At 40.7% G+C, this 144,179-nt stretch overlaps 4 protein-coding genes and 2 long non-coding RNA genes across 11 annotated transcripts in view; 3 read left to right on the top strand and 3 right to left on the bottom strand.

Moving 5' to 3' along the window:
- Positions 1–1,944: 1,944 nt before the first annotated feature.
- Positions 1,945–8,215, top strand: LOC112822238 (disintegrin and metalloproteinase domain-containing protein 21). The gene is made up of 2 exons (XM_025869783.2): positions 1,945–2,060; positions 5,912–8,215. Exon 2 carries the CDS (start codon positions 6,053–6,055, stop codon positions 8,213–8,215), a length of 2,163 nt encoding a protein of 720 aa, XP_025725568.1. The 5' UTR covers positions 1,945–2,060; positions 5,912–6,052.
- Positions 8,216–25,663: 17,448 nt separating this feature from the next.
- Positions 25,664–28,130, bottom strand: LOC112822237 (disintegrin and metalloproteinase domain-containing protein 20). The gene has a single exon (XM_025869782.2). It carries the CDS (start codon positions 28,128–28,130, stop codon positions 25,950–25,952), a length of 2,181 nt encoding a protein of 726 aa, XP_025725567.1. The 3' UTR covers positions 25,664–25,949.
- Positions 28,131–28,212: 82 nt separating this feature from the next.
- On the bottom strand, positions 28,213–84,303 carry MED6 (mediator complex subunit 6). 5 transcript variants are annotated; one of them, XM_025869781.2, is made up of 8 exons: positions 84,139–84,299; positions 80,065–80,224; positions 78,664–78,755; positions 76,857–76,939; positions 76,433–76,541; positions 74,610–74,725; positions 65,239–65,266; positions 64,217–64,630 (listed from the first exon to the last, which is right to left on the bottom strand). In XM_025869781.2, the coding sequence occupies exons 1-8, from the start codon at positions 84,158–84,160 to the stop codon at positions 64,500–64,502; spliced, it is 741 nt and encodes a 246-aa protein (XP_025725566.1). In that variant the 5' UTR covers positions 84,161–84,299; the 3' UTR covers positions 64,217–64,499. The 5 variants fall into 5 exon arrangements, with proteins under 5 accessions (XP_073751533.1, XP_073751535.1, XP_025725566.1 ...); XM_073895432.1 differs by lacking the exons at positions 64,217–64,630; positions 65,239–65,266 and adding an exon at positions 28,213–28,285 and having other exon boundaries at positions 84,139–84,303; XM_073895434.1 differs by lacking the exons at positions 64,217–64,630; positions 65,239–65,266 and adding an exon at positions 29,132–29,219 and having other exon boundaries at positions 84,139–84,301.
- On the top strand, positions 84,181–85,893 carry LOC141373275 (uncharacterized). Its single transcript, XR_012379063.1, has 3 exons — positions 84,181–84,312; positions 84,999–85,192; positions 85,817–85,893. It is a non-coding gene; the product is annotated as an uncharacterized lncRNA (long non-coding RNA).
- A 13,413-nt stretch (positions 85,894–99,306) lies between these two features.
- Positions 99,307–123,089, bottom strand: LOC141373276 (uncharacterized). Of its 2 annotated transcripts, XR_012379065.1 has the most exons (4): positions 122,957–123,089; positions 103,079–103,259; positions 100,902–101,931; positions 99,307–99,341 (listed from the first exon to the last, which is right to left on the bottom strand). It is a non-coding gene; the product is annotated as an uncharacterized lncRNA (long non-coding RNA). The 2 variants fall into 2 exon arrangements; XR_012379064.1 differs by lacking the exon at positions 99,307–99,341 and having other exon boundaries at positions 100,498–101,931.
- Positions 122,051–144,179, top strand: part of TTC9 (tetratricopeptide repeat domain 9) — a 29,939-nt gene continuing 7,810 nt past the window's right edge. The window contains exon 1 of the mRNA XM_025870469.2: positions 122,051–122,681. Within this exon, the coding sequence (XP_025726254.1) occupies positions 122,273–122,681 (409 nt within the window). The 5' untranslated portion in view covers positions 122,051–122,272. The remainder of the gene's footprint in view (positions 122,682–144,179) is intronic.

Genomic DNA, 144,179 nt, shown 5'->3' on the forward strand with positions numbered 1-144,179 from the left:
TCAACCATCAAAAAGAATGAAATCTTGCCATTTGCAATGGCATGGTTGGAACTGGACGGTATTATGTTAAGCAAAATAAGTCAGTTAGAAAAAGACAAATACCATATGATTTCACTTATATGTGGAATTTAAGAAACAAAACATGAACATAGGGGAAGGGAAGGAAAAATAAAACAACATGAACACAGAGAGGGAGGCAAACCATAAGAGACTCTTAACTATAGGAGACAAACTGCGGGTTGCTGGAGTGGAGGTTGGTGGAGGGATGGGGTAATTGGATGATGAGCATTAAGGAGGGCACTTGATGTAATGAGCACTAGGTGTTGTATGCAACTGATGAATCACTAAATTCTACCCCTGAAACTAATAATACACTATATGTTAACTAACTTGAATTTATATAAAATCTAAAAAAAAAAAAAGACAGGGGTGTCTCTAGTTTTGCTTGGATGAATGAAACAGTTTATGAAAAGGAATCTCCTAAGCAGATGTTAGAAAAGTGGAGGAGGGACAGTAAAGAATCCTCTAGGAAACAAACTGAGGGTTGCCAGAGGGGAAATGAGTAGGGGGATGGGTAATTGGGTGATGGGCATTAAGAAAGGCACTTGATGTAATGAGCCCTGGGTGTTACATGCAAATGGTGAATCACTAAATTCTACCCCTGAAACAAATAATACACTATATGTTAACCAAATTGAAGTTAAATAAAGAATTTAAAAAAAAAAGAACAATCCTGGCATTTTGCAGCTATTCTCTGCAAAGTCAGGACCTTAACCCACACATTTTATAGAGCAAAGGGCAGTTATCTAAAATGGTGCCATCTGTGTCCTAGAGGAAAGATCAGAATGTTTCCCATATTCTGGTCAGGGCATACATTAACCTACACAAGACCTGGAACTAAGATCTGAGAGGGAGGTTATTGCAGGGACATGAAAAAGATAAGGCCCAAAGATGGAGTCAGTATTGTCAGCACTCCTACAGCAGATTTCTGAGAAATCCAGCATGAATAGAAGAAACTTTTTCTGAGAGGAAATAGAAAAGGACTGTCATTAAAAATGCTTCTACTTGATAGTTATAGAGCTCTGAATCTACTAGTTAAATTAGCAGCTAGCAAGATTCATTGGCCAAGAATCCTTTTTTTTTTTTTTAAGATTTTATTTATTTATTTGAAAAAGAGAGACACAGTGAGAGAGGGAACACAAGCAGGGGGAGTGGGAGAGGGAGAAGCAGGCTTCCCGCTGAGCAGGGAGCCCGACGCGGGGCTCGATCCCAGGACCCTGGGATCATGACCTGAGCCGAAGGCAGACGCTTAACAACTGAGCCACCCAGGCGCCCCTGGCCAAGAATCCTTTTAAAATAGAATCTACTCAGAGTTAGCAGTAATATTTTATTGAATTTTTATTCTAGTAATATTTATATAATTAAAGTCATCTTATAGATTATATATTTTGCCGAATACTGTCATAAATTCTCTAGTAAACGATTTTGAGCATATTTTTCTCAAAAACATAATTTAATAGGAGATACAATTTTTAAAACTTACATATAAAACAATATAAGATAACAAAATTATAAACTATAATAAGATTATTGAACATGGTAATTATAAAGAGAATTATAGTATATTAGTGTTGTCTAGATTATTTAGAAAATATTGATACTGAATGTAGAATTTGATCTTGACCTAAAAAGTTACTATATAATTTAGTTCCATTGTGAAAAGTGATTACACAGTCTAGGCCAACAGAGTAGCATGGGCAAAATTATGATGCAGAAATGAAGCTACACTGTAAAAGGACACAGAATGGAGCTGAGGAGGCTATCCAATTCCAATTATATTGAAGTTGTATAGAAATAGTGGAGCCAGCCAATTGTTTCTGAAGTGAAAGATCCTTGTTTCTAAGCAACTAAATCTAGAACTTTGTCACCTTGGAGATAAAAGGAGGAGGGCTTCTGCTTCCCTTTGTTATGTGAGGTCAATACCAATCTTTGTTCATTTGTAAGTGTGGTACAAACCATCAAGAAAGAAAAAGCCATGGAAACAATGGTTTCTTCTGTTGGTAAGTCATCTGTAAAGTTTGGCTCTCTGCATGAGTTGGTACCCAGAGTAGTACCTTAGATAATGTGAAGTTTGTTTGTTTTTCTTTCTTTTCTTTCTTTCTTTATTTGAGAGAGAGAGAGAAACAGCACGAGAGGGGAGAGGGTCAGAGGGAGAAGCAGGCTCCCCGCAGAGCTGGGAGCCCAATGTGGGACTCGATCCCAGGACTCCCGGATCATGACCTGAGCCGAAGGCAGTCGCTTAACCAACTGAGCCACCCAGGCGCCCCGATAATGTGAAGTTTCTTAATTTTTGTTTCGTCTTCCTTTTTGAGCATGGGTTGGGGGTAACGTGCTGCAGATGAAGTGACCAACTGTTCATTTGCTTTGGAGTGAGGGAATTGCTGGGATGTGGGGCTTTCCGTTTTAAGACCAGGACAGTCCCGGGTAAACTAGAACAAGTTGGTTACTCTAACTGCCAATAAGGAACAGATGAAATAGAGTTGAAAGTGAACATTAATAGAATCAGTCCACATGTAGGTAAGAAATGTGATATGGAACTGAATCTGGGGAAGGATCACATTTCTGCTGGGACTGGGATATGGAGTGGGATAGAAGAGAGGTGGAAATGGCTCTAGGTTCAGATAGGTTTGTAACAGTGAAAATCCTAGAAAGCATTTTGTCTTTAGATTTGGCATTACTATAGATATATATATTTTTTATTGTGTTAAAGAGTAAGAAATCCATTTTATATTGTGATCCAGTGGCCACACATACACAAATATCTCCAAATTTTGGCACTATATGTAAGAGTTGCTAAGAAATTTCTAGGAATGTCCTCTGATGTTTTTATTCAACTTCTTTAAAGAAAAAACTGCAGGTCAGACCCATTAAATTGATTTCATGACTCTCTAACAAGTCAGACATTGGTGACAGACAGATGGGAAAACAGTGCATATAGCATGATGGGGTAAGAGGGGAAATGAACAGGCAGAGGTCTTTAGGAATCTGAAGTAGCTGTAGGGAAAGGAAGAGTTGATAAAACATATAGAGGAGGGCTGTTGTCTATTTTGGGATTCCAACAGTGTTAAAGAATATGGATTTTTAATGACACTACTTCACGGTATTAATGGAGGGTGATGTTCCGTTAGAAGTTTGGGTCTCTGAGGTCCTAGGCATAATATAATGAGGACAATGAATATGGCTCAAAGATTCTTTGAAGAATTTTCCTATTGTTGTATGTTCTCAAGAGGAGCTCTAAGAAAAAATTAATGATGGGACATGGTTTATAGAGCGCCTGGGTGGCTCAGTTGGTTGAATGCCTGCCTTCGGCTCAGGTCATGATCCTGGAGTCTCAGAATCGAGTCCCACATCGGACTCCCTGCTCAGTGGCAGGGGGGAAGGGTCTGCTTCTCCCTCTGACCCTCTCCCCCCTCACGCTCTCTCTTACACACTCTCTCTCAAATAAATAAATAAAATCTTTTTTAAAAAGGACATGGTTTATAGAGCTTAGTAGCCTTCTCAACAACATTCTATTTCTATTGGCTCTTCTCACTTTCCATCCTCCCATCCACAACAATTTCCAAGTGAAGTGAAGTTCCATGTGATGTTGAAGTATGCAGGGGCAAACATACAAAGAAAGCTACAGAGAGGAAATTTGGAAGTTAGGATCTCACCCAACTCAGAAATCTTTGTCCGTGGAAGTTTTCATATAGTTGAATTTGTCTATGAACTTTGCTGTTCCCTTGTGAACTAATTGCACCTTGGAATGAAGTGCCTATCCATTAGATGGATCCAAGCTCTCTAGGCAGGTTAACGCCGAGGATATTGTTCAGGTCAACACGTCCTCCCTATCTACCAGCATAGCAAATCTAGAATAAATAATAAACTTAAATAATGTATATTAAAAAGGAAAAGATGAAGCCTACTTAGTTAACTATTTAACTCTGTGATTGAAAGGCAATCAGAATGTATTTTCAGCTGACACTATACATAAATGAGGAAACTCAGAATATTAGGGATGTGTAAATGCAATGTCCAGGAGAATGAAGAAAAGAGCAATAAATCATAGGAGGGTCTGAAATATCAGCTGACTTCTGGTCTCCATTTCTTAGGGTGGGGAGCCAAGACAAACCATTCTAGTTCTGATTGTGCATTTTTAAGATTTTCACACACATTGTTTTGATATTTTTTTTCCCTGCAGTAGTGTACAGTAGTTTTGATACAGAAGTGGAAAAAGTATGTGACAGAATTAATCCAGGTTTTGTTCTGTTTGTTTGAAAAAATCCAGCCTTACAACTTGTTATTGGTAACAAATTACATAAATAATTGAATTTCAGAAAATCTTTATCAAGTCTTTCATATAGGAGTTATAATATTTCAGGGCATTTCAAATTTTCCTGTATAGTGGCTAATTTGAACACTCATATTGATGACTTTCATAAATTGCATTGCTAAAAACCTCCCAGGGGTTTTTGGAGGTCTAGATACTAAGAGTCCCTAAATCATAACCTTTATTAGCCTTAGATTAATCTGGTTCAGATGATATTATAATGGTCTGATTGTTTGTCTGTTTTTCCACAAACTCAGTGCTTCTTAGCCTCATTTTTGTCACTCGGTCGAGACTAGATGAAGTCTACAGATACTCTCCTCAGCAAAAGGGCACAAAACATTTAAAAATATTAAGTAAAATCTTACAGGCCCCTTAAAGCTCATTCTTGCTCCTACCACAAATTTCTGAATTTTTTCAAACAAAAATTATCAAAACCTAATTGATAATTTATTTAATGCTATTTTTATTTTAGATTCCTAGTCTCTAGCACAATGTCCTGTACTTCATATGCTCCAAACACACAAATACTTGTTTAATGCATATAGAAATGGGTAAGTGTTGCTAGCCACAATGCATGCCAGGTACAGAAATTACCCACTGTCAAAAGCTGTTGGTAAACATATTTGAGCAAACATTAGGAATTTTCCCTGGCAATCCTAAAATTCCAGCCACTCTGTGACTCTGCTCCAAGAAGACAGAGTTCCTCTTCCCAAGCCTTTAAACTTTATGGATCCTCATTTTCTCTTCATAAGGCATTTTCTTTTGTCCAATATTCTTTTACAGATAACTGTGTTGTTCTCCCCATTCTTTTAAAAGATGTTAGCTTTTTATGAATCTTTTTCCTCTTCTAAAAGTAATAATCAAATACAAATACATTTTAAGTAGCATTCATCTATATTCCAAGTACTCCAGCACTCTCCCCACCTTTTTTTCATTTTTCATTGAATAAAGAACTATACTAGGTGTTATAGGGGATACTAAAATGAATTAAAACCATAAACCCTGCACTCAGTGACCTTGCAGTCCAGTAGAGTTATGAAAGCGAATACAGCCAGGAGACAAGTAAATAACTTGCAGTAAAGAAAGATTAAAGCAAATAATAAGACCAATGCAAACTGACATAATAACTGTGATTGTTTTTGATCTCTCCAGTTTTGATAGTCAAAAAGGGCAAGTATCAATAGTTATGCAGGGGCAACAGACATAAACGAACATGGTCTTGGACAAATTGAGATATAGAGGCCCCCTACTCTGAAGTCTATTTAGTTTTGCTTTAACTTTTTATTGTGGAATTTTCATATCACCTACGTGGATTGAGATAATTGTATAATGAAAACCCAAGTACCTATCATCTGACTTTCACAATTAGCAACATACAGCCAATATTTTCTTATCTATACCCCTCTAAATTCCCACCTCCATTTATTGAAAGAAAATCCAAAGCATTTTCTTAATTCATTAATCACTTCTTTGCCATTTGATTCTTTCCCACTTTCCTTACCAAATCCCACCACCTCCCCACCCTTTTATTTTCACTTTCAGCATTGCAGTTCTGATGCCCAACTCTGCCAGGACACAGATCCTTAAAGGTCAGCTCTACACAATGACCAATTCGGAGCAACCAGACCACCAGTGCCTCATGCTTTTTCTCTGGACAGATGGCTCTGTAATGGCAGCTCCATAATGGTGGCTGGTGAGGCTGAGGTGTTCATGAGAGTTGTTCTCCTGCTGTTCTGGGTTGGAATGTCTCTAACCCCTTCTGCCTTCTCTCAGGCTGGGCCCTCCCAATACCTCAGATCACCAGAAGTGGTGACCCCCATGAAGGTGACTGGTAGAGGCAAAAGTGCAAAAACTCCAGGCTGGCTCTCCTACAGCCTGCAGTTGGGGGGCTGGAGACATGTCGTCCATATGAGGGTCAAGAAGCTCTTGGTTTCCAGACACCTCCCGGTGTTCACACACACAGACCAGCATGCCCTCCTCCAGGATCAGCCTTTTGTTCCTGATGACTGCTACTATCACGGTTATGTGGAAGGAATCCCTGAGTCTGTGGTTGCCCTCAGTACCTGTTCTGGAGGTTTTCGAGGAATGCTACAGGTTAATGACCTTGTTTATGAAATTGAGCCCATCAGGCACTCTACCAAATTTGAACACTTGGTTTATGAGATAAACACTAATGAGACAAAATTCCCACATGTGAGATGTGGCTTAACAAAGAAGGAGATAGCACTCCAACAGTTGAAATTTGAAGAGGTTAAGAAGTCAACTTTGAAACAAAATTCTAATGGTAAATGGTGGACCCACTCATGGTTTCTGGAGCTGGTTGTGGTAGTAGATCACAATTTCTTAATTTATTCTCAAAGCAACTTCTCAGTAGTGCAGGAAGTTGTATTTCTTGTTGTCAACATAGTGGATTCCATTTATCAGCAGTTGGATACTTATGTGATTTTGATTGGGATGGAGATTTGGAACCAAGGAAATGTTTTCCCAATGATTAGCATAGAACAGGTTCTGGAGGATTTCACTCAATGGAAACAAATCGGTCTTTCCCAGCTACAGTATGATGTTGCACATTTTTTCATAAAAAATTCACTTATAAGTGTACTTGGTATAGCCTATGTTGCAGGAATATGTCGTCCTCCTATTGATTGTGGGGTTAATAATTTCCAAGGAGACTCCTGGTCTCTTTTTGCCCTCACTGTGGCCCATGAGTTAGGACATAGTTTGGGTATGCAGCATGATGAAGAATTCTGTTTGTGTGAGCAAAGTGGTTGCATCATGAATGCCATCAGAGTACCAGGACAGAAATTCACCAATTGTAGTTATATAGATTTTACAAAAACCACTTTAAACCAGGGATCATGTCTGCACAACATTCCACATCCAGGAGAAGTCTTTATGTTGAAGCGCTGTGGGAACGGTATAGTTGAAGGAGAAGAGAAATGTGACTGTGGATCTATAAAGCAGTGTGAACAAGATCCCTGTTGTCTGTTGAACTGCACTCTGAGGCCTGGGGCTGCTTGTGCTTTTGGGCTTTGTTGCAAAGACTGTAAATTCATGCCATCAGGGGAACTCTGTAGACATCAGGTCAATAAATGTGACCTTCCAGAGTGGTGCAATGGGACATCCCATCAATGCCCAGAAGATGGATATGTGCAGGACGGGATTCCCTGTGGTGACAATGCCTACTGCTATCAAAAGAGATGTAATAACCATGATGAACAGTGCAGGGAGATTTTTGGTGAAGGAGCAAAGGGTGCCTCTCAGAGCTGCTATAAAGAAATCAACTCCCTGGGAAACCGTTTTGGCCACTGTGGTATAAATGGCACAACATACCTAAAATGTAATTCCTCAGATATCCTTTGTGGGAGAGTTCAGTGTGAGAATGTGAGAGAGATTCCCCACCTGAGAGATCACTCTACTTTGCAGCAAACTCACATCAACGGTGTCACCTGCTGGAGTATTGACTATCATTTAGGAATGGACACACCTGATGTTGGTGAAGTAAAAGATGGCACCATGTGTGGTCCAGGAAAGATCTGCATACACAAGAAGTGTGTCAGTTTGTCTCTCTTGTCACAGGTCTGTCTGGCTGAGACCTGCAACATGAGGGGTATCTGCAATAATAAACATCACTGCCACTGTGACTATGGGTGGTCCCCACCTTCTTGCCTGCACAGAGGCTATGGAGGTAGTGTTGACAGTGGCTCAGCATCTGCCAAAAAAGTTTTCTTGCTACTAGTGATGAGTCTTATTTTGTCTGTTTTGTTTTTACTGTCAACTGCTGTATTTATGTACCTTAGAAAACATTTTGGTCCCAAGGAGACTAAGGCTCAGTCTTCAGGTTAGGAAAATGCCTTTAATTTAATATCCTATGCATAAGTTTTAGTCTCTTGGCAGTGGAAATGTTACTATATGCCTGAAACTGAGCACATTTCTGACAGTATACAGAAAAATGCAGGGACCTTCCCTTTTGTCAGTATCAGAAACATCAGAAACATTGTCATTAAGCAAAGTAATTCCTAACATCTTCCTATCTACTGTTCATTGTTTTAAGCAGCAAATAAAGCTCCATTTCCTCCAAATTAGTCCTCTTTGTGGGTTTTGTTTTGTTTTGTTTTTGAGTACAAATACGACTCATTGGAAAGGCAGGAGACAGGCATCTGAGGATCCAGACTTCATTTACTTCCAAAATAACCTCTCAAAGGTGCAGAGAATGTATTTCTTGTTGTTGACAAGAACTTGCTGTTCCAGGGGTGCCTGGGTGGCTCAGTCAGTTAAGAACTTGCTGTTCCATTTATTAGCAGTTGGGTACTTATGTGATTTTGACTGGGATTGGGATTTGGAATCATGGAAATGTCTTCCCAATGATAAGCACAGAACAAACAGACTGCCAAGTTCATGTCATCAGGGGAACTCTGTAGACATCAGGTCAATAAATGTGACCTTCCAGAGTGCTGCAATGAGACATCCCATCAGTGCCTAAAAGATGGCTATGTGCAGGATGGGATTCCCTGTAGTGACAGTGCCCACTGCTATTAAAAGAGATGCAAAAAGAAGAAGAAATTACTCAAATGTTTCTAACATTCTGCTTCAAAATCTGAAAATGATAATAATGTTTATCCCACCAACCTCTTGGGTTTATTTGATAACCAAAAGAGAGAAAGAAATGAAATTTTGTTAAAGCGTAAACAAATTGTTTGTTTAATAAAAACTCCCCAAAACAAATAATCCAGTCAAGAAATGGGCAGAAGACATGAACAGACACTCCTCAAAAGAAGACATACAAATGGCTAACAGACACATGAAAAAATGTTCATCATCATTAGCCACCAGGGAAATTCAAATCAAAACCACATCGAGATACCACCTTACACCAGTTAGAACGGCAAAAATTGACAAGGCAAGAAACAACGAATGTCGGAGAGGTTGTGGAGAAAGGGGAACCCTCTTACACTGTTGATGGGAATGCAAGTTGGTACAGCCACTTTGGAAAACAGTGTGGAGGTGCCTCAAAAAATTAAAAATAGAGATACCCTATGACCCAGCAATTGCACTCCTCGGTATTTACCCCAAAGACACAGATGTAGTGAAAAGAAGGGCCATATGTACCCCAATGTTCATAGCAGCAATGTCCGCAATAGCCAAACTGTGGAAAGAGCTGAGATGCCCTTCAACAGACGAATGGATAAAGAAGATGTGGTCCATATATACAATGGAATATTACTCAGCCATCAGAAAGGATGAACACCCAACTTTTACATCAACATGGATGGGACTGGAGGAGATTATGCTTTTACATCAACATGGATGGGACTGGAGGAGATTATGCTAAGTGAAATAAGTCAAGCAGAGAAAGTCAATTATCCTACGGTTTCACTTATTTGTGGAACATAAGGAATAGCGTGGAGGACACTAGGAGAAGGAAGGGAAAAATGAAGGGGGGGAAATTGGAGGGAGAGATGAACCATGAGAGACTATGGACTCTGAGACACAAACTGAGGGCGTTGGGGGGGGGGTAGGGAGATGGGTTAGCCTGTTGATGATGGGTATTAAGGAGGGCACGTACTGCATGGAGCACTGGGTATTATATGAAAAGAATGAAGTGTGGATCACTACATCAAAAACTAATGATGTATTGTATGGCGACTAATATAACATAATAAAATTAAATTAAAACAACAACAACAACAAACTGAGGGTTTTAGAGGGGAGGGGGGTGGGGGGATGGGTAGGCCCAGTGATGGGTATTAAGGAGGGCACGTATTGCATGGAGCACTGGGTGTTATATGAAAACAATGAATCATGGAACACTACATCAAAAACTAATGATGTATTGTATGGTGACTAACATAAAAAAAATTAAAAAAAACTCCTGACCCTGTTCCTTCTGTGCTTCCTTGCCAGTCTTGTCTGCTCTCTTTGCTTTAATTTGGCAGTTTGGGTATGCTTGTAAAGTATTTGCTTTGAATATCAGAATATAATCTCTATGAGGTCAAGGTTGTTTTTATCTGTTTTGCTGTTGTGTCCGAATACCTAGAACAATGTCTAATACAGAATAAATATTTGAATGAAGTAATTAATTTGAGTGGATTAATTGCATTAAATTAATTAGGAAAAGTAAAAATAATACTTCAGTCCTTTTTAATTAATTTTAATTCAATTAGCCAAGGCATAGTACATCATTAGTTTTTGATACAATGTTCAATGATTCATTAGTTGAATATAACCCCCAGTGCTCACCATATCATGTGCCCTCTTTAATTTCCGTCACCCAGTTACTCCATCCCCCTACCCACCTCCCTTTCTGCAACCCTCGGTTTGTTTCCCGGAGTCAAGAGTCTCATATGATTTGTCTCCCTCCCTGATTTCTTCCCATTCAGACAAATTGGGGACAAAAATTGGGAAGTACCAAAGGGAGCTTATAAATGCACATATTTTAAATATTCAGGGCAGTTATTGCTCAAAATTAAACTCTGAATCTTTAAAATATGTGCATTTATAATGTTCTCTTTGGTACTGCCCAGTTTTTGTCCCCAATTTATCTTCTCCTCAGTCTATTCTCAGGGTTTTTGGAAACCTCTTGAAAACACATGTCTAATCAGTTACCTTCTGTATATGGTCCAGATAACTTCTGAATGACACTCTTTGTAAATTGAGTCAAACAACCTTTCTGATATCATTTTCCATTATGCTTTGCACATATTGCATCCTCTGGCTATTTTCTATTTTGAATATACTTGGCTATGTCATGAATGTCCATCTATACATGCAATTCCCACTCCCAAAATGCTGTTTACCACCTTCCTTCACTCCCTTGCTCTGGGAAATTACTATTTTTCTCTCAATAGAGGTCAAACAACTTATCTTTGGAAAAGCATTTCCTTGTGAAACATTAGGTGTTCTACTTGTGAGCTCCTGTCACTTTGTGGTCATCTCTTTAATGCATTCCAGAAATAGATGAGAAGAGAGTCTAACAAAGGCTGTCTAGTGGAACCATAGAAACAGGGAACAATGAACCAAGAAGACAATCTGATTAAACCTGGTTTAAGTCAGAGAAAGATTCACATGTTTTAAGCATATATATCCATATAGAGACAAAAGGCAACTGCTCCAATTTATTGATTCCCTTTTGAAACTGTTTCTTTAAAAACAAGGTTAAATTTGATTATAGTCAAATTTATCAATCTAATATTCTATTTACTGGGTTTTATATTTTTGGCTTGAGATTACTTTGAGAGAATCCTTTTTATTTTCTGTGATTATGTTGGCTTCAGTTTTAATGTTTAAATCTGGAATTTATTTTGTTATAAGGAATGAAATAGGAATCCAACCATATGTTTTTTCTTTTTTTTTTTTTAAGATTTTATTTATTTATTTGACAGAGAGAAACACAGCAAGAGAGAGAACACCAGCAAGGGGAGTGGGAGAGGGAGAAGCAAGCCAAGCAGGGAGCCTGATGTGGGGCTAGATCCCAGGACCCCGGGACCATGACCTGAGCCAAAGGCAGACACTTAACGACTGAGCCACCCAGGCTCCCCCGTAGGTTTTTTCAATTGGCTAGCCAGTTGTGCCAATATATTTTTTTGAATAAGCCATTGTTTACTGTTTTTACTGGTAAATTAAGATTGTGTTATATTTTTAAATTAATTTGTTAGTCACATTATTTTACTTGTAAATTTTTACAAGATGTCACACCTTTTGCAATACTTCTAATTTAAGGAAAAGCTGTGTTGTTATTTTATGTTAGTTGAGTTCACTAGGGCTGGTCAGTCAATTATATCAAGATTAGTGGGTAGAACTTAGCCTTCTTATAGCAAACATATAGTATCTTAACCTATCGTCTTAATTTGGGTCCTCCAAAAAGCAGATACTGAGACCAGGATTTAGGTGGAGTTAGTTTATTTGGAAAGCGCAACAAGGAGTATATTAATGAGCAAGTTTCCACTGTGGGGTCATCCCCTGTGAATTCTCTAAGAAGTCATGTGAAACATGCTTTGGAATATTCCTCCCTGGTGCAGGAGAAAGCATTCAGGAAGAGAAGTGAGATAAAGCTTAAGTTTTCCTTTATTTCATTTGTGTGTTCACTGGAGTAGCACTTTTAATTTTCTTTAAGAACTTTTCCTTTGCATTCACAACTTGATTGTTCAGCACAATAGGTCTAGCTTTTGGTCTGTCCCAGCTTTCAACATGCTTTCCTCACTATGCCTAACCATTTCCAGCTTTTGATTTAAATTGAGAGACGTGCAACTCTTCCTTTCACTTGAACACTCAGAGGCCACTGTAGGGTTATTAATTAGCCTAATTTCAATATTGTTGTGTCTTAGGGAATAGGAAGGCCCAAGAAGAGGAGAAAGATAGGGGAGTGGCTGGTCAGTGGAGCAGTAAGAAAACACAAAACATTATCAATTAAGTTCACCATCTTAAATGGACACCGTTCATGACACCCCAAAACAATTACAACAATAACATCAAAGATCACTGACCCCAGATCATCATAACAAATATAATAATGAAAAAGTTTAGAATACCATAATAATTACCAAAATGTGACACAGAGACATGAAGTAACCAAATGCTGTTAGAAAAATGGTGCTGACAGAATTGCTCAGTGCAGGGTTGCCAAAAACCAATTTGTTAAAAAAAAAAAAAGGCAGTTATCTGCAAAGTGCAATGAAGAAAAGCAAACAAAGAAAATGAAGTATGCCTGTATCCATCCAAAATCTTGTTTCAAAGCTATGTTAACTCTTCTCTTTACAATATAGTATGAAAATAATTTCATCACCTTGACACTCCTCAGAACATCACACTGGTCCTCCATCTTGATGGAAGCATGCTAACCAAATCTAGAGAACAGGAAATGGCAAATATTGTGAATGCATGTCAGAATATGGGAGAAAAGCTCCATAAATATTTAGAGGCCTGCCACACTGGGGATATTTTTAGGGGTACAACAGTCTGGCAGCACACTAAGACATTCCCTTCAAGCTAAAGGACAAAGTAATAAAACTCAAATCTCCTACCACTGATAAAGAAGCATACTGCCTGATAGGTAAGTCACTCTGGCCCTGCCTTTTCTCCTCTTCTGCTTCTTTCTCTTTTTCCCCTCACCTCTTTTCCTTTTTTCTCTTTGAGTTTCAAGTATTTCAAGTACTTGAAATTTCAAGTATTTCAGTATTCATTTGAAAATAAATTTGTGAAATCACCTATAAAAATTTCTAGGCCTTTAAAAAATTCATTGAAATGTTCCTAAGGATTTCAAATATATGTAAAAGCTGAAAGAGTGTAATTATGAACTCCCACCAGCTACATTCAGCCCACATCAAGATTATGCCTGCTTTGTTTATTCCAGTTTTGCTGTTGAAATATCTATAGAAGAAATGTTAGATTTTATGCTCTTATAGTCCAATTCACTTCAGTATGCATATCTAGAATAGGTTCTTATATTTTATGTGAAGTGGTAATAAATTAAATACTATATTATTTGAAAACAGAATGTAACAAGTTAATGATGTATATTATAAACCCCAGAGCAACTACTAAACAATTTTTAAAAAGAGGTATTAGTAGTAAGCCAGTGGGGAAGACAAAATAAATTCAAAAAAATATTGAACCAAAGAAGGCACAGAAATAGAAAAAAAAAACGTTATGAAGAGCGGATGACACAAACAGAAAACCAATAGCAATATGGTCACATTAGATCCAGCTATAAAAATAATTATAAAAAATTTATATAGCCTGAATACACCACTTAAAGGTAGAGATTATTAAACTGGTTTAAAAAGTAAGGTGTAATCATATGGTGTCTATAAGAAACATTCTTTAAGCAAGTCATATAAATTAAGATACTAGGATGGTAAATGTTAGCTACATAAACACTAACTGTAAGAAGGTAGAATTGCTAAATTGACATTGGAGGAAGTTGACCTGAAGACCAAAAAAAAAAAAAAAAAATACTGTTAGAGATTAAGAGAGACATTTCATAATGATAAAAAAGGGTCACTTTATCAAGAAAACATAACAATCCTAATTGCATAGGCACATGATAATAAAAATAAACATAAAGTAAAAAACTGGCAGATAAAAGGAGAAATACGTAAATCCATTATTTGTGGATTATTTCAATACTCCTCTCTCACTAATTGATGGAACAAACAGATAAAAAATCAGTAAAGATAGAGAAGCCTTGAGTTGCAGTATCAACCAACTTGACTTATGTGACATTTATAAAACATTACACCCAACAGTAGCAGAACACAATTTTTTAGAGATAGAGAGCATGTGCACACAAGTGGGGGGGTAGGGGAGGAGGAGAGGGAGAGAGAGAATCTTAAGCAGGCTCTACATCCGGCATAGAGCCTGAGGCAGGGCTCAATCTCATGACCCTGAGATCATGACCTGAGCTAAAATCAAGAGTCAGTCACTTAACCGGTCGCTTACCCAACTGAACCACCCAGGTGCCCCAGAATACACATTCTTTTCAAGTGCACATGGAAAATTCACTATGCTGGTCTATGAAGCAAGTCTCTAGAAATTTAAGAGGTTTAAAATTATACAAGGACAGTTCTCTGAACAAAATGTAATTAGAAAACAATAACAAAAACATATTGGGAGAAACTCACCCAAATATATAGACATTAATCAACATACATTTTACTTGTGGGTGACAGGAGAAATCATGAGGGAAATTGGAAAAATATTTGAACTGAATGAAAATGAATTTTTTTTAATTTAATTTTATTTTATTATGTTATGTTAGTCACCATACAGTACATCATTAGTTTTTGATGTAGTGTTCCACGATTCGTTGTTTTCATATAACACCCAGTGCCCCATGTGGTACGTGCCCTCCTTAATACCCATCACTGGGCTAACCCATCCCCCCACCACTCTCCCCTCTAAAACCCTCAGTTTGTTTCTCAGAGTCCATAGTCTCTCATGGTTCATCTCTCCCACCGATCCCCCCCCCATTTTTCCCTTCCTTCTCCTAATGTCCTCCCTGCTATTCCTTATGTTCCACAAATAAGTGAAACCATAGGATAATTGACTTTCTCTGCTTGATTTACTTCACTTAGCATAATCTCCTCCAGTCCCATCCATGTTGATGTAAAAGTTGGGTGTTCATTCTTTCTGATGGCTGAGTAATATTCCATTTATATATGGACCACATCTTCTTTATCCATTCGTCTGTTGAAGGGCATCTTGGCTCTTTCCACAGTTTGGCTATTGCAAACACTGCTGCTATGAACATTGGGGTGCATATGGCCCTTCTTTTCACTACATCTGTGTCTTTGGGGTAAATACCGAGGAGTGCAATTGCTGGGTCATAGGGTAGCTAGCTCTATTTTCAATTTTTTGAGGCACCTCCACACTGTTTTCCAAAGTGGCTGTACCAACTTGCATTCCCATCAACAGTGTAAGAGGGTTCCCCTTTCTCCACAACCTCTCCAACATTTGTTGTTTCTTGCCTTGTCAATTTTTGCCATTCTAACTGGTATAAGGCGGTATCTCAATATGTTTTTTTTATTTAAGATTTTATTTATTTATTTTGACAGAGAGAGACACAGTGAGAGAGGGGACACAAGCAGGGGGAGTGAGAGAGGGAGGGAGAAGCAGGCTTCCCGCGGAGCAGGGAGCCCGATGCGGGGCTCGATCCCAGGATGCCGGGATCATGACCTGAGCTGAAGGCAGACGCTTAATGACTGAGCCACTCAGGCGCCCCTCAATATGGTTTTGATTTGAATTTCCCTGGTGGCTAATGATGATGAACATTTTTTTCATGTGTCTGTTAGCCATTTGTATGTCTTCTTTGGAGAAGTGTCTGTTCATGTCTTCTGCCCATTTCTTGACTGGATTATTTGTTTTTTGGGTGTTGAGTTTGAGAAGTTCTTTCTAGATCTTGGATATCAGCACTTTGTAGTATCACTTACAAATATCTTCTCCCATTCTGTGGGTTGCCTCTTTGTTTTGTTGACTGCTTCCTTTGCTGTGCAGAAGCTTTTTATCTTGATGAAGTCCCAAGAGTTCATATTTGCTTTTGTTTCACTTGCCTTTGGAGGTGTTTCTTGAAAGAAGTTGCTGTGGCCGATGTCAAAGAGGTTACTGCCTATGTTCTCCTCTAGGATTTTGATGGATTCCTGTCTCACATTGAGGTCTTTCATCCACTTTGAGTTTATCTTTGTGTATGGTGTAAGAGAATGGTCGAGTTTCATTCTTCTGTATATAGCTGAGAAATGATTCCATTTACAATAGCACCAAAAACCATAAGATGCTATGCAGTACGTGCCCTTCTTAATACCCATCACCAGGTATAAACCTAACCAAAGGAATAAACCTAACCAAAGAGGTAAAGGATGTATACTCTAGGAACTACAGAACACTCATGAAAGAAATTGAAGAAGACACAAAAAGATGGAAAAACATTCCATGCTCATGGATCGGAAGAATAAACATTGTTAATATGTCTATGCTACCCAGAGCAATCTATACCTTCAACACCATCCTAATCAAAGTTCCAGTGACATTTTTCAAAGTGCTGGAACAAACAATCCTAAAATTTGTATGGAATCAGAAAAAACCCTGAATCGCCAAGGGCATGTTGAAAAAGAAAAACAAAGCTGGGGGCATCATGTTACCTGATTTCAAACTATATTACAAAGCAGTGATCACCAAGACAGCATGGTACTGGCACAAAAACAGACATATAGACCAATGGAACAGAATAGAGAACCCAGATATGGACCCTCAACTCTATGGTCAAATCATCTTCAACAAAGCAGGAAAAAATACACAATGGAAAAAAGACAGTCTCTTCAAGAAATGGTGCTGGAAAAACTGTAAGGAAATCTTAGCTGTTTTTAAAGTTGTATTATCCACTGTGTAGCAATACCATATTTTCTTCAATCTCTCCTCTATAGGTAGGCATTGGAATGGCTCTGAATCTTTTGCTATTATATGCCATAAATAACCTTATACCAAAGTAATTTCAAAGTTTTGAAATATATCTTTGTGATAGAGTTCCAGAAGAAGAATTGCTGGGTCCAAGGCTAAGTGCACATGTTTTTTTCACTGGATATTAACCAATTCAACTCCATAGAGGTTCCACCAGTCGCCATTACCCCCTGAACCATATGGGAATCTATGTTCTCCATAATCTCACCAACAAAGTATGCTACATTTGGCAGATTAAAGGCGGCTGCAAATTCTTTGACATTCCTCCCCTTGAGATGTGGAGTCTATATAACATCCCTGTGATGGTTAATTTTATGTGTCATCTTGACTGGGGTAAGAGATGCCCAGACAGCTGGTAAAACATTATTTCTGGGTGTGGATGTGATGGTGAAATTAGCATTTGATTCTAGAAGAGAACAGCATTTCAATCAGTAGAGTGGGTAAAGAAGGTCACCCCTCATTAATGCAAGTGGGCATTATCCAATCACAGAGGACCTAGATAGAACAAAAAGGCAGAGGAAGGGTGAATTTGCTCTCTCTGCTTGAGCTGAGACATCCATTTTCCCCTGCCCTTGGACACCAGTGCTCCTTCAAATTTGAACGGAGTCTTAAACCATCAGCCACACTGATTCTTAGGCCTTTAGACTTAGAATGAATTATAACACCAGCTTTCCTTGTTCTCCAGCTTGCAGATGGCAGATCATGGGACTGACTTCTTGTCAGTCATAATCATGGAGGCACACAGCCTCTTGGTTCTATTTCTCTGAAGAACTCTAATACAGATTTGATACCAGGAGTGGTTCTAGAGGAACAGAATTTTAAGGATGAGTTTTCTGAATTGGCTCTGGGGGTTTCTGAAATTGACTCTCTAATCTGATTAGATTTAAAGACTCTATTTCCAGTAGTAAAGAGAACACTAGTAGTTCATGGTGAACTGTCTATACAGATACATAAAATACCTGCACTGGATACTCCTGATCAACTACTATATGAAGCGAAGAGATAAGTGATGCTGTATATGATACTTTTGAACATTTTTGGAAAACTAAGGGATAATGCCATTGGTTGGTTACCTCTAACATTGCTAGACAAACAGTGAAAGAAAAGGATGAACTCAGGGATTCCAATTCTCAGCTCAAGCATCCCATAAATGACCTAAGAGCTCTTATGTATGTCCTGAAGGAGAACCTTATTTCCTGCAGCCACGGGGCTGAAATTGGTGAAAATCAAACACAGAACCTCATCTTGTGATTAGCTGAATTACAATGTAAGCTGAACTCCCAGCCTCACAAGGTGTCTCCTGTTATGGTGAAGGCATTGACTGGAGGGAAGAATGAGATCCTGTAAGTTGGACCGGGGACATATGGGAAGACCCTGATGAAGCTGGGGATGTTGAGCCCCTGTACTCTGATGAGTCTTCTTTGCCAATGGAAGAGCTTTTTCCACCCCCAGTGGAATTAGTCTCCCCACCTACAGTGGTAGGAGCTTCTCCATCTACATTTGAGGGGTTAACCTGGCATTACCTGAGGAAACAGTAATGATCTCCCCTGAGATAACCACCATACAAGACAGTGATGATTCTCCTCAGGACCCATCCTCACCACCCTGCTTTGCTTCTAGACCTATAACTAGAGTCAAATCCCAGAGGACCCCTAATGGTGAGATACAAAATGTGACCCATGAGGAGGTACAATACACTCCAAAGAAATTATTTAAGTTTTCTAATTTATACGAACAGACATCCAGGGAACATGCATGGATACTGGTTGTGGGATAACATGAAAGAGGCATAAAGTTGAGTCAGGCTGAATTTACTGATATGGGCTCACTAAGAAAAGATTTTGCATTTAATGCTGCAGGGGAGTTAGAAAGGGCTCTACAGTTTGTTGGTTAATTGGCTGAAACAGGGACCAAAAGAACGCCAATCATGAGCCAATTGTAAATAGCTGACCTGCCTTGTTTTAACATAGAGGAAGGGATTCAGAGGCTTAGGGACATTGGAATGTTTGAGTGTGCTTGTCATTTAAGACCTACTCACCCACACTGAGGGTCCAGAAGACTATCTTTCACTTATACTTTGAGAAATAAATTTGTGAGGGGAGCCCAGCAACCTTGAAGAGCTCTGTGATGGCTCTTCTCTGTAGGCTAGACTTTAGAGTGGGAGCCACAGCCACTCAATTGGAAAACCTTAAAGTATTGAGAATATATGGATCCCAGGGCAACAGGGGCCAAGCGGCAGCACTAACCACTAAAGACAAGGTAGGCATGGTTACCAGAATGAACAAAAGAGTCAAAGCAGCAATCACAATAGCCTGACTCATGCACACCTATGGTGTTAGCTAGTTAATGATGATGTTCCTAGAAGTGAAATAGAAATTCTTATTTGATCTATCTAAGCAAAAATTTCTACAGCAAGTCAACAGAAAGTCTAACTCAAATCATAAAAGCAATGAATCACAGTCCTTCAATCAATTCCCAAGTTGAATCAGTTTAGAGACCAAGAACCTCTTGAATGAATGGGAGGTCAGGTACACTTTAGGAAGGCTGCTGATACAGCAATGAACATTTATATGGTTAATCTTTCTCCCAGCCTTCCCCAGCGGGACCTATGGCCTTTTAACAGGGTTGTACTTTGGGGAAAAGGAAATAATCATACCTTTTGGAGACTACTGGACACTGGCTCAGAACTGACACTGATTCCAGAAGTCTCATAATGGCACTGTGGCCCTCCAGTCAGAGTAGGAGAGTTTGTGGAGGTCAGGTGATCAATGGGTTTTTAGCTGAAGTCTGTCTCACAGTAGGTTCAGTGGCTCCCTGAACCCATCCTGTGGTTATTTGCCCAGTTGTAGAATGTATAATTGGAATAGACATACTTAGCAGCTGGTAAAAATCCTTACATTGGTTCCTTGACCTGTAGAGTATGGGCTATTATGGTAAAAAAGGCCAAGTGGAAGCCATTTAGTACCACATCCCTAGAAGGATTGCAGAGATTAGTGCCACCATTTGAAAGATGAAGGGGTAATGATCCCCAACACATTCCTATTCAACTCTTCTATTTGGGCTGTGCAGAAAACTGATGAATCTTAGAGAAGGAGAGTGGATTATTTTATTGTAAGCTTAATCAGGCTGCTGTACCTGATGGGGTTTCATTGCTTGAGCAAATTAACACATCCCCTGGTACCTGGTATGTAGCTATTGATCTAGCAAATGCATTTTTCTTCCATACCTGTCCATAAGGCCCACCAGAAGCAGTTTGCTTTCAGCTGGTAAGGCCAGTAATGCATATGCATATACCTCTTTAGGGTTATAGCAACCCTCCATCCCTAGGTCATAATTTAGTTTGCAGGGATCTTGATTGTCTTTCCCTTCCACAAGATACCACACTGGTCCATTACATTGATGACGTTATGCTGATTAGACCTAGTGAGTGAGAAGTAGCAACTACACTAGGCTTATTGGTAAGACACTTGCACATCAGGGTAGGAAATAAATCTAAAATTCACTTCTACCTCAGAATGTTTAAGGGTCCTGTTATGTAGGGCATGTTGAAAGATTCCTTCTAAGGTGAAGAATAAGTTGTATCTGGCTTCCTACAACCAAGAAAGAGGCACAATACCTCTTTGGATTTTAGAGACAACATATCCCTCATTCAAGTGTTACTCTAGTCCAGTTACCAAGTGACCTAAGAAAGCTGCTAGTTTTAAGTGGGGCCCAGAAGAAAAGGCTCTGCCATAGGTCCAGGCTGCTATGCAAGCTGCTCTGCAACTTGGGCCTTACGATCCAGCAGATCCAATGGTGCTTGAAGTGTCAGTGTCAGATAAATATATGTTTGGAGCCTTTGACAGGTCCCTAGAGATGAATTGCAATGCAGGCTTTTAAGATTTGGGGGCAAGGCTCTGCCATCACCTTCAGATAACTACTTTCCCTTTGAGAAACAGCTCAGCTCTTGGCCTATTATTGGGCCTGAGTAGAGACTGAATGCTTGCTCATGGGCCACCAAGTTACCATGTGACCTGAGCTAACCCACAAAGTGGGCAGATATATACAAGATCAGACCTGAGCAGGCCCTGAAGTAAGTTACATGAAGAAGTGGCCCAAATGTCCAAAGTCCCCACTCTTGCTCCACTGCCTTCTCTCTCCCACCCTGCACATATAGCCTCATGGAGAATTCCCTGTGATCAGTTGACAGAGGAAGAGAAGACTCAGGCCTGGTTTACAGATGGTTCTGCATAATATGCAGGCACAGCTGGATGTGGTCAGCTGCGGCACTGCAGCCCCTCTTTGGGACAGCCCTGAAGGCAGTGGTGAAGGGAAATCCTACCAGTGGGCAGAACTTTGGGCAGTGCGCCTGGTTTTTCACTTCGCTTGTAAGGAGAAATGGCCAGATGTAGAATTACATAACAGTTCATGGGCTGTGGCTGCATGGTCAGGGACTTAGAAGGGACATGATTCAAAAATTAGTGACAAAGAAATCTGGGAAAGACCTCCCTGAATGACACATGAACATATTTGTGTCCCATGTGAATGCTCACGAAAGGGTTACCTCAGAAGAGGATTTTACTAAGCAGATAGAATATGTACAATGGAATATTACTCAGCCATCAGAAAGAATGAAATCTTGCCATTTGCAATGATGTGGATGGAACTAGAGGGTGTTATGCTAAGCGAAGTAAGTCAATTAGAGAAAGACAAATACCATATGATTTCACTCATATGTGGAATTTAGGAAACAAAACAGATAAACAGAGGGGAAAGGAAGGAAAAATAAAATAAGACAAAAACAGAGAGGGAGACAACCACAAGAGACTCTTAACTATAGGAAAAAAACTGAGGGTTGTTGGAGGGGAGTTGGGTGGGGGATGGGGTAATTTGGCGATGGACATTAAGGAGGGCACTTGATGTAATGAACACTGGGTGTTGTATGCAACTACCTCTGAAACTAATAATACAGTATTTGTTAAATAAACTGAATTTAAATTTAAAAATAAGCGGATAGAATGATCCATTCTGTAGATACCAGTCAGCCTCTTTCCCCAACCACCCATCATGACCCAATGGGTTCGTGAACAAAGTAGTTATGGTTACAGGGTGGCAGTTACACTTGGGCTCAGCAACACAGACTTCCACTCACCAAGGATGACCAGGCTAGAGCTACTACTAATTGCCCAATCTGCAGTGGCAGAGACCAACACTGAGTCACCAGTATGGCACCATTCTCTGGGGTAATCAGCCAGCTACCTGCATTGTCAGAAGGTGAATCATTACACTGGACTGTTTCCATCATGGAAGGGGCATCATTTTATCCTTACTGGAGTAGACACTCTGGATACAGATTTTCATTTCCTGCACAAATAACTTCTGCCAAAACTACCATCCATGGACTTACAGAATGCCTTATTCACCATCATTTTAGTCTACACAGCATTGCTTCTGATCAAGGAACTCACTTCACAGCAAAATAAGTGCGGCAATGGGCCCATGATCATGGAATTCACTAGTGTTACCATGCTCCCCACCATCTTGAAGCAGCTGTCTTAATAGAATGGGGGAACAGTCTTTTCAAGACTAAGTTACAGTGCCAGCTAGGTAGCAATACCCTGCAGGCCCGGGGCAAGGCTCTCCAGAAGGCTGTATATGCCCTGAATTAGTGTCTAATATATGATGCTGTTTCTCCCATAGACAAGATTCATGGGCTCAGGAATCAAGAAGTGGAAATGGGAGTGGCACCACTCACTATTAACCTTAATGACCCACTAGCAAAATTTTTGCTTCCTGTTTCTATGACTTCATGCTTTGCTGCCTTAGAGGTCTTAGTCCCAGAGGGAGGAATACTTCTGCCAGGAGACAAACAATGATTCCATTGACTGGAATCTAAGATTGCCACCTGGCCACTTTGGGCTCCTCATGCCTCTCATCAACAAGCAATGAAAGGAGTTATGGTGATGACTGGGGTGATTGTTCCTGATAATGAAAGGGAAACTGGACTACTACTTCACAGCAAGGAAGGCAGAGTCAAAAGGTAAGGAAGTGTCTGGAATATCGGAGATCCCTTAGTATGTCTCTCTGTACTACCATGCCCTGTGACTAAGGTCAGTAGAAAACTGTAACAACCCAATCCAGGCAGGACTATGAATGGCCCAGATCCTTTAAGAAAGAAGGTTTGGGTCACACCACCAAATAAAGGACTATGATGAGATGAAGTACTTGCTGAAGGCAAAGGGAATAGACTGGATAGAAGATGGTTACAAACACCGGCTGCAGCCAGATGACAAGTTACAGAAGTAAGGGCTACAAGTATCATGACTATTTCCTCTTTATTTTGTTATGAATACATTTGTATTCATAATTGAATACAAATAATTGAATTTTTTTTTAATTTTTTTATTGTTATGTTAATCACCATATATTACATCATTAGTTTTTGATGCAGTGTTCCATGATTCATTGTTTGTTCATAACACCCAGTGCACCATGCAAAACGTGCCCTCCTCAATACCCATCACCAGGCTAACCCATCCCCCCACCCCAAATAATTGAATTTTTATCATAGTATTTGGGTGTTGTTAGTTTCACGTCATAGTATTTAAAGTTACAGGGCATCAAGAGAGTAAAACTCTCAAGGGATTTACATCTTCTTCTGGGGAAGGGGTAAATATGTAAATGCCATATCCTATTGGTTCTGTTTCTCTGGGGAACCCTAATACAGATACCATTCCAGGATGGATTGTATGCACTGAACCAGGGATCTTTTCTTGGGTCTGGGAACCAAGGACTGGAAGCCAGAGTGGCACCACATTCCACTATTCCCTGTGACCTACTGGGGTGGTCTGTGCTTCCTGTCCCCTTCAACTCTGCAGGTTCTGGTCCCCAAAGGGGTCATATTTTCACCAGGGGACAGAGCTAGAATCCCAATGGAATTATAAGCTAAAGCTGCCACCTGGGCATTTTGGGCTCCTGTGTCCCTTCATCAATAGCAAGAAGAGGTGTCACAGTCTTGGCAGATGTAACTGAGCCTAATCATTGAGAAGAGGTAGGGCTGCTTTTATATCATGGAGATGCAGGGAATATGTGTGGAACCCAGGTGATCTCCTTCAGTGTTTCTTGGTGTTCTCTAGCCCCACTGTGACTGTAAATAGATAGATTCAGCAATCCCAGCCTGGGAATGGTGACTAAACACTCAAGTGCTTTAGACCTGAGTAATGACACAGGGTTATCATCCAAAGCCAGCAGAATGCTATCTAAAGATGAGGGAAACTAGAATGGATAGTGGAGGAGGGAGACAATAAGTATCAATTTCGGCCCCAATGCCAAACACAATAGTAGTAGTAGGAACTGTGCATCATCTCACTAACCTCCCTCTTACAAGGTACCCCACAGGCAGAGATGCCTATTAGAATCCTGGATGATCTGTTCCTAGAACATATATGGAAAAGCAGATCAGAGCAGTGCAAAGACTAGACTGTGGAATATCCAAATAGGCCACTTTGATTCTTCTTCAAGGAAAGTTGGCTGAGCAGCTACAGGGATTACAATCAGCAGAGAGCCTCCAGATGTCAGCTCTTTGGGATAGCCTCAGTTACAGGGAATTGTGGCCAACCTCTTGCCATTCCCAGGGCACTCCAGATACAGTGAATGAGAAAGAGAAAGTATGAAGACCAGGCCATTTTGGCCCAATTCAAGACAAATCTTTCAGGCAATATTTATTCCAGAGCTCGCTGCTAGGTTGGCCAAGGCTGCAATGCAGTACCATTTCTCGTTTACACAACTGACTTCCTCACCTTTTCACAGTGGTTGGTCCCTATCAAAATCTTGCACTCTAAACTCTAACTCAGTGTCTGGAGAACTCAGACTATCACAATGAAATAACTCCTGAAAGCACTTGATAGCCCTAGGGCAAGGGGAACACTGGAAAGAAGGTGGGTTTATCAGAGTGGTGGTGATTCAAGGAGACCATCTGCGAAGCAGGGACCTATAAGACCTATAAAGAGCACAGGTGACCAGCTGCTGGACAGAACTCAGAGGAGGACCTGCTAACCTCAGAGCTACAAGTTAGACCTCTGAGGGTGTCAGTGACCAACTGGTGCTGGTACTTCTCAGTAAGAATGAAGGGGCTTCTAAAGAGCCAAGAAAACTGGAGTCCAAAACCAAACATGGCTACCAGAGTGCACGGCCCCAGCCAAAATGACAGTGAGAGAACTTTTAGAGCACAGGAAAGTAAACTCCCTTCTCCCCTCATCCATCATGCTAGGTTACTTCTACTGCCCCCTTAGGCACAGTTACCCTGAAGAGAACAGGAAAAACAGAAATGGGGTCTGCAGTGGCACATCCTCGAATACAAAGGTGAGAGGAGGTTTAGAACTGAGAGACATCAGCTTAAAAATGTCTCTCTGCTGTGCCTTTGCCCAGAAAATAAAGAGACAACCTCCAGGGGGAAAAAATGAAGTTTTAATATGGCTTATAACACTGAAGAGTAAGAAAGTACATGCTAGAAATCCTTTGGTGTGGTATTAATGCTTATGATCCTGATATGAAGGATCCTTAAAGGATCATTTTCTTTAAACAGTCAGGCATGCCGTAATGTTTCTCTACTATTAAAAGAAGAACTGGGGATTTGTTTAATGAGGCAGGAGACTTAGCTTTCCTCTTCTTCCCTCTCTCTTTTTTTTTTTCGCTTACAAAGTACAAGAAGGCAAAATAAAACGAAAGCAGTAAAAGGAATAAGCCACAATAATGACAGGTAACCCAACATTGGCTTTGCTTCTACCAATACTACAGGCTTCCCAGGAGGTGGCCCGCTGTCAATACTGCCTCCATGGCCCGCGTGCTTGCAGTAAGGAGGCGCCCATCCATGGTGGCAGTGGCAATGCTGTTTATTATTGCAGACTCCGTGCAGGTGGCAGGTCTCGTTAGTCTGACAGTCTCGTGGTGGATGGGTCATATTGACACACTTCTTGTGGATGCATATCTTTTCTGGACCACACACTGTGCCCTCTTTCACTTGACCAACATCAGGTATGGCCATCCCTAAATGATAATCAGTGCCCCAGCAAGTGGTGTCATTGAAGTGAAGCTGATGCACTGTAGAATGCTGGATCAGACTGGGAATCACTCGCACATTTTCACACTGCACTCTTCCACATAGAATATCAGGGGCCTCACATTTTACGTATATTAGGTCTGTGATACCACAGTGACCAAATCGATTTCCTTGGGTGTTGATTTCTTTGTAGCAACTCTGAGATGCACCCCTTGCATCTTTGCCAAAAATCTCCCTGCACTGTTTGTCATGGTTATTACATCTCCCTTTATAGCAGTAGGCATCGTCACCACAGGGAATCCCATCCTGTACATACACATCTTCTGGACACTGATGAAATGTCCCATTGCACCACTCTGGAAGGTCACATTCATTGATGTGATGTCTGCACAAAGTCCCTGATGGCATGAACTTGCAGTCTTTGCAACAAATTCCAAAAGTACAAGTAGCTCCAGGCTTCAGAGTGCAGTTCAACAGACAACAGGGATCATTTACACACTGGCGTATGGTCCCACAATCACACTCCTCTCCTTCTTCAACCACTAGGTTCCCACAGTACTGTACCCTCAAGATATTCCCTGGATATGGAGGTGAGTGAATACATAATCCACTCGTGAGAGTGTTGTCCCAATACTGGGCATAACTGCAATTGCTGAACCGAGTTGTCACCCTGTGGGAAGGATACATTATGCACCACCGAAGCCCACACACACATTGTCCAGTATCATGAGACATACCCAAATTATGACCAAGTTCATGGGACACAGTAAGTGCAAAATTATACAGACTGTCCCCTTCAAACACATCAACTCCACTGTTAAAAGGACGCTGGCATATTCCGCCGACATAGGCAACTCCAAGCTTTATGCCAAAATATTTTTTTATGAAAAGATGGGCAGTATCATGATGCAGTCGTGCATCAAGACTGAAAAACTTCCACATAGCAAAATCCTCCATAAGCTGTTCTATGTTATTGGAGGCAACTAGGTTTCTTTCACTCCAGATTTCAATCCCGGTCAAAATTATATCAACCTCCAAAGGGTAATATAAGATATCTATTATATTGACAACATCAAATATTTCACGCTGTACTACTGTCACATTACTTTCGTAGTAAAGGAATCGAAGATGGTCCACAACTACTACCAGCTCAAGAAAGCGCAAGTGGGTCCACCAGCCCATGTAAGAGCTTTGCATCAGAGTAGAATTATATGATGCCCTCAACTGCAAATGGCGTGCTATTTCCTCTTCTGTTAACCCACATCTCGTAGGTGGGAATTGTGTATCATCACTGTCTATCTTATACACCAGGTGTTCAAATGTGGCAGAAAACCTCATTGGCTCAATTTCATAAGCAAGGTCATTAATCTGTAGCATTCCTCGAAAACCTCCAGAACAAGTACTGAGGGCAACCAGGGACTCAGGGATTCCTTCCACATAACCATGATAGTAGCAGTCATCAGGAACAAAAGGCTGATCCTGGTGGAGGGCATGCTGGTCTGTATAGGTGAATACTGGGAAGGGTTTGGAGACCAAGAGCTTCTTGACCCTCATGTGGACAATGTGTCTCTGGCCCCCAAACTGCAGGCTGTAGGAGAGCCAGCCTGGACCTTTTATACCTCTGCCCCTGCCAGTCACCTTCAAGGGGATCACCAATTCTGGGGAGAAGTGCTGGGAGGGCCTTGCCTGAGAGTGGCCAGAAATGAACAGAGACATTCCTACCCAGAGTAGCAGAAGAGTGACCCTGGTGTGCACCAGGGCCTCACCCACTGCCATTATGGAGCTGTCATTATGGAGCCATCTGTCCAGGGCTGAAGAGGGCAGGGTGTGAGGCACTGCTGGTCTGGCTCCTCCCTCTGAGCTGCTTAGGGTGCAGAGCTGACTTTTATGGATCTGTGTCCTGGAAGAGGTGGACCATCAGAGTTGCAGTGCTGAAAGTGAAAATAAAGAAAAGAGCTAGGATGGGGTTGGTGGAGTAGGGAGAGTGGGAGAGAGAGAAGAAGGTGAGGTCAAAGTGATTCTTCAATTGGAATATGGCTAGAATTAATAAAATGCCCGAGATTGTCATATACATATATACATATACATACATATATGCATATATATACACTATACATACATATGCATACGTATATAGGCAGAGGGTGGGGGAAGGACAGGTTTCCAGAGGAAGAGATGAAGGAGGTTAGTCATAGATGGATAATGATTGAAACTGGATGGTGGATACAAAAAATTTATTACATATTGTTTTCCAAACATGTAAATTGACATGAAATTTTCCATATTAAAAAGACTGACATCTGACTCCCAAATTGTTCCTCTTCCCAAAAATCTACTGGTACTCTGCTATCTTCACTAAGCATGTGGACAACCCATCCAAAACCCACCATTTTTTTTTTTGTCCCTTTATTCAGACCGTGTATTCCACCTCTCCTTTCCTCCTAGCCCCATTCTGTCTGAGGTTAGCAAAGTAAGCCTTACTTAAGGGACTTATTATTTGGGGAGGCCCCTTCAAAACAAGCCAGATTTTTATTTTATAATGCATTCTTATCTGTAGAAAAACTCTGGACATCCAAAAATGGGAAAACAGAGAACGGGCCCCTATTTCGGGGCAAGGCAAACAACTCAATTGCCCCCAAACACAGCATGCAGGCAGCAGCCTTCTCTCCACCCAGCCCAACAGCACCATGTCTTCAATCATAAGAGACTCATCTTAGATGTGTAAATATAGATTCTAGTCTATATTTTTGCATGGCTGATGAGTTAGCTGAATTCTCTAGAGAAGGCTGGATTGAGGAGCTTATACCTAGAGTCAGTTCATTAAAATGTTCAAAAGGCCACAATTCAAGTGGACTTACGCCATTCCTGTTGAAGACAAATTTTAGCTCAGGTAAAAGTTAATTTTGCTTATTCACTGACTTTCAGTTAAAAGCATCAATGATTTGTTTAATATTTGAAAGCAAAAATTAAAACAAATTTGGAGACACATTTGAGCACATACCAGTGACATGAGTATTCTACATAAGTACACAAATGGGATCACAGTGGTACGGAGTATGAGAAATATCTTCAGCATTATAATGTTGAGAACACCTGTATCCATCTGGGTACTTTTTTTTATTATTATGTTATGTTAATCACCATACATTACATCATTAGTTTTTGATGCAGTGTTCCATGATTCATTATTTGCATATAACATCCAGTGCTCCATGCTGGATACTTTTTTAGAACTAATAGATGGCTACTGGAAGCCAAGAATACTAGATGAATCCTCTTAGGGAAAGTATCTCTGGTGGAGGTGAAACCCTAATTACTGGATTTCCTCTCCATTTCTCTCTTCATGATGTCCCTGGTAGATGCTACAGATCTGGGAATATTAAAATGAGAGTGTGTGATTTGAAAGAGGACTATTAAAGATAAAGCATTATAAAGAGGAAAATAACCTGTATTAAGCTTTGTCAGAAATATGATGTGGTAATAATAGAAAAGTTCATTGCTGGGAATCTTGGAGCTATGCCAGTCTGTCCCCATTGCATGGCTCCAGAGAAGAGCCCTGAAGGAACAGTGCATGACCATGAATTATGTAAACTTATATCACTCCCAAGCCCTACCTTTCTACCATTACCAGCACTTCAAGCAGTGTGAGATTTTCCTCTGTGTGAATCCTTAGCTCTTCTCATTCCAGCAGCTATTTCAAATTTCTCAAAACCCCTATCTTGCCAAGTCTCCTCTCATGCTCAATCACAGCCTCAATTTCACTGTTTCTCAAACTTAGGTCACAAACCAAACAGGGTCACAAAATCGATTTAGTGAGCCACAACTAACTGAAACAACACTAAGTGTCAGGGTGCAATGGTACTATATATCAGAGAGCTTCACACAGATCAGTGTCACCTATCACCATAGAAGCTCTAGCAGAATTCCACTGACACTTCTTACGCTGATTATCAACTATTTCCCGAACTCCAAAACTAAAATTTACACTTTGTCTATGAAGCTGGAGACGGGAATCTGTACATTTTATTTCCACTGTCATTTGGCTTCCTTAAGTTTTATCAATAAGGACACAAAAGAGAGAATAAAAGGCGGAAGAGGACAAGGGACTTGTCATTATCTATTTGTCCACTGTTACTTTCTATGAACCCCAGCTCTGGTGCCTTGCTCTGGTGGTGAGAGTTGGTTACCACAGTCCCAGAACCAGCTACATCAAGCCCTAATAAAGGTATGAGTACCCAATGAACAGTGTGCCCTCCTCAGAAGTCTGATGTTCAGAGCCATTCTCTTGTACCTTGGGCAACCCACACCAGCTACCCAGTGTCCCTTTTTCAGATGTTCCAGACACACCACAAAGAACCCCGATACAAGCCCCATGTGTGTAGCACTTGTGTCTCTGAGATCTGAGTCACAATTTTGGAGGACCTTTTTCCAAGTTCCTAAGGAACCAGTACCAGCTCCTTACATGAAGTACAGCTATTAGCTCTACAGAACCCCTTTTTTGATTTCCTGTTACCAACATGACCTGAGCATGCCCTGTCTTCTACAGTCCAGATCTATGAGGCCCATTATGAAAGTATCTAATTATGATAACCCCAACCTCTTCTCTTTTTTCCCCAATCTTAGGGGTAGGGCTTTTTCTTGCAACTCCATACCTCTATGTACCTCAGTGTTCTCTTTTCATCTTTTCAGTCCTCTAAAACCTTTTCAAGAATTTCTTTATATTAATTACTCCTGGTGGGTTTTTCTTTTCTGGACTAGATCTTGACAGATACAGGACTTAGTACCAAGAGTGCTGCCAAGAGAGACAGACAAAATGGGACTCCGGGATCAGTATGGGCAGGTCCATGGCTTTACACGCTACTGAACTCCTGTCCAATGGGCAATGGGCATGCAGTGGCATCACAATGAATTAAATTAACACCCAATGTTTATTATGATGAAGTGCACTATTGAAGTAAATGTCTGGGGGACGAAGGGTGATGATGACGGTTAAGTACCTCAAGGACTGTTTTACCAGAGAATTTGCACAGCAAGCTCAAGGCTCTAAACTCTCAGCTCAGAGAGCTGATAGTGGTAGACCTAAAAGAATCCCTCATTTGTTTTAGCCACAGAGTCAGTCTTACTAAAAAAATCAAACTTTAATTGTGGAGTTACAGAATCACAATGTAAGTTGAATACATAGATTTGCCAAGATTCTAGTGGGAAAGTTAGGACATTGATTGAGAAGGGAAAAAACCTTGACACTTAAAAAGAAAAATTCCAGGTAGACTTAACTGATTCTGAGTATCTCAATCCTCCCAAGTATCCCTGAGTCTCCTTTACCAGAGAGAGAAGCCAGACTTCTGTCTGAAAAGCCCACCCACCTCGAGCTTTAGACCCTGTAATTATCTCTTCTGGGAAAGTTACCCTAAAAGGAGATATCTAGTCTCCTCAAGACATACTCCTACCATCCTTTATTGGCTCTAGATGCAAATCAGAATCTAATTCAACATGTTGCAGAGAAACAAATTCAGTATCCAAACTGAGAAGAAGGAACTTCTACTGCAAAATAATGATATTTTACTAACTTATATTGGCAAAAAAGGGGGGGGAAACAAATGCTATTAATAGCAGAAAAGATAAAGTAGTTACAGAGATAAAGATATATTTAGTATGACAAAATTCAACAGAGATGGGGCACGTGGGTGGCTCAGTTGGTTAAGCATCTGCCTTTGTGGCTCAGGTCATGATCCCAGGGTCCTGGGATCGAGCCCCAAGTTGGGCTCCCTGCTCAGCAGGAAGTCTGTTTCTTGCTCTTCCTCTCCCTCTGCCCCTCTCTGTCCTTCCCCTCTGCCCCCCCCACCCTTGCTCATGTTCTGTCTCTCTAACAGATAAATAAAATCTTAAAAAAAAATTCAACAGGGATTTGTATCTATTTATTAAATAGCTTCAAAATATATAAAGAAAAAACTGAGAAATCAAAAAGGAGAAATAGAAAAATCCAAAATCTACTTGCAGATATTAACATACTTCTCTCAGCAACTGAGAAAAATCAGACAAAAAATTAATAAGGAAATAGAAGATTTAAGCAAGGTTAATCAAATTAACCTGACACATATGAAACAGTACAGTCAACAATTGAAGAACACCTATTAAGTTCAATTGCACGTGAGATATTTAGCAAAATAAATAATATCCATGTCATAAAGTTTCAACAAATGGAAAAATAAAAACTGCATAACGTATATTCCTTAACTACAGAACTTTTAAAAATTGTATAGGAAAAAGAGCTAGAAAATAGTAATTTGCTTCAAAATTAAAGAACAACCTTCTACATAGGCCATGGTCCAAATATGACCAAAATGTGTAATTAAAAATATTTTGGTGTCAATGAAAACACAACATATTAAACTTGTAGAATGCAGTTAAAGCAATGCTTACATGGAAATTTCTGGATTTCAAGGTATATATTAGAAAAGGACAGAAATTGAAAATATTTTATATAGCTAGAAAGATAACACTTAATTAAACTTTAATAGTAAATAATTTAAAAATAAAGATGGGAATACAAAACAATAAAACATAAAAAACAAATACTAAAAAGATAATAAAGTCAAGCACCAGTTCCTTATAAGGAATTGACAAACACCTAGCAATATATTTTTTTTAAGATTTATTATTTGAGGGAGAGATAGACAGTGACAGAGACAGCAAGAGAGAGCACAAGCAGGGAGGAGAGGGAGAAGCAGGCTCCTGTAGAGCAGGGAGCCAGACATGGGGCTCCATCCCAGGACCCTGGGATCATGACCTGAGCCGAAGGCAGTTGTTAACTGGCTGAGCCACCCAGGTGCCCCTATAATAGTTTCTATTATAAGATAATAATGAAAATTTAAACATGGGAATAAATTCACCAGTAAATTTGAAAATTTAAGCAACATGGGAAAATTCCTTGGAAAACCAAACTAACAAAACTGACAAACGTAATAGAAAAACATGAAGGGGGGGAAATCGGAGGGAGAGATGAACCATGAGAGACTATGGACTCTCAGAAACAAACAGGGTTTTAGAGGGGAGGGGGATGGGGGGATGGGTTAGCCCAGTGATGGGTATTAAGGGGGGTACATACTGCATGGAACACTGGGTGTTATACGAAAACAATGGATCGTGGATCACCACATCAAAAACTAATGATGTATTGTATGGTGACTAACATAACATAATAAAATTTAAAAAAATAAATAAAAGAAAAAAAAGAAAAACAAATAGTTCTACATTATGGAACTACTGAATCTATATGGACATTGAATCTATATAAAAATATAAATTAAAAACAATATACTTTTTCACCAAATCTCTGGTATAGTGGGTTCTCAAAACGTTTTTGAGGTAATACAAATGACTGGATAGTGATAAATCAGAGATATAGCCTAATCAAGCCTTACTAATTAAGCTTCAACAACTGCTTCAAAAGTAGTAACCTAAGAGCAATGACTGAATGTTTGGGAATTACAGACATTTGTGCCATGATCAAAGGCTTCAAAGATACAGGGATAATGATAACCAATCACACCCATATTTAACTCACCTGTTTTGCATGTGCAAGTGTGTTGATCTTGAAGAGTTACTACTCATTTTCCTAAACTAGGCAGGGGTGATTATACTTATACCTGGTATTTCAGTTGTGATTTCTTTACTAAACAACCCAACACAGCCAAATCTATTATGTAGCTAGTTATGAAGGGTTGAAAGCAAAAGATAAATCATATGAACACTAAGATACAAAAAAGTAAACAGTGCATATGTTAACAAAAATAAATCTGATGAAAACATATTAGAAGATAAGGTGAATAGAATTGTTGGATCACTATATTGTACACTTCAACCTAATACAATGCTGTACATTAATTATACTGGAATTAAAATTTTTTTTTTGAGAGAGAGAGGGCAGGGGAGAGGCAGAGGGAGAGGGAGAGAGGGAATCTTAAACAGGCTACATGCCCAGCACAGAGCCTGACTTGGGGCTTGATCTCACGAGCCTTAGATTACAACCTGAGCCAAAATCAACAGTCAGAAAGTTAAACTGAGCCACCCAGGTGCCCCTGGAATTAAAGTTTCTTTTTAATTAAAAAAAAAAGTTGACAAGGGTAGTATTGACAAAGATAAAAAGATATTAATCAGGTAAAGAAGAATATATTTAAGAAGGACCATTCCATACTATCTTGTATGCACCTAATAGCAGAGCTTCAAAATATATGAAGCAAGAGTTAAGAGACCAAAGAGAAGAAATAAAAAATCCAGTATCATATTTGGAGATGTTTACTCAGAACAAGCAAGTAGAAAATAAGACACAGAATTAAAATGACATTAATCAAACTAACGTAATCGATACATATAGAACACTACACTCGAAAAATTGCAGGATACACATGCATTTTCAAATGCATGTAGGGCATTTACCAAAACTGATGATATTCATAGCCATATAGCAAATCTAAAAGAATACAAATTGTACAACAGATGCACTTCTGGTTTCTGCTCTGGCATGTAAAGAGCTTCAAATCATCACTCCCACCTGCACAAAAACAAAAAGGCTAAACAAACTGAAAAAAATCAATGACCTTTTTTAGGTACATCTGACAAATGAGACCGCAGGACAGACTGGAGTGTCAGGCTAATACAGAAGATATGGATGAGCTTCTCTGAAGCAGAAGTAGCCAGAGCCAATGAGACTTTAATGGTGACTTTGGTGAATTCCTGGAGTGTCGACTAACATTATTATTAAAAACTCTTAGGGGCTTACTCCAAGGGCAGTCTATACTGTCATAAATCTAAACTCCAAAAAACCTACCAGGTACTCATAGTAAAGATCAGGAAAAAAAATCACCAAATGTTTGACCAAGAAGAGGAGAAAAGTGACTTTTGGAAATATGGTGAAGGTAACAGTAACCATCTTGAAACACACGCAGAGGGTCCTCAAAACAAAGGTCTAACCAGTAAGGGGAAAGACTTCACCAAAGCCTTATTCAACTTGAGGGAACTGAAATTACCCAACCCCAGCTCCCTCTAGCCTTCCTATGTCACCTAAGTTTGGGGGTGGGAATATAGGGGAGCTTAAATGCCACTGTGAAGTTCAGAGCCCAGGGACACAGGACCACTACTAGACTGAGACCTAATCTCAGACCAGAGAATGTTGCCCATCCTCCCATTCCTTTCACCACATCAAAAGGGCTTCTGTATAAGTGGATTGCACCTGAAAGAATTACAAAACACAGACTATTTAAGAAAGAATTTCTCAGAAAATCCTAAGACATTATGGGAGACAAAAACAAGGACACTAGAGGAAATTGAAACCTCTGACACCTGCAGCTACAGGAAAAAGTAAACACAGCTGAGCTACTGGTCAGATAAACACCAAAGGCCTATCTACCTCAGTTTTTACTGCCCAAATACATCATGTCTGGCTTTCAACAAAGAATTACAAAGCATGCTAAAAGGCAGGAAAAAACACAGTCTTATGCTGAGCGAAATAAGTCAATCAGAAAAAGACAATTATCATATGGTTTCACTCATATGTGGAATATAAGAAACAGCAGAGGATCATAGGGGAAGAAAACCATGAGAGACTCAACAACAGGAAACACACTGAGAGTTGTTGGAAGGGAGGTGGGTGGGGGGATGGGGTTGGGCATTAAGGAGGGCATATAATGTAATGAGCACTGGGTATTATATGCAACTGATGAATCACTGAACTCTACATCTGAAACTAAGGATGTACTATATGTTGGCTAATTGAGCTTTTAAAAATGTGGAAAACGACCTCAGTGACCAATAACAAGAGTGTGACCAATATCACAAATGTTGAAAAAGGAGGAGGAAAAGATGGTGGAGGAGTAGGGGACCCTATTCTAACCAGTTCCCTGGATTGAGCTGGATATCTACCAGACCACTCTGAACACCCAAGAAATCAGCCTGAGATGTAAGAAGATAGATCTGGATCTCTACAAACTGAATATCCCAGGCGGCTGGTTTCGAGGTATGAAGTGGGGAGCCATGATTCCACGGGCAGATATAGGAAGTTAAACGGAAGGGGGAGGGAGCCGTGGGGATCCTCCACTGACGGTGAGCGATAGCCTCCCGTGCTGGGGACAGGGCACAGACTTGCAGACCAGTAGCGGTGGGGAAAGGACTCTAGGGCAGCCCCCTGGATGGAAACCTGGTGCAGCGGGGCCGCATGTGTGAACTGGGGGCAGCTGGCGGTTTTAGAAGCACAAAGAGACGTGCCCCAACCTGGAGGCAAGGACTGGGAGTGCTGCTGAGGGGCACACAACCCAGGACACCACAGTTTATAACAGCACAGACAAAAACAGAGATCGTGTGGCCTGGAGAGCTCACTGAAGAACAGACTGCGATCTCTCTGCTCTGAGGCAGAAGGTTGGAAACAATCTCTTCTGCTCTGATTCTCAGAAGAGACATGGAAAGCCGCCAGGGAAAGTCACTAGAGAACAAAAGTCCCCAAAAACCGGTTTTCACTGAGCCCATCCCCCCCCACAGGGGTCATGGCAACTCTGCCCAAACAGGGTTGCCTGAGTAACAGCACAGCAGGCCCCACCCCCAGAAGACAGGCTGGGAGAACAAGAGGCCAACAACCCTAAGGTCCCTATAAAACAAATGCATCTTGCTTGGGCTGTGTCAATAATTTGGACTCTGTACATTCCCTCAACCACCCCTCAACAGAATGACTAGGAGGAGGAACCCCCAAAATAGGAAAGACTCAGAGACTGTGACTTCTGCCACAGATTTACAAATGGATACAGATATAACTAAGATGTCAGAAATGGACTTCAGGGTAACAGTTATGAAGACGATAGCTAGAATGGAGAAATTGATTAATGGCAACATAGAGTCTCTAGGGGCAGAAATGAAAGCTGAACTGGCAGAACTTAAAAATGCTATCAGTGAGATCCAATTTTATCTAGATAATCTAACAGCTAGGGTAAGCAAGGCAGAAGAACGAATTAGTGATCTAAAAGACCAATTGATAGAAAAGAAGGAAAAAGAAGGGGCCAGGGAGAAACAACTCAGAATCCATGAAAACAGAATCAGAGAAATAAGTGACACCGTGAAATGTTCCAATGTCAGAATTATTGGGATCCCTGAAGGGGTGGAAAGAGAGAGAAGACTAGAAGATATATTTGAGCAAACCATAGCTGAGACCTTCCGTAATCTGGGGAATGAAAAAACATTCCTGTCCTAGAGGCAGAGAGGACCCCTCCCAAGATCAAGGAAAACAGTCCAATGCCCCGGCATGTAATAGTAAAACTCGCAATTCTTAAAACCAAGGAAACCATCTTAAGGGCAGTTAGGGGGAAGAGATTCCTTATCAGAATAATGTCAGACCTATCCACAGAGACCTGGCAAGCCAAAAAGGGCCGGCAAGACATATTCAGGGTACTAAATGAGAAGAACAAGCAGCCAAGAATACTTTACCTGGCAAGGCTGTCATTTAGAATGGATGGAGAGATGCAGAGCTTCCAAGACCGGCAGAAATTGAAAGAATATGTGACCACTAAGCCCAGCCCTGCAAGAAATATTAAGGGGGGTTCTATAAAAGGAGAAAGACCCCAAGAGTGATATAGAACAGAAATTTACACAATCTATAGAAACAAGGACTTCACAGGCAACATGATGACAATAAATTCATATCTTTCAATAATCACTCACAATGTGAATGGCCTAAATGCTCCCATGAAACAGCACAGTGTGGCAGATTGGATAAAAACACAGGACCCATCCATATGCTGACTACAAGAGACTCATTTTGAACCTAAAGATACATCCAGACTGAAAGTGAAGGGATGGAGATCCATCTTCCGTGCCAACAGACCTCAAAAGAAAGCCGGGGTAGCAGTTCTTATATCAGACAAATTAGATTTTAAACTAAAGACTATAGTTAGAGACACAGAAGAACACTATATCATTCTTAAAGGATCTATCCAACAAGAAGAGCTAACAATTGTAAATATCTATGCCCCCAACATGGGAGCAGCCAACTACATAAGCCAACTGTTAACCAAAATAGCCATATTGATAACAATGTTAATTGTAGGAGACCTCAACACTCCACTCTCAGCAATGGACAGATCATCTAAGCAGAAAATCAACAAGGAAACAAGAGCTTTGAGTAACACATTGGACCAGATGAACCTCATAGATATATACAGAACATTCCACCCTAAAACAACAGAATACTCATTCTTCTCGAGTGTGCACAGAACTTTCTCCAGAATAGACCACAAACTGGGTCACAAATCAGGTCTCAACTGATACCAAAAGACTGAGATTATTCCCTGCATATTCTCAGACCACAATGCTTTAAAACTGGAACTCAATCGCAAGAAAAAATTTGGAAGAAATTCAAACACTTGGAAGCTAAAGACCACTCGGCTCAAGAATGTTTGGGTCAACCAGGAAATCAAAGAAGAACTTAAACAATTCATGGAAACCAATGAGAACAACATATCAGTTCAAAACCTATGGGATACTGCAAAGGTGGTCCTAAGGGGGAAATACATAGCCATCCAAGCCTCACTCAAAAAAAAAGAAAAATCCCAAATTCACCAACTAACTCTACACCTTAAAGAACTAGAGAAAAAGCAACAAATGATGCCTAAGCCACACATTAGAAGAGAAATAATTAAGATTAGAGAAGAGATCAATGAATTAGAAGCCAGAAACACAGTAGATCAGATCATTGAAACTAGAACCTGGTTCTCTCAAAGAATTAATAAGATCGATAAACCACTGGCCAGACTTATCCAAAAGAAAAGAGAAAGGCCCCAAATTAATAAAATTATGAATGAAAGGGGAGAGATCACGACTAACACCAAGGAAATAAAAACAGCTATTAGAAATTATTATCAACTATATGCCAATAAATTAAGCAACCTGGAAGAAATGGACGCCTTCCTGGAAACCTATAAACTGCCAAGACTGAAACAGGAAGTTGACAACCTGAATGTCAACAGAAGTTGACAACCTGAATAGGCCAATAACCAGTAACGAGATTGAAGCAGTGATCAAAAACCTCCCAAAAAACAAGAATCCAGGGCCTGATGGGATTCCCTGGGGAATTCTACCAAACATTCACAGAAGAAATAATACGTATTCTCCTGAAGATGTTTCAAAAAATAGAAACAGAAGGAAAGCTCCCAGACTCATTCTATGAGGCCAGTATTATCTTAATCGACAAACCAGGCAAAGACCCCATCAAAAAGGAGAATTTCAGACCAATATCCCTGATGAATATGGATTCCAAAATCCTCAACAAAATCCTAGCTAATAGGATCCAACAGTACATTAAAAGGATTATCCACCACGACCAAGTGGGATTTATCCCGGATGTAAGGGTGGTTCAACATTCATAAAGCAATCAGTGTGATAGAACACATTAATAAGGGGAGAGAGAAAAACCATATGGTCCTCTCAGTTGATGCAGAAAAAGCATTTGACAAAAGACAGCATCCTTTCCTGATTAAAACTCTTCAGAGTATAGGGATAGAGGGAACATTCCTCAAGTTCATAAAATCCATCTATGAAAAACCCACAGCAAATATCATCCTCAATGGGGAAAAGATGAGACTTTCCCTCAAGATCAGGAACATGTCAAGGATGTCCACTCTCGCCACTATTGTTCAACATAGTACTAGAAGTCCTAGCAACAGCAATCAGACAACAAAAAGAAATAAAAGGTGTTCAAATTGGCAAAGAAGAAGTCAAACTCTCTATCTTCACAGATGACATGATACTTTATGTGGAAAATCCAAAAGACTCCATTCCCAAATTACTGGAACTCATACAGCAATTCAGTAATGTGGCAGGATGCAAAATCAATGCACAGAAATCAGTTGCTTTCTTATACACTAACAATGCAACTATAGAAAGAAAAATTAGAGAATTGATTCCATTTACAATAGCACCAAAAACCATAAGATACCTCAGAATAAATCTAACCAAAGAGGTAAAGGATCTATACCTAGGAACTACAGAACAGTCAAGAAAGAAAATGAAGACACAAAAAGATGGAAAAACATTCCATGCTCATGGATCGGAAGAATAAACATTGTTAATATGTCTATGCTACCCAGAGCAATCTATACCTTCAACGCCATTCCAATCAAAATTCCAATGACATTTTTCAAAGTGCTGGAACAAACAATCCTAAAATTTGTATGAAATCAGAAAAGACCCCGAATTGCCAAGGGAATGTTGAAAAAGAAAAACATAGCTGGGGGCATCACATTGCCTGATTTCAAGATATACTGCAAAGCTGTGATCACCAAGACAGCATGGTACTGGCACAAAAACAGACATATAGACCAATGGAACAGAATAGAGAGCCCAGATATGGACCCTCAACTCTATGGTCAACTAATCTTCAACAAAGCAGGAAAAAATACCCATGGAAAAGACAGTCTCTTCGATAAATGGTGCTGGGAAAATTGGACAGCTATATACAGAAGAATGAAACTCGACCATTCTCTTACACCACACACAAAGATAAACTCAAAATGGATGAAAAACCTCAATGTGAGACAGGAATCCATCAAAATCCTAGAGGAGAACATAGGCAGTAACCTCTTTGACATCGGCCACAGCAACTTCTTTCAAGAAACATCTCCAAAGGCAAGTGAAACAAAAGCAAATATGAACTCTTGGGACTTCATCAAGATAAAATTCCTCTGCACAGCAAAGGAAACAGTCAACAAAACAAAGAGACAACCCACAGAATGGGAGAAGATATTTGCAAGTGACACTACAGACAAAGTGCTGATATCCAAGATCTATAAAGAACTTCTCAAACTCAACACCCAAAAAACAAATAATCTAGTCAAGAAATGGACAGAAGACATGAATAGACACTTCTCAAAAGAAGACATACAGATGGCTAACAGACACATGAAAAAATCTTCATCATCATTAGCCACCAGGGAAATTCAAATCAAAACCACATTGAGATACCACTTTACACCAGTTAGAATGGCAAAAATTGACAAGGCAAGAAACAACGAATGTTGGAGAGGTTGTGGAGAAAGGGGAACCCTCTTACACTGTTGGTGGGAATGCAAGTTGGTACAGCCACTTTGGAAAACAGTGTGGAGGTGCCTCAAAAAATTAAAAATAGAGATACCCTATGACCCAGCAATTGCACTACTGGATATTTGCCCCAAAGACACAGATGTAGTGAAAGGAAGGGCCATATGCACCCCAATGTTCATAGCAGAGGTGTTCGCAATAGCCAAACTGTGGAAAGAGCCGAGATGCCCTTCAACAGACGAATGGATAAAGAAGATGTGGTCCATATATACAATGGAATATTACTCAGCCATCAGAAAGGATGAATATCCAACTTTTACATCAACATGGATGGGACTGGAGGAGATTATGCTAAGTGAAATAAGTCAAGCAGAGAAAGTCAATTATCCTATGGTTTCACTTATTTGTGGAACATAAGGAATAGCATGGAGGACATTAGGAGAAGGAAGGGAAAAACGAAGCGGGGGAATTAGAGGAGGAGATGAACCATGAGAGACTATGGACTCCAAGAAACAAACTGGGGGTTTTAGAGGGGAGGGGGCTGGGGGGATGGGTTAGCCTGCTGATGGGTATTTAAGGAGGGTACGTGTTGTGATGAGCACTGGGTGTTATACACAAATAATGAATCATGGAACACTACATAAAAAACTAATGATGTAGGGGCACCTGGGTGGCTCAGTCATTGAGCATCTGCCTTCGGCTCAGATCATGATCCCCGGGTCCTGGGATCAAGCCCCACATCGGGCTCCCTGCTCAGCCGGGAGCCTGCTTCTCCCTCTCCCACTCCTCCTGCTTGTATTCCCTCTCTTGCTGTCTCTCTCTCTCTCTCTCTCTCTCTCTCTCTCTGTCAAATAAATAAAGAAAATCTTAAAAAAAAAAAACTAAGATGTATTGTATGGTGACTAATATAACATAATAAAAAAAAGAAAGAAAGGGAGAAACAGAGAGAAATACAATAATAGTGGGGGACTTCAATACCCCAATTACATTAGTGAATAGATCACTAAGACAGAAAATCAATGGAGAAATATTGGGCTGAAGCTACCCATTTTACCAGATGGGTTTAACAGACAGTAACAGAACATTTCTCCAAAAACAACAGAATACACATTCTTCCCAGAGCACGTGTAACATTCTCCAGGATAAATCATATGGTAGGCACAAAATCAGTCTTAATAAATTTAAGACTGAAATCGTATCAAGCATCTTTTGCAACCACAGCTGTATGAAAGCAGAAATCAATTACAGGAAGAAAAGTGGAAAAATCACAAATATGTGGAGATTAAACAACATGCTACTGAACAACCAATGGGTCAAAGAAAAAATCAAAAGAGAAATAAAAAAATGTCTTGAGACAAATGAGAATGGAAATAAAACATGCCAAAACATATGGTATGCAGCAAAAGCAGTTCTAAGAGGAAGAGTTATAGCAATAAAATGCCTGCATTAAGAAACAAGATAAATATTGAGGCGCCCGGGTGGCTCAATTGTTTAGCATGCAACTCTTGATCTCAGCTCAGGTCTTGATCTCAGGGTCCTGAGTTCAAGCCCAGTGCCTACTTAAAAAAAAAGAAAAAAGAAACAAGGAAAATCTTAAACAACCACAGTTTCCACCTCAAGGAACTAGAGAAAACAACAACAAGAAAAACAAACTAAGCCCAAAGTTAGCAGAAGGTAGGAAATATCAAAGATCAGAGCAGAAATAAGTGAAACACAAATTAAAAAGACAACAGAAAAGATCAATGGAATGAAGAGCTGGTTTTTTGAAAACATAAACAAAACAGACAAACTTTTAGCTAGACTCACCAAGAAAAAAGGAGGACTCAAATAAGTAAAATTAGAGGAGACATTACAACTGATACCACAGAAATACAAAGGATCGTAAGAGACTACTAAGAACAATTATATGCCAACAAATTGGACAGTCTAGAAGAAATGGATAAATTCTTAGAAATGTACAACCTGCCAACACTGAATCATGAAGAAATAGAAAATCTGAACAGGCCAATTACTAGTAAGAAGATTGAATCAGTAATCAAAAACCTCCCAACAAAGAAAAGCCCAGGACCAGATGCCTTGACTGGTGAATTCTACCAAACATTTGAAGAATACCAATCCTTTTTTGGAGGTCTTCCAAAAACTGAAAAGGAAGGAACACTTCCAAACTCATTATACAAAGCCAGCGTTACCCGGTACCAAAACCAAACAAGGACACTACAAGGAAAGAAAATTACAGGTCAATATCTCTGATGAACATAGACAGAAAAGTCCTCAACAAAATATTAGCAAACTGAATTCAACAATACATTAAAAGGTTAATACACCATTATCAAGTGAGAATTATTCTGGGGTAAGTCAGACAGAGAAAGATAAATATAGTATGATCTCACTTACATGTGGATCTAAAAGAAACTCATTGATATAGAGAACAGATTGGCAGTTGCCAGAGGCAAGGGTGGGGAGTGGGTGAAATGGGTAAAGAGGATCAAAAGGTACAAACTTCCAGCTATAAGATAAAATAGTCCTGGGGATGTAACGTACAGAATAGTATCTGTAGTTAACAATATTGTGTTGCACATTTGAAAGTTGCTAAAAGGGTATATCTTAAAAGTTCTTGTCACAAGAAAAAACATTTCTAAGTATGCACTGTGAAGGATGTTAATGAAACTTACTGTAGTAATCATAATATAAGCATATATCAATTCATTATGTTGTACACTTACCACTAATGCAATGTTATAGGTCAATTACATCTCAATAAAAAAAGAAGTAATAAAGATCTTAAATCGATTATCTCAACTTCCATCTCAAAAAATGAGAAAAAGAAAAGTCAAACCCAAAGTAAACAGATGACAGAAAATAATAAATATCAGAATCTAAATCAATGAAATAGAAAACAGACCAAAAAAATTAGGGGGAAACCAAAGTTGACTTTTTGAGAAAAGCATAGTATTCATCCACCTCTCATCATACTGTTCAGGAAAAAAAAAAAAGACAAAAATTACCAATATGAAGAATGGTTGAGGACAATGCCATGGATTCTACGGTTACTGAAAGGATAATAAGTGATAATTATAAACAAGTTTATGTCTGTTTTTTAAAAAGATTTATTATTTGGGGGGGCAGGAAAGGGGCAGAGGGCAATGGAGAGAGAGAATCTCAAGCAGATTCCCCACTGAGTGCAAAGCATGACGGCGCACTTGATCCCATGACCCTGAGATCATGACCTGAGCCAAAATCAAGAGTTGGACGTTCAACCAACTAAGTCACCCAGGAGTCCCAAACAACTTTATGTCTATAAATTAGACAACTTAGGGATCAAATGGACACATTCTTTGAAAGACACAAACTATCAAAGTTTATGCAAGAAGAAATGAATAGCCTAAAGCGTCCTGTATCTTTTAAAGAAACTGAATTTGTAATTTAAAACTTTTCCACAAAGGAAACTCCAGGGCCACACTGATTTCACCTCTGAATACTACCAAAAACATGAGGAAGAAAAGATAATTCTATACAAACTCTCCAAGAAAACTGAAGAGGAGGGAATATGTCTCAAGCTGTTCTTCATAGCCAGCATTACACTGATGTGAAAACTAGATAAAAACATTACTAGAAAAAAAATTCAGACCAATGTCCCTCACAAACATAGATGGCAAAATCCTAACAAAAGTTTAGCAATTGAATGCAAGTATAATATATCATAACCAAATGAAGTTTTTCCTATGAACACAGGATTGGTTTGAAAGTCAATCAATTTAAGTTACCATATGAACAAACCAAAAATGAATCATCATATGATCACATCAAAAGATCAGTAAAGTCATTTGACAAAATCCAATATCCATTCCTAGTAACTCAGAAAACTGGCAATAGAAGGAACTTTTCAAAACAATAAGGGAATCTATGGAAAAATTCTACAGCTAATGGTAGCTTTTAATGGTAGAAGACAAAGTATCTTCCCCCACTCCAAGATCAGGAATAAGAAAAGAATGTCTACTCTCATTACTTCCATTCAACACTACACTACTAAAGATTTTGGCCAGTGCAATCAGGTAAAAAAGAGAAATACAAGGCAACCAGATTAGAAAGGAAGATCTAAAATTATCTTTATTTATAGATGACACTTCTAGATCTTTCTGTAGAAATCTGATGGAATTTACAAAAAAGCAGCTACTAGAACCAATAAATTAGCTTAGCAAGCTCAAAGGATACAAGAGGAATATACAACCATTTTAGTTTTAGATACTAACAATGAGCAATTGGAAGTGATATTTATTAAAGAATACTATTACACAGCAACAAAACATATTTAGTACTTAACAATAATTCTGACAAAAGTTGTGAAAAATCTGTAACTGAAAACTACAAAATACCACTGAGAGAAATTAACAATAACCTAAATAAGTGGAGAGACCTTATTCACTGATCTGAATAATGAACATCATTAAGATGTCAATTTTCTCCAAAATGATCAATAAAATCCAACATTTTTCTTGCAGAACTTGACATACTTATTCTAAAATTTACATAAAAATGCAAAGGATCTAAAATAGCCAAACTAACTTTGAAAAAGAAGAAAAAGCTGGAGGACTACTACTTCCTGATTTCCAAACTTATTATAAAGGAACAACACTCAAGATAGCAGGGTATTTATGTAACGACAAATAGATCAATAGAACAGGACAAGGAGAATAGAAATAGACCCACACAAATATGGACAACTGATTTTTGACAAAGGTGCAAAGGCAAATCCCTGAAGAAAGGACAGTCCTTTTAACAAACGGTGCTGGAACAACTGAATGGAAAACAAAAGAAGAACTCCATTCAATACCTTGCACCACATAAAAAAGGTTATCCAAAATGGATCACAGACTAACATGTAAAACAAAAACTATAAAACTTCTAGAAGAAAGCATAAAAGAAATCTGTTAAACCAAAGGTTAAGCTAAGATTTATTAGATATGGTGAAGAATATATAATATTCATAAAAATAACAAAATAAGTTGAACTTCATCAAAATTACAAAATTCTCTTCAGAAAACTTTAAGAGAATGAAGAGACAAGCCACAGACTGGAATAAAATGTTTGCAAAGTATATATGTGCTAAAGGACTATTCAGAATATATAAGAACCTCAAAACTCAGTAAGAAACAACCCCTCAAGAAATGGACGAAAGATCTGAAAATACACTTAAAGAAGATACGAAGATGATAATAAGCACAGGAAAAGATGCTCAACATCACGAGTCATTAGAAAAATGCAAATTAAAGCCACAGTGTGATATTATTACATACTTATTTGAATGGTTAAAATAAAAAATGCTGGCCCTGCCAACTGATGGCAAGAATAGAGGGACTGGAAATCTTAAACACTGCTGATGGAAAAGTAAAATGGTACAACCACTTTGGAAAACAGTTCTGCAGTTTCTTAAAAAGTTAAACATCCACCTATTGTATGATCCAGGCATTCTACTCATTAAGTTTTTACCCAAGAGAAAGAAAGCTCAGGCGCATACAAAGATTTGTGCATGAAGGCTCACAGCAGCTTCATTTGTAATAGTCCCAAACTGGGACAAATCAAATGTTCATCGACAGGGGAATGAGATAAGCAAATTGTGGTATATATATACAATGGAATACTACTCGACAATAAAAAGGAGTGAACTATTAATATGCACAAACACATACATAATTCCCAAAATCATCAGCCTGAGTCAAAGAAGCCAAGAAAAGAGTACATACTGCCTAACTCCACTGACATAAAACTCTAGAAGATTCAAACTAGACTCTTCTGGCAAAAGTTGATCAATAGTATCCCAAAAGGAAGAATTACTGAGGGACAGGGGGAATCTTTTGGGGGTGGCACATATGTTCACTATCTTGACTGTGGTGATGATTTCACAAGTGTATACACATGTCAACACTTAAACACACAAGTTAAATATGTGCAGTCTGTTGTAGGTCAGATAAACTGCAATAAAACTGGGTGTTTTTTAAAAAAATAAAATTTAAAATAGAGTAAATCCTCTTTATTTATTTATTTTTTTTAATTTTTTAAAATTTATTTATTGAGAGAGAGAGAGAATGGTAGAGAGAGAGCATGAGACAGAGGAAGGTCAGAGGGAGAAGCAGGCTCCCCGCCGAGCAGGGAGCCCAATGTGGGACTCGATCCCTGGACGCCAGGATCATGACCTGAGCCGAAGGCAGTCGCTTAACCAACTGAGCCACCCAGGCACCCAAAAAATAAAATTTAAAGGTAATGAGGTGATGGGCACCTGGGTGGCTCCATTGGTTAAGCGTCTGCCTTTGGCTCAGGTCATGATCTCGGGGTCCTGGGATCAAGCCCCACATCGGGCTCCCTGCTCGGCGGAGTCTGCTTTTCCCTCTCCCTCTGCTGCTCTCCCTGCTTGTGCTCTCTCTCTTTCTCAAATAAATAAAACAAAATCTTTAAAAAAAAATTTTTTAAATAAAAAAGATGAAAAAGTGTACTATATTAGAGAATTCTCTCACATACACACACAAAAACCTTTTTTTAAATAAAATTTAAAAATAACGAGGTGAAAAAAGTATACTGTATTAGAGAATTCTCTCTCTCTCCCTCTCTCTCTCTCTCTCACACACACACCTACATCCTATTTAATATTTACACCAAGGGTTTAACAACAATCAGCAACACCCTCTTAGTCTTTCTAGAGGAAATCCAACACACTTGGGCCCAGCCCAAGTGGTGATTCCACAGAAGGCCCCCGAGCCTGCAGCACTGGCATATCCTTCCACTTGTCCCTCAGAGGATCACCTATAGCCTGTGCTTGGAGGGCCGCATCCTTGTCCTTTGTCTATAGCCTAGGAAGCTCTTGGTTTCCAGAACCTGCCAGTGTTCCCCCACACAGAGCTGTGCGCCCTCCACACAGATCAGTCCTTCATCCAGGATGACTGCTGCCATCATGGTTATGTTGAGGAGCAGCCTCGGAGGTCCTTGACTGTCCTCAGGACCTGTTTAGACCCTTGTGAGGGATGCTATAGATAAATGACCATCAGGCACTCTGCCACGTTTCAACGCCAATTGTATATGACAGGTAACAGTGAGACTCAATTCACAGCCATGAAATGAGGCTTACTGAGATGACAACATCAGAAGCTGACATTCAAGGCAGAGAATTCACAACTGCCCCAAAGTTCCCATGGCTGGTGGACCCACACTGGCCCTTTGTGGAGTCAGTTATAGTGGTGGATAACTAATAGTTTCAGTTACTTGAACAAAATGTCTCAAAGGCGACAGAAGATTTATTAAATGTGATCAATTCAGTAGATTCCATCTGTCCACACGTAGGCCTTCATGTTTCTGTAATTGGGATTGAGATTTGGAACCAGGCAAATTTATCAATGTTGAACAAGTCAACTCCTTGACAGTTTCAGTGACTGGAAAAGTGTTCATCTTTATCCTCCTTTACCACATGATTCTGGGCATCTGTTTGTGGGCTAGGATTTTTCTTATGTATTTGGATTGGCTTGGATCTCAGGAATATGCCACTATCACTTGGGGCCAGCGGTTTGTAATTCCTCAAAGAGGATTTCTTCCATTTTACAGTAGTCATTGCTCACCAACTGGGCCATAATCTTGATATGTCTCACGCAAAGGAATTCAGTTTATGCAGAAAAAAACACTGCATCGTGAGTGCCCATAATACAAATACCAGTGCTTTTAGCAACTGCAGTTATGGAAGTTACTTTAACCTCATTAACCACAGGTGAGTCTATCTGACAGATACACCTGCTTCTTGAAATGTTATCCCTTTGGAACAATGCAGTAACAAGGTACTGGAAGGTGATGAAGAGTCTAACTGCAGGTCAGAAGGTCAATGCAGAAAGGATCCTTGATGTGTGGCTCTAATTGTAAACCGAAATCTTGAGCAGTCTGTGCTTTTGGACCTTGCCGTATAAAATATAAGTCAGCTTCTCCCAGAAAGCTCTGTAGGGCACATATTAGTGAGTGTGACCTTCTTAAGTGGTGCAGTGGAAGTTCAAGGCGCTGCCCTGAGAATGCAGTGGAAACAGTGCCTACTGTTTTTTTTCTTTTTTTTTTAATTAACATATAATGTATTATTTGTTTCAGGGGTACAGGTCTGTGATTCATCAGTCTTACACAATTCACAGCGCTCACCATAGCACATACCCTCTCCAATGTCCATCACCCAGCCACCCCATCCCTCCCACCCCACTCCACTCCAGCAACCCTCAGTTTGCTTCCTGAGATTAAGAGTCTCTTATGGTTTGTCTCCCGCTCTGGTTTCGTCTTGTTTCATTTTTCCCTCCCTTCCCCTATGATCCTCTGTCTTGTTTCGCAAATTCCTCATATCAGTGAGATGATATGATAATTGTCTTTCTCTGATTGACTTACTTCACTTAGCATAATACCCTCCAGTTCCATCCACATTGTTGCAAATGGCAAGATTTCATTTTTCTGATGGCTGCATAATCTTCCATTGTATATATATACCACATCTTCTTTATCCATTCATCTGTCAATGGACATCTAGGCTCTTTCCATAGTTTGGCTATTGTGGACATTGCTGCTATGAACACTGGGGTGCACATGCCCCTTCGGATCCTACTATTAACACAAAATGTGCATCAGTGACAATAAACAATGTCTTTCAATATATTTTGGCCAAACAGCAAGGAATGCCTCCGAGCTGCTCTAAAACAAATAAATATGCAAGGAGATCATTTTGGCCACTGTGGTATAGAAGGTTTGTAACATATAAAACACGCCCTCCTCCAAATATTTTGTGTGGGAGAGTGCAATGTGAGAACATAGAAACAGTTCCCAATCTTAAACCACACAATGCTGTAATTCAGATATCAGTTAATGGTACCAAGTGTTGGGGAACCAACTACAACTTTGGGAGGGATATAGCTGATATTGGACAAGGAAAAGATGGCATCTTTTGTGGTCTAGGCAAGATATAAGATATGTTTAAGAAAGAATTGTGTCAATTATTTGATCCTAAACTATAACTGCAAATTAGAAAAATGTCATAAGGAAGAAGTATGCATGAAAAACTACCACAGCTCCTGTGGGTGGGCTCCTCCCTAGTGTGAGTTTACAAGCTATGGAAGAAGCTCAGACAGTGGCCCAGTTCCAAGAGGCAGACCCCTTCACCCACTATTAACAATTCTTGACACAGTAATTCTACTCAAACTCTTTTTCCCTGCCTCTATAGCTTATGCTTTTATCAGAATACTGTTTTTAATGGAGGCCTTACTCAAGAAAATATCCTTAGAACTTAAAAAAAAATAGCAGGATTACAAAATATTCACTGGTTCAAAGAAAAACATCTTTGGAAAGGGAAGCCACTGCATGTCCTTGTCCAATCATTGTCCAATGACCCACAGTTCACTAATTTAGAAAGTCTGATCAAAGGCAAATTTTCTTGGTTCTTTATGTTTAGTTAAAAGATTAACAGTCAGTTAACTTCTGAAATTAAATGTCTTTTGCCTTTCCTTCGTAAGCACTCAGTTCTTTCCATTTAAGGTACGGTGGCACTCAGTAGGAAACCCTGAAAATGTGTCCCAATGCTTTCATCATATTAACACTGTGGCTGTTCCCTCTAACCAAGCATAAGGGAAGGACTGTGTGGCCTAATCACAGAGACTAAACATTAAACAGTACAGACTCCCTTTGTAACATCTCAAGGAGAAATGGTACAGGAAATCAGAGGAAAGAACGGGGCAAATACACAAAATAGTCAGAAAAGAGACCCAAAAACTCCTTTATAAAGAGATATAAAAAGGTAAAAGTCATGGAGTCAAAGGAAAGCATAGGAAAATCTTTCTGTTTTCATGGTTTTCATGAAAGCAGGTGAGGGTCTGAAAAAAAGGAACGTGGTAAGGAAAAGTGTAGTCTAAAATACAAATAATATATAGGCCAAACATTCTAGTTACTATCCTGGCTGCTAGAAAGGAGCCCTGGAGACCCTAGCTGCCTTTAGCACCCAATTAGATGTCTCTGGGCAGTGGTGCTGATGAATTACCTTTCAACCGTGTGTGTGTGTTTGCCAAGTACACCCTACAGAGTTGTGGGGACTCTCCTCCCCTTCGCTGAGTAAGTAGACATGAAAATACAAATTACACTGGTAGGATAAATGCTATGAAGACAGTGTGCACAGAATTCTTGGAAGCATGGTTATTGGAGCAGAGGGGAGGTAATCAGAAGGGTTTCCCAAAAGTAAGGACAGCTGAATTACCTCGGGAGGAACAGTGACAATGAAATCAGCCAGCACTTGTGGGGGTGCTTACCAAGTATCAGGTTCTAATCTAAAATAATATTTTCTTAAAGATTTATTTATTTTAGAGAGGTGGGGGGAGGAGAGGCAGAAGGAGAGCGGGAGAATCTCAAGCCGATTCCCCACTGAGCGCAGAGCCAGACACAGGGCTCAATCTCACGACCCTGAGATCATGACATGACCCAAAATCAAGAGACGGGACACTTCACCAACTGAGCCACCCAGGTGCCCCTAATCTGAAGTAATATTAATTAACTCATTTAACTTTCACAACAATCTTGGCAGGTTGGCATTGCTATTATCCCCATTTTAGAGCTGGAAAAACCGGGCACAGAATGGTTGGATAACTTGGTCAAGGACACAGCCGGCAAAAAGTGAAGGGTATGTGAACCTAGGCTTTGCTCTTAGTCATTAAGCCAAGAGCGAGAGTTAAAAAAATCTGCAGGGCCAAGAAGACAGTGCATAGACCAAAGTTCTGCCACTTAGTAGCAGTAACACCTGGAGCACACTTCAATCTCCACAAAATCTTACTTCCTTGATTGCCACATGAATAGGAGTAGCTTACAAGGTTGTTGCCAACATTGGAGACAGCGTGTTGTAAATGTAAAACACACGTAAAAACCTGTGAAATACCTGTCCTAGAGTTAAGGATGGTAAGGACAGTGGTGTTGCTCAAATTCCAAAGGACAGATGGGGCCAAGGTTTTTAGAGTGGAGTTTTCTGAGGCATCCCAAAATATGCCAATCCGAGTACACAGGGACATGATTGTTCATCCGTTCAGCCTTTTGTTCGACAAATTATTTACTGATGTTGGGCACTGTTGAGAAATGCTGGGGATACAGCAGTGAATAAGACTGACATTGTTGGTTGAAGTTAAAGCCAATAGAGGAGCCAGACTTTACACGGGTAATTAAGTATAACTGTGGGAAGAGCCCCCAAAAGAGAGTGAGGGCCTATGAAAATGTATAAACTAGAGTGGGAGTCAGAAAAGGCTTCTGTGAGGACAAGGCACTTGATCTGAGACATGAACATGAAGTAAAAATAAGCAAGCTGGGAGGCAGAATGTGCAAATTCCATGCAAAGGGAGCACTATTTGCAGGAAATTATCATCAGCATTCGACAGAGTGGATCACTTCTGCCTCCTTGAATTGCTTTCTTCATTTGGCTTTCAGGGGTTCACCTCACCAGCTGCTACTTCTCATCTTCATTGCTATTCTCTTACCGCTCCAACTCTAAATGCTGGAGTGTTTTAGTGGACATTTTTCCCCCCTTTCTACACTCATCCTGTTGGTGATCTCATCCCTTTCATGGTATTAAAGACCATAGATATGCTGAGGAGATATATATATCTCTAGCCCGGCACTTCTTTAAAATCCAGATTCATGCCTCCAACTGACTTGGCATCACCACTTGAACGTCTAACTGGCATCTCAAAATAAGTATGTCCAAACTGAGTTCTTTATCTCCCCCTCCCAATCTCACCCCTAAACCTGCTTGTGCCAGTCTTCCTCATCTCAGTTAGTGACAGTTCTATCCTTTGAGATGCTCAGAACAAAAATCTTACAGTCATCTTTGATTCCTTTTTTTGTCATACCTCATACATCCAATGTGTCAACAAATCCAATCTTCAGAATATATACAGAATCTGATCATTTCTCACCACCCCCACCATCATCATACTAGTGAAAGCCACCATCATCTCCCACTTTGATTACCTCCACAGACTCCTAACTTGTCTTCTGCTTCCACCCTATCCACATCACTCAACTCCCACACAGGGACAGAATGAATTGTTACAATGTAAGTCATATCAGATCATATTACATATCCCATTACTTTGCTCAGAATCCTCCAATGGTTTCCCATCTCATTCACAGTAAAAGACTACAGAATGTTCTACAAGGTCCTACCCAATATACCTCCTGCCACCAGTACCCACCCCTCCCTCCTTATCTCTCTGATTCATCACCTACATATTCTGCCCTTTGTTCATTCCATTATAGCTATTTTCCTTGCTGATGCACTGACACACCAAAGCATACTCCTTCCTAAGAATCTTTATCCTTGTTACTTGTTACTCCCTTCACCTGCACTGATTGGGGGTGGGGGTGTAAATAATCAGTCTCAAATTCATCAGAGAAATCTGATCTAGGTATATACATTTGTGAGTTTCCAGCACATAGAAGGCAACTAAAGTCATAGCAGGGTTAAGATTTCCTGTGGAAAGTAGAAGAAACAGAAAAAAGGGCCCAAGAGTGGGGAACACTGACAAAGAATAGCTCACAAAGGCAAATGAAGCAAGCAGAGAGCCAGTAAGGTAAGGATAGATGGATACACAGATGGATGGATGGATGGATGGATGGATGGATGGATGGATGGAAGGAAGAAGGAAGGAAGAAAGGAAGGAAGGAAGGAAGGAAGGAAGGAAGGAAGGAAGGAAGGAAGGAAGGAAGGAAGGAAGGGAGGAAGGAAGGGAGGGAGGGAGGGAGGGAATTATGATGCTGCAGAAAGCAAGGGCAGATAATGTTCCTAGGGAGTTGAAGGCAAGGCAATCTGTCTCTCAGGTAACCTATGACTACCAAGAGAGATGGGGAAATTATCACACCCAGAAGACTTAGTACCTAAACATCCTGTCCCACCCCCAAATCACTAGAGGAAAAACCTCATTCACTGACACACACATATTAAACAGAAGTTTAATCTGAGTAAATATATTGTTTGATATAGATCTGCAATTACAAATATGAACAACAGATTCACTGAGTAAAAAAAAAAAAAAAAACCCACAACAGAGAGATCAACAAAACCATAAAGTCATCTATAGTAGTCTTTAAAGTTTAGCAAATACCCTTAGCCCAAGTGATAAACTAAACTTTCTTTGTATATCTATAGATCATGCATCCTTTCCCAGAGAAAACAGAGCACTTCTGTACTCACAAAACAGAAACCAGACCCCCTTGCGTGACCTCCCTGCACAATCTCCAAGCACCAAGATAACGTCTGTAGCTGGCACCATTGAATCTGCACGTAATCAAGAAATGTTACGGACCACTGCACTTCCCTTACTGATTAACTGCCCTAAACCCCTTTACTAATCCTTGGGCTAGGCAGAAACCTTGGAGCTGGCCTTTGGACAAGAGTCCACCTTCTCCATGGGTGGCCAGCCTCCTGAATAAAGCTCATATTCCTTTCCAATCAAAACTCATCTCTTGAGTATTGGACTTTCCAGCATCAGGCAGCCGAATTTGGGTTTTGGTAACAATGATTCTTTGAAAAGGTCAATAAAATGAATGGAATGTTAGCAACACTGGTCAAGAAAAAGAGACAGAAAAGATAAACAGTAACTACCAAGAATGGAAAAATGGGGACCTAACTATAGATCCTGCAGACATTAAAAAAATCACAGAATATGGGCAGTATAAAACTATAAATTCTAAAATTCACATGGAATCTCAAGAGATCCCAAATAACCAAAACAATCTTGGAAGAACAGTTTTGAGGCCTCATACTTCTGATTTTGAATTGTGCCCCATAGGGTTAATGAGGTAAAAATTAGTAGAAAACTTGAATCTTGTTTTTCAGAGAAATGCTTCTCCCTAATCAGCTAGCTACTCTTTCTTTTCAGACCCCACTAACAAATACACCAGTCTTCTCTGCAGTAGCCTGGACTCAAGGTCAAATGATAGCTTATGAAAAAGCAAGGCCTAAATTCCTTACCCTAAATGGTCTTAAACCACAGAACAGACTGCATACTAGCAGACCAAGAACTACGTAGCCTAAGCCATCTTAAACCAGCTTAAGCTCGGCCATCAAGTCAATGCCTGCCCACATGAGCCAAGAAGTGTTCCAGTGACCTCTGTTTCATTATGTTAAAAGTCTCCACCCTAAGAGGAACACAAGCTTCATTAACATATGATGTGTGCACAGGCATGTTTTCTAAGTAAGCCTATGCAACCTTACACCTACCTTTACATGGCATTACAAAGTTCCCCTTTCTGAATATTCATCCTAAACCCTAAATTAAAAAAAAAAAACAAAACCCTGCTTACCCCCTGCCTGGGGAGTCACAGCTTTGGAAATTATTCCCCATGATCTCATTTGCTGCAAATAATGATTACTTTATGTGACAACTCTACCTGGTGTAGTTATCTATCTGTAACTCACCAAGGAGCAAACTCTCATTAGTCCAGTTACAAATTCAAAACTTACTACAAAGCTACAGTAATCAAGTGTGTGACTGGCATAAAAATAAACATATAGATCAATGGAATAGGGAGCCCAGACCTTCACATAAGCCTTCATATATGTAGTTAAGTGATTTTCAACAAGAGTGCCATGACTATTCAATGGGGAAATGAGTCTTTTCAACAAGTGGTGTTGGGAAAACTGTATATCCACATGCAAATGAAGTTGTACACCCTTATCTAACATCAAATATAAAAATTAACTCAAAATGGACCACAGACCTAAATTTAAGAACTTAAACTATGAAATACTTAGAAGAAAATGCAGGGGGAAATACTTAATGAAACTGGATTTGACAATGATTTCTTTGAAATGACACCAAAATTAGAACTGTGCCCCATAGGGTTAATGAGGTTAAAACTTGTCACCAGCAAGACCCCTACTGACACCCCTTTTTCTTCACAGGAATGTTAACCTTATCTTTTAGAGGCAAACAACAGGAAGAGCTCCACAGGCATAACCAGTTTGAGATTGACCACACCAGAGCAGGTGGACCAGAGTGTCTGACGGTTACCTCTACCTCTTTATACCATTAGTCTCCACCCAAGGAGGAGAACAAGCTTCATTAACATAACACATGATACATATATAAGCATGTCTTTGAAGCAGCCTATACAACCTATGTCCACCTCTCCATGCAATAACAAAGCTCCCCCTCCTACTCATCCTAACCCTAAATAAAAGAAACCCACTCATCCCATGGGAAGTTATTCCGTGATCTCATTTGTTGCAAATAAAGTTTCCTTTGTGTGACAACTCCACCCAGTGTAAATCTTTATTTGTAACTCACCAAAGAGCAAACTCGAGTTTACAAAATCACAAGTAATGAAAGAATAAATTAGACCATCAAAATTAAAAACTTTTGTACATCAAAGAATACTATCAAGAGTGAAAAGCAACCCACAGAAAATATTTACAAATCATGTATCTGTCAAAGGATTAATACCCAGAATATATAAAGAACTCCTAAAACTCAACAAAAAAACCCAATTAAAAAATGTGCAAATAACTTGAGACATTTCCTGGAAAATATAGTTTCCCTATATTTTGTGAGATTATTTTTAATAAAATACTTCAATTAAAAAAAATACACAAACGGCACATGAAAAGAAGCTCAATATCCGTAATCATTACATGTGTAGGATATTGTGATTCTTCATAAGAAATATATATTTGATTTTCATCCCCTTCCTGGCACAGAGCTCCTAAAAACCTTGGGATTTCCTGAGAGCCATAAAGGTGCCTTTTGTGTTATGAGGTGAGTTCTGGAATGCCCTGAGGTCACCTGAGGATGGGGGCTGGTCACCTGAAAAACCAACCATGTGACTAGAGGGTTGGGCTTTTCAGTCCCACCCCCACCCCACCCCAAGCACAAAAGGGATAGAGATTAAGTTCAATCACTAATGGCCAATGACCAATCATCTCTATGTAATGAAGCCTTCATAAAAGCCCAAAAGGACAGGGTTCAAGGAGCTTCTGAGTTGGTGAACATGTGATGATCTGGGAAGAATAGCATACCCAGGAAGGTCACAGCTCTGTACCCCTTCCTACATACCTTGCCCTACACATCTCTTCCAACTGGCTGTTTCTGAATTATATAATCACCTTTCATAAACAAACTGGTAAGCTAATAAGTAAATATACTCTAGCTCTATACTCTCTTCTAGCAAATTATTCTAACTGGAAGAGGAGGTCGTGGGCACCTCTTATAGCCAAGCAGTCAGAGGCCCAGGACACGACCTGGACTCATAACTGGCATCTGAAATGGGTAGTCCTGTAGACTGAGCCCTTAACCTGTGGGATGGTAGATGGAGTCAGAATTGAGTTGAATTGTAGGACACCCAGCTGGGGTCTCAGAGAACTGCTTGGTGGTGTGGAAAAAATACACACATTGGAATTGATGTCAGCACTATATGAGGTAAATGCAAACCAAACCCACAATGAGATACCACTTCACATCTATTAGGATGGCTAATTTCAAAAACAAAACAAAAACAAAAAACCAAAATAACCAAACAAGTGTTGGTGAGGATGTGGAGAAAATGGAACCCTTGTACATGGTTGGCTGGAATGTAAAATGATACAGCTGCCATGGAAAACAGTATGGCAGTTCCTCAAAAAAACACAATTGTCATTTTTGGGTGCACATCCAAAAGAACTGAAAGCAGGGACTCAAACGTATTTGTACATAAATGTTTACAGCAGCATTATTCACAATAGTCAAAATGTGGAAACTCAAATGTCCACTGACTGAATGACTAAACAGAATGTGTGACTACACACACATACATAGAATGGAGTATTATTTAGCTGTAAAAAGAAAATTCTGACGCTTACTCGAACACAGATGAACCCTGAACACCTTATGTTAACTAAAATAAACCAGACACAAATAGATAAATATTATATGATTCCATTTATATGAGGTACCTAGAGTAGCCAAATTCATAGTGACATACAGACATACACTGGTTACCAGGGTCTGGGGGAAGGGGAAAAGAGGAGTTATTGTTTAATGAGTATGGAGTTTCAGTTTGGGATGATGAAAAAGTTCTGGAGGTGGATGGAGCTGGTTGCATAACATGAATGTACTTAATGCCACTCAACTATTTACTTAAAAATGGTTAAAATGAGAAATTTTGTTATTTATATTTTACCACATTTTTTTAAAAAGGTGTAAGACTGAAAAGAAATAAAACTCTTTTTATTCCCAGGTGACATCATGGATGTCGAAAATCCTAAGCAATGTACAAAAACCCCCACCAGAACTAGTAAATGAATTTAGCAAAGTAACAGGCTACAAGGTCAAATATACAAAAAAACACTAGTATATGTCTATATACTAAGACAGACAAAATGTAAATTAAAACTTTAAAACATCTTTTATAATAGTATCAAAAAAAGTCTCTGAATAAATTTAATTTTTTTTAAAGATTATTTGTCAGAGAGAGAGCATGCACACAAGCAGGGGAAGCGGCAGGCAGAGGGAGAAGCAGGCTCCCCACTGAGTAGGGAGCCTGATGCGGGACTCAATCCCAGGACCCTGGGATCATGACCTGAGCCGAAGGCAGATGTTTAACCAACTGAGCCACCCAGGCATCCCTTGGAATAAATTTAACAAAACATGTACAAGACCTGTATTCTCAAAACTCTGCTGAGAGAAATTAAGAAAACCTAAATAAATGGAGAAATATGGCATGTCTGTGGTTCTGAAGATGTGATATTGCTAAAATGTCAGTTCTCCCCAAATTGATCGGTCAATCCCTACCAAATGGACCACAGTCCTGAATGTGAAACGTGTAATAATGGAGCTTCTAAATAGACATAGGAGCACATCTCCATAAACTCAATGAAGAGAAAAACCTCAAATAAGACACAAAAAGGAAAAGATTGATAAACTGAGCTACATTAAAATTAAGAACTTCTATTCATTTTTAGGCTACCATCAATAGAATAAAAAGGCAAGCCAGAATAGAAAAGATACATTAAAAGACAATACATATCTGAAACAAATAATGCAACATATGTTAAGAAAAAAGAAAAAGAAGATAGCAGGAGGGGAAGAATGAAGGGGAGTAAGTTGGACGGGGAGACGAACCATGAGAGACAATGGACTCTGAAAAACAAACTGAGGGTTCTAGAGGGGCGGAGGGTAGGGGGATGGGTTAGCCTGGTGATGGGTATTAAAGAGGGCACATTCTGCGTGGAGCACTGGGTGTTATGCACAAACAATGAATCATGGAACACTACATCAAAAACTAATGATGTAATATATGGTGATTAACATAACAATAAAAAATTATTTTTAAAAAGACAATACATTTAAGGGACAAAAGACCCTTATCCAAAACATACCAAGAACTATTACGACTCTATACAACAAAGGAGAAAACAAAAAGAACACCCAGAAAAATGTGCAAAAGACACATTTCACAGAAATAGATATTCAAATCGCCAATAATCATGAACAGATGCTTAATGTCATCAATACCAGGAAATATAAATTTCAGCCTCAATAAGGTATCATTGTACACCCACTAGAATAACCAAATTTTTGACAGTATCAAGGGTCAACAAAGATGGTGAACAACAGGAACTTTCATAAACTGATGAGAATATAAACTAATACAGCAACTCCGAAAAATAGTTTAGCATTGTCAATGGAAGTAGTATAAAGTCACACTTGTGACCCAGCAATTTGAATAAAACAGTAACATGAACACATGTACATTGTTAGTTTCCTAGGGCTCCCAAAACAGAGTACCACAAACTGGTGGTTTAAAGCAAAGGGAATTTATTGTCTCAAAGTTCTGAATGAAGGCTAGAAGTCCAAAATCAAGGTGTCAGCAGGGCCATGCTCCTCCTGAAAACCTACAGTGGAATTCTTCCTAGCTTCTGGTGATTTGCTGGTAATCTCTGGAATTCCCAGGCTTGTAGATGGATCACTCCAGTCCTTCATCTTCGCATGGTGTTCTGCTGTCTCTTCACAAGGCCTTCTTTTTTATAAGGACATCAGTCATACTGGATTAGGGGCCCAGCCTAATTAAGATTAGCATGACCTCATCTTGACTAATTACATATGCAATGACGCTATTTCCCAATAAGGTCACATTCCGAAGTACTGGGGGATGGACATAAATTCAGCCTATGATACACAAAAGTACAAGCATCTTCATAAAAGCAGTTTTTCATAATAGCCAAAAACTGTAACGATCCAAATGTCCACCACCATTAAAACACATTTTTTTAAAGAAGATTTTATTTATTTGACAGAGAGAAAGAGACACAGCAAGAGAGGGAACACAAGCAGGGGGAGTTGAAGAGGGAGAAGCAGGCTTCCCGCGGAGCAGGGAGCCCGATGTGGAACTCGATCCTGGGACTCCAGGATCATGACCTGAGCTGAAGGCAGACGCTTAATGACTGAGCCACCGAGGCTCCCCTAAAACACATTTTAAAAGCTGTAATATATTTATGTAAAGGAATGCTACACAGAAATGAAAACATAAAAACCACAATAACATGAAACAACTTTGATGAACCTCATAAACATAATGTTAAACAAAAGACATACATGAAACACTGAATCCATTTATATCAAAAATAAACAGGCAATCAAAACTATACACTTATTTAGAGGTGCATGGTTACATAGTAAAAATTTAAAGAAAACAAGTGATCAACCATAAAACTAGGATAACGGTGATCTATGATCAGAAGGACAAGCATTGTGATTAGGAGAGGACATAATGGAGATTCTGGGGTATTGGCAATGTTCAACTTCTTTACCTGCATGGTGATTTACACAGGTATAATCAGTTATACTCTTATTATTTTGTTTACTTTTCTATAAGTGATATTTATTTTATAATGAGGTTGAAAGAAAATGAGCTTTGCTGAAAAAAATTGGAAAAATACTTGAAACAAATATGACAAAAAGTTAGTATCTTTATGTCTCAAGTTCATGCTTAAATAAATGGAAAATAAGCAAAGTGCAAAACTGTATAAAATATGTTGCCCTTTGTATAAGAGGAGAAATGAGAAAAGTATCTATTCCTTTGTAGAAAAGAAATCTAGTAAAGGTAAACTAGAAACTAACTGGTTATTTGGGGGGAGTAGGAATGAGGTGGAAAAGACAGAAGAAATGAATGGGGGTGAGGAAGGGGTGTGGTACTGAGAATCTTTTTTGGACAGCTCTGACATTTAGCGCCACGTTAGTATTTCACACACCTCAAAACAATACTACAACAAAGCAGAAAGAATCAGTAAGATGAAGTGGAAAGCTAAACTGGAATTAAAAACAGAACCAAATGTAATGAACCATTCAATAAGTGAGTAGTATAACCACAATGAAGAGGAAAAAAATTAATCCAAATAATTTTTAAACATAGTATGAACTATATATATATATAATCCTTGAGCTAAAGACAAAAAGAACCCTAAGCAGACGGGTTTCTTTTTTGCAGTAGTATAGGTTAGTAATTCTAAAACTTTGTTATTCTAGGATTAGGCAAATAAATAACATTACAGGGAAGAGAAACCAGAATTCTCATCAATGCGGAAGAGTGTTACAAATATGGAAGAGAACCCAGTGGTCAGGGACTACAACTGACAATATGAATGTGAATTGATGGCTTTTTATACACACAATAGACAGGTACCGATGTGTGTGGATGTATTGCATATTTATTCATCCACGTATGTATATATCTATTTCTTAATTGTCAACTGAGAAGGCCTAGAAGCAATGACATCCCAGTAGCAAATGAGCACATACAGCACACACATCTTGGGTTTCCAAATGCATTTTCACCAAAAGGTACCAGGGATCCTTAGAGAAATGGCTGACTCCAAGGCTTGGATAAATCTGAAATATGTTATTGTGCTAACATGTAAAGAAAATGCTCAATAAATGACAGGGTCATTTCAAAAGGACCCAGGAATCAGCCCGAAGGGACCATTGGCCCAATTTGAGACAATGTGAGCATCAACATAAATAATGATAGTAAAGAAATATAACTTATTGAATACATTAAGAATTGAGGAGTCCACAAGTCCACAATAATATAAATAAGCAGGGAAGAAAGGAAAGCTATTCTTTATAACAACAACAACAAAAAACTAATACAGAAGAACTGATGGAATTAGAAAATGGACACTGGGCAACCATCATAGCAATAAATGATTCAGAGAAAAATGATCAATGGATGCTAACCACTGGGTAAAAGGTTGAGGAATAATATGATATTTACAGAGCCTTACACTATTTCCCCCACAAGATACTTATAAATTACAAAAGGAAAAATAGTAACTTTACAGTGGAGTAACCTAACAAACACTACTTTAACCAAGTGATCAAAGTTTACATCACCAGAAATGGGGCAAATTGACAGCATGTGCCTCCATAAGCACCTTTTCGTGGTATTCCTGACAAAAGTGCGTGAAGTGAACTTAATCATGAAAATATATCATACAAACCCAAATTGAAAGACAGTCAACAAAATAACTGGCCTAAACCCTTTAAATATCAAGTCATGAAAAATAAGGAAGATTAAAGAATTGTTCCAGACCAAAGCAGACTAAACACACAGGGCAACTAAATCCAATGCATAATTCAAGATATTCTTTCGCTGTGAATTTATTATTTTGCTGTAATTTCTTGGCACCACTGGTAAGATCCAAATAAGATCTACAGATTAGATAGTAGTATCATGCCAGCTTAATTTTGATAATTGTACTGTGGCGGCTATGTAAGTGAATGTCCTTGATTTTAGGATATGCAACACATTCTCAATCTGAAATTAAAGGTATAAGTATGTGTATTATATATATATATATATATATACACACAGAGAGAGAAAGAGAGAGAAAGCAATTGACAGTAAGCGTTAGAGGTAAGATATTAAAGAACAAGTATGGAAAAATGTTAATATATGAGGAATGTGGGCAAAAGGTATACATGCAGGAATTTTTAATACTATTCCTGCAAATTTTCTAAAAGCTTGAAATTATGTCAAAATAAAAAGCTAAAAATCTTACCATACAAAAAATCAGACATTTCATAAAAGCAAAATCAAAGATGAGAAATTATTCAGCCACTTAAAACATTTTTTTTTTTGCTACTTAATTGGCACTAAAACCAAAAATGACAATATTCAGTGGTAGCCAGATTCTGGAGAAGCTGGTACTTTCATACTCTACTGTTGAATAACTGGATCCAAACCTTTTGAGAAAAACAACTTAACAATACAAACTCAGAGTTAAAAAAAAAGAGAGACAGACAGATTTCAGTGATTCTACTGGTGGGACTCTAGCCTAAAGAAAAAAACACGAAAGAAAAACCACTATACACAAACATAATCACTACAGCCTTAAGTAGAATACAGGGAGAGTTTAAAGAAAACAGAATCACTCATGGGAATTATTCAGTCACTAAAATAGTCAATAAAAACTAAGTAAACATGGAGAAGTACTTACAAAAGACACAGTAATATGATAAAAGTAAAACTGCATGAAGAGAATAATTACAAGCTACAGTTTTAAAAATAACTATGCACAAAGAAACTTCACAGCACTGTTACAGTATTGGTAGGAGGTTTTTCCCTTTTCTTTATCTTTCAAATTATAACTTTAGTATTTTAATACTGAGAAATACACAAAAGAAAATGAGCTTAGTTACTACTTTCACATTAATCCTTTATGTTTACAAAGTGCATCTGGAAACACTTCAGCAAGAGAAATAAGGGAAAAAAGTCATGAGAAAGTGATTTACACAAATACCTTTATTTTGTTTTTAGATGTATATAGCAGTATACATTTGAGTAAGGAGGCCGCTCAAGTCCAATAGGGGAAAGGTTACAAAACATACATAAAAAATATTCATATCAAAAGCATGAGGATCCTTACAACCTTTTTTTAAAGAATAAGCACATTCATACAAATGGAAGGGTTGTGACGAAGAGTTTTAAAGTTCAAGAGCCTGTCACAGTAATGAGGTATCAATAATGGGCAAGAGGAGTCTTGCAAGCTTCTCTCCTACCCATTGCTCACTGAAGTCTCATTCGTTTCTCAGGGGGGCCTTTGGTGCTCACTATCTGTTGGACGTTCTTTGTGGTCTCCTTCTCCTCCGATTTTACAGTTTCTGGTATAGGTTCTGCCTCTTTCTTTGTCTGATCCACTAGACGTCAAAAGTAGGTATTTTTTTGGACGAAGAGGAAGGCAGAGGGATGAAATCAATTTAGACAACAGTAATGTGAATAGTTTAGGCTCAAGTTCATTTAGAACTGCCTATCTCAAGTTCTAAATTTAGCTGTTTTATCAGGCAGATATATAAGAACCTATTTACAGACCTAAAAACCTGATAACCCAGGCAAATTTGTGATCATAGACAAAAACACATGTCATTTCAATAAGACGATATGCATAAACAAGGTACATGATCTCTCCCAGACTAAACAGATACTTCAATACCTGTTTTCAATGATGAAACAGAACACCTTTTTTCACACTGAGATTTAAACTAAAAACAAGCTCAAATCACCTCGGCTTCTCCACCCCTCCTCAATACTTACTCTTCCCACTCCAATTAATCTTTTAAATCCTCATATCACTTCCACAAAAGCACCATCTTTTGGCAGTTCAGCAGATCTCAAAAATTAGGCACAACAAACTGCCATGAGAGTCTAGAAGGACAAAGGACCACAGCTCATCTTCTGTGCTACACCTGTTACTGAGTTAACCACACTGGTTTTATTTCAAGTTTAATGAGAATATCAGGAACCATACCTGGGACAGGCTTTTCTCCAGACTTTTGCTGTAATTTTTAAAAAAGGGGGGGGCAGGTAGGGAGGAGAAAACAGGGCAGGTTAGCAAAGTTTTCTTCTTCTTGACTTCATAATTCTTATTAAAATTACACCTTCATTCAAATTATACTAAAAATGACACCATAAAGAGGAACCACTATTCACGTACCATAAAAAGTAAATTTATCATTTTCTACTTCTTATCCCCTTGTTCCAGAAAAGACACAAAACGAAAACTAGAACAAAAGAGTCAAACATAAACAATCCCCCCTTGAATATCTATCTACATAGCCCTCTGCCTCTGCACCCAGGCTATAATGCTTCACAAAAAGTAGCTAAGTAGAATCCCGTGGGAGAGAATAATGGAGTCTTTCAAGACTCCAGAGGCCTATATGTTTAGGGGATAGGAACTTGCAGAAAGCAGAATAAAATACAGATGAACACTCCAACTTACAAAGATGGCAGGTATGGTAAGCAAAGAGGAAAAAGGTATTTTTCTATGAACATAAGGCTTCTGACGAGAGTACTATTAATAATCAAATTACAGGGGTGCCTGGATGGCTTGGTTGGTTAAGCACCTGAGCCACCTGCTCAGCGGGGAGTCTGCTTCTCCCTCTCCCTCTGCCCATCCCACCAGCTCGTGCTCTCTAATAAAATCTTAAAAAAAAAAAAAAATTTTTTTTTCCAAATCAAACTACAGTAAAAAAAAAAATGATGGGGGCATCATGAGTCAGGAACAAGGTCAGATCCTCCATTCTGTATAGCAGTTCTTTATTTGATTATGCTGTCATCTCCCTTTTCCTATTACCCACTTTAAATACTTTAAAACAATTTCCCCCTCAAGGCTTACAACCTACCCTTCACTTGCAGCCAATGACTCTATATGCTACATTTTTTAAAAAAGGATGTCAACATCCCAAGTTCCCTCCCAGCTATCTCCTTCAAGCTTATTATTCCTCTTCCTATAAACGCACACATACACACACACGTAACTTTATAGACTTCCCAGCATCTCAAAAGAAAAATGTTCTCTTCATTTTTAAGGTTAATGTTTCCAGACATTTTCTGAATTTCTTTCTGAATTTACATGCCCTCCCTAAGCTTTCTCATCTATTCCTATGACTAAAGACTACAAAATTTCCTGATATCACATGTTACAGATTCATGCTGACAACTGCCTACTAGCCCATTCCACCTGCAAGCTCTGGGAAGTTACACTTAATAAGACCAAAACTGAGCTCCACATTATTATCCAATGTGCAGAAAAGATTAACATAGAAAGCCTCAGGCTGCCATCCTTAGAAAAGCCAGCTTGTGGATGACTAGGAACTTGCTGATGACTAGGAATTTTGGAAGGTCCCCATCATTCCCTGATAGTGGTGGCTCTAGACTGTGTCTAGAGTACTGTGTCTAGATTGTACAATGTTGTTTATGCTGAACATTTACTTCCCTTCCAGGAATGTGAATTTGGGTATGAGCTAGATAGAGTACCTATATGATGAACTCCTTCCCCTCTACCCAAAAAAACATGGGGGACCAAGTCTCTACTGGACTTTCTTGGGCAAAAATATCACATACATGTTGCCTCAATTTCACTGTTCAAAGAAGAATGCACTTTGCGTAATCCCTAATGGGAAAGACAGGATATAAGGAAGCCCGCACACAGGCTCCTCCAGACTCTACTTGTCTTTTTCCTTAAATCTGGCTGTATACCCTTACTATGTCACTGTAATAAATCCAGTGAGTCCTTTAAGCAAATCTCTAAACATGAGGGTGCTCATGGGAACCTCCAACACATCCACATTATCACATATCTTATGAATGTATTAGAATTTAAACATGTCTAAAGTAATCTGAGGGAACATAGAATTTTTCTTACTTTGTAACAGGAGAGGACATACATGGACATGGCATAACACTGAGGGAGTGAGAAATTGAGAGGGAGTTTTCTTCTGCTAGCACTGAACTATATGAACTATACTGGACACTGGACTGTATCTGGACATTTGAATAATGTCATTACATACCCAATACACTCCCTCATCTTTTCTAGTGAATACTGTCAAGACAAACTAGTAGGATATGGTCTCAGATAGGAAAATAGAATGGGGGCACCTTTCTTGCAAAATTTAATCAGTAACCTTAAGATAAACCTAGCTGAATATTATGGTGTTCTAGCAACTTCTGAAAACGGCACTGAAAAGACATTCATCATAAAAGGCCTTAAATTCCCATCACATCAGTATCAGCGTAACTTTCAGTAGTAATGAGAATTAAAATATGGAAAAAGGAATTCCAAGGAAGCAGGCAGGACTTTTCTAATATTCTCCTGAGCACTCCTCATGGGGCAACCCAGAAGCTCGACTGTCAAATACAATGGATAAGTAAGAGTAAGTCCTGAGCTACACATAGTTCTGGGAGACACAGTGGGTAAATAGGGAGTTCATAGGAGACTTCAAGTGAACCAAGAATCTATTTTCCTCTCTAGATCTGAGGAGAAATGTTTTGGGTAGAAGGAGCAGAGGGATTAACAATTAACAATTCTAGAGAGAAAGCCATCTTTCTCTTAGTTCTGTTACATACAGTTGGACATACTCTCTCTTTGGGAGTTGGCTTTGGCCCATGGACGGTTAAAAGAAAGGTGGGGTTCTAGAAAATGACAAATGAAGTAGGACTATGGCTAAACCTTTAAAAGAAAAACGGGGGCGCCTGGATGGCTCAGTTGGTTGAGCGTCCAACTCTTGGTTTCAACTCAGGTAGTGATCTCATGGGTCAGGAGATCAAGCCCTGCATCAGCCTCCAACAGCTTCCGCACTCAGTGGGTAGTCTGCTTGAAATTCTCTCCCTCTCCCGCTGCCCCTCCCCCCACTCACAAGCATGCACTCTCTCTCTCTCTCAAATAAATCTTTAAAAATAAATAAATAAAAAGAAGTGCAAAAAAAACAACTAAAATTATATGGAGTCTGCAACCTGCTTCAAAATAATTGGGAGGAAGTAGAGAAAGAAGACCTAAAACAAGACTGGCCATGTTTGATGACTGTTGAAGCCAGGTAACAGGTACGTGGGAGTTTTGTTTTTAATTATTCTCTTTACTTTCATATACTATTTTAAATTTCTATAACTTTCTATAAAGCAAAGTGTTTTTGTTTTAAGATTCAAGAGAGTCTGAAGTTTTCTACATTGTCCGGCCTAGCTCATCAGAACAGGAAAGCAGGTGGAATTTAAGGCAGGGCCCCTGGCCAGAAAAAAAGAGGTCATTTGGCTAGAATACCTCAGAACCCAAACACAGCAGTAAGCTACTGAATGTTCTGGAGATTGGTCAATGAAAACAGAACCCTTAACAACTAATATTTAAACCCTTAATTTTTAAACCACAATCTGTTTCTTTTCCTATATTCTAAATTTTGGTTATCAATCAAAACCAAGTCTAAATCTAAGCCTGATCCAAATGGGCAAAGAAGTCAAACTCTCACTCTTCGCAGACAACATGATACTCTATGTAGAAAACCCAAAAGACTCCACCCCAAAACTGCTAGAACTCATACAGGGATTCAGCAAAGTCACAGGATATGAAATCAGTGCACAGAAGTCAGTTGCATTTCTACACGATAACAACGAGACAGAAGAAAGAGAAATTAAGGAGTTGATCCCATTTACAATTGCACCAAAAACCATAAGATACCTAGGACTAAGTTTAACCAAAGAGGTAAAGGATCTGTACTCTGAAAATTACAGAACACATATGAAAGAAATTGAGGAAGACATGAAGAAATGGAAAAACATTCCATGCTTATGGACTGGAAGAACAAATAGTGTTAGAATGTCTATGTTACCCAGAGCAATCTACATATTCAGTGCAATCCCTATCAAAATACCATCAACATTTTTCATAGAGCTGGAACAAATAATCCTAAAATTTGTATGGAACCAGAAAAGACCCCGCATAGCCAAAGGAATGTTGAAAAAGAAAACCAAAGCTGGTGGCATCACAATTCCAAATTTCAAGCTCTATTACAAAGCTGTCATCATCAAGACAGTATAGTGCTGACACAAAACAGACACACAGATAATGGAACAGAATAGAGAACCCAGAAATGGACCCTCAGCTCTATGGTCAACTAATCTTTGACAAAGCAGGAAAGAATATCCAATGGAAAAGACAGTCTCTTCAACAAATGGTGTTGGGAAACCTGGACAGCCACATGCAGAAGAATGAAACTGGACCACTTTCTTACACTACACAGAAATAAACTCAAAATGGATCGAAGACTTAAATGTGAGACAGGAGTCCATCAAAATCCTTGAGACGAACACAGGCAGCAACCTCTTTGACCTAGGCTTCAATAAATGGTGTTGAGAAGACTGCGCAGTCACATGCAAAAGAATAAAACTAGACCACTATCTCACACCATAAAGATTAACTCAAAATGGATTAAAAACATGAACATGAGACCTGAAACCATAAAACTCAGAAGACAACATAGGCCATAAGCTCCTTGACATCAGTCTCAGAGATAATTTTTTGGATTTGACACCAAAAGCAAACACATCAAAACCAAAAATAAACAAGTGGAACTACATCAAACTAAAAAGCTTCTGCACAGCAAAGGAAACCATCAACAAAATGAAAAGGCAACCTACAGAATGGGAGAAAATATTTGCAAATCCTGTATCTGATAAGGGGTTAACATCCAAAATATATATAAAGAACTCATACAACTCAATAGCAAAATAAAACAAAAACCCCAAACAACCAAACTAAAAAATGGGCAGAGGAGGGGCACCTGGGAGGCTCAGTCAGTTAAGCATCTGCCTTCGGCTCAGGTCATGATCCCAGGGTCCTGGGATCGAGTCCCACATCAGGCTCCCTGCTCAGGGGAGTCTGCTTCTCCCTCTGCCTGCCGCTCCCCCTGCTTGTGCTCTGACAAATATATAAATAAAATCTTAAAAAAAAAAATGGGCAGAGGAACTGAGTATTTTTCCAAAGAAGACATACAACTGACTAACAAGTACATTAAAAGGTGCTCAACATTCTAATCATCAGGGAAATGCAATTCAAAACCAGAATGAGATATCCCCTCACACCTATCAGAATGACTATCATCAAAAAGACAAGAGATTACAAGTGTTGGCAAGGAGGTGAAGAGGGAACCCTGATACATTGTTGGTAGGAATGTAAACTGGTACAGACAGTATGGAAAACAATACAGAGGGTTCCCAAAAAATTAAAAATAGAAATACATAATCCAGCAAGCCCACTTATGAGTATATATCCAAAGGAAATGAGAACAGAATACTGGAGATAACTGCATTCCCATGTTTACTGCAACATTATTCACAATAGCTAAGATACAGAAACAACCTACAAGCTGTCAAAAGATGAATGGATAAAGAAAATGCGGTATGAAGCAGTATTATTCAGCCGTCAGAAAGCAGGAAATACTGCCATTTGCAGAAAAAAAGATGACCTTGACGGCATGATACTAAGTGAAATAAGCCAGAAAGAGAAGTTGAAATAGTCTATGTATCACTTACATGTGGAATCTAAAAAGGCCAAATTCATTAAGAGAGTGAAGTGATGGTTATCAGTGGCTTGAGTGGTTGGCAGGGGAAACGGGAAGATGTTGGTCAAAGGGTACAAATTTCCACTGATAACATGAGTAAATTCTGGGGATCCAATTACAGCATGGTGCTTATAGTTACTACTACTGCATTATATACTCTGAAGTTGCTGAGAGAGTGAATCTTAAATGATCTCACCACAAAAAAGAAATAGTAATTATGTGACATGATGGAGGTGTTACATAATGCTACAGTGGTCATTTTGCAATATATAAGCGTATCAAGTCAATGCACTGTATACCTTAAACGTACATAATGCTATACACCAGTTATATCTCAATAAAGCTGAAAACAATAAGTTTATTACCAAGTATTCTTTAATGCTATTGTTAATGGAATTGTTTTCTTAATTTCCTTCTCAGATAGTTCGTTGTTGTGTATAGAAATGCAAGTGATTTTTGAGTGATTTTGCATCCTGCAACTTTAATGAATTTGTTGATTAATTCTAACAGCTTTTTGGTGTAATCTTTAGGGTTTAGTATGTATAAGATCATGTCAGGAATCATGTAAAGAGACAATTTTACTTCTTTTCCCATTTGAATGCCTTTTCTTTTTCTTGACTAAATTCTCTGGTAGAACTTCCAGTACTATGTTGAATAGAACTGTGCAAAGTGGGTATCCTTGTCTTGTTTCTGATCTTAAAGGAAAAACTTAAGAGAATGTTAGCTGTGGGTTTATCACATATGGCCTTTACTATGTTGAGGCACATTCTTTTCTTTCCAAGTTTGTTGAATGTTTTTATCATAAAACGGTGTTGAATTTTTTCACATGCTTATTCTGCATCTATTGAGATGATATGTATGATTTTTTAACCTCTGTTCTGATAATGCAGTATACCATCAAGATTGATTTCAGTATGTTGTACCATCCTTGCATTCCAGGGATAAATCCCACTTGATCATGGTGTATGATTCTCTTAACATGCTGTTTAATTCGGTCTGCTAGTATTTCGTCAAGGATTTGTGTTCATCATGGATACTGAACGTAGTTTTCTTGTGTCGTCTTTGGTATCAGATTAATGCTGCCCTCATACAATGAATTTGGAAATGTTCCCTTCCTCTTCAATTTTTGAAAGAGTTTGAGAAGGATTGGTGTTAATTCTCTTTAAATGTTTGGTAGAATTCACCTATGAAGTCATCTGGTCCTAGACTTCTCTTTGTGGAGAGGTTTTGATTACTAATTTAATCTCCCTACTCATTTTTGGTCTGTTCAGATTTTCTATTTCTTCATGCCTCAGAGTTAGTAGGTTGTACATTTCTAGGAATTTCTTACACATTTTCCAATTTTCTTTAAGGTTTTCCAATTTGTTGGCATATAATTCTTTATATATAGTATCTCTTTTAAGTTAAACTCGTATTTTTTTTAATTTTTTTATTAACATATAATGTATTATTTGTTTCAGGGGTACAGGTCTGTGATTCAGTCTTACACAATTCACAGCACTCACAATAGCATACACCCTCCCAGTGTCCATCATCCAGCCACCCCATCCCTCCCATGCCCCTCCACTCCAGCAACCCTCAGTTTGTTTCCTGAGATTAAGAGTCTCTTATAAACGGTTTGTCTCCCTCTCTGGTTCCGTCTTGTTTCATTTTTCCCTCCCTTCCCCTATGATCCTGTCTTGTTTCTCAAATTCCTTATTATATATAGTCTCTTAATGATCCTTTGTTTCTGTCTCCTCTTTCATTTCTAATTTGATTTGAGTCTCCTCTGTTAGTCTAGTTAAAAGTTTGTCAATTTTATCTTTACAAAACACCAACCCTTAGTTTCACTTTTTTCTAGTTTTTCTAGTCTCTATTTCATTTGTTTTTGCTCTTATCTGTTTCACTTCTTTCCTTTGCTAACTTATATGTGAAAATTAAACAACACACTCCTGAACAACCAATGGTTCAAAGAAGAAATCAAAAAGGAAATCAGAAATTATCTGAAAAGAAATAAAAATGAAAAAACAATATACCAAAACTTACGAGGTGCAACAAAAGCAGTACTAACATTCTGCATGGAGCACTGGGTGTTATGCACAAATAATGAATCATGGAACACTACATCAAGAACTAATGATGTAATGTATGGTGATTAACATAACAATAAAAAAGATTATAAATTTAAAAAAAAAGCAGTACTAAGAGTAAAGTTTATAGTAATAAATAGCTACATTAAAAAGGAAGAAAGTTCTCAAATAAGCAATTAAGCTTACAGCTCAAGGAACTAGAAAAAGAACAACAAACTGAAGATTTCTGGTTTCCAAGAAATCTGTGCATTACTATTAGTATGTCCATTAATTAATATGAACATTAATATATCCATTAATATTCTTTCATATTTCTGGTTTTGTGTGTTCTGTTCCCATTTTCTACATCAGAACTGTCCAAAAGAAATATGTGAGCCACAAATGCAAGCTGGTAGTTACATCTTTTTACTCCGTACCTCACCCAAGTCTTTGAACCCAGTATGTATTTTATACTTACATCACAGCTCAATTTACACGGGCTGTGTTTCAAATGTTCAACAGTCACATGTGCCTAATGGCTACTGTACTGTGCAGGCCTAGGCATTCTTCCCCCAGCCTCCCTCATATATACTATGTACTCACTGAATGGTCAACCACACCTAACCTCCTACACTATCTTGGTTACTCATATCCCTACACACACTATAATTTACTTGTTCAACAGACACTATTTTATCTTCAAATGCAATTCATGAGAGTTCTCTAAATTGACTTTCCTGTCCTACATTCCATTCTGTCCTCCGCTCCCTTCACTACCACATCACCATTCCAATAGCACATAACTCTCACACAGTGAAGTCAGGGAAAGGGGAAGGTGAGGCCTGTTCTAAAGTCATCTCAAAGTGTGAAAAATCTCATTTAATCTAAAACCAACCTGAAAATTTTAATCTCCCCATCAAGAAAAACAGTATACATGACATTGTGTGTACAAAGCCCTGTAGAGGTCTCTGTGAACTGAGACCAACCAGGAGAATAACATATTCACATATTCCATCTCATACCTACTTCACTTCAAAAGTTCATTTAGTAGAATGGCAGGTGGCTTTGTTATTGCTATTATGCTAAATAACAGAATTTATATAACTTAAGCATCAATAGGATGTAACTCTATTTATTACTCCTCCATTTATTATGCCAAACCCTCTACCTCAACTGTTCTTATTGTTACGTAAGTTTTTTGTTTCTTAAGTTTACTTATAATCTCTACACTCAACGTGGGGCTCGAACTCACTACACTGAGATCAAGAGTCATGTGCTCTACCAACTGAGCCAGCCCAGCACCACTTGTTACAAAAGTTTTAACTAGTCTATCATTTAAGGACTTCGACATCTACTACATCAGGATGAAAGGCAGCATACAGAATAAAAACAGCATGAGTTTCAGATTCTAGTTTAGTTAGCTACCATCTATGACACTTTCAGCAACTTTGGAATGAGAATGTTATGTTTAAGCAGTCCTTAGTTTGTGAAGATTCAAAGAGAAAATAAACTTAAGAGCACAGAACAGTGTTAATTCCATTCCCTTTACCCACTATCTCTATTAAGTCTTTAAAAACCTTTCCTTTGATTCAGAGGCCCCCCCTTTTTTTTCCACCAGAGACCATTTTTAACTAATGAGGAAAGTCACTATTTTTAGGTCACAACTGAAACAGTTCTCAATTAAAAATAAATAATCCAGGAAAAAGCATCAAATCAAAATTAACCACATGCGTTCTCATTACCTGCACAAATTTGGGTGGAAATTTCTGTCTAAGGTCTAGGAGTAAAGCATCCACACGTTGTCTCTGAAAAATAGAGCTTGGTTCTTCTTTCCTTTTGGCTTTAGGTTTGACTTTATCTATTAAAATATGAAGTCCAAATCAAAACACTGCCTAATTAGTTTGGTGTCTTACATTTTACAAATCTTTGTCTACCACGACTATACTCAAACATCATTATTTTTAACGGCTCCTAGTCCAAAGATTATCCCTAACACTTCCCTCTTAAATGAGGTTAACATTTTAACATTTAAACAGCTGATTAAGTCTTTTAAAGATACTTCAGTTTTAGTATGTAAGCATAGATAGACATTAAAAATTTTAAGGCTAACATTTTCCATAATTACCCAAATCACAATCCAGATTATGGATTTGAAATTATCTTGTGTATATTTTAAGTGTATTAAATGGTCTTCCCATGAACCTAACAAGTACAAATGGAAATGCAAAGTTCACAAGCTCAAGTTATCATACTTAAGACTATAATTCACTGAAAAAAACAGGACAAACCAAACAACAGCAGATCATAAAGACAAGAAAGAAAAGAACCTGCAAGAGAAATTCTGAAATTAATCACGTATGGAACTTTCCCCAGGAGGGAGTTGTATTGGGGGACTATCTATAAATGAAGAGTTCCAGGTAAGTTTTATTCCAAACATTTCATTAGGACAGGGGCAAATAGCTCGAGAGAAGTGTATTCAACAGATGTAAACTTTCCTATGTCAAATGTTGCTGTCTGCACCTACTATTAAGAATAAATAGGGGGGTGGGGGGATGGGTTAGCCTGGTGATGGGTATTGAGGAGGGCACGTTTTGCATGGTGCACTGGGTGTTATGAACAAACAATGAATCATGGAACACTGCATCAAAAACTAATGATGTAATATATGGTGATTAACATAACAATAAAAAAAATTAAAAAAAAAAAAGAATAAATATAACTAGGGGCACCTGGGTGGCTCAGTTGTTAAGCGTCTGCCTTCAGCTCAGGTCATGATCCCAGGGTCCTGAGATCGAGCCCCGCATCGGGTTCCCTGCTCACTGGGAAGCCCGCTTCTCCCTCTCCTCACTCACCCTGCTTGTGTTCCCTTTCTCGCTATGTCTCTGTCAAATAAATAAGTAAAATCTTTAAAAAATAAATGAATAACTATAACTATATCTGAAAGACCATTCATTCCACGGGTCTGAATTCTATTTAAAGGCTACTTTTCCCTTAGTAATTTATTCTGAGTTGCTATTTCTCAGAGAAGGAAATTCAGAATATAGGTATATTGCCATAGACACATTTCCAGAGCACTTTTATTGTAAAATATGGTGCAGAACCATTAGGAGACTAGCAGCTATGGAAACTAGGGGGTCTCACATCATAACAGGTAATAACATGGAAAGATCAGAAAACAGGCTGGTCATCTGGAGACAGGGCTATAAAAGCATCTCCCCTACTTTGAAGATGGGAGATTAAGGTTCCAGATTTCAAGATGACTCAACAGTTAGGTAAGCAGGATACATCATTATGACCCATTCCTCATCACTGATACCCTCTGGATGTTCCAAGTACTTTAAAACCTTGAATCAACTTACCAAAGATTACCAGTTACCTACAGATTAAAATTTCTATCTGTTCCTATGGGAAAGCTTGTATCACCACATCTAGTTACGTGAATCACAGCTATGAAAATGTCATCATCCTATGAAGTCTTCCTATCTAAAACACACCTTGAAATCAATAGCTGTTTTCCTATAGAAAACAGCTTCATTCTCAGAATACCAAAAAGTGTTTTACCCACCTTGCTCTTCATGATCTTTGAAGTGCCACCAATACCCTTTGGAAGGATGATATCTACAGTATGACAGAGCTTCATCAAAAGCTGACTGAATGCCATGCACTGCAGTAAGCTTGTAAAAAGAAAACAAATTCTGAATTTCTCATTAGATCAACTAAAATCTCCAAAGTAAATACTCACAATATTCCATATGCAAAGAAAGTAATTTCCTGTTTTGTTTTTTCAGAACTTGAATCCCTATAGAGCTGGGGCTGTGATATATACTTTTAACATGAACTTGGCCCATAGAAACCCACGTTTAAGACATTCTAGTAGTCAACACTTCGTGCCAACATACACAAGGGAGAGAAACTTCTGTATGATTCTTGGAAACAAGGTAGCTCGATTAAAAGTTTTCTTTCCTGTTTCAAGAATGTGAAATACTTACCACCCTAGAGTTTATAACTGACCCCAAGTCTGGCGCTTGATAGATCACTCCAGCAATGATATAGTAATCGGCCAGTGGGATAACTAAAGCCGTGGAAATAAAAACATTCATGAATATAGCTATGCACACAAACTGCTAAATAGATTTTCATAAAAAGAACAACTAAAATTTGATATTTTCTTAAAGCTTAAGACAGGATTTGGCAATTCCTATTTTTGTAAATAAATTTATACTGGAAAACAACCATACTCATTCATTTATATTATTATCTAAGGCTGCTATGACACTACCTGAGTAGCTGTTACAGACACCCTGAGGCCCACAAAGCCTAAAATATTTACTCTCTGAACCATCGCAGCAACAGTTTGCCAACTAGAGCAATGCTTCTCAAATTAGAATGTGCATCTGAATCACCTAAATATCTTGTTAAAGTCAGATTCTTACTCAGTAGGGACAGTGCATTTCTAACAAGTTCCCAAGTGATCCAGTGCTGCTATTAGTCACCTACACTTTGGGGAGTAAGATCTCAGAGTGAGAGATTTAGGCCCAGGGTGAAGATATCAGATGCACTGAACTTGCCAACATGTCCCATTCCTGGGTCCTAAGGAATAAAACAGCTGCTAGTGAAGCCGGTACCACCTCGTGTCACTTCCATACCTTGAACCCTCTGATCATGGAAATCTTGTTCCTGGTCTTGCCTTTGTTCTAAGGTTCTTTTTTTTCTGCTGGGCAGGGACTCTAGATCATTGGATTTTGAAATTAAATGTGGATTCCTAACTCTGGAACCACAACTTCTTTAGCAAGTCATTCTCTGAAATCAGTATCAGGGTGAAGGTTTTTCCTAAATGTCTTGATGAAGTTATCTAATGAGATGTAGCTGGTCATCTCTGGAATAGTAACTAGCTCTCTGATTCAAAGTCAAATCTGAATTCTATACTCTTCAGTGTGATTTCTAAAGCAAGTTTATGTTTGGTAATATAAGCCAGATAAGTACTTTGGGTGAATGTGTCAATGAGGATTTTCAATTGATCCTCTATGAATTTGGTGCAACTGCATCTACCGTGTATGTTTTTAAAATAATTAGACTCAGGGGACTGAGAGGAGAAGTTGTTACTTAGGATGCTTGAGGTTCCCAACAACTATCCTCACAGAAGAGGTGGCTTCAATGTAGTGAGTTACTTTGTTAGTGCCTGGAGAGTTGTCCTTGAGCATGCTGGAAGACTTCTGGTGTCTAAGCATGTGACTAGTGGAACTTGGCTTTTGAATTATTTCCTAAGTGGTAAATTTATGCCTGCTGAACTAGTGTGCCCAGACATTTCTAAAAATAATACTATTATAGTGGAAACTTCATTTCCTTCTGAGAGTCTGGAATTTTGGCAGGCAGAGGATGTCCACAGAAAAAAATTCTGGACTCTGAGTATCAAAAGGACTTCCCTAAGCAGACATACTACATACGTAGTGTGTGTGGGGGCTGCTGGAGGAAGGATGTACTTGGTGCAGCCCCTTGCAGAAGGGAAAGCAAAGGAAGCTTACACATGGATTCTTACAGATCCCACTTGACATGGCTTTCTCCCTTACTGATCTGTCTGTGGATCCTTACTGTGCTGCCACAACAAATCTTAGGTATAACTAACACACCCATATGCTGAGTCTGCTGAGTCCTCTTAGCAAAGCACTGAACATGTATGTGGTCTTGGGGATCCCAAAAACAGAACCCACTCCAAAAAAGTAAGAACATGTAGCTCAGAAAGTTAAGTAAATCAAAGTATTTTAAGAAGAAAATTATGCCTGAAGTTTACATTTTTACCTTGGGTAGGGGACTGCCGCTGTTGCTTCCGAATGATAAAAAGAATGGGCTCTTGAGCGTGTAAAAGGATGTACTCCACTCCAACCATTTGACTGCAAACAGAACACAGACATCCAGAGATCTATGAATGCCCTACAAACAATTGTGTACAACAGTCAGAGTATTATATAAAAGTAGAGCAACTCTGTAAATCAAATTAAAACTGCCTATGTTTGATATTAAAAACTGGCTGTCCAATAAAAACTGGCTATTTTCCCAGGTAGGTAGAATATAAAGTAAGATTTGATTTTCAAACAACTCTACAAAAATCCACAATAAACTTAAATCTGAGTATTTTCAGTCATGAAAGTACACTGAAGAGTATACATGTCAAAAAAGACAACCAAAGATGAACCAGGAGAGATGATGGACTCTGAAAAACAAACTGAGGTTTCTAGAGGGGAGGGGGGTAGGGGGATGGGTTAGCCTGGTGATGGGTATTAAAGAGGGCACATTCTGCATGGAGCACTGGGTGTTATGAACAAACAATGAATCATGGAACACTACACCAAAACAAATTATGTAATATATGGTGATTAACATAACAATAAAAAATTTAAAAAAATAAAAAAAACAGAAAAAAAGACAACCAAAATACTGTAATGCTTCCTGAGATGTATAAACATTTGTAAAATCTAGAAATATATAGTACATGAAGACCATCCTCCTCTCGACCATATATTTCAACTATATATTCTACTCAACAAGAAACTGTCCAAAACCTTATCCTTGCTTCCGATAAATTTTGACCTGACAGATTGTTTAAAAGCAACAATAAGTTTTCTTAATAGTTGTAAATATCTGCCTCCTAAAGCTATTCAAAATACCTCAGAAATTTAATTAAGAACCCCTCTCTGATGTTTAGCTGACAAATGAAAAACTGTATTACACAACTGTTTCAGAAACTTTTGTAATAGCAATAAGTTCTTAATTATTTAGCATCCGAAGTCTGAAGAACCTTACTTTGCAACTGTCAAGCTAAAATTTTGTCATACGAAGAAAAATCTCCTATAAGCCAGACTATGGTTTCAGGCATTAAATTTAATGTTAAAAGGACAATTAAGTATGGTCACCTAGTGGAGAACAATTGCATTGCTAAGATCACTAATTGGATCTGCATCTAAACCTCATAGCTGTATTTTAACTGGACGATAATATATGAAATTATACAGAAAAGCCTTCCTAGGTTTTAAGTGACTACTGGTAATTCTTTTGCATGTCAAATTTGTACAACTCCCCCCGCCAAAAAAAACTCCAGTCTTCCAAACCTTCTACTCTGTACTTCACTATCCATAGCCTGAGAGAACCATTCATTTCAAAATCTCTAATTGGCAAAGATGCGACCTTCTTTCAATAACTTACTTTAAGTGTTCTAATGTTAGTCTCTGCATTTTGACCACCTCATTATTACATGTTCTGTCGTAAAAAGGATTACTTCTTTCTGAAAAGTAATCCAGGACACTTCCACTGTTCAAAATGGGGATCCAGGAACTGTCAACCCAAGAGATTCCCAGCAGATTATCTACAGGAAAGAAACAAAATGATAAAGGATGAGAAAAAAGAAAAAAAGCCAATCCAACATTTATTATGCATCTAATGCAGGAGGCACTATGAATATAAGAACTGCATGGATCCTAACCTACATACTCTCACAGAAAAGTGTGCAAGAAAGCAATGACAAGATGATATGTAAGTGTTATAACAAAGGTATGAATAATTGTGTTACCAGAGCACAGTGCAAGGAGAACACCTTACCTGAGGAACAGGAATGATTTTTCACAGGGTGAGGAGGAGGTGGGTTATGGCACTACATGTTAAAAAATAAATGCATCCCAAAGAAAACACATTCACATCCACCAGTTTGGGACCTCCCAATTACGGACAGAAATAAGTTAGGAAGCTATTATATAGAGGAGATAATGATGCAAAAGTTACGAAGCAAGTGAGAAGTAGAATGTCCTTAATTACAGCCATACAATTTCACATTTTGGAATAAACTCTTTAATATTTCAAAATGCAAAAAGAAAAAAAAGACACGGTAAATAGAACTAGATAGCTTTATTTTTTTTAATGTTTTTTTTAATTTATTTATTCATGAGAGTCAGAGAGAGAGGCAGAGGCAGAGGGAGAAGCAGGCTCCCTGCCTAGCAGGGAGCCCGATGCGGGGCTCGATCCCAGGACCCCGGGATCATGACCTGAACCAAAGGCAGACACTTAACCGACTGAGTCACCCAGACGTCCCTGGATATACTGAGTTTAAATATGGAATCAGACTCTTTGGAATTTAGAAGGAATCGTAAATGTCTTCTGCTCCAAGTGACTGTTCGGTGTATTTTCCCTTTTTCCCTATAATTTTCTTCACCAAGCTGTATTCTGATCAGCAGTCATGTCATATTTTCCCCATTTTCTAAACTAATCAAAGATGAAAAATCAGGAAAGTATGGCCTATAAGACTAATACAAACGCAAAAAAAATATTATTTACCACTTCTAAACATTGTTCCAGGCACTATTTTAACCACTTTACCACACAATACCTCAAGAAGGTTGGTTCTGTAGAGATACTATATAGTATCTATGTGCTAGATTGTATATGTGAAATGCTTTTAGCACATTGTAATAACCCAGTAAATGTTAATTATGAAGATGTTCGTGGCAGTGCCAGTAATCAATTTATTTTAAAATAACAATGACCAACTTTATTTCTGGCTTAATCAAGGCTGTTCTCGTTTCCTCTCCTCCCACCTCCAGTTTATGCCTTTTTCAAAAATAGAGATCTCTTTCATTCTCAAAAAGGTGTGAGTTTAGCAGATAATTTAGTCATGCTAAGCTGAACTCCTTTCAAATGTCAATATCTCTACAAAGCCTTTCTCTACTTTGCGAGACAGAAATAATGGCTTCTTTCTCCATGGTCTCAGAGCATTTTTTATACTTTTATTAATACTCATCATATTTTAACCCAGAAATACAAATGTGTTCCCATTAAATTTGACTTTTTAGACAACTGGGGCTGTGTCTTACTCATTAGGAACTTGCACAGGACCAAACTTAAAATAGTCACCAAATGTTTATTAATTTATTATTGAGGGCGAAGGACAAGTTACTCTACCAGACACAGATTTACACATACTCGAGAATCCAAGGATGTTCAGTTAAAAAATGGTTAACTGAGATTACGAGGGTGGTATGTGGCTGAGAAATAAATTTTCTGTCCCATTGGGGCACTACCTGTGATCACGGCCCCATTAAGAAAATATACTACTAAGTCAAGCAGAATCCAACCACTTCTTACCACCTCCACTGTTACCACCCTAGTCCCAGCTACCTCCAAATTTCCCTGCATTACAGGAATGACCTCTAATTGGTCTCCCTAATCCCACCCTTACCCTCCTACACTGTTCTTAGCAGCCAAGGTGATCCTTAAAAACAGTAAGTCAGATTATGTTCATCCCCTTTGGTCAAAACCCTCCAGTGGCTCTCCATTTTACTCAGTGGAAAAGCCAAAGACCTTACACCATGGCTTTGCAATCCCTATATGATCAAGTCACCAATTATCTCTCTGACCTCATCTCCTTCCCAACTCCTCTCTCACTCTGCTTCAGCCACACTGACCTTTTCTTCTAACACACCAGACACGGCCCCACCTTAAAGCCTTTCAATGACTGTAACAAATCTAAGTAAAACATTGTGAAAGGTAAATATTTGAAAACACTCAGAGGGACTAAATATTTTTTTAGTCAGTAGCAAGGGAACATGTCAACATAGCCTAAGTACAGCTTTCTATCAGCAAGTAATGAAATTAGGCACTTGAAACTCTCGCACTGAAAAACAAACATATAAAAACACTGTACAGAAATGCTGAAGATCACTGGACATTCTGAGTAAATATAAATGAGAACATATTTCTATTAAGTGCGCAAGACTCCAATTTAGTTAATACAGAAAAAGGCATCTCAGGAGCGCCTGGGTGGCTCAGTCGTTAAGAGTCAGCCTTCGGCTCAGGTCATGATCCCAGGGTCCTGGGATAGAGGCCCTCATCTGGCTCCCTGCTGAGCGGGGCGTATTTTCTCCCTCTGCCCCTCCTTCCACTCATTCTCTCAATCTCTCTCTCTCTCAGATAAATAAATAAAATCTCAAAAAAAAAAAAAAAGGGGCATCTCAAAACCCTTCCCTTTAATAACCAGGTATAAACAAACAAAAATAACCCTAGGTAAAAACGATTAGGAACTATTACAGTTAGACATATTTTGAGGAAAGCCCTTTTTCTTTAAACTGCTGGGGGTGAGAGGTCTTGCATCTAGGTACAAAAATTCAACACTTCCTTTAAGGAAAAGTACAGAAAGTTTCAAATGGAAATAAATACAGGTTGAGAGTTTCATACAAGTGCAAGAAGTTTTGTGGGAGCCATCACCACAACAGTAAAAAATATATTCATTAGGGGCGCCTGAGTGGCTCAGTTGGTTAAGCGACTGCCTTCGGCTCAGGTCATGATCCTGGAGTCCGGGGATCGAGTCCCGCATCGGGCTCCCTGCTCAGCAGGGAGTCTGCTTCTCCCTCTGACCCTCCCCCTCTCATGCTCTATCTCATTTTCTCTCTCAAATAAATAAAATAAAATCTTTGAGAATATATATATATTCATGGGCGCTCTCTCAGTCTCATAAATTTTTCTCACCCTCATAAATGGTTACTTCCAACCTGGAGGAACCTGGACAGTTTGGAACTAAATTCTCACGCTTCAAGCTGTATTTTAACCGCCCTTCGTTCACTCTTTGGGATCCCAAAGCACAATTCCTAGGCTTTTTTTTTCAATTTCACTGAAAAAGATGTGTGTACGTGTGCCGAGAATGTATGGCCTAACTGTTACGGAGATCAAGTAGCTAAAAATTGTGCCACTGATTCAACAAATACCTGAGTACCTTTACAATTCAGCTGTGAAAAAGGAACGATCCCTGCCCTCAGTAATTGTTATGTGTTCGATGGAAGGTATCAGACTCAAAAATAAAACTTACATTAGAAAATCTTAGGTGAACAAGGACGCGCAGGGCGCAGGGTCAGGAATAAGGCAGCTTCCACGCGCAGTCCCATGAGAACCAAATTACATCATCCCACCCCCTCTCTGCCCAAAGGTCGTCCCTTCACCTGGACAGAACAGCCCCAATCTTGTCGTAGAGATGTGTGTGTCTGCAACAATACTGCAGGTCTGAGGGCTCGAAGCCCAGAGCTTCTTCCAACCCCTTCGTTTTGAAGCTTATAAGAGACCCCTAAGGAGCCGGGGAAAACGATTTTTCGCCAGATTAGAGCCTTGGGGGTGTCCACAAAAACCATTCAAAGGCGCTTGGGAGTCGTCACAAAAGAACCTGAATCTTGCCTCCGCGAGCTATAAACCCTAAACCAGGCCCCAGCCAATCAGTAAATAAAGGATAATAGCGCAAATTACCTCGGATATCTACCGCCGCCATAATTCCAAAAGCGCTCGCAGGTTCTCCTTCCGGCGTGCCGTAAACGCAACAGCCCCGACGACGGAAGTGGCCCGCTGCGAACCGCAGGGTCGGTCAGGAACGTAAGGAGGGGAGGAGACTGCGCAGCCTGAGGAGAGGCCTGGGAAGAGGAGGTGGGAGGGGGCGGGGCGTGGAGGAGGGGCGGGGCCGGGAGGAGGAGGGAGCGGAGAGAAGCGGGGCGGGGAGGGGAGGCGGGGCTGGGAAAGAGAGGGGCGGGGCGGGGCTGGAAGGTGAACGGGAAGCAAAGAAGTGAGGGCAGAGGCTGCGAAGTGGGAGAGGGGCGGGGCAGGGCGGGAAGGAGGGAGCTGGGCCGGGAGGTGGAGGGAAAGAGGCAGGGAGTAAGCACTACGGGTGAAAGAAAATTTGGAGACCTTGAGGAAAAAGAGACTGAGCGGAGTCCTGCCCCCCTCCCATCACTAAAAGATTCGGAAAATTGGACCTTCATCTTTTGTGATTGTTAAAAAAAAAAAGCATTCTGATTATGCAGAGTTGCGGGGGAGCATCTTCAATTTTAAAAGCTCCCTCAGGTGTATCCAAAGGGCTGTTAGATTTAGGAGCTACTCTGTTCTGTTTTTCATCCTATGGGATGCTACAGAACTAAGCAGAAACAATTTGAGAGTCATTAGCTTTTAAGTGACTAAACCTGTTAAAAGTCTAAACCCATTAAAGAAAGTGTTAGATGCCTCTGAGACAAAAATTTCACAAGACAGGAAATGTTTCTGAAGTAAGATATTAATAAGATTAAAAGAAAGGGAATACCTCTGGGTCCTTGATTAAAAATTTAGTGTCTGCATTCCAGGTAATCTGGGGTAGGAAGCAAGCCCGCAGAGGGAATAATTCTGTGGTATGCGGAAGCCATAGAAAGCCTCAGAAAGATTCTCAAGCTCCAGTGTGGCCCCACAAAAGCAAAATGATGAGGGTATCTACCAAGCAAGACACTGATACCGAGAAGAGAACCTCCAAATCTGAAGGAGCCCTGTGTACAGGGATGAGGTGTGTGTGCCTACATCTTCTACAAAACTTAGATATTATGAGGGTTCCCCCAGAATTTAACCACAACCCACGAGCAAAGGGGGAGGACCATGAATTTACTGTGATTTTTCACCTCATCTACTGGGAATTCAAGTTTTAAAAATCTAAGTGGAATAAAAATATACTGTGTTGTTTTGTCACATTTCAAATTTTTTAAAGATTTTATTTATTTATTCGACAGAGAGAGACACAGTGAAAGAGAGAACACAAGCAGGGGGAGTGGGAGAGGGAGAGCAGGCCTCCCGCCGAGCAGGGTGCCTGATGGGGGACTAGATCCCAGGACCCCGGGATCATGACCTGAGCTGAAGGCAGACGCTTAACGCCTGAGCCACCCAGGCACCCCACATTTCAATTTTTAACTGGGATTTTATACCTGAGGTGGTATGTGTCCCAACAGAAGTATGCACATGCACAGAGCCGAGTTTTAAAAAGACAGATCTTTTTTCCAGAAGGAAATTTTCAAGAGGGAAGGGGGCTTGGTGGAGAGAGTATTCCAAAAAAGGGGGAACATCATGTCCAACAAACAGAAGTGTGAAACATTAAACTTTTTGTTTTGTTGGTTTTGTTTTCTTGGATTTTTATTAGGAGAGGAGATTGGGAAAAAGAACACCAGAACCTGGATCCGCAGATAATAAAACACATGATAATCATGGTAAGCCAGACCTGAGAGCTCAGCCTTTATCTTGTAGACAGTAGGAGAAATGCAAATGGGTTTCCATTTTAGAATACTCAAGGAGTATGAGTTGGAGGCATTTATAAGATTCAAAGCAGGGAGTCCATTTAGGAGACAGTTGCAAACTAAATGATGTCTACACTCACACAAAGGCAGTGGTAGCTGAGGGAAGAGAAAGGATTACAGATATTTAGGAGTTAGAATGGGAAAGGAATTAGTGACTAACAGATGAGCATGGTGAGGGAGAGAGAGAGAGAAGATAAAAATGATTTCCAAGATACTGATTTATAAGACTAGATGCCATTAATCAGATTAGGAATGACAAGTAACAAGTGAGTAGGTGAAAAAAGGGATAATGATTTATTTTTTAACATGTCCATATCAATGTTGTACATGAAGTCTCTGCAAGACATTCTGTACACTAGGGTTTCTCAGCCTTTGCACTGTTGACATTTTGGGCCAGATAATGCTTTGCTGGATGTATGGAGAGCTGTCCTGTGCCTTGTACAATGTTTAGCAACATCCCTATCTTCTAGTTTTTTCCTGGCTCCTCAGGAGTCTTTTAGAAGCTTTAAGGGGAGGGAAGAAGCTCTGTGCTGCAGTATTGTTCTACACACATATCTCTACAACAACGCTGGGGCTGTTCCATCCGGGTGAAGGGACAGCCTTTGGACAGAGAGGGGGTGAGATGACATGATTTGGTTCATCTCTTGGGACTGGGCATGGTAGCTGCCTTACTCCTGATGTGCCCCACAAGTTCCTGGGCATGATTGTGAAATGGAATTGGATTTATGAGAAGTGACAAGAAAACTCCTTAAAATCTCTCTCTCAATCTTAGAACAATGTAGACCAACTACTTCATTTATGCTAATGTTCTGGAAATCCACAGAATAAAAAGATAAACACATGACAATGTTTTGTATGGTATCCTACCAGAAAAGTGTTCTAGCAAGTATTAAATGTGTGAGGTTCTCTCTCTCTCTCTCTCTCTCTCTCTCTCTCTCTCTCTCTCTCTCTCTTATTTAGTGGGGAAAAAGCCAGCTACTTCATAATATAGACCAGGACAGAAAATTATCTCAGAATTCCTTAGGGGGTATTGAAAAGTTACCCTGGAACCTCTGAGAGTGGCCCTGATGGTCTAGGGAGAGATATGGTACCAAATATTTTATAGTTAAAGGGTTGTAAGAAAATCTACACCACCCTTCATGGCAAAGACCAAAACTTGACCTGGGTTGGTACCTCTGAAGGCAGCAGTTCAAAAAAATCTGATTACTAAGAATTCAATCCTAGAATCCCAAACATAGAGCACAGATAAGCTTAACACAGAAGAAAGAGAATCCTTGGGATGCCTGGGTGGCTCAGTTGTTTAAGGGACTGCCTTTGGCTCAGGTCATTCCCAGACTCCTGGGGTAGAGTCCCCGCTTTGGGCTCCTTGCTCAGTGGGGAGCCTGCTTCTCCCTCTGCCTACACTACCCACTGTGTGTTCTCTTTCTCTCTGACAAAGAAAATCTTTAAAAAAAAAAAAAAAAGAAAGAAAAGAAAAGAAAGAAACAGAATCCTTCCAAGAACCTCTCCTTGGATTTGTATTCTCATTTCAGGACAGTGGCCATGTATCCATGAGATTGTGTAGCACTAAACCTTGTAACACTCTATGAGGCATCAAAAAGCAATAGCAAAGGTAGACTAAATTGATCATATTCCAGTATGGCATTCAAAGACAGCTAACAATCTGCACACCCTTTGGGTTGAGTATGTCCCTGAGACATCTGGCTAATTCTGGAGTGAAGCAAAGGAAGTATCCCAAGGAAGATCCTTGACTGATGACTGATATGACAAGGAGGGCCCCAACGGTGATGCTGAAAGTCAAACTTCTAAATCTCAAGTGACAATCCCGGCAAATTTTGGGAGGGGGTGGTTGTGGCAATAGCTTGGAAATCTGCTGGTAGATCTTGCTTTATTCTTAGGATCCTTCAAATAGAGGATTAGATGGCTTCCTAAACAATATTACAGGGAAGAAGAAAATAGTAATTCCTAGATCTTATTAGTAATGAAATTGTTCATAGTGTTCTCATATTGTCTTTTTAATCTGGGCTATTCCAGCACATATGTCCCCATTTCTAGCCAGTTATTTTTTTCTTTTTTCATGGTTAATGTCACAAAGGTTTATCTAATTTATATTATTTTAAAGAAAATCTTTCAGTTTTATTGAGTCGCTCTATGGTGTCTTTTTGTATTTCACTTATTTCTGCTTATATTTCTATTCTTTCCTTTTATTTTCTTTGGTTTTATTCTGTCGATCTTTTCCTAATTTATTGAGATAAACATTTAGCTCATTAATTTTCAGCCTCTATCCATTTCTTAAACAAGCATGCAAGGCTATAAATTTTCCTTGGAGAAACATTTTCATTGTATACCTCAAGATTTGATGTATAGTGCTTCATTATCATTTGCTCTAAGCGTTCATTAAGTTCTAATTCAATTTCTTCTTTGACATATCAGTATACTTATAAGTGTGTTTTTAACTTCCAAATATTTAGAATTTTTAACCTATCTTCTTGTTATTAACTTCTAACTTAATTGCATTGTTCTCAGAGAACGTGTTCTACATAATACCTATTCTTTAATATTTGTTTAGATTTGCTTTATGCCTTATATGAATCATGTGTGCTTAAGAAGGATATGTATCTGGGATGCCTGGGTGGTTCAGTCCGTAAGCGTCTGCCTTCGGCTTAGGTCATGATCCCAGGTTCCTGGGATGGAGTCCCGTATCGGGCTCCCTGCTTAGTAGGTAGCCTACTTCTCCCTCTGCCTGCCTATTTCCCCTGCATGTGCTCTCTCTCTCGCTCTCTCTGACAAATAAATAAGTAAAATCTAAAAAAAAAAAAAAAAAGGATATGTATCCTTTAAGTGTTGTATACAGAATCTGAAAGCATGAGATACCCCAGCTTCTCAAAATTGTCTTTCCTGGTCTCCATGACACTATCTGCTTCTAGTATCTTGCTGCTTCTCAGGCCATTCCTTTTCTATCTCTTACATTGGCTTCTCTTCCTTTGTTCTACCCACAAATTCTTTAATCTTTAGTTCCATGCCTCATCTTTTCTATCTTTTTGTTTTTTCCTCTCCTCTCTAGACGATCCAATTCATACTGTGTCTTCAGATTCTATCTGTGTCATCATGGATGACAAGTAGCCTAATCCAGACCTAATCCGGACCTCTCTCCTGAGTTCCAGAAACATACTTGCAGCTGCCAACTGGACAGCTCCAACTGGCTGTTTTATATCCCGGATTGCAAGATTTTCACTCTTGCCTGTATTCTTGCTCTTAGCTAAGAAGACTTGCCACCCCTCTTCCTTACTGCCTGCATCTGGTGTAGCATCAAGTCCTATCCATTCTCCTCAGGCTCCTGTCCTGTATGAGGCTCCTCCTTGGCATTGCCACTGCTGCTTTTCTAATCCCAACACCCTATCTGTCTTGTCTGAACATTGTTGCTAGGGGAACTTTACTTTTAAAAGTGCTTTCTTGTTCTAAAATCTCTACTGACTCCCTCTTTTTTGCCCACAGGATATAAGTGCACCCCAGCTTGCTTTTCAGCTTTATCTCTCAACTCCAAACCACCCCGTACCCTGAACCCCTACAACACTGAGCTTCTCATAGATTGTGGAACTGCACAGGATGTTTATGTCTTTGAGCCCTTGGAAGTGGTTCCACCTGGAAACTCTGCTATTTTCTCTCTTCCCTCACACCCTAAGCTCAATATTCAGGAGAGCAAATGTGTATGCATACACACGCACATACACACACATACACACACACACACACACACACGGAAAGACCTACTCATATGTAAGCAAGGTTAGGATGAAGGGGAAAGTATTTTAAAGTTTATTGCTCTGCAGATTTTGACAATTAGGGACTAATGTGATTTTAGTTGGAGGAGAGCAAGTGAGTAGGAAGAAGGCAGGGAATGGTTGATAATACCTATATTGGCAAATAGTCCCCTTCTCTTCATTTTCTCTCTGCTGCCTTGTTAGGAAATTTTCTTAAGTCCCCATGAAATGGTAACACATTCATTTCCACTTCTCCTCAAACACCTAATTGCCCAGGCATTTAGATGATTGGATGACCTTATCTCCCAATCCACTTTCATGTTACTTTCTCTTGGAATTGGTTGCCTGGTAACTCTGATACCAGGCTTGCCTTCCCAATAATTATGCTCTTTGCATTCTCCAATAATTATCTCCTGCTGAGTTTTTCTGCAGTTTACATTTTATTTCTAGATCTAAAATGTGTGGACATAAAAAAGTAATTTATTTTCTTAGGACCACATATGGAGTATATTTATGTAATAACCCTTACCAAACACTCATTGGTAGGAAGGAAATTTCTGGGCTCATTTTCCATTTCCTGCCAGATAAAGTGACCTTCACAGATCTCTGTCCTTGTGAGTATGCATGTATGTAAACCTGACATATAATGTGAGATAATTCTTTACTTTCCTGTGGGTGCTCAAGTGTAAGATTCAATGTCATTTCACAGACCCAGATTAAAAGATTTTAAAAATTGACTTTAAAAACACAATAAATGTTTGAAATGACAGACTTTGTAATACAGTGTGTTTTCTTGTGTCACCAGTTCATGACATGAGTTATTCCTAAATTACATGCACTTGAAGAGTATCAGTGCATATACCATTTGGACATACAGTATACCCATGTAAAATGTAAAACCATATTGTACATGTGCTAACATTCAGGGCTTTGTATTTTATTTTATTTTGTTATTTTTTAATGATTAATATAAGATTTATTTAGACAGTGATACATATAGTCATCATTTCCAGGCTTAATATGAGGTGTTAGATATTTGATCCAATTTTCTTTCCTGAATAAGTTTTTCTTTCCTATCTCTGTCAGTTTTGAAAACATAATACTAGAAGAAGAGGGGCAAAATTCCAAACTGAACTCCTAAGAATGAGGTCTTGGGGGTGGGTCTGAAACTGGGGTAGATATTTGCTGGTTTTACGTGGGTCTAACGAATCAAGGCAGGATCTTCAATGAGCCCGTGGTGGCTGAGGTCGTTGTACCAGAGCAGCTACTCCTGTTTAAGTTGGGATCTTAGGCCAACCATGGCCTTGCGCCTTCCATAGTTTCCCGAGATTCGTCATATTCAGCTAGGTGGAGGATATGGGGCAGGTGGCCAGGTGCAACGGTTTGTCAGGACTTTGCATTTTAATAAACCATACACTAACCTGAGAATATCTGTCTGATTCATGGACAGATCACTCAAAGAAACAATTTGTCTTTTCAGTATTCACTCATCTATTCATTTTTATTTATTCATTCACTTGTCAGTTGTGGATGGGCACAGAATGGCCCTGTGAACCAATATTGTAATACGAAGTGAAAAGTGAAGTAATACAAGTTATTATAGGTTTGTAGAAGAAAAGTCAACTGCAAAGCTCTCGTGGAGCTGTGAAATAATGGGGGAAGTTTTCTATTCTTAATATGTTTAAATTTGTGATTTTAGATGAATAAGACATAGTTGTACACATGTATACACTCAAAGATGAAACAAGTCACTCACAATTAATTTTTACTGCAAATTCTATTCCCCTTCTTGCCAGAAAACTGTATTTGCATATAAGAGTTGGTCAGATCTCAAAAGCTAGATTAGAAATCACAATGAGATCCGTGGCATTTTGATATAAAGTGGAAATAAGTTTGACATTGATGTGTAGTTAAAATTGAAATAAGTCAAATTTGAAATTAGAATGAATAAGCCCAAAATGGTATTAAAAATCACACTTGTGTGTATAAATTCAATAAAAATACCTTTCTTTATACAAGTATAGGGAACATAGGTAGAAAGAACTTACGAAGGTAGGGTCTTTAAATTATTTGATTATGTTAATGTTGCTTATTATCAATGTAAAGTATTAAAAATACCTGAATGGACTTTAAGAATCCCCAAAATACAAAAACTTGATCCTGGCTTAATAGTTCTTGATAGAATTAAATTTACGATATCACTATCACCTGACAGTTCCATACGATTTGTTCAACCATACTCTATAAGATACAGCTATGGTAAATGTTAAGGAATAAATAAACTAGAATTGGTAATAACTATTACCTTGGTCATTCAATTCACCCACACTAATATAATTCTAGGCATAAAAGCTAGTTAAGCTGAAACATAACAAAGTTAAAATACAACTGAATTGGAGAAAATGTCAGCAAAAATAGAAAAAATAGTTAACCTTTACATATGAAGTACTTACAATACGTCAGGCACAATGCTAAGCACTTTCAAAAGGTTGCTGCAATTAGCCCTCCCAACAACCTCATGCGTAGTAACTATTAAATCTCCAACTCACAGAACTAGAGGGTAGAATGGTGGCCTCCAGGAGCTGAGGGAAATGGGGAGATGTTGGTCAAAAGGTATAAACTTTCAGTTGTAAGATGAATAAATTCTGGGGATCTAATGCATAGCATGATGGTTTATAGTTAATAATATTGTATTATATACTTGGAATTTGCTGAGAGAGTAGATCTGAAATGTCTTCACTACACAAACATACACACACACAAAGGTAACTGAGGCAATAGGTGTGTTAACTTGATTGTGTAAACATTTCACAATGTATATGTGTATTAAATAATTACATTTTACAATATAAATATATATAGTTTTTATTTGTCAATCATACTTCAGTAAAACTGGGAGGAAAGGTTGCCAACTTACTTATGAGAGAACAGAAGCTTTGGGAAAGCAAACAAGTCACTCTAACTCACAATGATGAGTGGCGGGGCCCAAGCTCCAGGTGCTTTTACTCTCTCCCATTTTGCTCTTCTGCCTTTAATGTACTGAACATAACAACTAAAATTTGAACTATTATCAAAAGATGAGTATGATGGCTCCTAGAAGAGGAATGAGAATGGGCACTTTGCTCTAGCCAAGGGAATCACTGGTGCAAAGACACAGAAGCAGAAGGGATTTTGTTCAAAGAGAGTGGGGCTATTATGCCTTGAGCATACAATGTGATGATGCTGGAAAATGAGACTGAAAGAGACACTTGGGCCCCCTTTGTTCCAGATCTTATTTGCTTAGGAGTTGGTTTTTTTGTTTTGTTTTTTGTTTGTTTGTTTGTTTGTTTGCTTAGGAGTTTTGATTGATCCTGAAGGCATTGGCTGGTCAATGGGGGCTTGTATTTGATAATGGGAACTCAGATGTCAATGTGGAGGGTGAATGGGATGCATACTAAGCAATAGTTCCTAACAATCCAGACAAGAGGTGATGCTGGACTAACTTAAGGCAGGAACTATGAAAGTAATAAAGATATGGGCCTTGAAGGGGTAAGAGAAATTTGCTCTTCTCCTCCCCCAGGCCTAGTTGACTTCAATCGACTATTGGATATGTACAAAAATGGGAGTGGTCAGCAAAGGAATGCTGTCCTGAGTTTTTCACACAAAGTAATGTTTCCCACTGTGGGTTCTTCTTTACCAATCCAGATGGGGAATCATCATTTGTGGACTTCAGAGGAAAAGGTAATTATAAAATTCATTAGGTTTCCCGAATAAAGAAGTGTGATGTCTTCCAAGAATAATTAAACTACCATGGGCAAAGAGCCTTATCTGTGTAATTTAAAGCAATGTAGCGGGTCATTGTTTAGTGTCTCAAATCTAGTCTACATGTAGCTAGTTCATAATCATACTCCATTTGGCCAAAATTAGTCACATTATTCTATAGGCCAAACAAAAATACTGGTTTTGTTTTAGAGGTTTCAATATTCTATCTAATGTTGTCTAATGTGCATCTGAATTATCCATTCTCCTTTTCTCAATATATTTGAATCTTGCTAGAATGAAAAGAAAAAAAAAATAGAATCTATAGCATGTAGAATAAAGAGCTCTTGTTTCAAGAGCCCAGAGCCCATTAGTAGAAGGAGGTTGGGATGGAATGTTCTTATACTTATTTAAAAGACAGGGAGGGAACCCAAACTGATGTGGGCCAAGCAGCCAGGTGTTGAGGTGGTCAATTAGGATAACAGGTCAAAATGAAAATAACAAGCAAACCTTTTTATTTACTTACTGCAACATTGCGGGCAGGAGGGAAAAGAGAAAGGCACTAGCTCACTAGCATTCCATTTCCCCCCATGGAATGGCACTAGGCAGATATCAAATGGGAGCACAGATGGGGAGATCATCTCACTGCCAAGGAACCCTAAACAAAAAGCTCCTGCTTTTTTATGGACTTTTGGGGCCACAGGAAGGAAGAGGGGAAAGGGCTTGGTGTGAAAAGGTATTGAGTCCAAGTGGAGAAACTGCCTTGGCCAAGGTCTTGATGGAGGTGCTTGAAAAGTGTCTCAACAAAAGCTCTCCCCCCCCACCCCCGCCGGAAAGAGGCCTCCAAATAGAGGTGCCTGGGCTGGGAATGCAGATATGTATATGAGTATGTCTGGCTCAAAAGGGGCCTGAGTCCTTGACTGTAACTCCCTCCAGATGCACTGGCTATGCACCAGATCTGGTGTGAGGAGGGCAGCTTCCCCCAGGAGGCTTGCCAGGCAAAGCCTTGTAATTGCCTGTGGTCAGACCTGACAGATCACACATAGGATTTTTGTCCTGGAGCCACAGTCCTCAAGGTGAAATCCAGGAGGTGGCAGATCTGGTAGTAAATTGAGAGGGGCTCAGCTGTCCAGCACAACAATCTGCCAAAAACCATAAATTGTGAATAGAGGGCATAAAGGAAATTTTTTGGCCTAATGTCATACAATTACTAAAAGTAGTTGGCAGTCTTGATTTTACATATCTGGGAATCCCGAGACTAAAGATGAGACCTAGGGCTTAAAGGAGAAACTGGAATTTTCCTTCTTGGTTCCCAACTCCACTGGTTTCACACTCGTCTATAAATCCAACTTTGAGAAGAGAAGGGAGGGAAAGGGAGTGGTGCTCTGAAAATGTTTGCCCTTCCTCAGTCCTGAGCACTCACGGTGTCGGCCTTCATCACAGGAGAAGTGGACATCAGCATATATGGTGTAATTTTAGCGCACTGGCAAGAGTCTCCCCCATCTGGCCTGGATGCAACTTATATCTCAGATGTCTCTTAAATTTGTTCCTGAATTTCCATTCTCGCTGCCTCTCGCTTAGTCTATTTTAATAGACTTCTGATTACTGTCCCTGCTTTTGGCTTATTTTTCCCACTGGAATATCTAGGAAGCAATAAGGGACATAGAATTGAAACCTCTTTAGAAGTTACTTATGTAGAGGTGATAATCGAAGTCCAGGGGAATGAACAAGCTCTCCTAGACAATAATGTAGGATTAAGAAACAACCACCAAACTCTTCCACTAATGAATTAAGGAAAAAGCACACGCCCATTTTTTTATTTACTCAATAAATAATTATTAAGAATATTTATTATTACGCTGTTGCTACATGCTGGGGATTAAGAAATTCTTCCCAGGAAATAATGAAGGCAATGGGGTGGAGATTTCAGCAAAGGCTGACAGGCAAGATGAACAGGTTTTTCCAAATGGGGCAGAAAAGGGAGAAAGTGAGGGAGAAGGTAGGAGAAAGGAAGGGAAATGGAAAAATGTAGACGTGAAGAAGCATCCTGACATAGTCAAAGTTTTACAAACATTTCCCTATATCTGGATATTGGGGCTTAAGTGGATAATGAGTAAGATGAATGAGTATAAGATACAGCAAGAAGCAAATTGCAGTGTAGTAACTGGAGGGTTTATATTCCACTGGAGAAATTTATTTATTTTTATTTATTTTTTTCAAGATTTTATTTATTTATTTATTTGAGAGAGAGAGCACGCACGAGCAGGGAAAGGGGCAGAGGATAGGGAGAAGCGGACTCCTTGCTGAACAGGGAGCCCCACACTCCGCCAGCTGATCCCAGGACCCCGAGATCATGACCTGAGCCAAAGTCGGATGCTTAACTGACTGAGCCACCCAGGCACCCTGAGAATGTTTTTTAAAGATTTATTTGAGACTCATGTGTGCACGAGTCAGGGGAGGGGCAGAGGGAGAGAGAGAGAAGCAGACTCCCAGCTGAGTGCGGAGGCCCCTGCAATGCAGGACTCAATCTCACAACCCTGACTGAGGTCATGACCAGAGCAGAAGTCAAGAGTCAGATGCTTACTGACTGAGCCACCCAGGTGCCCGTGAAGAATTTTTTACTTAGAGTAATGAAAAAGTCAGATTTTGTCTTAAAAAGCCCATTCTGGCAGTTATATGAAAGACAGATTGTAGAGTCTAGTGACTGGAGACACTTCTGCCTGTAGTCTAAGTGAAAAAGAACATAGTCCTGAATAGGGAAAATAGCAGTGGAATTAAGAGGTTGGACATTGGGGAGGGTATGTGTTGTGGTGAGCTCTGTGAATTGCATAAGCCTGATGAATCACAGACCTGTACCCCTGAAACAAATAGTACATTATATATTAATAATAAAAGCTAATAAATAAATAAAATTTAAAAAAAATTAACAAGAGGAAGGAATGGATGTGATGGGCGTCCAGTAGAATTTAAAGGACTTAGTGACTGAATGGTTTTGGGAGTGAGAAAGTGCAAGGTGACTCCCAGTTATTTGACTTGAGTGAATGGGTGGATGCCATTCATACCTCTTTTGGGCCATTAAAATAGCCTCCTAGTTGATCTTCGGTCTTTACCCTTTCCAGTTTATCCTTCACATTCCCATCAGAGTGATATTTCTAAAATACACTTTATATATATCTTATCACTTAAAATTTCTAGTTGCTACCTACAAGTCTGCAAAAGAAAATCTGTGCTGCTTACTTTGGGTTTCTTGGCAGAGAACAGTACAACCTCACTGAAAACACCTATTTTTTATAGCATACCTCATAAGGACATAATACCATACGATTATTCCAAGAGTACCTTGGAAGGCAGTTCCCAAACCCACACGTATTTTGATTACTTTCTGGAAAGACCATGACAGACGGTTGAAATCCTGAACCCCCGTATTCTTGACAAGTTGTCTTCTACTGTTACTGTAAGGTCTCAGACACACCAAGAAAATAATTGCTTTTTCCTACCAACTATGGATTTGGCCCCAAACCAACATAAACACCACCTAGAACAGGCAGCTCTCAACACTCTAGATGAAACACAGATGAAGGGGCTTCTTTGGCTCCTTACTCCGAGACCTATTCTCTAGTCATTGCTTTTAAATATTTGTCATCTTAGAAACAAAAAAACAACTAAAAGTGACCTAAGGGAACAGAAGCTTCTCCCTGCCCCTAAATTTCTAAAATATGAGCCAGAGATTTTACACTGGCAGCTGCTAGGCCAAATTCTACTTGCAAACATCTTTTGCTAGCCAACACAGTGATGTCCCACAAAATGGTTTAAAAAAATAATAAAATCCTTATCCCTTCCCTACCGTCAAAACGTGAAAAATGAATTTGCAGTAGGGGTGGGGGTGCTCAGTACATTTTGGCATTCCCCAAATCAACCGGAGCTAGAACAGTATTCCTCTTTAGGTGGAGTATTTGGCTTCCAATTCATCACCTCTGGTCCAGTTCCTTCATGTGGGTTAGGCTTCTCGATCATTAATGTGCATGCAAATCACCTGGTAAATGCTGTTAACATTCAGATTTTGATTCAGGAGTTCGGGGTGAGGCCCAAGATTTGTTCTCAGGTAATGCTAACACTGCTGGTCCAGGAGCCCTACTTCAGTGACAAGGAATTAGGTAAGTAGCATGGTACTCTCATGCTCTCCTTTGGAGCCAACAGTCTGGTTTTGGATTGTAGTTCAACCACTTATTAGTTGAGCCACCCTGAGAGAAGTTCCTGCATTAAGTAGGCCTCAGCTTCCTCATTTACAAAATGATGGTACTAATAATCCTTAACTCAAAGGAGTTTAGAAAAGATTAAGTGAGTCATTGTACATGACAGGTCTCAAAAGAGTGCATGGCACACAATAAGAAATCAATCAATGTTAATTATTATGATTCATTTTTTAAGTTATCATGGGTCACTCACTTCCTTAAAATTACGGAATGGTTTTCCAATGACCTCAGCATGAATTCAGACTCCTTGACGTGGATTACAATGCCCTTCATGACCTGGCCCCTATTTTCCTCTCCATCCTCGTCTACCTTTTGTCCCTAGCAAGGCACTTTAATCTTTCTCATCTTGATCCCTCTGTCCTAGGTGTTCTCTTTACCTAGAATACCCTTCTGTTTCTTTATCCAGCCAACTCCTAAAAGCCCTTCAACATTTAGTTGAAGCAACTCAAGTTCATTAAGTTGGAATTCTTCCCAGACCCTGCCCATCACCACTGTGGGTTATAACGGTAGCTCTCTTACAGGTCCCCACAGTATCGAGGGCCCAACACTTTCCACATTACATTGTCATAGTCAGATTGCCTGTCTCTCTTCTTTGAGGAAATTCCTGTGGTCGTAAGCTTTCAATAAATGTCCATTGTGGAATTAATAAATGAATAAATGACCAAATATATTCCTGGTGTTCTTGTAGATCTCTGTTGGCCCAAATGCTTTTATGAGGCCTCTTCGTTTATGGGTCACAGATCTCTGAACTTTAAGGACCCAGACAGGCTACAGCCCCGTTCTCCCCCTTCCCAGGGATGCACGCAGACTCACCACTGCCATGACCCCCACCAAGGAACTGGTAACATAACAGCCCTGTAGATAATACTCAGACATTGCAGTAGTTCTTGCATTTTCAGATTCAAGAATACAGCCAATGGAGGTATGTATGTGGGGCTCAATCATCAGCTAAGCTACTAACCTAGAACAGTGATTTTTAAACCTACATTCAGCAGACTCAATTAAAATGCTAGGTGCTTTGCATAAACCATATTCACTTAACCTTCTTAACTCCTCTTCTGGCCTCTGAGACCTCTCACAATCTAGCTCCAGTCTGCTTTTCCAACTAAGTCTCACTGCCCTCATGTGCTCCAGCCACACCAGCCAAAAGCAGGCTGAGATACCCAGCTGCCGTCTGCAGGGTCTTCACAGGAGCTAGTTCCTTGACCTGAGATGCATACCCATCCCCCCACCCCCGCCACTCCCCTACACATAGACAGACTCCATACTGTCTCTGCCTCCTTTTCAACTCCAGAACACAAGCTCCTTGAGGCCCAGACTCTGTTTTTTGTTTTTATTTTTGTTTTTTTTCCCCCCACTGCTCTATTTCTAACACTAAGAGTCGTGCCATAGGAAGAGCTCAATAGATATTTGTTGAATGTTGAGTGAGTTAACACTTCCTATCAGGTCACTACTTAACTGTGACCCCCATGCTCACCCATCTAAGGGCAGCCTCCCTCTCCGTTTAATTCTAGATGAGCTGCCTGCTGGGTTTGTTTGTTTTTATGACATCTATCACTGATTATAAATATTTTCATTTGCTCACCTTTCTCTTCCCCCTGCGTTATCTCCAACAGGCTCTAAGAGGGAAGAAAGGATAATAATTTTGTTCAGTGTCTGGCACCTAGTACTTAGTTGATAAATATTTTTTCTCTAGAGTTGTTCAGTGAAAATTAACTGGCCAAAGAAGAATAGTGGCACTATTATTTCATTTTATTTATCTGACATACAAAATCCTACAAAAGTTTCAAGGGCCCTTTGTAGCTTTAAAACAGGAAGAAACCACTAGTATTACCTTAAGAAAGTCAGAATGGGAAAAAGCCTTAGATGTCATGAGGTCCATTTTCCTTGCTCGGCAGATAAGTAAATTGGGGTACAGGAAAGGGAAGGACTTGCGCAGCTAGTTAGGAGCAAGATTGGAAATAAAACCCAGGATTGCTCACTGTGCATGATTCATCCATCAGTGAGGAATAATTTATGTCCTTACCCTGTGTACTTTGACTTTTGTGCTCAAAATGAAGCTAGGCTTCATGCAGTGGTTCTTAGCTCTGGTTGCACAGGCTGCAATCACCTGGAGAGCTTTAAAAAGTACTGATGGCTGAGACCCACCCCCAGAGATTTTCATGTAATTAGGTTAAAAATCCTGATGCCAGGCTACAGTCCCAACCAATTAAATCAGAATCTCTGGGGATGGGGCCTGGGCATCACCATTTTTAATGCTCCCCAGCTGATTCCAACAATCCAGCCAGGATTGAAAAGCACAGGTTAAGAGGAAGAAAGGGATGCACCTATTTTGATTCATTTGAAAACAGAACTCAGGACTCCTAGCTAGTATCAGTCTAATCTCTTGACCAGGTTTTCTTCCCTAATTATCAGTCCTTGGAAAAAGTCATTTGTAAAGAGCCATCCCCAACTTAATCAGAATAGAGCCAACAGTCCTGGTATGTCTGGATCAATTAATCTTGTACATAAGGACTCTGCTTGAGATAATTTTCATAGCCAAGTTCACAATAACCCAAGGTAGACAGGAGGCAGGGTTGATTTCTTCATGATACTCTCTACCCAGAAGAAATTTCCAATGGTCAAGAGGAATAAAACATACTAACTTAGAGGAAGCAAACAGCTACTATGTAAAACAATTATCTTACAAAAAGGAGACCCACTGATATTTTAACATTTATTCAAAGTGTTATTCAAAGGAATAGGAATATTTTCAAAACCTCAGATTACGTTTATTTCAAAGGGATTTAAAACACTTAATAGACTGCCATCCTTTTCTTTCAAATTCATTATGTTATCCCAAACTGTTTACGGAGTCTGGGAGTTTTGACTGCCAGATCCCATCACTCTGGTGACATCTTCAGGTGCTCTGCTGTAAAAGCAGGCAGGACACCTGAAACTTCTGTAGGTCCATTCAGAGGCAGAGGGAGGTAAAAGACAAGTCCCAGGTTGCTACAATTTAGGATCAGATGTTTCCATTTATAAAGTAGTATTTGGGCTTAGTCAGGAAAACTGAATTCACTTCTATTAGGCTCATGAAGAGTTCACTTGTAGCCAGTTTCTGGAGGTGGTGGTAGTAATTAGACCAATTACGCGAAGACCTCAATTTGATAATCGTGTATTGTCAACAAATGACTCACAGTTTTGGTATCTGTAGCTGGTTAGGAAAATTCTGTGGAGACACTGTCACCTCGGCTCACGCCTTCTCAGTGTGGACAATGGAAACTGGTGGGGGTATAAAAAAGTCTTGCTCTCTTTAGATATAAAGCACAGATATACATGCAGTCCATAAACAAGCATATAGTGTATCAGCCCTGTTAAAATTTCATAGAGCCCACATGTTCTATGATTCCCTTTATATGAAGTGCCCAGAAAGGCAGATCTATAGAATTAGAAAGTACATTAGTGATTGTCTAGGACTGGGGGAAATGAGGGTGGAGGGCTGGGGATATCAACTAATGGGCACAGGGTTTATGTTGGGGTTGATAAAATGCTCTAATATTGATTGAAGTGATGGTTACACAACTCTGAATATTCTAAAAGCCATTGATTTGTATACTTTAAATGGCTAATTGTACAGTATGTGAATCATATCACAATGAAGTTGTTAAAAAACACTTTTGTCCTTTAAAAAAAAATCATGGGGTGGTGACTAGGGGGGAAAAAACATCTAAAGAGGCTCCTTAAGGGGCAAATAATGAAAAAAAGAGGGGGAGGAGAAACTGCCTTGGACCAAAAACACTAAGGAATTTCATTTTCAAGCTCTGTATTCCCAGCCCAAACATCAGCCACAACAGCTCATCTCATTTCCCTGAGAAATTCCTTAGTTGATCCTACCCAAGCCACGGAGTAACCCACATCTCTACCAATGGGTGGAGTCTGGAACTAGTTCTGCTGGCCAGTCTCTAATACTAGCTGGGCTGAGGAAAGGGGTTGGGGGAGGTATGCCCTACGGGGCGGGGGGGGGGGGGGGGGGATCAGGCATCATGGCTGCCTTGCAGGAGTCCTATTAGAAACTGTTTCCTAAGAACTGGGTTGCTTGAGACCACGGGAAGCTCCCTGAGCACTTAGCTGTTGAACTCATGTTGCAGGGTGAAATCCTCAAGGATATAAACTCTGAGGTGGTTAGCAAACATGGCTTTTATTAGAGGATACTCTCGGAATCAGCTCCTGTGGAAAAGAGGAGAAGGAAACAGGAGTCAGTTGAGGGAAAAGTTGAGCTGTGATGCAGGTCCTGGAAATGGGCTCAACCAGCCCCAGGAGAAGCTCTGGAACTGAGACAGCCCTCCAGAGTTGTCCCAACAGCTGAGCACAAGCCCTTCATTCCTGAAGGGATATCTGGGTGGTGTATCTCGGTATTCATCGCACTCAACGTTTCCTAAGGGTCAGAAAAACACCAGCAGCAGCTCCTGAGATATCCTGGTTGTTGTGACTAAGGCAGACTACAGAAAATGACTGCCAAGATGAATTTGTTCTTTCAGTCACAGAATCGTAGAGAATGCATTTGTATAGCATCATAATGAATATGCAATTAACATTAGCTAATATCACAAACTTATACTGATATTGACAAAATAGATGAACCAGTTGTCATCAAGGAAGCCACATCTGTCGATGCGGATATTTAGTAAATGCTGCTGATAATGTGCATTTCAATACCATGCATCAGTGTGTTGTGTTGTCTGGCATGTAGTATCAGGTATGATACACTATATCCTTAAGTCAGATTGCCACATAATATAAAAACTATATAAATTGTTTAGCTTTTTCATATATATATATATATATTTAAGAATCTACTCATTAAGATTTCCCATGTTCTGTCAGACATAGTTTTGGGAAACCCTGCTCTTATCAAAAGCTACTCCTATTCCTAAGCCTTCCATGCTGTACTCCTACTAGGTCTTTCTGGCGGCTATTGCGCTCCCTCTAGAGAACCCTATATTTAGAAGGCATGAAGAACCCAGACTGTTTACAGAGGGGCTTTGGAGAGACTGTGAATTCCCTAAAATTGAAGGAGAAGTGTGTGTGTCATGGTCTATGTACATTTTTCCAGGATAGGAGTCCATAACTCCCATAAGATTCTCAAAGGGGCCATTCCTTTGAGTTTATTAATCATTCCATCTTCCATGATGCTCTTTCTAGTGTTTTCTCATAGTCATTGTGTATATTTGTATTCCATCAAGTGTTATGAACCAAATGAATTGCCGTATCTCTTTAGCGCTTTCACTAAGGCCTCTCTTTTAACACACTCTGAAGTTCCTCCTTAGAAAAAAAATCCCCAACTTGCTATGGGTCCTCCTAACTGAAGACATACCTTAATATTCAGCCCCTGATAGTGAATATATCCCAAGTAGGTCCATTTTTAACATATCCAAGAAGCTCCCTAGAGTGGTTGGTGTGACTGTTCAAGATGAGAGCACATTCAGGGAGTTCCTTTTCTTGCCTCAATTTCCACATATATTCCTTGCCTTGCTCTGAAGAGAAATCCACTGGGCCTGGGAAATTATATAAGCAAAAAAAAAAAAAAAAAAAGCCATTGAATTTTTGTGTTTTAGGTATAGCTACCATCATTAGCACTTAACCAAGTATCAGGTAGTGGGCTAAGTGCTATATAAATAATTTTGCTTAATTCACATAACAAGCCTAGAAGGTGGATGTTACTGTTACTCTCACTTTACAGAGGAGGAGATGAGGCTTAGCAAGGTCAGAGTGCTCAAAGCCACACAGATGATGAGTAGTGAAGGCACGTTTGACTCCCAAGCTGATTAACTCCAAGGCTCACACTTCTCTTTTTTTTTTTAAGATTTTATTTATTCATGAGAGACAGAGAGAGAGAGTGAGAGAGAGGAAGAGGGCAGGCTCCCTGCGGAGCTGGGAGCCCGATGCGGGACTCAATCCCAGGGCCCCGGGATCACGACCTGAGCCGAAGGCAGATGCTTAACCGACTGAGCCCCCCAGGCGCCCCAAGGCTCACACTCTTAACCACTAAGAGTGACTGCCAGAACCATGTAAGGCTACCTTGTTTGTTGGAGGGGAGGAATAAATAAATAAGTAAGTAAGTAAATAAGTATTTATTTATAGATGTGTGTGTGTGTATGTGTATATATAAACAAGTTACAAAGCTTAATCAATAATTACAAAATGAATGCCATCTAACCACCACCTGGGTCAAGAGATAGAACATGGCTACTCCTGTGTCTCTTCTTATCCCAGCTTCCTCCCTCCACACTGAAGGTAACCACAATCTTGACTTTTATGATAAAGGCTTCCTTGCTTTTCTTTATACTTTTACCACCTAACGATGCATACTTAAACATAATTGATTGGTCTGCTTTTTTTTTTCTGGTGGGGGGAGGTTATATGAATGAGATCATACAATATCTCTTTTCATATCCTGAGTTTTCATTTGCTCAACACTGCTTTAGATTGATCTAAATGCTTATAGTTGTATTTTGCTCACTTTTATTCCTGAATAGTGTTCAGTTGTGTTGATGTGCCACAATTTACTCTTTCTGTTGTCAGTAAACGGTTGGATTATTTTCATTTTGAGGCTATTTTGAATAATGCTGCTATGAACACTCTTGAACCTGAGTCCTGGTGCGTATGTGCATGCCTTCCGGTAGGATATAAACCTCCAGGTGGGATTCTGAGTCGTGGGGTATACATGAATTCAACGTTAGAAGAAAATATCAAATTGTTATCAAAGTGACTTACTGCTCTACACTCCCACCTGCACGGTATGAGATTTCCCGTTGCTTCCCATGATGAGGTTTGTTTAAAAGACAGACTGCAGCTTTGTTTCTTGTCTTCTTTGGGGAAGAATCTCAAGTCTTTTCAGCTGCCTGCCATTCTTTCTTACACAGGTCCACCAGGGCTGCTTTGGTTATTGAACTTCCATTTTCCAGCCACATTTCCTTTTTCTACTTATATTCTGTCTCTTGGAAAAGAAAACACCTCTGAATTCTTATCAGAAACGAATTCAGCGGAACTCATAGGAGGAACAGGAGAAAAAGACCAATAATGGAAATTTCCTAGAAAGATATTCTCCATCAGTTTAGCTATGCTATGCAAATGTCCCAGATACAGGAATATTTTTCCTTTTTCCAGGTTAGAAGAAACCCAGTCCGCACTCCAACCAAACACACAAGTTTAACCAAGTGTTTCCCACAGATGCTACATTATGATTAGTAGTGAAAGCTTAGCAGGTTTAGTTTGTCAGAGGATTAAGTTTCAAGAATGAAAGCTCCTGAAAGGATTTTTGTCTGATGTTCAGAACAGAGTCCAGCACATAGTAGGTGTTCAATGAATATTTGTTGGTTGTTCAGTATAAGCCTTGTGTGTCAAACGTCATTCCTAAATATCTCAATGAGAAGCCCAGTGATTTTATAGGTTCTTGAATCTATAAGGGATGGAAACTTTTGACTGTTGCTATAGTCAGCATTTCAACACTCCCGAATCAAGCACTTGGCTCACTCTCTCTTTTCTCTAGGCTACGTGCACTGGACTGAACATATGATGGGATGAAAAGTCCCAATGATGGACTTACCAAAGATGCAGAGCAAGAGAGGACTTCAGGATCTTTCAATTTTCAGTTATATATTGATATCACCAAATATAGCTGATTTTACCATAAGAGAGCTGCAGTATTCAAAAATGATATTTTTGTGCTATTACTCATAATTCATTTAAAAATATTTAGAATGTAACGTCCTGTGCCAACCACTGTACGAGGTGACAGAGCACTAACACTGAATGAGATAGAGATGGTCTCAACATTTTGATCTAGTGTGGACCTGGTAATTAAATTACATTGGAATTAGAGCCATGATGGAGAAAACAAAGTTGTCTGAGAGCATGAAAAGAGGGTACAAACACATGAGGGAAACAGGGGAAGGCTTCCTGGAGGAAGGGATATCTAAGCGGAGACAGGAAAGAGGAATAAGAGTTCACCAACCAAACAAGAGAGGTAAGAAAAGGCAAGGCAGAAAGAAGAGCATGAACCAAAGCCAAGAGGCAAGAGAGAACAAGAAAGTGAAAAATGTTCTGAATGACTGAAACACAGACTATATGAGAAGATCGGGAGAGATAAGGCTAGAGCAGAAATCGGGAGCAAGGTTATTGAAAACTGTATCAAGGGGTCGAGAGCAGTGGGATACTAAAGGAAGATTCTAAGTAAGCCGGTGACAAGGTCAGATTTGGAGTTAGAAATTTGTAATCACAATCTCAGCCTGAAAAGAGGATGACCTCTGCTAAGCAAATGATAGTAAGAAATGAACTATATGTAGGAGGTGCAATTGATAGGAAATGGTGAAGAGCCCAGGGTGAGGAGAGGAAGAATTCAAGAAACGTAGCTTGGCAGTTGGGTAAATGATTTACTGAGACAGGAAACATATGGAAGAGCAGTTTGGGGAGCAGGGTAGAATGGCTGGGTTTTGTTTTAGCTGTGTTTGAAGTGCTGGTGAATTTTACAAGTGAAGTGTACAGAGCAGAGAAAACTAAGGAAAAGCTGTGAGTCCCATAGGCAAACTTAGGCACTCCAGCAGCCACTGAGTATCTAGTAGAACATTGGGGCTGTGTCAACAATATTAAAGGAAACTGGTTTAGTGGCTATTTTTTTATCGTCTCATCATGGGCTTACGTTGATTTAATCTTCTGTCCTGGCTTCTCAGCCATCCTTGCTGAATAAGGAACTTACAACCTGGTGTTTATCATGAAGCAGATTCTACCTGCTAAAACTCCAGGTCCCTTTCTTTCCAGGCAACTCCCTAGCTACATTTCAGAGAGGGGACTCGAAGATGTTGGTAATGGAGGTCACATTGTTTGTTGAAAACAACACAAACAATGACAACTAACTTTTTAAGTGTTTGGGAAAGGGTGAAGCCTAACATCTTTTAGAGCTGCCACAGACACAGAGTTGCACCAACTGCCTTCTTGAACCCTAACTCATCCCTGCAAAGACCTAGGCGTTCTCCCAGGGAGGGCCCAGCTTAGGCTAGAAAGATGGTAATTCTTGTCGAAACATAAGTTAGGTTGACCTGTATGGCTTAAGAAACATATTAGACTTTGAATTCAAACCTTATTGAGCTTTTTGAAACCCCAACCTCTTCTACATCCCCCACTTCTTTTTAGATTACTGAAGTGGGTTTTTTTAGTTTGGCTACAAACCTCTCTGTATCTCAGTTTATATCTCAGTTGGTCAGATATTGAGCTAAGGAGAGACAACATTTTTGTTTTGTTTTGTTTTGCATGTAAACTTCACAGTAAGCCCATGGGGGGGCACTGGGGAGGACAGAAGTTAAACAGCTTTCCCAAGGTCACAGAGCCCACATTCTTTAGCAACAGTGCTATACTGGTTCCCATTTTCTACCTATTATCTTAACCTTGATGGTGACAATAATCACTGTAAAGGTAACTAGCACGTATTGAGCATTTATTATGCCCCTAAAACTCAATGAAAACACTTTACATAGATTTTGGCATTTCATCTCCACAACAGTTTTACAAAGTACTACTGTCTCCACTTTTAAGATGAGGATTCTGAAGCCCAGAGAAGTTATCACCTGCTGATTGCACACAGGTGACAAGTGAAAGAGCCAGGATTTGAACACAAAAGGCTGACCTCGGAATCCTCACCGTAATCATTACACTTTGGTTGGGGTAACCTCTTAGGTCCCTCTCCCACCACCCAACCCCTGCTGCCACCTGTTCAAAGATTCAGTGATTTGTTTCTATACCATGGAGCCTTATCACATTATATTTCACGTAAGTTACATCATTAAAAGTATGGTTTTGAATGGTTGTGTTGAGTTTATCTGGTTTAACAAGTTTTTGTCTAGCTTAAGCATTGGAAGTAGCTAAGGAAGAAGCAGGTAGAGCCAGTCACAGGTCGGCCCAGGGCCAAGGTGAGGGAGTGAGTTTCTTTTTCAACCCTGAAGGTGCAGAGATAGGGCTGTCTTGGCTTCCCACTCCGCAGCCTGGGAGAGCCTAGTGCCTCATCATATAGTAGAAGCCACCTTTGCCAGCAGGGGTCTCTGCTTCACAAAATATCCTATTGATTCTTCTTTTGGATCCAGAAACAGGAGACTGGCTGGATTTTATTCTCAGTGCTCAGGAGGAACTCTAGAGCCCAGATTTCCCAGGACAAGAACAAAACAAAACAAAAAAACCCACAAACAAAATAAGACAACATTTTACCTTTCTCTAGTCTTTGTTTTTGTTTTTTAAACTGAGAGAGGATTAGTAACAGGCAACTATAATACCAAAATTTTTAAAAAATAGATCCTGAGCATGGTGCCTCCCAATGTCTTCAAGCTAATGCACTAGACTTGGAAATGTACATTTGGCATGCTTTTTTTATACTTGTACCCTAGCTATCTGATCATCCTCCATTCCCACAACACCTTTGTCCTACCCTTTCAGCCCCTCCCCCGCCCCAATTCGGGTCTATCTGTTTTGATTCGGAACTCTTCTCCAGACCTTCCCTGTCTTCTGCCTCCTGCTAAGGTGGCTTTGTTAATGCTAGTACTTTGCCAATAATAGCCAACTCAAAACAATGTAGTACCTTGCCTTCTCAGCACAAAAATGTACTTGATGACTGTAGAACAAGTGTATCAACGATAGTGCAACTTAGTGGCTGGGAAACAGAAGTACAGGAAGATGGAAGGAGAGAAAAAGCAAAGTGGTGAAGAAAAAAGAGAAACTTCTAATAAACTCCCCTATATGGTGTGATATGTGCTTTCACATGTTTCTCTACTAATATTAGACTTAAGAAGCTTCCTTAATCCCCACAGTGAGCCTGAACTTTGACTTGCTGAGGAAATTCAGAGAGCCCTGAATCTCTGGTCTTGATTAGCCAGATATTTTACACCCCCAGTATAAGATTATCTGGGAAACAGTGTAAATGAAGCTGTATGTTCATCCTCATTCTTTTTCTCCACCCTACCCACCCTGTGTTCAAATACTTCCCTCCCAGGCTCTCACTTCAGCCCTGAATTTACTGACAAAGCCTCTGCAGCCCGTGAGTGGGAAGGCTGGGGCAGAATGTAAGGAAAGGAAATAAATAATGGATGATGAGTTTGGCTGGTGACATATTGTTGCAACAGCAGCAGAATCTGCAGGAGTTTAGATGCAATTCTACAGATCTAAAGAGATCTTCAGTACAAGAGAAAGGAAAGAAACTCTGGCTGTCTTCAGCAGATCCATAATTTTGAGCCCACACTTCACGGTTATCATAAGGCAACCAGTGGGGTCCCACACATCCAAACATTTATGATGGTCGAAGGTGTGATCTGAAGTGTATGAAAACAGCTTTCTGCTCAAAAAAAGCTCTCAAGTAGCCTGAAATACCCTATTCATTCACCAAAAATTGACAGTTCCTAGTTCTAACATCATGATGTCAGCGGAACAGTATTGTATGAGTCAGGTACTCAAATTCAACTGATTTGAGTAAAAAGGGATTCATTAAAGGCCATGGGTGGAGAGAAATTCAACAGCAGGATGATGTACTAAGAAGCTACAGGCCATTCTTCTCCAGAGAGACACCCTGTTAACAATATACTGACAAGAATACCTCTGTGAGAACTCTAGAGACCAGTCAAGAAGTTACAGCACTCAAGGCATTGTAAAACCAAGAAAGAGTTCCAACAAAAAGGGTAGGAAAATTTGCAGTATTTGGCACACCCATCCCTGCCCTACCCTCATGCAGAATAGTGCTGAGCAACTGGGAGGAAATCCCTCAGACCATCACGATGGTAACAAAAGAGTGGACCATGTGCCTAACATTCTAATTTGTCTGGGGGTTGCCTGAGTGACTAGTTTCTACCTTTCCTGACTTGGATGGTTTAAGAAACTGGTACCAGTTTGGAAGCCACTGAAACAGAGGGGAGCAGCATGTCAGAACTGCAGAACCACAGGTAGACACCAGGGGGAGCAATAGATCAGAAAAGGTTTGAGATGTCCTAGAACTTGCAGTTGAGCTGATTGGTGAAGGTCTTCCCCTGCACAAAGCTAGTAGGCAAAGACCTATAATACTGCTGGGAGAGGTGGTTGTTTTTTTTAAAATACCCAAATCCCAGCAAAAGATTATAAGGCAAACAAGAAACATGGAACAAAGAGGGAACAAAAATAAAACACCAGAAACTGACTCCTACACAGAGACACAAACAAAAAACAGATCTATGAGCTGTCTGACAAAGAATTTAAAATAACTGTCATGAAGATGCTCAATGAGTTAAAAGAGAACACAGACAACTAAATGAAATCAGGAAAATGAATAAAATAAGAATATCAACAAAGAGATATAAAGTATTAAAAAATAACCAAACAAAAAAGATGGAGCTTAAAAATACAGTAATAGTACTGAAAAAAATCATTAAGGGAGTTAAACAGCTGACTTCATAAAGCAGAAGAAAGAATCAGTGAGCTTGAAGACAAGTCATTTGAAGTCACTGAGTCAGAGGAGTAAAAAGAAAAAAAGAATGAAGAAAAGCAAAGAAAACATAAGGCACTTATGGGACACTATCAAGAAAACTAATATACATATTAGGGAATCCAGAAGAAGAGACAGAGAAAAGGGTTGAGATCTTACTTGAAGAAATAATGGCCCAAACTTCCCAAATATGAGGAAAGAAAAGGACACACAGATTCAAGTAGTTTAAAGAATCCAACTATGAGGGGCACCTGCGTGGTTCAGTCAGTTAAGTGTCTCTCTTTTTTTTTTTTTAAGATTTTATTTATTTATTCATGAGAGACAGAGAGAGAGAGAAGCAGAGGGAGAAGCAGGCTCCCCAAGGAGCAGGGAGCCCAATGTGGGACTTGATCCCAGGACCCTGGGATCATGATCTGAGCCAAAGGCTGACGCTTACCCATCTAAGCCACCCACGTGGCCAAGTGTCTGACTCTTGATTTTGGCTCAGGTCATGATCTCAGGGTCATGAGATCGAGCTCTGCATTGGGCTCCACACTGAGCATGGAGCCTCCTTGAGATTTTCTCTCTCCCTCTCTCTCTCTGTGCCTGCTCCCCAACTTGTGTGCACACCTGTTCTAAATAAATTAATTAATTAAATAAAATATTTTAAAAGTGGACTATGATAAATCCAAAGAGAACCCCCTGAGACCCATTATAGTCAAACTGTTTAAAGTCAAAGACAAAGACAGAATCTTGAAAGCAGCAACAGAAAAGTAATTTGTAACATAAAAGGGAGTTTCCTTAAGATTATCAATGGATTTCTCTGCAGACACTTTACAGGCCAGAACGGAGTGGCATAATATATTCAGAATGCTGAAAGAAAAAAAGAAATAACTGTCAGCCAAGAATACTGTATTCAGAAAAACTGTCCTTCAAAAATTAAGGAGAAATTAAAACTTTCTCTGATAAACAAAAGTTGAGGGGATTTATTTATTACTAGACCTGCTCTACAAGAATTATTAAAAAGAGTCTTTGAGTTGAAATCAAAGGAGAGTAGACTGCAACACAAAGACATATAGAAATATAAGATTCTCTGGTAAAGGTAAATATATGGACAAATATAGAAACCCGTACTACTGTAATTTTGTTCACAGAATTTAAATGACAAAAACATTTAAAAGTAACTATAAATTTATGTGAACAGTATACAATATTTAAAAATGGAAGTTGTGACAAAATAAAGTGGAAGGGTGGTGTTGTAAAGGAGTAGAGTTTTTATATGCAATCTTAGTTATTTATCAGTTTAAAATAGAATGATGTAACTTTAAGATATTTGATGTAATTGCCGTGGCCACAAAGAAAATATTCTGTGAGATAGCTAGTCAAACTCATAAAACTAAAAGTGGAAAGGTGGTTACCAGGGGCTGGGAGGAGGGGGAGGTGAGTTTTTTTAATGGGTATAGAGTTTCAGATTTTCGAGATAAGCAAGTTCTGGAGATCTGTCTCACAGCAATGTGAATATACTTAACACAACTGAACATAGACTTTATTTTTTTAAAGATTTTATTTATATATTTTTGTGTGAGAGAGTGTGTACAAGATGGGGGAGCAGCAGAGGGAGAGGGAAAAGCAGACTCCGTGGAGCAGGGAGTCCAATGTGGGACTCCATCCCAGGACCCTGGGATCATGACCTGAGCCAAAGGCAGACGTTTAACTGACTGAGCCTATGTTCAGGTGCCCTGAACATAGACTTTAAAATAATTAAGAAGGCCTATTTTGTGTGTGTGTGTATGTGTGTGTTTTACCACAATAGAAAAAAAAAAAAAAAGGCTACTGGGGGTGAGGGGAGAGTTAGAGTTTATTGGGAACAGAGTTTCAGTTTTGCAAGATGAAAAGAGTTTGGGAGATGGATGGTGGTGCTGGTTGTATAACAATGTGCGTGTATTTAATGTCACTGGAATATATACATAAAAATAGTTAAGATGGTAAATTTTATGTTTTGTGTATTTTACCACAATTTAAAAAAAAAACTCACTAAGTCCAAAATAACCAATGAGTGTGACTATATCAATGAATTCACCTCAAACTAAATTGTGTCCCACTTTTCCTGGCATAGCACATTCACAATCCATTACATAATATTCCCAAAGATTTGCCAATAGAAATAAGTGAAATGCTGCCCAAAAACCTGGTGTGGGGTAGGTTACAGAATCACCAGGGCTAGATTCAGCGATATACAGGCAAGAACAATGCCCCCAACTCATGCCATGAAATAAATGCACAACGTGGGCAGCATGCTACCACCGCAAGACACTGGACACTGCCACCTGACCCCTTCCACTAATTCTGTCACTGGCAACACTTGTCAAAGCAGTCCACAGCTTCTCCCCTCAGAAGACTAAGAACCAATGAACCATTAGATAGCAATTGACAGAATAATTTTATGGAAACTTCCTATTAGCAGAGTAGCTTTAAAGTCATATCTTAGGAACCAGTGATACTGTAATACCTTAAACATGCATTGATAATATTTTTCAATTTTACAATTAGGAAATTAAATTTACAGGAAAAAAACACAAAAATCTAAAGAGCTTTGAATTTGAAATTCCTTTCAATGCCCTGAATTTCATCTGACCTTTATAATAAAAAGGCATGCTTTTATACATATTGTGATCAGTAGTTAGCTTAACTCATTTTTTTAACCTTATATAAATACCCTCAGGTTCTACCAGGTAGCTAGTACAATAAAAAAACATAACACCTATTTCTCTCTTGAGGTAGCCAGCCTCCAAAATGTTCCTTTAACATTTACATCCCTGTGTAGTCCCTGCCACTTTGAACCAGGGTTAGTCCGTGTGACAAACAGAATATGGCAGACATGATGGTTTGTCACTCTTGAGATTAGAAAAAGACTATGGAGGGCGCCTGGGTGGCTCAGTTGGTTAAGCGACTGCCTTCGGCTCAGGTCATGATCCTGGAGTCCCGGGATCGAATCCCACATTGGGCTCCCTGCTCGGCAGGGAGTCTGCTTCTCCCTCTGACCCTCTTCCCTCTCATGCTCTCTATCTCTCATTCTCTCTCTCTCAAATAAATAAATAAAAATCTTAAAAAATTAAAAAATTAAAAAAAAAAAAAAGACTGGATCTCCTAGGGATACCTGGGTGACTCAGTCAGTTAAGCATCTGCCTTTGGCTCAGGTCATGATCCCAGAGTCCTGGGATTGAGCTCCACATCGGGCTCCTTGTTCAGCGGGGAGCCTGTTTCTCCCTCTGCCTGCCACTCCCCCTACTTGTTCTCTCTCTCCCTCTGTCAAATAAATAAATAAGATATTTTAAAAATAAAAGACTATGGATCTCTTAGATCTCTCACTCTGGGGGAAGCCAGGTACCGTATCATGAGGACACTCAAGAATCCCTATCCTACCTGATAAGGAACAAAGATGTCCAGCCAACAGACAGCAAAGAATGGAGCCTGCCAGCATGGATATGAGTAAGCTTGGAACTGGAAGCGCCTCGAGTACAGCCTTCAGATAAGAACTTCAGTGCCAGCCAACAGCTTGACTGCAACTTCCTGAAACACCTTGAGTCAGAGGTCCCCAACTAAGATGCTGTCACAGAAACTGTGGGATTGCTTAAAAATAATAAATGATATTTTAAGCTGCTGAGTTTTGGGATAATTTGTTATGCAGCTGTACATAACCAATATATCTCTCCAGCAGTTCTGTAAGGGAAATGCACATGCACGTGTGTGTGTGTGTGTGTGTGTGTGTTTCAGAAAAAGCTGTTAAAATGTTAAATGCCTGCTGACATATATGTAAAACTATGAGAAATGGAACAATGCCCCCAAAAGGCACATACTCAGCCTGCTGCCAAGTAGGTAGATTTTGAGAGTAAAAAGGTCCAAATTAGGGGGACCTGGGTGGCTCAGCTGGTTAAGTGTCTGCCTCTGGCTCAGGTCATGATCCCGGGATCCTGGGATCGAATCCCGCATCAGGCTCCCTGCTCCACGGAGTCTGCTTCTCCATCTCCCTCTGCTGATCCCCCTGCTTGTGCTCTCTCTGTCTGTCAAATAAATAAATCTTTTTTAAAAATGTCCAGATTACCTCCAAATAGCCTATCCTACTAACCTGAAATTTTACCAGTAGAGATAAATTTCACTGGGTCTTGTAGTAGATGGTCTTTGAGAGTCTCCTGAAAGGCATAACATCTTAAAATAGCATTTACAATAAGGTCATGACAGGAAACAAAAGCTAATTCTAATGATGCATCTGAAGAAACTTTTAACATGGAGATTATTTACAAAAGTGTGGGCATGGTTATAGGAACCAAGAAAGAATGTTGAAGGTTCCAGAGATTAGCAAGCTATGGAAGATATTTGGGCAAAAGGCAGAAATTGCGTTAGGAGAGTCCACTGCCAGGTGGACCCCAGGAGTAGGGGGCGACCAGTCGTAACTATCATAATGAGAGGACATAGCCACCCCCAGAACCATGGTGCCAAAGCAAGGAGGGAATGGAAAAGAAATGTATTAAATCTCTCTCTACCCCCATCCTCCAGGCTCATCATGTGGGTGCCTTCCTTTGGGCAAAGCTGAGCAGCAGAAAGAGGACAAAGGAGCCCACTTTGTGCAGGGGTCAGTCCCCCGGGGACACAAAGCCAGACAGAAAAGGGCAGAGAATAGATGGTGGGGTAGCACAGCATTAGAGCATTTTCAGATTCTTAAAGAATCTTGAAAATTATCTAAGACAGTCCCCTGGTCTGTGTAAATCCTCTTTGTTTCATCCCTAACAGAAATTCAAAAATGCCAAAGGCATGGCTTTTGGAGTCCAGCTGGCCTGCTCTGTGCTTGCAGGCCTTGTGACCTTGGGCAAATTACCTAACCTTTGAAAATCTCAGGTTTCTTTTCCTGTAAAGTGAGCATCATAATAACCTAATAGAGTTATGGTAAAATTAAATAATATACACAGAGGTGAGGAGACTTATAACACTTATAATTAATATAGGTAGGTAGGTAGGTAGATAGACAAACTCTGGAGTGATGCATGAGAAACAAGTAACAGTGAATGCCCATTGGGAAGAATTTTGGAGGAATGAGTCCAGGGTAGAAGGAAAATTTAATTTTTATACGCTTTTTATAGTGAGTACTGCTGGATTTTTTTTTCCCCTTGTATATGTACTATCTTTTTAAAAATCTTCCTTGACACCAACAGTCTTTCTTGTCTTGTATTCTGCTGCTTATTCCATTTATTCCACAACTATTACTTACTAAAATGCTTACTACTATACTAGGTGTTGGGGCTACAAAAAAATTAAGATACCATCCCTGCTTTCAAGTGGCCAAAGTCTAGTTGCAGGGACAAAAAGCAAGCAGATAAGCATTATGCAATGTAGTTAAGTGTGGCCCGTCTGATTTTTCTTATTTAAAATTTGAAGACACATACACACACACATAATCCCCCTTAAATGTCCCCCTTTTTGGTTGCCCTTATCACATTCTAACATCCTATATAACTTATTTATTTATGGTGTTTATTGTCAGACTCCCTCCACTCCACAAAGATGAGAATTTTTGCCTGTTCTGTTCATTGGTAGATCTCTAATGCCTGAAATGGTGAAATTTTTCAGTAGATGTTTGTTGAATGAATAGTTGCTATGTATATCACATATACATCCAAAAGCATGGAAAAGGAACTGCCAGAACAAACCATAAGGAACACTGAACTTGTTTTTGGAGGTCAGTAAGGCTTCCCAGGAGAGGTGACACCTTGTGCTAAATCTTGAAGCAAATCTAGTGACTCTGGCTGAAAGACCTAACGTTTTAAGAGCACGCAAATGAGAAATACAGAGAGATGAAACACACAGGAAACTCAAGTCCAAACGCATAAAGGTGTAAGAGAGATTGGCACATATGGAAAACCCAACATATGGCAATAAATATTGGTTGCTGGTAATTGTTTATGCTGGCTGGGTGATGGGTTCTTGAAGATTTGTTATACTGTTCTTTCTCCATGTTTAAAATTTTCCATAATACAAAGTTAAGAATAAATGAATAATTAAACTATTTTAATGAGTATAAAAGAATTTTAAAAATGAATGGTTCTAGGCAGGGGGGCATGGTTACATTTACCAGCCACGTGTAAGAGCAGCCAAAGTGGGATGGCAATAGATTGGGGGGGGCGGGGAGAGGTAAATACCTGACAAGGAATAGATGAATCAATAGTTTTCCAATTGTAAATGACAACTCAACTCAAACTAGCTCAAGTACAAAAGGGAATTCATTGATTCACGTACTAGGGAGTACAGGGTGTACCTGGCATTAAAAACTACTGGATCTAAGAACTTAATTGACACCACCAGAGCTCTGTGTTTCCTCATATCCTCTTTGCCTCTGTTCAAATTCATTTCTCAGATACTCCTCCAGGTGGTGAGTGAAATGACCATTGATAGCCTCTACCTCAAAGCCTCCCATCTTAAAGAACATTTCTCTCCCAATGACTCTGTAAATCTCACGGGAATCTCTGATTGGCTCTATTTGGGTTATGTGCCTCTCCCTGAACCAATCACTGTAGGACAGGGAGATGAAATAATATGATTGGCCAAGTCTGGAATAGGTGGTAGCAAGTGGGGGAAGAGGGGACCGCACCTCAGACACCATGATTGACAGCTCCACCAGGACCACATGGAAGAGGGGAAAGAAGGATCCCTTAAGGAAGGGATGCTAGCAGATCCAAACAGCTGACATCATGGCTCACACAGAGTGCCATAGTTGATACTGGAGATGAAAAGGTTGTGGGGTGCAGAGTGGATTGAGCAGTAGGAAAGGGTAGGGATAGGCAGAGAGGCCTTATTTTTCTAAATCAGGCTACACTGAACTGGGCTCTGGAATTATAGAGAGATTTGTTGTTGGGTTGGGGGTGAGTGGACAGATGTGGGAAGAATGAAAATCTGAAGCTCACATGAGCCTCCTACAGCAAATGCTACATCTGGGCATGAAGTGGTTAAACATCTCCCACTTTTCCATGGAGGGATGATTGAAGACTGAATATGGATTAAAAACTGGTAATGGAAATGCTGTCATTTTCTCAGGTAAATTGTGAAGTTGAATGCAATTAGAAAAACATCCCCAAAATAGCTTTGGTTTGGTTGGCGTGTGACCAAACCCTGAACAGCTTAGATTAGTATAAAAGAGATTCAAATATCTGTCTTTCACATATGCTTAGGAAACTGAGCTGAAGGAAGAGGAAAGCAGCCCATGCCATCTGTTTAGGAGGTATGCAAGCTCCCAAGTGAGTTGGGAAAGAAAAGGGGCTTTAGTCTTTTAAGACCAGTAGGCAGTGAGAAAGGCACCAGCTCAGAGAAACAGAAACAAGGTCAGAACCCAGGACAGATAGAGAGTCTGAGACCCGTAAAGCCAGCAGGAGCACTGTGCCTTCTGCTGTGTACCACACCAAGTTCTTGCCATCAAAATAATTCCATATACATCTTCTCCTAAAAAAAACCTCCCTAGTATCTCGGCAGTAATGAGTTCTTCCATTAGTGGTAAGGTCATCCATAGGATTCACTGGCCTGTGCCCAGAGCTTGCCTGTGAGGAATGAAAGGAGAGGTTTTGATGACATTGAGCCAAAGGACCACAAGTGCTAGAAAGCTACTGTTGGTCAGTCATCATTCTCTTCTGTGAGGTTCACAAGCATGCAATACATTCAAGAGCCATCAACAGATGAGAAATCAAAATACTACTTTATTTTCACTTGAATAAATGCTCAGCGTCTTAGGGCAGAGCTCTCTTGTGAAAACAAGGTCAGAGCAAGCAGCTGACAGAAAGGCCTCCCCGAGCCTCTCCTTCCCCACTACACACCGAAATCTTCTCACCCTCTGTCCTGCCACATTGGACCAGAAATGGAAGCAATAAAAAGTATGCTCAGCTATGCATTTGAAGAAGAGAAAACAAGATGGCCAGATCCCAAGAGGAGGCCTTGGCTCAGCGTATCTATTCCTGCTGCATGAAGTATAAGAAAAAGCTGCATGGAGGTTCCTAACCCTGCCCTTGTTAAATGTGGCCCAATTAATTTCCTGGAATCCAACCGATCTAATGAACAAGTCCTCTCTGGCAGAAGGCAAAGGTCAGGAGAGAAGGGGAGAGATGAAACTGCCCTTTTCTCTAAATATTTGCTCCTCAAAATGTGGGCCCTGGACCAGCAGTATGAGCATCACCTAGCAGCTTGTTAGAAATGCACAATCTTGGGCCCCACCCTAGATGAAGGGAACCTGGGAGTGGCATTTTTTTTTTTAAAAGATTTTATTTATTTATTTGAGAGAGAGAGAGAGAGAGAATGAGAGATAGCAAGCACGAGAGGGAAGAGGGTCAGAGGGAGAAGCAGACTCCCCACTGAGCGGGGAGCCCGATGCGGGACTCGATCCCGGGACTCCAGGATCATGACCTGAGCCGAAGGCAGTCGCTTAACCAACTGAGCCACCCAGGCGCCCTGGGAGTGGCATTTTAATAAGATCTCCAAGGGATTCATACGCACATTAAAGCTTGAGAAGTACTGAGTTTCTGAATCCCAAATCCATGCCCAAATTGTCATTTCAATTTTTGCTTGCTTCCAAAAATAGTGCTCTGCATATGGTCAATAGTTAATGAAAGGATGTTTGAGAAATTCTTTGGGGCATCTATTTAATTCCATGTGAAGGGAGGAGATCATTTCTGAGAAACCAGCACCCATTCACCAATGAGTGGCTTAGAGACAGAAGCACACCGGAAGCAACCAAACAAAACAGTTCTAGACATACATGCATAGCTCTGCCGTGGAGGACAGATGGACATAGTAAATTTCCTCTCACTTCACCCCCCCCATAATATACTCTCCTTTCCTCACTAATGCTCTCCTTCATCCAAGCTACTATGAAGCTTTTGTGTTGGGCTGTGCTTCACACACAGGCTAGTACCACATGCATTACATGTCTCTTGCAGCCCTGTCCTCAGACCCAAAATCTAAGAGGGAGATACTGCTATCTGTAGGCTATCAAAAAGCAATTTGGCACATCAGTATTTCTCCCCTTTAAATAGTTGTGACTGTCATGACCCAATTCATATCTTACCTCTGACAGTAGCAAAGTCCCAGGCCTGGATCTTCATCCAATATTTGCCTGAGTAAGAAGTTAACGATAAAAACTCAGAGCACTCAACCCCCAATTTCTTCTCTTTGCTCTACCTGATATAATACCTTACAGTAAAAAGGGCCAGGGGCTGACAAATATTTATGGATTAACAAGAGTCTGCCATAATATCTTTAGGGGATCCAATAATGACAGGATTTAATGAATAATGATTAAATTACCATCTGCTGAGTACTTATAACGTACTTGACAACAACCTTATGAAGTAAGTAGTATTCCCATGTAATAAGTAAGGGAATTTGAAGTTCTCAGAAATTGAATGACATCCAGGAAGCAGCCAAGATAGAAACCCAGCATACCTCTTAAGTACAAAGCCTCTCAACCACTACAGTAATATGATGTTTCACTTGTCAGAAAACACTGCAAACTCCCTGTGTGAGTAAAGAATCATTTTCCTTCTCTGGGGCTAATGTGAGGATTAAATGAGATTAAAGATGTTAATGCAGTTAGAAAAGTAAGATACTGTAACATATAAGGTATAATTTAGTACATTAAGATCATGTCCAAATAAAAGCCCTCGGTACTATACAAATGGCAACTATATATGTAAAAAATTTTCACACTTGTAATTAAAGATATCCCAGGTCATTCAGTATATAGTTCTTATTCATCAAATTAGAAAATGCTTTTCAAAGTTTAACCTCAATGTTGGCAAGAATGTTGTGAAACTACTACATTGCTGGTGGGAGCCCAGGTTAATACAACCTTTCTTAAAAAGCAAATAGATAATAGGGCGCCTGGGTGGCTCAGTCGTTAAGCGTCTGCCTTCGGCTCAGGTCATGATCCCAGGGTCCTGGGATCGAGTCCCACATCGGGCTCCCTGCTCCGCGGGAAGCCTGCTTCTCCCTCTCCCACTCCCCCTGCTTGTGTTCCTGCTCTTGCTGTCTCTCTCTGTCAAATAAATAAATAAAATCTTTAAAAAAAAAAAAAAGCAAATAGATAATATGTTTCAAGACATTTTTTAAAAAATCGAAATAATCTCTTGTAAGGAAAAATAAATTAGGACAAAAATTTAAGTACAAATACAGTTGAGAGCATCAATTCTGAAGCCAGATTGCTTGGATTTAAATCCCAGCTCCACTACCTATAAGCAGTGTGTCCTTGGGAAAGTCTCTGTCACCTGGTATCCAAAATGGGGATACTAATAGTACCTATTTCACTGAGTTCTTATGAGAATTAAATGAATTATTATAGGTAAACTACCTAACCCAGTCCCTGGCATAAAGAAAGCATGATATATAAGTGGTATCTATCATTTTTATTATCTTAGCATTATTTATAGTAATAAATAATTGGAATCATTCCATCGGACCATAGAAAAATGGTTAAGTACACCATGGTACAGACATAAAATGAATATTATGAAGCCCTTAAAAACAAGGCTTTAAAAGACTATTTAACCACATATATTGTAAAGTAAAAAGAGCAGGAAACTCTATATATCACCCCCATACCACTCATGCTTGCTAAAAGGGCACATTGTACAAATAAGGTTGTGTACAAAACAAAGGGTGGGAATGACATCAAAATATCCGCAAAGAGTATATCTGGGTGAAGGGACAGGGTTGGGGGTTTCTTCCCTTACGTTTCTGGACTTTACAAATCTAGGGCAGTGCTTCTCACACTCTAATATCTTTGTCCCTTAGCCCCAGCCAGTTACCGGCAGACAGCCGACCCTCAGGCTGCCTGGAAGAGTGAATGAAGGAATGGAACCTCTGGAGAAAGGGCACGGAACTGTCCTGTAAATGGAAACTGGAACGCATGCACGCCCAGACTGATGATCCACAGTAACAGGTGTTTTCCATCTCTGATCTCGGTGATTCATTCTGCACAGCTGCCGGCACACAGAGGTGTCAGCGGCTCCTAGAATACAACGCCCCACACGCTGAAGTGCACAGTGTTCCGGACGCCTGGGTGGCCACACACCGAGACACACTTCAGCGACAACCTGGATCCACAAAAAAGAAGCCCTGCCATCTTAAATATATTAATGACTGACTGCAAAGAACAAGAAGCTATGGCTTGTGCCTACGCCCCTTGCTCCCAGCCGCATCTTTCTAGTTTTCAAGCAATCTATTGAGGGTGAGTCTGCATGCATCTGGTCGCTGGCGGACCCCCTCCCTAAACACACACACACACACACTCACACTGGCGGATCCCCCTCTCTAAACACACACACACACATACACACCCCTTCCCCCATTCGTCTCTTTCAGACTAGGACCCCCTCCCTAAACACACGCGCGCACACACACACACACACACACACACACTCTGGCGGACCCCCCCTCCCTAAACACACACACACACACACACACACACACACACACACACACACACTGGCGGACCCCCCTCCCTAAACACACACACACACACACACACACACACACACACTGGCGGACCCCCCTCCCTAAACACATACACACACCCCTCCCTTCCCCCATTCGTCTCTTTCAGACTAGGCGCGTCTCCGAGTGTTGGGTTGAATGGGAAAGAACGGGGCCGTCTTTGTCATTAATCCTCCCCTCCTTCGGGCGAGCCAAGCTTCTTCCGGGTCAGCGACAATACCGCCACCCCAATCGGGCCCGCGGTCCCCCATCCTGCTAGCCCTGCGCCCGCGAGGGCCAGGTCGCCATCGCCCGCAGGTTGCGGGAGGGGAGGCGGGCGAGGAAGAAGGGCGGGCGGCGCGGGAGAGGGGGAGGGAGGGAGGGAGGGGACAGCAATCCGAGGAGGAGGAGGAGAGAGCAGCCTACCGCAGCTGGCGAGGAGAATGGGAGTGCGGGGCGCCAGACCGCCGCGGGGTGTCACGGCCGCGGCCAAGCTTGCCAAGCGCGGGGCAGGCGCCCGCCGCTTTTAAACCCGGGAGGGCGCGGCGGCCGCGGCGGCGGGCGGATCGCGGCGCGCGCGGGGCGCCGGGCGGCGGCCGGATGGAGAGGAAGGGCTCGGCGGCCGCGGCCAAGGGGAACCCGAGCCCGCCCGCGGCCGGCGAGGCGCAGCGGCCGCCGCCGCCACTGTGCGTCCCGGGCGGCGGCGGCGGCGGGGTCCCGGCTCACGGCCAGGCTGGGGCGGCGGCCGAGCCCGCCGAGTTCATCAGGCGGGCGCACGAGTTCAAGAGCCAAGGGGCGCAGTGCTACAAGGACAAGAAATTCCGCGAAGCCATCGGCAAATACCACCGGGCGTTGTTGGAGCTGAAGGGGCTGCAGCCGGTGCCCGGGGAGCAGGAGCGGGACTCGCGCGCGGCCTCCCCGCCCGGGGCCCCAAACCCCGGCCGCCTCTCGGAGGAGCAGAGCAAGACAGTGGAAGCCATCGAGATCGACTGCTACAACAGCCTGGCAGGTGAGCTGCGCCGCGCCGCGCCCGGCCCCTCCTCCCCTGCCTGCCCGCCCGTCCCCCGCCCCCCCCGCCCAGCGCCCGGCAAGGGGCCCCGGCCCTCCGGTCCCAGCCGACCGCTGCGGCGCGCCCGCGCTGCCCACTTCCCCGCTGGCACCGTGCTGCTCCGGGATGGAGGACCCGGGAGGGGGGCGCTTTGGAAAAAGTGACTTTTAGGATTACACCTCCCAAAACTCGTTGTCATCCTGTGTCCCTTCCCCCTCATCCATCGTAAATCTCACCTAAAAATAACTGGACAGACAGAAGAAGCCCCGCTGGCCTGGTGGCGATTGCTGTTGCTACTGCCCACCAGTGGACCTGGGTCCAAATGCGGGAAGTAGCGCCCAGGGTGGGCACCCGCGCCCACCGCACGCCCGGTGGCCCCTTTCCTCAGGTATCATTGGCACGAGAGCTCGCCCTCACTGACAGCATCCCGATGGGTAAGGTCCTTCCTGCCCCAAGTTCCCTTGGCCTCGATAGCAAAGGGCAGTTTGTCACGATGCCTTCAGCATCTTGAGCAAAATGGATTCCAAAATGCCACTTTCTTCTCTCTGAGCTCTGCTGGGGCCCCTGGTTGCCAGGTGAAGAGAGCGATCTCAAAGGGAGGCTAGTTCATGGTTGGGCTTGAGCTGTGTGCAACATCCTCGCTCCGTGTAGCACTGGTCCTCTCCCAGCTGACTGCAGGGCCTGAGGGCAAAGGGGGCCCCAGCAGAGCTCAGAGAAGGTGAGGTATACATTCCAGAGTTCACTTTGGGGATTTAGGTCAAAGTCAGGCATTTTTAAAAATTTAACTTTGCCACAGGAAATTTAAAGTCTCTTTAAAAAAAGGAAGAGCTTGGGTCATTCCAGGGCCTTCCTGCGGGAAGGTGGGAGATGTTGGCAGGCGCAATGGCCTTATATTTGGAGAGGCATTCTATACTCCTCTCTCACCCTGTTTGGTGGGATTTGGGCATGGTCCAGCTCCTCTGGCCAAATAAAAGACCATTACTCCTAATCCCTAACCCTTGAAGTTGCCTAAACTAGCTCTGGACAGCTGGAGCACAGGAGCTTCAGGAGAGTGACAGGGTGTGGCCTGGGGAGGGTGAATGTGTTTTGGGCACAGGAAGTTGGGGGATGAAAAAAAATATATCAGTAATTCTGCTCTGTTCCCTCTGAGGTGTCTAGTGCCAGGCTGACTGTGTTCCCATAATGCCATGCCCAGTATCACCTTTAATCAGGCAAAACCCAGCCACTTTATAAATTGTAGTTTACAAATGTAAGGGATTAATAGACCAGTAGCAGTTGTAAAAATAGTGGTGCCCATAGCAGTCCTAGTAATAATGGCACTAGGTAAAGTAGTCCTATAGCAAAGATGGACTATCTCAATCCATCATAAGGTGCAGCTTGATTCTCTTTATTTCCTGTAAGCCTCTGGCATACTTGCTTCTGCCTGATGAATAGTTAAAGGGCAGAGTGGCCGTGGGTGGAGGAAGAGGCACTCTGGATCACTAATGCGGTGATTTCAGAGTGGTAATGGAGTCTTATTTTAGTCTTAGCCATGGGCATTCTAGGGTTGCCCCTCACCCCACGCTTTTGGCTGCTGGCCTGTGGCTAGGACTGCCTATTTCCTACCCGAGAGGTGGTCACATTTCCTTGGTGAAACCAAAGATGTGTCCTTGGTTAGGCAAGCCCAGTCAGGGCGGGGCTGAGATCCCGCCAGCTCCTGACCCCCGCCCCCACCCCCACCCTGCAGGCGCTTGGAAAACTTGAGTGGTGAAGAGAGTGGAGAGTAGCAATAGCAGATTTCCCCACTGCTGCCTTCTCCAGTGCTCATCCCTTCTTCGTATTAATAATTTACTGTGTGCACTGTGCTAGTCACTCTACATACAATGCGCTTTTTAACCTTTAAAACAACTTGCTAAAAGATTGCAGAGAAAAAAAAACCCTGAGGGAACTCCAGAGCCATTCAACTCCAAAATCAATGTTCTTGCCATCACACCTTGATGCGCAAAGTCACTGTCCTCTAGGCCTCTGCCTCCCTGAATCTAGTCTCAGGTGGGCTTCTGTTTGGAGCTCTGAGCCCTGGGAACCAGGAGAAAGAAATGCAGGACCTTAATTCAAAACTCTGATAGGGCTCTTCCTAAGTATTTTCAAGTTTCAATGAGAGAGAAAAGAAGAGTACTTACAAGCTGAGCAGTCCTGTCAAAGCCAAAATCTTTATCCTTATAGAAAATTCAGTTGGGAGAAGGGATCCTGGAAGTCACCTAGAGAAGAAGGAGAAGCCTGATGTTGGTTTTCTTTGGGATAATGCTTAAAATCTGTTACTACTGTCTGAGAAATCCTAGCTAATAAGAAAGTATCCTTTCTTATTACTACAAAAGTAATACGTATTACTACAAAAGTAATACGTACCTTTAAAGTATATTTTCTTTTAGAAAATACCAAAAAGTTTAAAGAAGAAAATGCAAAATTACTCTTAACCCCACCACCAAAAGACATCCCTTGTGATATATTTCCTCCCTGTATTTTTTTTCCATACATAAATGTAAACTGTTCACAAAGCCAGGACCTCCTGTATCCTGCTTTTATTCCCACTTACCATTATATGAGAAGCATTTTTAATATTTTCGTGAAGATTATTTGAAAGGGCGACATAAAATTTTTAAGTGTTTATGATTACCACTTGATGGAAAGGGAAGATCGCTGTTACTGTTGTCAGAGCCAGAGCAGTGCAGTGTGGCCCAGAAGATGTCCTGCCCCCCTCGTACCTGCTGATAGGAAGGAGACCACAGCTGCACGTTCTTTCTGGCAGAAAGGCACCTGAGCCTTCCATCCAGGCTGCAGTGCTGGCTGAGCAGCCCAGCCAGTTCCTGGTGGGAGCAGTCTGAAGACGTTTGCACTCTCAAAGACCTGTCCTTCTATATCTGTCCATAGAGAGAGATGTTTGAAATTTGGAAGGAACTTGGACTAGCCCAGAAGTACCCGGAGGATTAGGCCATGTTGCTAAGGGTATCTCGGCACCTCACAAAATGCTGTTGTGGGGCCTCTGGAAAAAACCTAGGTCTGGTGGACCCTGGCACTCTTCAAGGAAGGCTCCAAGAGAATAGCAAGGGGGTAGCTAGAATGTGCAATGTGCTAAGAGATGTTAGTCTAAAAATTCATTTGGATGACTTGAGGGGGTCACACGAAGCGTGTGCAGGCAGTTGTCAAAGTGCCCATGGGTGTGGTCTGTTCTGGCTTGGAGTTCCTCCTGATTAGGAGAGATCTGGCCAGTACTGCAAGACCCCTGGACTTGATTTTACCTGTCTTATTCTTTAAGAAAAAAAAAAAATTATATATGGGAAGCATCCCATTCTTTCAGAATTTTGAATGACTTTGATACAGTGATTGAAAAGATATTCTGACCTGCCTGGGGCGATGTAGGACTCTGATCCTTACTAAAGCTGCGAAGGAAGCATGTGTTGGTCTGTTGATTGACTCCTGTTGACCTTGGACAAGACACAGGACTCCCCTGGGGCCTTGGAATGTTTTGTGCAACATCTTTTGAAAGGCAGAGCCTTTTGCTCCACATGGTTCCTATGGGGCTGTGGTGGCCCCAGCTGGGTGTGATCAAAAGGGTGCAACATGTAATGACTTTGTTGGTATTTTCAAATGACATTCAAGACTCAAATGCCCGCAGTGTAGATGAGTGCCAACAGGCTGTGGCATTGGATCTAGATGAGGATCAGCTTGTGCCTCTATCCCTCGCACACCCTGTGACTTTGGTTAAGTCCCTACCATGTCATTTTACCCATTTCCCCATCTACACAGAGCTACATTTAAGGGATGTTGTTGTTGTTGTTTATTTTACCAAAGGGGCAGATAATATCCACTGATCCTATAAAAAGCCCCAGGACAGCGGTATGACAAGGCCTAGAGAGGTCACACTGGGAAAAGGCCAGGGATGGACATGTCTTAAAGCCACGGAACCAGGGCTACATAATTTTTGTGCAGCTCAGTGCAAATGAAAATAGGGAGCTCCTTATTCAAAAAGTGTGTGGGGGAAGTATCATTAAAGATGTTAAAAGACAAAGCTTTTTTCCTTTCTTTCATGATCTCTCTCTTTCGATTTGACATGGTGCTTTTATTTGCTATTTAATGTCAGTATAAGAAAATTAAAATTTAATTTTAAATTATTGGCATGAATTTTACTGTTCATCTTTATATTGTGTGATGCTAGTTTTAAATGGAAATAGGAAAGCACTTACCTTGTATGTTAATTCACGTAAATTACACAATTCACATTTTGTAGCTTATACATGCATATGTAGTTTATTCTTCCTAGAACAGTGGAAATGCTGACAAAACAAACTCAATGGTTTTTATTTCGTTTCTTTCCACGCACTCTTTATGTGTGCATTTCCCACCAAGTCTGGCTTTCTACTGAGTAAGGAAAGGAAAAGGAAGTATTCCCTACTCTTACCCTACTCTTTCCTTCTACGTCATCATTTGCAGCACAAGCGGTTGGCTAGTACCGGGTAGAAACATAAGTAAGAAAGGAGATGATGGGGCTTTAGGTCATTTGTGCTTATTGCTTTCTTTCTGTATTTGAAGCAATTTCTGGGTTGAATGGGAAGCATGCCTCTTGGGACTGTCAGCATGTCTGCCTGCTTACTTAGTTAAAGACCTGACAGTCTTACCTTATACTCAAGCTGGGTCTTGCTGAATTCTCATGCACTGTGGGGCCACCGGAATTCTGTGCTCATGGGGCATCCTGAATGCTACGTGCAACTGGGGCTGCAAAGAATGGTTGTGCCTCTCTCCTCTGCTCATGTTTGCACTCCGTCATCCCATCAGACTTCACTTACAAAACACAGCTCCAAAGATAAAATTGTTAGAAATTTCAAGGAAGCAATAACAGAGCATTAAACCAAATACAGAGCCCTTCTGACTGCATAAGCCACCCACCCTTGAAGTCGCCCTCAGTGGGATACCAGAAGCTGACCGGGTAGATACATCTAAGGGGGACAAAATTAGATATAGACTCTGAGGCAGGTTCTAAGACAAAGGGTACTCAACAGAAATGGATGTGGAACCAGAGAACCAAGCATAAAGATGGATGAATTATAAATGCAAGAACTGAGTGGTAAAAAGGAGATGAAGACTAGAGACAACTGGTAACCCACTGGCCAGAAGATAAGTTTTAGGGGTAAGAATTGGTCAGGGGAAGGGGAAAGAAGAGGGGCTTCATGCTAAGATGCTCAGTCAAGAGCTTGCCCTCTGGGTGAGAGAGCTTGACTGGCCAAGCCACTGTTGATCTGAGACTGTTCCTTGGGCAACACCTTTGCCAATAAATCTCTGGCCTCTAAGATCATTTTCCAAGAAATGATGTGAGAATTGAAACTTGTAGGATGCTTTCTAGGAAAGAACGTTCTGAACGTAGACTTTGGACTGAGTTTCTAAAGTAGATTCTGAAGGTCCTTAGTCTACCTGCAAGGGAAATGAATTGGGTGGATCTTGGCCAGAAACTATTTAGGATGCCTTACAGGCAGAGTCCCTACAGCCACAATGCATGGGAGTGTCCCATCCAAGGCAAGGGGATTCAGCTGCTGTGAGGACAGGAAGGCCAAGATCTAGAGCAGCCAAAAGCTGCTCCCAGAGCTTTGCAAGTTGGGAGTGACCTCCAGATGGGACCTTCTCTTCTTATAGCTGTTCTCTTTTACCCTTACCCCAGGCTGTGCCTTCTCCAGATATCTAGGATGAAAACCAAATGTTTCAACCTACCAATCATCAAGTGCCTAATTCCCGGGTGACTTTGGGAAGTCAGAGGTTCAGTTGGGAACAGAGTTTTCCATTTGCACCAAGATAATTAGTCCTGTCCAACCACATAGCGGACACCTCTAGCACTAACTGTGGTATCAGACTTAAAAATCCAAAGACAATGCTATCGAAAATGAAAGGAGTTTAGTCTTCCTGGTGGTATTCATGTGGCCTTGAAATCATTCATAGCAATGTAAAGCTCATTACCTTTCTCTTGTACATACACATTTTCATATCAGCAATAAAATGATGCCATGTCTAGTAGGACCCAAACCAACGTTCCCAAGTATTTCTGAAAAGGAGGCAATATGTGTAGTGCCAAGGAAGGTTGACTTGATTTAGAAGAATCTCAGGTTGAAATGTATCTAAGCGTATCTTCCCTTCCTTTTCTGCCAAAAAGACTTTCAAAGAACACTCAAATTATAGATGAGGTTTACTTGGAGGAAGCTCATGGGGCAAATGTTTCCTTTCCATGGTGTTTCTGTGTGTAAAGAACAAAAGTGAGAAGTGGAGCTAAATAGCTGTCTCGAGAGTTATGTAATCAGAATTACATTTCAGATTTGGATGTGACCTCAAACTTTACACAGGTGTGTGAATTTCCTTGTTAACATTACCAACTAGGCATCTAGCATAAGCTTAGGCATTTCCAGCATTAGAGGTACTCACCACCACCTAAAATGACCCATTTAACAACCACCACCGCAAAACAACAACTATAATAATAATAATTATAATAACAATAATGGCAATAAAGACCACCATGACAAGCCCAGTTCCTAGCACCCAGTTGATGTTTCATGAATGTGTTAGAAATGAATGAAAATGCTTTATTCTAGCAGCTGTCTCATATTAAAGATCCAATAAATGCAATCATTCCATTAATATTAATTGTGCACTTAATATGTGCTAGATCCTGGGCATGGGGCCTGAGTATACAGGAGTAAACATGAAGGACAAGGTCCCCGCCTTTGATTAAAAAAAAAAAATACACACAATACATATATGTATATGAATTTATAAAATTGTATATGATTTATACATATATTATAAATATATACACTTAATATATATAATTTCATTTGATCTCACTTTGTGAGACAGAAAACTTAAGCTTGGAACAGTTAAGTCACTCACTTGTGGTCACATAGCACTATGTAGCAAGCTGGGATTTCTCATCGCCACTCTATAATTCCAAAGCCTGTAGTCCTAACCATTCACCTCACAGCCTCCATTTTTAGGAGTTTCTTCCTTAAATGCTAAAATTTGCCTCCTTGAAATTTCTATTGATCCATCCATATTCTTTTTTAAAAATATTTTATTTATTTTATTTATTTTAGAGAGAGTGAGCATGTGCAGGGGTCGGGGAAGGGGAGGGAGAGGGACAAGCTGACTCTATGCTGAGTGGGGAGCCCCACACGGGGCTTGATCTCATGACCCTGAGATCATGACCTGAGCCGAAATCAAAAGTTGGATGCCTAACCAACTGAGCCACACAGGTGCCCCTGATCTATCCATATTCTGTCTACCCTTTGAGGCAACATGGACTACATCTCATCTCATAGACTACATCTCATCACCTTGTAACAAGGACAAGCCTTGGCATTTTTAGGGCAACTCAGTTGCCCCTCCTCCAGTCTTATACTCTGTAGGTCAAACATCCTTTTACTGTGATTCTGCCTTGTATGATTAGGAGTCCCATTCCTTGGCCATTCTGGGTGGTTAAGAGGAAAGTGTCCTGCATTCTGTAACCAGGTCAGAATTTCCCTTTTGTCACTAGGAAGGTGACCTGAATTTGTATGGACAGAGAGGTGTGAGGAGCTGGTGAGTCATAATCTCCAGTGAGCCTAGAGGCTGCAGGAGCCCCACCCATACTTCCTCCTCTTTTCTGTCCCCCTCGCTTCAGAGCATGCGAATTACAGTCAGGAGGTCCTGAGAAATTTGAGTGGAAGTGTTAAGAGCAAGAATTCACTTTAGCCATTACTGTCTCAATAATTACTTTGTGGACACAATGAGAAAAACTGACGCACTAGGTGAATAACATCTGGAATTGTCCAAATGCATTACTCTAGACCTGGTCAGTTTTAATGTCATGAGAGTGGTGATACCATTATTGAAAAACATGTTTCAGTTTTAGTGCCAAATGAAGTTGAACACATTATTATTCTGGTCGTGTGGAACATTTGCTCGCCTCACATCCTGGAAAGTAATATTTGTGTTTTAGTGTGTGTTTTTATGACTGGCTGGTACTGGGTTCTGGCTTTGTGGGCCCAAACCTCATCTCTCAAGAAACAAAAACAAAGAATCCCCCAAACCAGCACCAAAGAGACCAGCTGGCCCTGTGTCTAGTGGAACACTAACTGAGGTGGACTCCCATGACCGCTGGTGGCACATTCACCATACAGGAACTTAATCTGTTCACAACATCCCTGACCTTGGTTTTACTCTCTTATTAAATGGGTGTAATCATGACAGCTTGACTCACAGGGTGAGGGCAAGGAGCAATGTGAGTGTATTTCCTAAAGTATAAAGTCTTGGAAGTGTAAATTAGCATTTTAAGTGGCTAGGGATATGTAGGAGGAAAAAAATAGAGGACCTACCTAATGAAGGAAAATGCTCACCTCCAATTTTAACAATTTTAGGATCAAAGCAATACTTGGATAGTATCCACTAGGAAAACTCTCTTGATGCCTGGTTTTTGTATTAAATATCTATCCACACTGACTCTCCCATATTGTTTCAAACACACATACTAAAACAGTCCCCTAAATGCTGGTTGCTTCATGGTCCACACACACACACGTGCTTTAAAAAAATCATCTAATGAGAATGCTAGGGGTGTTCTCTGAAGGCTAAGATTTCCCCACTTCTCTTCTGACATCCCCACCTTTGAGAACACAATGGAAGCGTGACTTGGTGAACAAGGACTTGGACTCCAAGTTTTTCACACGCTGGTGCCTTGGGCCAAGGACTCTTCTCTTTTGGGCTGCAGCTTTCTTATTTACAAAGACGAGGGTTGGATTCCAAGATCTCCAAGGTCTTTTCCAGCTCTTCAGAAAGATTATCTTCATGCCATTCTTTCTGAACTGTGTGGCCATTATACAGAATGGGGTAGTTCTGTGTGTGTGGATACAGACCAGTCTCCAAAAGCTGTTATTACATGAAAAGGCAGAATGCAGAACAGTGTTTAAGGATTCCCTGTGTAAGAAAAGATATAAAGTAGCATAAACGTATCTCTGTCAAGAAGATCATCTGAAATCATTCAAGTGAAGCTGTTAACCTCACTTGAAAAGGGGACTAGGCAGAGGAATTAGGGAGACTTTAACTTTTTTTTTTAATTATTAAGACTTTATTGTTTGTAGGGCAGTTTTCACAGCAAAATGGAGGGGAAAGTACAGAGATTTCTCATAGAGCCCCTGCCCCCACATGTGCACAGCCTCCCCCATTATCAGCGTCCCTCACCAGAGTGGGACACTTGTTACAAATGATGAACCTATGCTGATACATCATAATCACCCGAAGTCCATAGTTCACATTAGAGTTCACTGTTGGTGCTGTGCATTGGATGGCTTTGGACAAATGTATAATAACATGTATCCACCATTAGGGTACCATACAGAGTGTTTTTACTGTCCTAAAAATCCTCTGTGCTCTGCCTGTTCATCCTTACACACTACCTACCCCACAACCCCTGCAACCCCTGATCTTTTGACTGTCTCCATAGTTTTGCCTTTTCCAGAATGTCATGGAGTTGGAATCATACAGTATGTGGCCTTTTCAGATTGGCTTCTTTTTCTTAGCAATATGCACTTAAGTTTCCTTCATGTCTTTTTTTAAGTTTTTTATTTTAAATCTTTCGGTAGTATTTGACTTTTCTAACTATATGCATGATTGCTTTTATTTTTTAAGAAAATGATGACAGGGTTATCTGTTAGAGAAATCACGGGTAGTTCCGCTTTCTTCTTTTTACTTTCCTGAAGAAAACCCACCTTATAAACATGATTTTTAGTGCCATTCTGGATATTATCTATGTCTTGTCTAGCCTCGTCAGGCAGTAACACCAAAGATGTCAAGCAAAATTATCCCAAGCCCCCCAGTTTCTCTTACTATCCCACAGTAGGATTCATCCCCCTTTCTGCAGGGCCTACCACCCGAATCCACACACAGAACTAGATCCTGACAACATGGAACCCCCAGTAGGAGAATGCCCCTCTGACTCAGTAGCATGTTAGTGACAGTTTGAATCTACCAATGAGGCAGGGAAGAGAGTTCAGTCAGATCTTGTGATATAAATGGGTCCTGAACATTAGCAATGTGCCTCTGGTGTTGAGGAAGGGATGGCATGTGTACTCAGTGCCCCAGATTCTTATTGGCCCCTGAATTTCGGAAATCCTGGCCATCAGTACCTCAAATACAGCTGCCTGGGCATGGGAAGGAAACCCACTTATTCACTGAATCTTTACTGTACACTTGCCATGGCTCCTTACAGCCCAAATCTAAACCTTCTCTGTTCTCCTCAAAACATGGCATGGGGGTAGTGTGAACTGGGGTTCTAGTCCAGAGTGCTGCTAACTTGCCCTGTGACTTTGGACAAGTCACATCACTCTGAGTCTCAGTTTCCCCAAATGTAAACAGTGGGGGTTGGGTCCGTACCCTCCAAGTGTCCTTTCACAAGGACTGAACTGTCTAGGCTTTTGAAGGCCTTCTAGCTACCCGCTCCCCCAGCCTCTCTTTCTGGGAGCAGGCAGATTTAGGAACGAGACAAGAAACAAGCTCTCTTTTATTCTAGTTTACTGGTATGTGCTGACAAATAATCGTTAAAACATCCCAACTAAGATTTCCAAGGCAACCCTTGCAAATATGGGGGTAAACCAAAACCTCACAGCCTCCCGGGATGATAGAGTCAGACAGAGGGTCTCTGAAAGAAACTAGGGCAAGAGTTGGAAGCCTATTTAAAATATTATCTGGGCTCTGGAATCTAAATTGATGTCACCAAATAGTACCTATTACTGCTAGGTCTTTCCAGATTATTCCAAAATTCAGACTTTGAGCAGGCAGTCATTCACCATCAGAGACATGGCAATCCTAGTTATTCTAGGCCAGGAAGTCCTGGTGATAAAAAAATAAATAAAAATTTTTCAGAAACAGACTGCCAGGCTCCTGGCAGCTCAGTCGGTTAAGTGTCCGACTCTTGGTTTCGGCTCAGGTCGTGATATCAGGGTTGTAAGATTGAGCCCATCGGGCTCCATGCTCACTGCAGAGTCTGCTTGAGATTCTCTCTCTCCCTCTGCCCCTCCCCTCACTCTCTCTCTAAAAATAAATAAATAAATCTTGAAAGAAAGAGAAAAAGAAAGAAAGAAAGAAAGAAAGAAAGAAAGAAAAAGGAAGGAAGGAAGGAAGGAAGGAAGGAAGGAAGGAAGAAAGCAAGCAAGCAAGCAAGAAGAAAGAAAGAAAGAAAGATTGTCAAGGCCAAAAGTTACAGGCAACAGGTGCTGGCTAAGTTATAGTGTCTCAGACAGTTGCCACCCTTGGCCCAAAGCTAAAGATCCCTCAGGAGTCTGGGCCAGATCCAAGCATTTTGGGATGTGATTCTGGGCCTACTGCTCACCCTGAGTCAGAACTAAGCTCGTCGCTCGAATGGGCCTGCACCCTCAGGCTGTGGAGACCCTGTGGAGGGTCATCGGGAACGTGTGTGGACTCGTCCCTGACACCTAGATAGTGAGAAGGGGTGTCCCCCTGTGTTTGCCAATGGGGATGGGAGGGAAGAAAGAGCGCACAGAGGAACAGAAAGGCAGAAAACCTGCAGGGCAATGTGGCCCTAATGGGAGAGAATTTACTTGGCATAAGCAGATGTAGGTTTGAATCCTGACTTCCCAATGACTCCGCCATCCACCTTGGACAGGTCCTGATCTCTCGGAGCGTGTTTCCATTAAAGGATGGGAGTAATAATACGCACCACACAGGACTGTGATGGTGATGGACATGAAAGGATACATGCACACATGCGTAGCACAGGGCCTGGCACACAACAGACACTTCATAAGTGATGGTTTATGTAAATCTGACTCCCACGCCAGGAGGTACTAAGACAGGGAAGTATGTGAGAGGGGAGGAAGGAGGACTCAGCAGAGGAGGTTATGAGGGAATATGAGGAGCAAGGGAGCAAACAGAAGAATGGTCAGTGGCTCTAGGGCAGGGGAGGTGAGCAAGGTATAACCCAACGGCCTTCAGTGTGGGTGCTTCCTACCTGGCGTGTTCAGTTGGGTTCCCTGGGGAGCCTCACAAGCAAGCAAACTACCTGGTGCGAAGGGGCAATGGAGGAAGGCAAGGCCTCTGTGAGAGGGAGACATCCAAGGGAGAGGCCATTGAGGCTGGCAGCCTCGTGCCTGCCCCGTCTGCCCTGTTGTGTGCACGCTGGTGGTGCCAACTTCCTGTGCTTCCTCCCTGGCGTCAGATGAGGAAAGCCTTGGGCTCGCCGGGGCATCTTGAGAGGGAAGCACCAGTAGGTGTGTCCCTTGGACCCTCCTCGTAAACTCACCCTTGCAGGTGCACCTTTGCCACCATGCCCAGGGCCCTCTCAGGTCTCCAGGTCTTCCCAAGGCAGGGGCCCCGGGAACAGGCTGTACTTTCTGCTCAGGAGACGCTTCAGCCTTCTCTGCACCTCTGATGCCAAGTCCCACCCCTGCTCTCTTTGAAGACATAATGGGTGGAGGGGATTTTTAACACAGTCTTCTAATTTCAGAAGTAAGACATTGTAACTGTAGAAGATATTGCAAATAAAAGAAATTCAAAGGAGAAACTAAAACTCACTTGTCATCCAGCCATCCAGCCAACTCTTTCCTGTTTGGATTTATTTCCTTCCAGTCTTTCTTCTGTGTTCGTATAAACGTGTATCAGCTAGCTCACTTCAAGGTCTACCTTTCCCTAGTTTATTTGGGAAACAAGGAGTTTGGGTCCTTTGTGCTGGGGCCACCGCCGGGACCCCCTGGTCTCCTTCCCTGGTCCCCTCAGGATGCCACTCACTCTCCCCCCCGGGGGGGCCGCGGGGGGGGGGCCTTCTGCTTCCCCTTGTTGCCCCTTACCTTTCACACCCCCCGGTACCACCACTTGGGGCTGTAGAGTTCCTGAAGGTTATGGGATACACAAGGAGTTTACATCTCAAAAACTGAATATTCAAAATTCTTTTTCTTAAAACTCATTTGGCTGGCAGACTACCAGGATTTTCTTATTGACCGCTGAACGTTTTTTGGCAGGTTCCAACAACCTACCATGCTTCTCAGACTCTTTTCTCCCCCTCCAGCCCTTCTCTGTCTCTCAAGCTCTTCCACTCTCAAATTCGGGTCATTTCAAACACAGAGCAGTTTGCGCATCTTTTTTTCTACCTTGTTTGCCTCCAACTGCTCTCAAAGTTTCGGCTTACCCACCAGAGCAGTTGATGAGGGTATTCTTTAAAAAAGGATAATTTCTTCCCTAAGGGAATCTATGATACCTCCTATTACAATTCTTCATCCTGATACAAACACACGTTTATTTTTCACGAGACTCAGGTTGTACTGCGCAAACGTTTACCGTCTTTATTTTTCCACCAATATCTTCCGCTAAAAACATTTTTTCAATGTCACTAAGTATTTTTCTTCGGCATGATTTCAATGTCTGTGTCCTGTTCCATTGTACCTGTGTCCCATTATTTATTTAAGCAATCTCCTCCTGGTAGATATTTTGGTTATTTCCAACACTTGGCTAGTACCCATGGTGCTGCCACAGGGAGGCCACAAAAGTGCTCTTTCTGTTACATGTGTGCCTGGTAACTAACTTACCCCCCAAAACATCTGGTGACGTGATGTTTGCACTGGTGCCATGGAAGGATGGTGGGAAAGGCCATAGGAATAGGAGAAATGTTGCTGGGTCACGAAAGGGTGGCTGGAGAGATGATCAGACCAGAGACGGCGTTCTTTAAAGTCCAAAAAGAGAACAGGATGGGATTTTGGCTTCTGAGATTTCCCCTCATCCTGGCTCAGAATTCCTGCCAATAAGCAGGAACATGTGTCTTGCTTGGCCAGAGCCAGCAAGATAAAGCTAATTTCGGACAATGGGTTTCTTCTGTTGCTGGATGTGTACTCATCATCACATTCCCAATGGCCCCGCTGGCCCCGCCAAATTCCACTTGCAACCCAAGAAAGGGGTGTTAATGTAGACTCTAATAAGCAGTAATCCTGCCCTACTTTCTTCCTACTACTCCCTTCCCTCTCTGCATCTACCATAATGAGGTCAAGAGGGAGAGTTAGGAGACCACCAGGGGTCGGGGGGGTGGATAACTTGTAAGCCTGCTGCCAGAGCACCCAGGTGCTTCCCTCATGGACAGTGGCCTGTGACAGGCACCAACAACCTGAGCTGACCTCAGGCTTTGGCGTTACAACTCTGTGGAGCAGACTCTGATACCCCTTAAAGGACTGTCAACATGAGCCTGCAACGTATAGGATTTTTGATGGGTTTTTCACCTTAGCTCTCTCACCTGCCACTTTGCCATCTCAGTGCTGGCCAAGAAAGGGTGAAAAAGAAGAGTATCAGCTCCTTGAAGATATCAATATCTTTTCAGCACTCTCCGTTTTCCTCACAAAGCCCCGGGCACAGGCCATGATGAATGAATCTTTATCAAATAAGTTTACTAAGAGCCTCTGCCCAACATTGTGTGGCCATGGCGAGAGGGATGCAGCATCCCTTGTTCACACAGCCCTTGGCCGCTGGGGATGTCCACGTGAAGAACTCAAAGGGTGGGCAAAGTAGACGTCTCCAAAAACAGTGTTGCTAACACAAAGAAAACAGAACCGTTGGCAGCGTTTGTTTGACTCAAATGCAAGCATGCGCTGGATTGGAAAAGCAGGTCAGAAGGGAATGTGAATGGAATCATAGGAGGTTTAGTCCACTAGACAGAGTCCCATGACTCCTGCCAGTGGGAGCCATGGCATCAGTTGCGGGGAGAGCTCTTGTCTGGGCACCAGGCAGAGCAAGTCTCGTGTGAATAGATACTGCCGTCTTCCTGCTCTTAGAGCTTCCCAGTGCCTTGGACTCAGAAAAGACCTTTAGAGCTCATGGAGTCCAGGTTTCCACTCTTTACCACCAGCTCAGCTGGAGCAGAACCAACATGGGACTTGGGTTTAGATAACCCTGGCTCTTTTCTTACAAGTCAGATGGCCTTAGCAAGTCACTTAACTTCCTTAAACCTCAGCTTTCTGGAAGCAGAGCTGATAATACCTATTTCCCACAGTCATCATGAAGATCAAGTGAGTTGTTAAACAATATACAAATGTTAGGTATTGCTACTTATTGAGCATACCATGTGTGCAAGCCACAATGATGCCATTTTGCTGTGTGGGGATTTAAAGATGCCCTACAGAAGGGCGCCTGGGTGACTCAGTCGATTAGATGTCTGACTCTTGATCTCAGCTCAAGTCTTGATCTCAAGGTCATGGGTGTGAGCCCCACGTTGGGCTCCATGGTGGAGTCTACTTAAAAAACAAAAAGATGCCCTACAGATTCTTGTCTGAAAGGGCAAAGAAGACATGTTTTGTGAATAACTGCAGTGATGGGCATGATCTGAGTATGTGGCTGTGAAAAATAATTTTATTCTTTGGAACACTAAAGGGTCAATTTGATGATTGCACCTGTAGATCTGACCTCATTGAAAAAGACCACCCAACATGAAACCATTACCATCAGGTACTAGAAAAACAATAATTTCCCAGCAAGTTAGAAATAGAAGGAAATTACCTGATCTTAATAAAGAGTATCTACAAAACAACTCAAGCTAACACCATGCTAAATGATGACAGATGGAATGTTTTCCCTCATGACCCAGGAATTGCATTCTTGGGCATTTGTCCTATAGAAATGAAAGCTGTCTGTGACTGTTCATAGCAGCATTGTTCACAATAACCAAAAAACCAGGAACAGTCCAGATGTCCTTCATCAGGTGAACGGTCAGACAATAGTTACATCCATATTGTGGAGTACTACTCAGCAGTACAAGGAACAAACTATTGATCCATGCAACAACTTGGATGCATCTCAAGGGGATTATGTGGAGTGAAAAAAAGCCAGCTCCTAAAGGCTTCCTGCTGTATGATTCCCTTTATGTAATACTTTGAAATGACAAAATTTTAGAAATGGAGAATAGACTAGTGGTTGTCAGGGGTTAAAGAGGATTTGGAGATACAGGAGGGACATGGATGTAGTTCTAAAAGGGCAACGGGAGGGATGCTTATGGTAATGGAACTGCTTTGTAACTTAACTTTGGAGGCAGATGGAGGAATCTGGATATGTGATAAAATGGTATAGAACCAAACACACACATAAGTACAAGGAAAGCTGGAAAAATCAATCTGTGGATTGTATCAGTGTTGGTCATATGGTCAATATATTGCACTATAGTTTTATAAGATGTTACCATTTGGGGGAGACTGGGTAAAGGGTACAGGGGAGCTCCTTATATTATTTCTTGGGATTGTATGTGGATCTACAGTTATCTCAACAAAAATTTCAGTTTAAAAATCATACTGTGGGGGTTAGTTTTACAAACACAAGCCCAGGTAAGGGTTGTTTCGGGAAGAAACCTGAGACATATCATGCCAGCCCTATTAGGATAACCATAGACTCTCGATGGAATTGGAGATGCTGGTGGTTTTAGGACTTTAAAAAAAAAAAAAAAAAAAAAAAAGCCTTGGTGGAAACCTGGCACTTGGTTTTGTTTGTTTGTTTTCCTCTTGGATGTAGAGAAATAGGTAGGGTAGAGGGTCCAAGAGAGTTATATGGGAAGCTTCCAGATGAGAAGTATACATGTAAAGTGAGCACAGTTTTGCACTGTCAGGGCCTCACACTTGTGCCTCATGAGAAGCAGAACTCATGCCTTAAATCTGTCCATTGAAGGAGATGAGTTAAAATGCATTATAGGCAGTTGAGCATCCTAGGAGGGCAGTGTGTATAATGTTTAGGAGCACAGTCTCAGGTTCCAGATGGCTCAGGTTCAAATCCCGACCCTAACACTTAATCACCTTGTGACCCTGAGCAAGTGACTGAACTTCCTTAGGCCTCAGTTTCCCCATCTAGAAAATGGGTGAGATACTAAAGCCTACCTCTTAGGTTGTTATCAAGATGAAATGAGTTAATGCTTAGAATAACGCTTGGCCCATTCATGCTTAAAAAAAGCTATCTGCTCTTACTCTTATTACCCTTCTGGAAGGATGGATGAACACTGTCTACAGGACTAGAGTCTCTTGAGCTCATCATGGAGCATCTCGGCCTTCTGCTGTTTCCCCATTTCCCTGGCCTGGGCTCCTGTTCTCCAGGGAGAAGTCTCTAATCACTAAGAAGAGAAAAACCCAAAATGTCACAAGCCGATCATCTGTCTGAGAACAATTGTTTTCCCACATGTGCAGATTTTTCCAGCTCTGGGACTTGGCCATCTGGGACCTGTTTGGCCTTGTGGGTAATCCTGGAGCTGCTCACAGCTGTCCTGGGCTCTCAAAGTTTAACCAACTGCGTGGTCCTTAAGAAACATATATCCAAAATGCTAGAATGTAAAGTACCAGTTCAGGAGGTGAAGGCCCCCTGCAGGCGTCCCCTGGAGACTTCTTAAAAATGGGCTCCACTCTAGCCCTTTGGAATCTGCATCGCAGATTGGGCATGGAGTCTAGGATCTCCACGTTAAACAAGTTTCCACGGGTGATTTAATGTGAAACATTTGTCTGTAGGGTTCTCATCAGATGTCAGACTTTTTTCGTCCTGCCAGAAGCCTTGAGGAAAAAGGTAGATAGCAACCATAATTATCTTTATGTTTATGCACTTGAAAGTTGAGACCCAGAGGGGTGACCCAGAGGTTTTAACCCAAGGACACATGCATGAATGCCAATGCCAGGGCCATTGTCTGGCTTGAATCAACTAGCTCAGAGGCACTGAAACTGGCCAGCAACTTCTCTGCTATAAATACTTCCCTCTTCCCTCCCAGACTCTCTAAAGCCCTATAGAGTCAGGAACCAGGCCTATTCATTTTCCTGCCACCGCTGGCGTTTAGAGCTCCTAGCTCTCCTGAATTATTAGGACCCCAGAGGAGCTTAGCTACTTTGAATCCATCCCCTCCCCATCCTTAAAGCTGTCAGCCAGATGCTGACCGTGGAACCTATTCATCTGTTTGCAGCGAGGGAGAAGACACAGACAGCACTACCGTTTGCTGGTGTAGACGGGTAGAGGGTAGAACCACCTGTTAACTCAGAGGCTGGCTCGTGTGTAAGTGAGAAGATAGGCCCCCGAGCCCCACTCCATTCTTTCCTTGAAGCCCCCTTTTCTGGCTGCAAAGCTACTTTTGTAATGTTCTCTGTCTCTACCCACCTGGTCCCAATAGAGAAAACACATCTTTGAAAGGAAAACAGGTAGGTAAAACCAAGCATCGAACCTAGGTTTGGGAAACACTCGGAGCAAGTGTGAGTTTGTGTACACCCTTGACCATGAAACAAAAATGAGAAATCAAAAGAAGAGAGTTGTTTTCAGAACTCCGAATGCAAGCATTTGTGTACATAGAGGAGAAAATCAGCGCTTTCGTGGAAAGGTGGAATGGAGTGGGTCATTGCAGTCCTGGACATGGAGCCTCAGAAGTAAAATCGCTCTCATTTCACTGCCCGGGTCACATTCCCATTGCTCTGCCACAGCAAGACCCTCTAAATCACCCTCCACAATGTCTCTGACCTATTCTTGAAAATTTGCTTTAAATCAAGCTTTAGCTCTGTGTATGTGTCATATACTGTGTGGAGGACGCAAAATGGAAATTTTCTCTGGTGAATGTACGTGTTGCTGGGGAAACCATATTTGACAAATGGCTTCCTAAAGAGCTAGCATTTATGAGAACCCCTTTCTGTGCCCAGCACTGTGTGAAACATATAACATACTTTAATTATCTCATTTTATCATCACAAGAGTTCCCACAAAATAGGTATTATTATCTTCATTTAATACACGAGAAGAGTAAGGCCGAGGGAGATTAAGTGACATGCCCAAGGGCCTGGACTGCAGCCCAGGACTGTATCTCCAGATCCAGCGATTGATGTTCCGCCAGGACACCCCAGAGCTGGCACAATACCACATGCCTCTCCGGTTGGCTATGACCTGTCCCAGTGGTTAAATATTCCCAGTGTCACCTCTGTCCAGATCCAAACTCCTTCTGCTTTACTACTATGCCATTGCCCCTTAAAATAAATCTGAAAACCAAATAATTTTGTCCCCTTTGGGAAAGTTTTTCCCCAGTAATGTGACAGCCACTTCCCAAGCCCACCTCTCAAAGGAATGACCAGCAAGGTGTGTGGGTTTCCTAAGGTTGCCGTAATAAAGCACCGCAAACCGTGCCTTAAAATGCTAGCAATCTGTTGTCACGGTTCTGGAGGCTAGGAGTCCAAGGTCAAGGTATGGGGAGGGTTGGTTCCTTCTGTGAGCTGTGGGGTGAGGGGAGTCTATTCTATGCCTCTCTCCTAGCTTCTGGTGGCCTGGGGTTCCTTGGCTTGTAGATGGCCGCCTTCGACCTGTGTCTTTTCACACCGTCTTTCCTATGTGTGTGTTTCTGTCTCTGTGTCCCAATTTCTCCTTTTTATAAAGACACCAGCTGTATTGAATTTAGGGCCCATTCTAGTGACCTCGTGTTGACTTCATGACCTCTGCAAAGACCCTTTCTCCAAATAGGATCAAATTCTAAGATACTGAAGATGACGACGTCAACATGTCTTTTGGGGAGGACACAGTTCAACCCGTAAAGGGAGGCAAAATCCTTCTCCTCACTCCTGGTCCCAGTCTAGCCTTCCTTCCCTCCCATCCCGCCCATGCTTCCCTTCTGGGCAGCTGGTAAGGGCCAGCTATAGCCAGTCCAGTTGTAAGAAGTTCTTCCCCCTTTGTCCAGCTTCCTTTCATCTCATGCCAGCGAGTGGCACTTCGCCTAGGCAGTCACTGTGCCCTGCGCGCAGCAGGAGAAACAAAAACAGCACAGGTGCCAGAGCCAGTAGAACCTGACGTGTTTTGGCCTGAGGTCTCAGTGTGCTTGCTTTGGGGAACATCCAACGTAGGATTTCCACTGTCCTGAGCGCATGACTGTGCAGTGGGGTTCTTTCAGTTGCCGATTCTCTAACTTTTTCCTACCACAGACCCCTTTGCGGAGCTAAGAAAGCCTGCCAGCTCATTTTATAAAACCATACATACCCTAACCACCCAAGGTTGACCATGGAAGAGGAATCTCCATGTGCAAGGATGGCTGGACATTGACAGCCCACTTCTTGTCCCCCAAATTTACCACCACTTCTGTCACCACCGTTGGCTTGGGGAAGGCTTTTCTCTCCTAGTACTTCTTCCCCGCCATGACTAGAAGCTTGTCTGAATCCTCCATGGCTTAGCTGTAGCATTTGCTTAAACACGTCAGAAGACCCAGAGACCAGAAGGTTAATAACATTTCTCTCAAAAGGGCTTCCTTTTTCTTCCCATCTTCTCATGTCCACTGTGGACATGTCTCCCCGCTTCATACCCCTTCTGGCACCAAATGACCGCATCTTTGAATCCAAAGATATACCCAGAGTCGAGGCCACAGACAGGAACAAGCTCCCTCTCCATCCAGCATGAGACCTGCCTTCCCGAGTTCTCAGCCTCCTCTGCTGATACTGACTGACAGAGGCAGAGCTTACTCCCTTAAGGGAAGATCTTGCCCCAGAGCCTGGCCTTGGGAAGACTGCATAACCCAATCTCTATGCAAAAAAAAAAAAAAAAAAAAAAGCCTCCTTGTAGATGGAAAGTTGTCTTACAGAAGCCCTTTTGATCACTGCCCTACAAGTTCTGAGTGTCATCCCCAACAGAAAATGCCTCACCATAAGTAGTAGGGAGAACAGAGTTTCTTTTGAAGAGAAACCAGTGAAACAGTGTCATCCTTCTATCAAGTGGACAACATTTTTATTCATAGGCTGTTAGATTGAAATGGAGAGTAGAGGTTATCAGCCAAGTGAGGGTCCCTCCTTTTACAGAGAGGAAACTGAGGCCCAGTAAGGGAAAGTGATTCTCACACTGTTGGCTAGTGGCAAAGGTGGGACTAGAATCGAGCTCTCTGATTCCCAGCCCAGTACTCTTTAAAATATTGATCCATTCCATATAGCAGAGCACATAGACTGTCATATTATAAACCTTAATTCAAACACAGACCAGGTTACAACAACGTGGAAGAAATTTCTGAATCATCAGTGAATCCAAAATGGCAGTCTAAGCCCTCCTGGATGAAGGGCTCTAACCACATGAATATAACAGCAGAGGGAAAATATTTCAGAGGTTCCCTAATGCTAGTCAGTTCTGTCTCCTAGATGCCTCTTGAACTGATCCTTCTCCCCTTTCTGCCTCCACTTGAATCAACCTAGTCAAACCATTTCATCATCCCAGCGTGACTAAGAATAAAGTCCCAGATCCTCAACATGGACCAGAAGGGTCTAGGTGTCCGGGTTTCCTCTTGCTTTTCCAGCTTCCCTCCTTTTAACCCTACCCTTCAGTCTCTCTGCTCCAGCTAGGCACAGTTCCTCAAAACTCCTCAAATAATTCAATCTCCCCCTTCCACCCCTCTCGATCTCTTTCTCTGTTGGTTCTGCCTAGAAAGCGTTTTCTCCTTTCCACCTAGATCACTCGTTCTCA

The sequence above is a fragment of the Callorhinus ursinus genome, unplaced genomic scaffold, assembly GCF_003265705.2.
Source record: "Callorhinus ursinus isolate GAN/ISIS: 27379988/994484 unplaced genomic scaffold, GSC_fseal_2.0 scaffold8, whole genome shotgun sequence".
NCBI classification, from domain to species: Eukaryota; Metazoa; Chordata; class Mammalia; order Carnivora; family Otariidae; genus Callorhinus; species Callorhinus ursinus.

Excerpts from the sequence above, each read along its gene's own strand:
- LOC112822238 (XM_025869783.2), top strand. The coding sequence starts at position 6,053 with ATGGTGGCTGGTGAGGCTGAGGTGTTCATGAGAGTTGTTCTCCTGCTG.
- MED6 (XM_025869781.2), bottom strand. The coding sequence starts at position 84,160 with ATGGCGGCGGTAGATATCCGAG. Across the intron at positions 78,756-80,064 it reads CTAACATTAGAACACTTAAA|TCAAATGGTTGGAGTGGAGT; the intron begins GTAAGTTATTGA and ends TTCTGTTTGCAG. Across the intron at positions 64,631-65,238 it reads TGGAGAAAAGCCTGTCCCAG|TGGATCAGACAAAGAAAGAG; the intron begins GTATGGTTCCTG and ends TTTGACGTCTAG.
- LOC112822237 (XM_025869782.2), bottom strand. The coding sequence starts at position 28,130 with ATGGCAGTGGGTGAGGCCCTGGTGCACACCAGGGTCACTCTTCTGCTA.